This window comes from Acipenser ruthenus, chromosome 5 (genome assembly GCF_902713425.1).
Source record: "Acipenser ruthenus chromosome 5, fAciRut3.2 maternal haplotype, whole genome shotgun sequence".
NCBI classification, from domain to species: domain Eukaryota; kingdom Metazoa; phylum Chordata; class Actinopteri; order Acipenseriformes; family Acipenseridae; genus Acipenser; species Acipenser ruthenus.
The window spans coordinates 51253151-51397329 of NC_081193.1; the positions used below are offsets into that span (position 1 = coordinate 51253151).

Below are 144179 nucleotides of genomic sequence, written 5' to 3' on the forward strand. Positions count from 1 at the left end.
TGGTTACTGTATATATGGCTATCAGTCAGTATCCTGGAGCCATTTCTTTTCCATTGGGGAAAATAAGAGTGAGGAGAAAATTACCTTTGGGTGTACCTGTTGGCGAAAGTCATACTGACATTGCCATCGACTCTGCAGTACAACGATGAGACTTAAAAGATTTGTTCACACAATGGCTGTCTGTCTGTACCATTCATTTGGGAAGTACTGATGTCCAAACACACAAGATTTATACTACAGATGAGGTTCCGATTTGATGTCGAGCATATCGGACATCTCCAATAAAAAGAAAAATCATTCAAGAACATCTACGACAGATGACTGAAGATGGCGTCATTGATACGTCAACCTCTGCATGGTCAGCCCCAGTTGTGTTAGTACCAACGCAGGATGGATCCTACCGTTTTTGTGTAGATTACAGACAACTGAATTCCAAAACTAATTTTGATGCTTACCCAATGCCGAATGTTCATGACATTCTGGAGTGCTTGAATGGTGCCATCGTGTTCAGCACTTTAGACCTGCGTTCTGGATATTGGCAGGTAGCCATGGATAGAAACAGCAAGTCTAAGACTGCATTTTGCACTCCATTTGGTCTATATCAATTCAGTGTTATGCCTTTTGGGTTAAAGAATGCTGCAGCAACATTCCAGCGCCTTATGGAACTCTTTTTACGTGAACTAAGAGGTGGGTGCTGTCTAGTATACTGTATGTTGACAATGTTATTGCGGATTCACCCACTGAATTCATCCTGAAGTTTGCTGACATGGCTGCACCTTTAAATCACCTTAAGAAAAATGGTGTGTCCTGGGATTGGACGGAAGAATGCCAAAATAGTGTTGAAATGCTTAAGGCAGCTCTCCAATCACCGCCTTTTCTTGTTTATCCCAACCTAGATCAGGCATTCAGAGTATATACAGATGCCAGTGATGTGGGACTCGGGGCAGTACTTGCACAGAGTGATGAGGAGGGGGAGCATGTTATTGCTTATGCTTTCCGCCTTCTCAACCCAGCAGAAAAGAATTATTCTACCCCAGAAAAGGAGTGTCTCGCTGTGGTATGGGCAGTCGAAAAATGGAGACATTACCTTGAAGGCGTCCAGTTTGAAGTGGTGACAGATCATGCTGCTTTGTCCTGGGCTTTTAACACACCAAAGACTTCTTCACGTCTTACAAGATGGACTCTCAGTTTACAGCAATTTACCTCTATTAGCTCCGCGCTGTATAACATAGACAACGGTGTCTAAAACTTCAATTTCATCTTGCTCCGTAATTTAAAATGACATCTTTCCTCCGTCTAGCTGTTGTCGCATAATCAAGCACGAAAGTTGAACTCACATAAGGAGATAGAGAGAGAGAGACAGAAACAGAGCGAACGCAACAACGAAAATACAAAATATATAATTCTAAAACAAAAACATACTACAAATGCAAATGGCATTTTCTGAAGGGAAAAGACCACCTTGAAAGTCTGTTAAAAAAAAAAGGACTGCTTCGGAGGTTTTAGAAGAGATAGAGAGATGGAGTGAAACCAAAAGTGATGGAGGCTCCGGTATAGAGAGCTGCGATTCTGCTGAGGAGAACGCATATGGGGAAGGATTGGATCCTTTGCAGGACATGTAAGTATAATATTCCTTCTAATTATACTTATTTAGATAATATAGTTTACAAAGTGTAGTATATTAGGGTTTTTTTTCCTCATCAAATAATTACGTGTGTGTGTTAGCTTGAACATTGCTGCAGGCTGTGATCTGATCTTGGTGCAGACTTGGGCACCTGCACATTTACTGATGCGATCAGAACCATTTATTTACATACCAGGCTATGTGAATTTGAGTGAGTGTGTGTCTATGTAAATACCTGTAATAGCTATAAAGGTCGTAGTCTTCTAAATAAATAATAATATTTAAATAATAATACATGTATTTATTATGTTATCATTATTATTTGGGCAGCAGTGTGGAGTAGTTGTCAGGGCTCTGGACTCTTGGGTTCAATCCCAGGTGGGGGACACTGCTGCTGTAGATTTACCTAGATTGCTCCAGTAAAAACCCAACTGTATAAATGGGTAATTGTATGTAAAAATAATGTGATATCTTGTAACAATTGTAAGTCACCCTGGATAAGGGAGTTGGCTAAGAAATAAAATATTTATTCATTTATTTTATTTATAGTGATGAGGTTGAAGAAATTCCAAGCACTTCAGCAACAACTAAAAGAATATTGATTTATTCTATTAGTTTTTTTGTTGAATGTGCTCAATTTTATTTACCAGATGTTCCTTAGATATTGAAGTTTTATTGTAAATAGTTATATTTGAGCTGGCATTTCTAACCCTAACCCTAACCCAATTTCTTTTTTCTAAAACGCATTTATTATTTTCTGAGGATTTATGTAAAAAACTAAAACCAATGAAAAACAGACAAAAATGGCTTGGAGTTTATAGGGTTAAGGTGCTGTATAGGAAAGGAAGTTTAAATACTGTCCCGGATGCTCTGTCCTGAGTTACGGTTACCCCTGAAGTTATGGTTGCAGTTTATGGACAAGGTGTGTTTCAATATGGACGTGCCTACCCCCCTGGATGATCCTTTATTGCTGACATAATGGTCAACCTAAAAGTTAAGCCATGTAGTGCACCGGACAGGATTAAGTTAAAACAAGGGCTGGTGTATATTAGGACATATGTGTATATGTGTGTGGCAATGTGCCCCGTCCCTGTGTGCATTTGTATGTTGCGTGCGTGTGTTAATGTTGGTGTATAGTCATTGGTACACGGGATATAAACGGGTCTGTGTTTCACGTGTATTTAAAAAGTGTATATTTGTATTTAGGCACGGGATTGCACATCACGCACGTGCATTTAAAATATAATATGTGAGCACGGGGAATTGCACTTTAATTAATTCACGTGCAGTTGTACCGAGATTCCAATTGAATGATTGACTAGCAATCGAATCTCGGTACAACTGCATAAAAGCTGCATGTTTTCACTCACTGGTGGTTGGGTGTTCGAGAGTGGAGAACGGGTGAGAGAGAAGGAGAACGTAAAAGTAGTAAAAATAATATCTAGAAGTGTTTGTACTCACCGTGTTTGTTTGTCTCTCCGTGCACCGTTTGTTTAATGTTAGTCCGTTTTGTTTGTCTTTTTATTTTGGCGTGTAGTGCCGTGTCCTGTTTTGTACTGTTAAACCTTTTTATTTGTTAATAAACGCTGAGTGCAGCCATTGCACTCAGCTCATCATCACCACCGTCTCTGTCTGTGTATTCCTTTTCTGGTCTGACGCCACCCACTCTGGCCGTCTTTGTGACACGTGGTGTCTTCGTGGGATAGCCGCGCCTCCAAGCGTCAGACCAGGAGGGGTCTGGATTTAAAAAAAAAAAAAAAAAAAAAAAAAATATATACACTTTTTAAATACACGTGAAACACAGACCCGTTTATATCCCGTGTACCAATGACTATACACCAACATTAACACACGCACGCAACATACAAATGCACACAGGGACGGGGCACATTGCCACAATGTGTCTATATATGGTGTATGTAAGGTCATAAATTCTAGCTAGTGGTGCCAACTAGCATGACAGACATTTTTTTAAACTATTACCAAGAACAACCCTCAAGGCGGTCATTTGTGACGACTTAAAACTCTGCTCAGAGTTCTTGAAGTCGCTTGGTGGCCATCTGTAAGAAAAGGCACTTGGACGTACATCAAGCAATGTTCTACTTGTCAAAAATATAAACCAGCAGGTTTACTTCAGTCCACGAATGTTGAAGAACCTGGAGAAATGCTGGGGATAGACCTTATGGGACCATTCCCCAAGAGTAAAAGAGGAAACATGTACCCGTGTGTCATCATAGATTATTACACCAAATGGGTGGAAATGTTTCCTTTACATGACAGTTCATTGGGCGTGAGCTGGGGTGAAGGATAAGGCAGAAGCAGCAGCAAGGAGCAGTTAGTAGGACAGAATGTGGTCACTGACTGAGGGCGACGATGCCGACACATCCCAGGGGCAGAGGACCCAGCAACCGAAGCGGGATAGAAAAGATGGTCGCTGACTGAGGGCGACGACGCCGACACATCTCAGGGGCGAAGGACCCAGCAACCGAAGGCAGGATAGAAAAGAGGTCGCTGACTGAGGGCGACGATGCCGCACATCCCAGGGGCGGAGGACCCAGCAACTGAAAACACATATGAGGGTTATGACTCGGAAAGCCGCCCCTCGAGAGGAGATGAGAGAGGTGCCCAGCATCTGAGGCTTTTGTAAGGGGCGCTCGTAAAACCCCTGATTGGCCGAGACGTCACGCTGCCTGGGACCTGAAAAATAAGGACAAAGCATTGAGGTTAGTATAGGACTCAGCACGAGTGACCACGTCCTGAAAGAGAGGCAGAATAGAACAGAGCCTCGAGTAAGGTAAGATGAGCGCAGGAGCTGTGATAGGACAGAGTTTGGCCGGGGGTCCGCTCTGACTCCCTGAAGGTAAGGGAGGCAGATGCCTAGCCCTGAGGTCGGGGAAGTGAGACTCACTTGCCCCCCAAAGGACGGACCCCCGGCACCTCACGAAAACTCCCACACCGTGCGACAAACAAGAGACAGTACATGCCTACGCATAACATAAACAAAAGACCAGAAGGTCAAACAGGACAAACAGAGAGAGATTAGTAATTTGTTAGTAGGATGTGACTATGTGTATACCTGCCGCTCAGTAGAGAGGAAAAAACCCCTTGAGGCCGATTAGGGGAAAACCTCTGGTGGCCCCGGCAGACAGGAAGCCCCCACTCCAGGCATACTAGCAATTTTTAAAAATGGGCAGCAACTATATGAGAGGAGAATGAATGAATGAATAAATGAAAGAATCCATTGCAGAAGAGGGCCCGCTCCCCACATTCATGATCTGACTGTGATTTATGTTGGCCCTTGCAGCAGAGGGGGCTGTGCCTACAGAATGATTTGGGGGGGGGGGGAGGCATGCTCTGGAGGCAAAGTAGGTTGAGATCCAGTGACGAGTGATCCGAGGAGTGGGGTAGAGTAGAGGAGGGAGGGTTGCTCTGGATGGTAGAGAGGTGGGTTGAGAACCAGCGATGAGTGATGATAGGAGCGAGAGGAATCAATGAACTGAGGGTCTAGGGGGCGGGTTAAGGTTTCTTGCTGGGGAGATACCTTGATGTTGAAAAGAAGGGGCAGATAGGGGACTCTACTTGACAGCTGAATGAACTAACCATGCTGAAATTGATCCGTCTTGGAGGTACGACCGAATGATGAAGTAAATTAGAAGCAGAAGAAACTGCGAGTTCTGAGGAGACTGAAGAAGGCTGAGATACCTTGACGTTGAAAAGAATGGGCAGATAGAGCACTCTGCATGACCGCTGAATGAAGTGACCACGCTGAAATGGATCCGTCGTGGAGGTACACAACTGAATGATGGAGTAAAATTAGAAGTAGAAGAAACTGTGGATTCTGAGCTCCTGAGAAGACCGAAGAGGGCTCAGATGCAGATGATCTCCATAGGTAGATCCTTGTATGGGGTGAAGTGGCGTTTCCAAAGAGTAGAATGAGCAAACGGAGAATGTTCATTAATGTAGACAGGCGGGAAGGTGAGGCAGAAGGGAAGGCTCTTAAGAATCCCACGGAGGGTCTGGCAAACTGCTGGTATGGAGAAAATGGGGGGGAGAGAGAGAGAGAGAGAGAATCCCTACCGTGGACGATGAAAGCCAGGATCTGGTTTTGTTTGAAGGAATAGAATGAATCCAATTCTGGGCACAGAAGGCTGAAAACACTGACCAAGCTGTAGAATATGAAGCTCTCGAAGAAGGGCGAGGGCTGCAGACATGAAATGCGGAGCAGATTGAAGGAGGTTACTGAGAGTAGGATTCAGTCAAATAGCAGCTGATGAAGCTGGGGAGTCTGGCGGGGGGGGGCAGAAGACGGGACCAGCTGACGGAACTGGATACCGAAAGTAGAGGCCGAAGGGGAGCTGGAACTGAGGGTTGAGGTCGCGGCTGGAACTGAACGAACATGTGTAAATCGACTGCTGGGGAAGCTCAGCACCCTTTGTGCTCCATTTTCTGGAAACAAGGGAAGAGAGGAGATGAGATGTTAATACAGGATCGATCAGCGGTCTGCTACTATCCTGTCCACTTGAAATGGAAGAGGTGAACTCACATTCAGAGATTGGGTTTCACAACTCCAGTCATTCTCCTAGTAGTGGAACTCCTTAACTCATAATCAAGACAGATTTTCAGTCTCATACCACGTCTCTCACCATGCATTAATGCTGTAATATTTGAGAGGATGTGAGGACATCTGAATAGATTGCTGAGAAGGTCAAGCACCTTGTATTTTGATTAGATGGGGATTAGCGTTAGCCTTGGTTGTGGAATGCTGCCGTGATCTGCATATTGGAGGAAAGCGGGAGCGGTGGAAGCTCTGGAGAAGTGCCGTTACAGATTTAAACTGTAAACTAAAGCAACTTTGCATGCTATAATAGTGAGTAGATCTGAAGAGGGAGCAGAGATCTGCTGTAGTGAGGAGCAATTAACAGAGGAGGACGGGATCTGCTGAACGGTGCAGAGATCTGAAGAAGTAACGATGAAGCGCTGTCAATAATGAGCAGTGGTCTGCTGTAGAGAGAGAGAGAGAGAGAGAGAGAGAGATCTGCTGAAGCAGTGATCTGTTATTGTGAATGGTGGACTGCCATCAGTAGAGTGTGGTGGTCTGCTGCAGAGCGCAGAGATCTGCTGAAGCAGTGATCTGTAATAATGAATGGTGGACTGCCATCGATAGTGTGGTGGTCTGCTGTAGAGCGCAGAGATCTGCTGAATGCGGTGGATATTGGTCTTTGAGTGAAAGGGATTTAGAAGAAGCCAGAGATGAAGAATGCATAGAGCTGAGGCCACTGTAGAACCTGAGAGGATGAAGAATGCGTTGCTCGGAGGCTATTGCAAAATTTATTGATTTGGTCGGGAGCAGTCTGAGTGTATTGTCTAATCGCAGGGTAGGAGGACACTTGACTGAAATGATGATAGTTGTAGGACATGGTTTCCGTTTCTGACTGGCAGCTCACGTTGCTGAAATGGTAACTTGAAGGTTGAATAAGGTGCCTTGGTGAAATTTGTCGGTTTGAAGGAGAGGAGCCAGATGAGGAAGCACGAATCCGGGAACAGGAAGAGGTCGCTGGGATGGAAGCCTGGTGCAGGGAAGCTGGAAGTTAATGTGACGGTAGATTCGGAGCATCTCAGAAAGCCGACAAGTGCGTGGCTTCATGACCATGTCCTCGAAGGGGCGGGGAGGGCAGGTAGAGTTGAAATTGAAGAATGTCAGTTGATATAGATAGACAAAGGATGAGGCAGGAGGGGAACTCCCGAGAATCCATTACAGTGATAACTGCGAGAATAGATAGAAAAGCTGTAGTGTCCGAGCTTCGCAGCGATACCAAACTCGTTTAATATATAGAGAGAGAACTTGTGGTATTATACTGCCATCCAGAGGTTATGATTGGAATTAAACCATTGACTTGAGTGAAGCAGGGTAGAATCTATGAAGTTATTACGATTAAAATCCTTGTCTATGTAGAACAACATTTGCTTATTCCCTTAGATTTAAATAATACATGTTCTAGAGATGTTAGGACAGTTAGTCATGTATATAAATAAGTAAACGCAGTACTTAGAGGTCATGATTTGGCGCGTTGAATTCATCTCCACCAGTTGTGAAAGCGCAGCAACAGGAAGCCGGAAGACAGCAGTACTGAGGCACAGAGCATGCAGAGCCTGATGAAGCTGCCTGGTCACTCAATGACGGCGTTACCGTGGTAACCATGGTCTGTAAGGCGCCGGTGGAAAAGTTGCAGTGCAGCACTATCGTTGGAGCATGTTGTGAACTGTCAAACCACGAGCCGCCACTGGTTAAAATGGGCAGGATACGTCTTTTAAAAGGTTGAACGTAGCTAATGGAGATCCAGGGCAGGATCTTCCGATGGAACGGTAACTGTGCTGGCTCTGTGGGAGCGGGGGAGGGGCGTCTGATTGCAGGCGAGGAGTAAACGGAGATTCCGCAGACAAAGCTTCATGGTGGATTTAATAGAGCTAAAGTAAGGCAATCGCTGACAACGGGAATGTTGATGTCTTGTCGAAGGAGCTTGAAAGTTTAGCAGAGGACCAGTCTTTCTGATAAAGTTGCAGACAGGTTGAGTAATGAAGCTGCGTTTGAACGGTGCTGTTGCTGGATGGAACAGGAAAGACAAACATTGGAGCTCTTGAAGCCGAAAAGAGAAGCTGACTGAAAGGAAGGATCACCTGAGCAGGTAGGAAAATGATTGATAATATATCTTGGCAGCGCTGTGCAGAAATGACCTGCAGAGCGAGGCAACGAAGTTTAGATATTTAGCGGTGGAGCACGAAACGACGGTGTCTGAGCGTTTGCCACAAAAACTAAACACTAGACAGAAAAGGTGCAGGTGATCAGGGCTTAAATAGAAAATAGATGCTAATTGACAGGAGATTAAAAAATTAAAAGATTAGAAGATTAGAGGCCCCCAGCTCCATGCCCCCTGAACCACGCTAGCTAACATCAAAACCCCTAAAATTGTTAAAATTCTCATCCAGGAGATTTTTACCAGGTGGGGAACTCCACAATATCTTGTTTCTGACCGAGGAGCACAATTTACGAGCCAGCTCATTATTGATGTTTGCAAGACCTGGTGAGTGGTCAGAAAGTTGACCACAGCTTACCATCCTCAAACGAATCTGACGGAGCGAGTTAACCAAACCATCAAAACCATGATAGCATCATTTGTGGGAGATCAATACCAAAATTGGGACCAATGGATCCATACATTTCATTTTTCTCTCAACACAGCGAAGCAGGAAACCACAGGTTTTCTGCCTGCTGAACTCGCAGTGGGATGTATGCTCAAAGGGCCCCTCGACCGTTTCATAACAGTTGCTCCAACTCTGCACAACATTCATTGTTAGAACGCTAACAGGCTCTGGTTAAGGAGGTCAGTGAACAAGTCAAAGCAGCTAAGACCAGGCAGGCTAAACATTATAACTTCCGCAGATGGGATGTATAGTTTAGTGTGGGGAATTTGGTCTGGGTCCAAGCTCACATTAACACTACGGTTCTTTGTGAGGGTTTACTTTGTATTAGACTCACTGTCATCAGTTTGTAGTAGGATACTGCTGTGCTGCATACTATTTATCTGCATTAACACTACTGAAATATTTGAATACAAGATTCATTTTTTGCATCATTTTGCCATGTACAATGAAGTCCTTATTTACCAAGAACCCCTTTGATCTTATTCGCTGTCTTACTGTTTTGCTAACGTTGGGGATAAAAATCGCTTCATGTAGATGTAGACTGTTTGTTACATGTGTTTGTTTTAACAGGAAAACAGCTTAGCTGTCCTGTTGTATAGTTGGGTTCCTGACGTGTGTAGTCAGCGCTCCTAAATTGTTTTCGTTTTTGTTTATTAAATAGCGCATCAGCGTTTAAAACTCCATTCCTGTGTGCTGGGTCTGATTTTAAAGGGGCACCGAACAACTGTGAGTGACGGCCCGTATACTATATATATATATATATATATATATATATATATATATATATATATATAGTGTGACCTGTAATTGCAGGATCACTGACTGATTGTGGAACGTTCTGAAATAGGCAGGACAAGAGGCATACAAAACAATGGTTGGTTTTATTTTTCCAACAGTGTTAAAAAGAAACAAAACACAAAATAAAACCTTGCCTGGATTTTAAGGACCAATGCTAAACTTTATTTTTTTTTTTTTACCTCCCACCCCCCAGGGCCTATCTAGGGTTGGGCTTGTCCCAAAAACTTAAAGTGCAAATAAATAAATAACTGAACTCACAAAAGTTCTTTCTTTTAACACAGTCCAGGGTTATCTTTCCAGAGTTTGCTCAAAAGTCAGCATGGATCCTCAGACGCAGTTACAAGGTTAGTTGAATCCTTTCCGCATTTGTATGAACTCTGTGTTTGCTTTTAGTTATCTATCTTCTTTCTTTTACAGGTTTCCTGGAATGTCCACAAGGGCACTGCGGAATTGGAATGTGCAGGCAAGCAGTAGTGGTAGCACACGTCCAGTGAGCCACCCTTGGATCATAAGAACATAAGGACTTAAGAAAGTTTACAAACGAGAGGAGGCCATTCGGCCCACCTTGCTCGTTTTGGTTGTTAGTATTTTATTGATCCCAGGATCTCATCAAGCAGCTTCTTAAAGGATCACAGGGTGTCAGCTTCAACAACATTACTGGGGAGTTGGTTCCAGACTCCCACGATTCTCTGTGTAAAAAAGTGCCTCCTATTTTCTGTTTTGAATGCCCCTTTATCTAATCTCCATTTGTGACCCCTGTTCTTTGTTTCTTTTTTTAGGTCGAAAAAGTCCATTGGGTCGACATTGTCGATGCTTAAAGTTATTTAAAACTGGATAGGAACAGGTCGGCATGTGGGGTATATTGTCCGTATCCTCTTTTGTAAAAACTTTTGAAAAATAATCATTTAATATATTTGCTATTTTTTTCTCTTCATCTATGATTTTTCCATTTGTATCTCCTGAGACATTTACTTCCTCCTTGAATGTTCCTCCTCCTCTTGGCCTTCCTTCCTTTCTGACTTGCATTTGCAGTTCCAAGTACTCTTTCTGTGTACTTTGTTCTTGGTCCCTTTTAAACATTCTGTAAAGGTGCCTTTTTTCTCTGGATATTTTTTTAATGGGTCTATTAAACCATTTGGTACTGCACTGTGGACAGCTCACTGTTGTCCATTTTTGGGGAACAAACACATTACTGTTGCCTGGGTGTTAGTTGAAACATTCACAATTCCAAGTACACTTGTACGTTTGCAATCCACAGTTATTCTTTTCTGGGTCTTGACTCCTGTCACGGGGCCCCCTGTCTGCCGAGCTGTACTTCAGGGTCTCCGGAATGGTAATAAGAAGATAGCCAACGTTGTAGTTGCAAAAGGGCAGTTTTATTTATCTGCAGTTAAAAAAAAAAAATTGCAAAGTACACACAATAGCAATATGGCAAAACAAATAATTAAATATTAGTAATTTTCTTTTAAAGTGGATAGCTTATGCTTTCCCGTTCCCCAGCACCTAATGGAGACCTTGACACTCTAGCTCTGTGTCTGCGCCCTTTGAGCTCCACGCTAGAACTAACTGCAGTGAGATAGCAGTCCCTTTAACCAGACTACAGGGGTTGCTGGTGCACGGTGAGCCAAGGACACCCTGGCCGACCTAACCCTCCCTCCCCCCGGGCGACGCTCGGCCAATTGAGAGCCACCCCCTGGGAGCTCCCGTCCACGGTCGGCTGTGGAATAGCCTGGACTCGAACTCGCGATGTTCAGGCTATAGAGCGCATCCTGCACTCTAGCGAGTGCTTTTACTGGATGCGCCACTCGGGAGCCCCTCATACACGCTGTTTTTAACCCTCACCAATACACATTGAATAAGCAGTACTGTAACATCCATTCGATCAGTAAGTCACCAACGTATAATATAAATAAACACAAATAAGGAAGGTATTGTGAATACTAGCATTTAAGTAGAAAGAAACCAGCTCCCTCCTCTTTTACAATATCCTGCAGATGCGCTGTGACATTATTTTACAGTGCTGACGTATTTTCAAAAGGGCTGGTGGACACCCACTCTCCTGTCTTTATAATACTCACTTCCTTGTTGCTCTGATTGTGTATAACCATGTGTGTGTGTGATACATCACAATACAAACAGCCATCCTCCAAACATCAAACAAACGCTCAACAAAAATGTCTGTGTTTCATCCTGTCCATTCCCACCCCGTGGAAATGACGGCAGGAGGCGATGAAGACACCAGCTCAAAGAATGTAAGGGAAGTCTGCGGTTACTGATTTATCTTTATTTGTTGGTTATCAAACACAACACTGGCAGACACACAGCTTGTTTTGTAAATGTACAACAACGCCACTGAATATTTATTTTATATCCTCAGGGAATACAAGCTTTTTAATGCACTCGTCAATATTTTTAGAAGATTTACTACTTTTCTTCTTTTTAAAGTTTAACTTGCTGCTTATTTACTTATGCGATGTACCATGTTTTGCTCTGGTTTCTCCTGTCCTCTCTCTTACTCCTTCCTTCTACTCTCCACTCCCACTCTCTCTTCTCTCACTGATTCAGCCAGCTTTTTAAATGCTGCTTCTACCCAGATGGCACTGGCTGACTTCACTGATTTTGGGAAATTTAGTTTTTCATATATTGTGGCATCCCGTTTTACATTTTTATTACGTACAATATTAAAACCTTTACTATTGTACCCTTTACACACCTCTCCTATGCCACAATATATATATATATATATATATATTATGGCACAGTTTAAGAAAGATGTACAATATCAATAGTTGTGCAAGGCCAAATTGGAACTCAGACACAAATATTTAAATATACCCTCCCAAATTTAATATTAATTAGGTTATTTGCATATTGGAAGGATAATGTATCTACCGATAAGAAAACTACATTGAAACACACACAACCAGAAAGTACTACCAAAACAGAGAGAGAAAAGGGTGAGACTTATTTTTCTTTTTCTATGGAAATTGACCTATTGTGTGTATTTTCATCCCATGCACTGTACCATAGTTGGCACCTTCACCTGGTTTGTTCCTGTTTAACCCCACTCTAGGTGATACCATTGATGGTATCCTAGCACCAGATGTCTGCCACTACAACTCTATCAACGGACACCCATACCCCCTTCACAGGAACACACATAAGAACAGCAATGAGTAACTGGATTGAAAAAGAACACTAGAAAAAGAACCTCCTTGTGCTCCATCCTGCGGATGAGATGTTAAATCAATGTCCGACTGTAAGTGACTGCATGTAATACACAGTTCACAGCCTACCTCTGTAAAGCGCTTTGTGATGGTGGTCCACTATGAAAGGCACTATATAAAAATAGATAGTATTAGTATTAGTATTATTATTGCAGCAATGAACTTTTAATAAAAATATAAAGGGACAAAAGAGAAATAAAACCTCTGTAGTGTTGACAAAAGTCCAACTAGGCCCACCCAATAGTCACTTAGATCCTGTTTTATGATGCAGATATCCCTAGAGAAAGTCTAAGAAAGATTGCAAACAAATGTTTAAAAATAATTTAGTGAATACAAATGTCCCGAGGTATCACTTACAATAGAAGCAGAAAATACAAGTGATCAGCTTTTTGTTGACTGCATGTTTGCAAAGCGGTTTAGTTAGTGCAAATACTGCATGTATTTGGCCCATAAATTCTGTCACTGGAAGTTTTGTGATATGTACCAAATCATGAATATGCCTTTTAAGGTTAGTGATGCAGTAAGGACTGATTTACCAGCACTGGATATATTGTTTTAGATATTTATACAGTGTTTGTGCTTTCGCTATGATTGCTTGTTTTTTTGTTCTCTTTACATGCTTTTAACAAAGATATAACAAGTGGAACCAACAGCTTCATTGAGTTGCATTGAGATTGCAATCAGATTATCCTTCGAAACCAGACTTGGTACAATTTTGATCAATTTTGATACCAATGCACAAAAGAAACGCAACACTCAGGTATAATGGATTTAATCAAATATTTTAAACATAAACAAACAAAATCACAGAAAATGTGAAAAAAAATACAGATCAAAGAATCATACGTTTTCAGTAGGAAACGTGACACCCTGTCAAAATGAAAACATTACAAAGTTAGTATCGGGTATGACCTCCCTGTGCATTAACACATACCTGGCAGTGTTGACGCATCGACCTGATCAGCCTCTGAATAGACTGCTGTGGGATGTTCCACCACTGATGTTGGCAGGTCGCGGTTGTCTCCTGTGGATGGCACTGGCGATTTGGTCCCACAGATGTTCTATTGAACTCGGGTCAGGAAAAGCTGGCCACGGCAAGACTTCGACATTGTTTTCTTGAAGTCATGCAATTGTAATCCTAGAACTGTGGAAAATCGACACTTCAGGGTTGGCTTGCAGGAACGGAAAAACTGTTGCCGCAAGGACTTCGTCAATGTATCGCTGAGCAGTAAGGTTGCCCTCAATCTGCACCAAAGGCATTCTTGTGTTAAAGGAGATTCCTCCCCACATCATCACACTTCCACCGGTTGGCTTGAACAATGCAACAGTCAGCATAACGCTCACCACGACGTCTCCACACACGTTGTCTTCCGTCAGGTCTATCAAGGTCAAAACGGCATTCATCAGTTGTCGCCACCTCAGGTGTCCTACATATATATATATATATATATATATATATATATATATATATATATATATATATATATATATATATACACACATACCTTCAGTAATTACCATAGATTACAGACTTTTTTTGTTTTTGCCAGACAACCATAATGTCTACCCTGACAGAAAGGACACCCTTCAAGATGCTAATGCTACTATCCACTGTGCTGGTATTGTACATACATGGAGCATGAGACAGACTTCCACACAAACTTCCATTCAGTTCATCCATTCAGAAAACAATTATATTATTGCTTATATATATATATATATATATATATATATACACCTTCAGTAATTACCATAGATTACAGACTTTTTTTTTTTTTTGCCAGGCAACCATAATTAGCACACCTGTTTGACAAGTATCATAGACGGTGCAAACTAGCCTTGAGTGCAGAGAAATTTAATCAGTTAACCAATGCAACACAACTTGAAAAATATATTCAATATATTATCAAACAAGATGGGCTCGATAATTACTTACCATTTTACAGAGTGCCACATGCTTGAACTTGTATCACTTGACACCAGGATACATTTTAATTGGCTTCAAGTGGTATTTAAATATGCCAAGGGACGGATGTACACCTATCCATCAATGGTGATAATTTGACCTAGTTCTTCATTAAATGAATATCCTCTCACAGATTGTTGTGATTCTCCATCACTTAAAATGAAGACTGGAGGAAAACCTATTTGGAAACTACATGCTGCTCTAAGTTAGCATTCTGTTGCCACTTGAATTCCACGTGTAGTTAGATTTTTGTATTGTTGATTTTATTTGGATAGCGTTGTACAGTGTGTTCTGTATTACTCTGTTTAGTGTTCTTTCTTATTTTCATTGTGTAGGAATGCTAGTGGAAATTAGTTTTAATCTCCAGGACATTCTGCAACTTTACAAAAAAAAAACGGTGGAGAAGCTATTGTGCAGCTTCTAACATGGATTTAAAGCAAACGTTCATTTTACCGTTTACAGTTTCTACCCTTACCACTATGATAAATAAGAATTCTCATTACACAGTCTGCCATCTTACTCTGATTTCAAAAGCTAAGTGAAGCCATCTCAAGCACTGCAACTTTATATGCGCAACAACAAAAACGGGTCTCTCTCTCTCTTTTAAGCTTGGTTGTGATTTCAGTAATTATTATTGCTTATGTAGCCACTGGTGCCCAAGTCTCTCTCAATTGGAGCCCCTTGAGGGAGTAGAATCCTTTAATCAGCAGCCACGTTCCTGAAAAACACTTTATTAATGCGAAAATGTGATAGTTAATTAGCAGCCAGATCAATGCTACAGTCCTGCTAAAGGCTAACTCACAAGCATCTGGCTATAAATAAAAACATTAGAGCTATTAGAAATATTTAAGGGTAGGTGTACTAAGATGGGCCAGTCGCAGAGCAAACATAACACAATTAGCATTTTTGTTCTTAGCAAAGTATACATTTTGTTGTATGTACTAAGAGAAAACATGTTAATGAAAACAGCTGCAATATAGTCATTTAAATATTTGTTGTGTCTTGGTGAGATCTCTATTGCGAGAGTCGTGCGACATTGTTCAAATAAATAGCAGGAATTGAGTTGTGATTTTCTGCAGCAGAAGGTGCCCAAAGGATAACGTCTATGCATGCAAGAGTGCAAGAATCAAAATAACATTGCTTTTGTTAAATGTAAACGTCATCTGCACAATGCATTCTGTTCCATCTTCATTTTACCTATTTTAATACTTACATTATAGTGGCGCAGTAGCAGGACTTTGTTCCAACCTGATCTGTCATTTAAATAAGGAATGTTAACTGGAACCTTTCTAACTTTTTAAAATGTGTTTATTAATTTTCATTTTTTTAACAAAAAAAACCTAAGGAAATTCATTGCAAAAACTGCATTAAAGTAACATTTAAGGTTACTCAGGCAAAACCGTCAAAAGTGAGGAAATTGCGAGTTAAGGTTGACATGTAACCTTAACTCTGCACCATTATGCGTATGTATGACATCAGCAATTACATCACTGATGACATAACTAATGACATGACAAATGCTCCCCAAAGACTGGCCATAGGAACATAACACTGGGAAATCGTTCACCATAACTTGGTCCCAAAGCATCTGGTAGTTGATCAGTGTAATACAGACGGAGAAAACTGTCCTTCCACATCAGTAATAGTGATTAAGATCACCAGTGTCTGTGGAGTTGTAACGGACTAGCCAATTATCAAATTATTATGGATGAAAGGTGAAAGAAAAAGAAAAAGTATTAACTGTGAAACATGATTTTAAAATACCGTATTACTTTGAATTAACATCACCCTCGAATTAACGCCTCACTCAGATATCAGTTTTTTAATAGACTCCGCCCTCGAATAAACGCCGCTCTCAATAAAGAAATGTAAAGATATTATTTTTTTTACCCCTGCTCAAAAAATAAAGAAACGTGCAACTCTGCCTGTGTACATGACACCCCCGAAGAGACTGCAACCTCAACCCAGCATGTAAAACAAACTAATGTACACCCACCTTAGTAAGCAAATGTTATTTTATAGTACAGTCCCAACAGACAACCCAAGATGAACTACTTACAGCACAGCAGTCTTTCATGTCCCTTTTTTCCAGCAGAGTTCAGTGCCAACACAGCAGGGGATAAAACAAGGGCTGTCTGTTTACCTCGTCGTCAGCTTCGATGGTGAAAACACTCTAAGTGTTATCCAAAAGCTGGCTGAAGATATATTCTTGTAGGGGGTTTAGTTGTTTTGTTTTTTATTCAATTGGAATTTTACTCAGTCCTTTACAATTATATATACTGTATATAAAACTTACTATCTATGAGAAGATTTAGTTTTGGTTTCTCTTACAGAGAAATTACAAACAAGCAGGTAAATTTCAGTGAGAAAAAAAGAGTAGGATATATTAGTTTTAACAGAAATCAAACCAATATTCAGATGTAATATTTTTTGTTAAGAAAAACAACTGCATCACACTCTCTCCTCTTCTTGTCCTGCCCCATAGCAACCAATACACACTCCTGATTCGCTGCTACAGTACACCCTTGACCTCCCAACTCCCACCTAATAGGCTCTTGTTAACTGTCAGTAAATGTACTGTATTCAAGCCCCAAAAACACACAAGAGTATAATGCTGCAGATCGGAGCCTCTCATGGCGCTGTTTCTAAAATGCCTTAAGTAATTTAATAAAATCTTGCAGTGTTTGTAAAGCATAGCATTATTAATAAAGGCTGCCCTCGTATAATCGCTGCCCTCGCTTAAGGGCCTCAGTCATTTTGATCAATTTAAAATAAACGCTGCGGTGCCAAATTGAAGTAATACAGTGGTTATTAAATCCATTAAAAAAAGAAAGAAAACGGTGAATTAAGGAGCAGTGTTTAATACTGTACATTTAGTCATTCTTTACATTTAAACAAATGCATATAGTTTACTGCAGGACAAATACGTTTTGTATCATTAACTGGAACAAAACAGTTTGTGTCATCTAAAAAAATGCATGAATTGGTAATACATTTGGTGACGTTGGTGTTTTGTAACTTGGTGTTTATATACCCTGTAACAGGGCGAGCAGCCCTGTACATTGTTTATTTATTTTTAGATCGGGGTCTCCCCCTCCGCCCCTGTGCAGATTGTTTGTTTTGTATTGTTTTGTTTATTTTTAAAACGTGTCCTGGCAGAGGCGAGATCGGTGCTCGTCCTCTGCCAGGAGTAATAATTAAAACTCGTGCAGAAGGTGGCCATCTCCCGAATTAATTAGGTGATTTAATTTGTTGCTAATCGGGAGATGGTCACCTGTTATGAAAAGCCTGCAGCTCTCTAGCTCGGGGTGGGTTGTTAAAGAGGAGAGAGCGAGTAGAGAGACGGAGAGCGAGAAGATTTATTTGAAAACGAAACTAAATTATAGCATACAGGAACAGTGACAGCGACTGCCCAGCCTGACCTGTATGGTTTTTTTATTATTTATTGTGGATTTTGTGTTCGTGATTTGTTTTTGTTTGAAACCTTTTATTTAGCTCTGTGAGCGCAAAGTTTATTTTTGTTTAAATATTTGATTTATTTTTGGATTCTTTAAATAAAACGGCGCACGCGCCACTGCACCGTACCTTTTTGTTGTTGTTGTGCCTTCTTCTGCCGTGACGTCAGACGTTCATAACCCTGGTTCCCTGAAATAGAAATGTATCCATTACACAGTGGGTTAACGTATTACGCCCGATTCAACTGAACACTAAAGCTGCGTCTTACGCCTGCGACGTCAGCACGCCTGTCTCTGCCCCCACAGGAGACGAAACTGCGTGCAGAACGGCGCTCAGTGCCATACATTTTCTTCCACCTACTGCATAGAATGTATGTAGCGACCAGAGAATTGCGATGGATACATGGGTACAGGAGCAGGCAAGCCTGCTGCTGCTGCTGACCAGAAGGCCGTGAAAACAGACTCACGATAAAAAACACAATTAAATTATTTAAACAATTTTTTGCTTCAGCTGTATATCCTAAGGGGGAAAAACAAGCAGAAATAAAATAAGACATGCTTATCTAACTGCTTCTGGTGAATTTTCACTCTTTCGAATGCTGGGTCACTCTCTGTGCTGAAAAGGCTGAAATAGAAAATGGCACTGAGCGCCATCCTGCACACAGTTTTGTCTCCTGTGAGGTTGAAGACAGGCGTGCTGACATTGAAGACGCAGCTTTAGTAGGGTTCCGTTGAATTGGTTGTAATTGGGGCAGCAGTGTGGAGTAATGGTTAGGGCTCTGGACTCTTGACCAGAGGGTCATGGGTTCAATCCCAGGTGGGGGACATTGGTGCTGTATCCTTGAGCAAGATACTTTACCTAGATTGCTCCATTAACAAAAAACAACTATATCAATGGTTAATTGTATGTAAAAAGATAAAATAATGTGTGATATCTTGTAACAATTGTAAGTCACCCTGAATAAGGGTGTCTGCTAAGAAATATATAATAATAATAGGTTAACCCATTGTGTAATGGAATACATTTCATACTTGAAAGGGAAATGTGTTTCTATCAAAAAGATTTTGTAGTCCCTCTCTAAACTGGATATATTTGTCTGACATTAGGAGGTGTCGGGTTTAAAAAACTACAATAAAATCGCACACACGTATATTTGTAGTGCTCATTGTATTTTAAATGTATAAATCATTGCGCTGAAATAACACAAATGTGTTTTGGGTAGGCTACACATTACATTATGAACAAAAATATAAATCTGTACAGTACGCCTACACAGTGTACAGTACAGTTGTTACATCAAATGAACAACTACTGCACTTTCTTTTTACATTAGCCTGTAGGCTACCAGTATGGTAACACAAAATAAATCATGGTATACAATGCGAATAAAAGATTATTTTAAATTTCAATTAAATGATTTTAGCATTTCTTCATCGTCTTCTTCTTCTTCTTCTTCTTCTTCTTCTTCTTCACTTGGCAGCCTAGACAATTAACACAAAATAGATCATGGTGTCGCATTGATAAGTTATGATGCTTACAGGACATTCAATTCTCATTAATATGAATTTCAAAGGACCAGCAACAAATTTAGCATTATACCACTAATTCGTATTATCATTTGTAGCCTATAAGACAAATGTATACTGTCCGTTTTTATTTAAGTCAGGGGTGCAGTGCTAAATTGTGTACAAACCACCTGCACATTAATATAACAAGTGTGTTTCCTATTCCTATACAGATGCTCAGAATAAGCTGGAGTGGTTAGTGGCACATGTGTGCAGTCTATTGCTCCCAACACGTTGGGGAAACCAGAAATGTCATAGAAATGTGTTTTCAAGGCTTGTAGGTACACCCTGCTTTTAGGAAAAAACAGGTATTTGCCTGTTTGCCTTAAAAATGCATTGAGCACAACTGGCAACGCACAAGAAAAAGCGCACTGAGAAATGCGACAATTACGACTGTTTTAAAACATGCTTTCAAAAGTTCTTAACAAATTGATACAATTGTAAGTGTCGCAATTTCCTGCAGCTTTCGTACATCTCATTATAATATTTGAGAACTCTCATTTGCACTATCTCCGCCCCTTTTTTGCAAATTTATACAGGAACACCCATAATTACATATTCATCTACACTTGAACTGCAAACACAAACTGCTACCGCAAAGCATTGCGCTTGTTTAGTACATTTCACCCAAGACTTCCGACTCGTTTGCAACTGATTTATGACTATTGCGCCAGGTGCAACACTTTAGTAAACCTGTCCCTTAATGTTTTGCATGTAATTTCTCACCCTTATTTTTGCTGAGCACCGTTATTGCCTGATAACAGTTGATGCTATTATGCTCAGGTAAAGCATGGAAATGCTGTTATGTAAATAAATATATACATTTAGCAAATGTTCTAGTGCTTTAACTATAAGAGTTCAGATGTTGGTCATCAGTTCTAGTTGCATGGCATAGACATGTTTAATGTAGGCCAGATCAACCAAAGAGTCTTTATATTAGTAAGTACCAGCGCCCCCTGCAGCACAGCTGTGTATTACCAGAAAAAAAAGGTAATATTGACACCCAGCTTTTGCTTAAGAGTTTTTATTCATGAAACCCAAGAAAATATTGATACCATAATAGAACTGTCTCTTTAAAACCTCTCTTGTTTGCTGCCCTTAATTAGCATACATGGGTGAGCTTATTTAGCAAGAAGAATGTGTTTTTCTTGGTATCTAAAAATATTAGTTTATCATCTGGATGTTTTTACTGTACTGTCCACTGCTGGATGTCTTTTGGGATGTGGACCAGGTAAAATGTGTAATATTTTGTATTTAATACTGGATGTATTCAAAGTACTATTACCCAATTACTGGATGAAACTGACCTAACACACATATACTTCACAATACCCATGGCAAAACAATTAATTTAGAACAAATATTACACAGCTGTCTTGTTATCTGTCAATCAATCAGTTTTTTTCTTATCTAGCACCTTTTATGGCAAGCCATGCCAAAGTGCTTTAAAAGCAAGCAAAAATTAAAACATTAATTACAACAATTAAAATGCTAACAATTAAAATATAGAATGTCTATTTTCCATAAGCCTGGAAAAAACATTACGTTTTTTATAGACTTAAATTCCTCCAGCGTGTCGGAGTTTCTGACAACTGGAGGCAGGGAAATCCAGAGTGAGGGAGCACAAGTAGAAAAACTCTGACCTCCTCGAGTGACACACCTAAATAAGAGAATGGTCAGCAACTTGTAGTTTGAAGTTGTTTCCTAGTGCCTACCAAATCAATCTTATTAGAATTCAACTGCAGAAAGCTTTTAGTCATCCAGATGACAATATCTCCCAAACAAGAAGATAACCTAGAATCAGCATGTGTAGTACCAGCAGTCAATTCAATATACACTTGTGTGTCAGCATAAGAATGATGACACACAAGTGTATGGTAGCACATTGGTACTTAGTGGATCATAACTAATGATATGCAAACAGTGAAAATGATAGCGTTCTTAGTTTGGAATGTGATACTTTGTACTGTGATATTTGGTAGCAATTTTAAGTCACCCTGGGCGTCTGCTAATAAATAAATAAATAAATAAATAAATAAATAAATAATAGAAGCATTATACAAACTGAAGTGAAAAACAATGCCATTGAATATTATTTGATAAGCCATTGAAGAATGTAGTTAACAGACATCAAGGAATTATATTTTACTGGCATATTTAAAGGATATGTCGACCACCAAATACATTGTGGCTAAATGTTTTGGACAGATATAGTGTGAATTACCGGTACAAAAGATCACCAACAGTGTAGCAATAATTGGGGGATTCGGGAATGATTTAAGGAAAGTGTAATGGCTTTCCAGTTCCTGTAACAATTAATTCAAAATCCATCCAGGAATCTGTTGATGGAATAATCCCTAAAAGTGAGCTTGTGGGTTTGTATTCATTAGTGGTTTCATTGTAAATACAGTAAATAACAGCAAATAACACATTTAATCTCTCATAGGGGAATATTCACATACTAGCACCCTGAACAGAAAAAAAATAAAATAAATAATAATAATAATAAAAAATAAAAAAAAATCCCCAAAAAACTCTAAATGATGTGCATAGAAAACATGATGCAACTTCTTAGATTTATGAAGAGTGTGTGGAGACTACAGCAACCAGGTTTCTTAATGTTGGCCCAGAAAGATGTGACAAAAAAAGAAAAACAGTGCCCTCTGGTGGTGTATTTTGTTAACATTAGGAAATACGCAGCAGCAAAAAGGAATCTTTACCTAATGTATTTTAATAGCACTGCAGTGGTTCAGCACTAAGAGGTAGAATATGGGCAACTGCAAAGGTATGAACAATTGGTACAGTAGAATAAAATCACAGTGGAAACAATGTCATAATTGACACCTCACTTGTTTTCTAACAGTAACACTAATATTTACTGCTACATCATTTATTTTTGTGTTTGATCATACTTTAAAATGTTAGTATTTTATATTTGTATTTTTTTACTGTCATACTTTATTAATAATTAATCTGCAACCAGAAATATGTTTCTGCTTTTTTAAATTAGGATGACATGTGATATTGCTGACTGCAATAAGTTATTTTGTTTCCCCCTTGAACATAAATAGACCAGAACAACATTGGTTTGCATTTTTCAAACTCCAAAATATGTCAGCATTTATGAAAGTTTAACCTTTTATCTCATGCTTTCGTTTTTTTTTAACTCTGCCTTCTCTGAATGTGTGGAAATGCGCGGAAATGCGCAAATGAATCAGAGGAAATAAAACAAGGACTATAATCTTGAAAAGGAAATCATGCCATGGGGAATCAATGGAGCCAGGCCCAGTGGCAGCATGAACGCTGTGTGGGGGGCCGGGGGGCCGGGGGGCCGGGGGGCCGGGGGGGGGGGGGGGGGGGGGGGGCATCCACTTATTTAGGGCGGCCTCAGTTTTGGAAAAGACAAATCAATGAGCTCGTATTCTCTAGTATTTTACTTCACAAATAAATAAATAAATAAATAAATAAATAAAATGACAGCACAATATTATGAACTATCCACACAGCACGAATTACCACAGCTCTTTACAGAAAAGTGTTTTTTTGTTTTGTTTTTTTTTAATTATTATTATTACCGCGTTAGCAACATCGGGGTGTCAGAGCAGCAGTACTTGAAACGAATACAATAATACAGTGAGCAGGGCCTCTACAGAGATTGCAATAAACAGATTCCCACACACACCAAATTACTGCAAAGTAACGAATGTACATATAATTAATGTTTACTTTCAACTGACTAAATACTGAACATAAAAAGCATACGCTCTTGTAAACAATCCGACAAGGCAATCCTACGAAGGGGTTTCCAAACACCAGAAGCAACAAGCCATTTTTTTAATTATTATTATGCTTTGCTTTACTTTAACTTGATTTGATTAATGATTTCTCATAGATTTTTTATTTAAGCGATAGTGCCCGTCGATGATGGCTCTACAGTGTGATAGTTGACCGCAACAGGAGTTATGTGTCCCAAGTCGAAAGCCATGGCACTAACGAAAGTCAAGGTTAACTATCACAAAGTAGAGCTATCATCGAGAAAAAAAACCCCTTAAAACCTAAATTTACCTTGAACTTGTACTGATTCATCGGGTACCTTTCCGCTGAGTAATGACGTTCTAAGAAAATAGTCCTGAACATTTTTTTTTTAATTAAAAACAAGGATGACATATATAAAGAGAAAAACAATGCATTTTTAATTAGTAAAGTGATTTAAATGTTTTATTAACTTGTTAGGGTTTAAAACCCCTATTTATAATCTGGACATTGCCTAAGAAATGAATGGAGCAATTACTGGGACAGTCCGTGTATGATGGAGTCTGAACTGCCAATACAATCTCTCATTAAATGCCACTCTAAAATGCCGCCTAAAGGGGCGTTCACACCGGACGCGGCGCGGCACTAGCAATAGTTTTCAATGAAGACGGTTACACGCAGCGGCAGAGGGACGCGCAAGAGATAAAATATTTTCAATTTTTGCCGCGCCGCGTCGTGAAGTAACCTACCAACAGCCAATCAGGGAAAAGTAGGAGGTTCCTTGTGAGGAAGAAATAAAAAATAAAATGGAGGAAAAGCTGTTAGGTTTAATTTCAAATTCCCGCGTCGTATAATACAACAATTAATATTAATAAAAAAGCTGCAGCATGGAGGTCTGTGGGTGTACAAATGGGATTACCGAGTGAATATTAAATATACATCATTACGTAAATGAGAATATATATATATTTTGTGCTAAACTCCACATTGAAAATAATTATGCACCTGCTACTACAACATAAGCATTTTTTTGGATAAAATAACTGCAGACAAACTTTTAAAATATAAAGCAAAACGTTTTATTTGGTGTACATATATTATATTTTAACAGTTTTTAACAAAATTAATTTTAAAAAAAGGAGGGGGTGATTGTGGTGGTGTGGGGGTTTCGCTCCTCAGTTTTGTCTTTTGTCAGTGTCTTCAGTTCTGTCAAAAGAGTTTTATTTTCCCACTGGCATTTACTGTTTGTTGCTCGGCAAACAAAAGCCACTGTACCTGCAGCCGTGACGTAACAACGGACCGCCCACTGACTTGGTGAACGCCCCTTAACTCACCATGTTTCTACCTTCAGCCAAAACCTTTCTCTCCTGAATCTACCTATGAATGGAGCAATATTACTGAACCGTCCGCATCTCGCTTTGTTGTTGTTGAAAGATGCTGTGTATGTTCTCCAGTCAAGCTGACAGTCTGCGATTGGCTCTCTGCAGTTGCAGGTACAGGATTGGTTGCTTTCGTCGATGCAAAGTGTTGATTGGCTGGTTTTGGTGGATAATAAAATAAAATTTGGACCAATTGTGTCTTTGTTTACTATTTATTGTCCAATAGTGAACTACGCTTAAATACAGCAAGTCAAATAGAAAAAGCCAGCACTTGCGCATATTGATTTTAAATTTGATTCACAGTTGGTGCTGATTTAGTTTACATAGGCAGTAAACCATTCACAACAGTCCTCTTTTATTACACAGGTTGTATGAGTAAAGCATTCCAGAGTGAAAAGGCATTTGAGGGGCCACATCTCTGACGACAGTTTAACAAAAAGAGCTAGGTGTTGGAAACTAGTTACATCCTATAAAAATATGATTTCTTTAACCATATGGTCACAATTTCTAATGGCTTTCTTCTAAGGCCATAACCTGGCACTCTAGCAGTGAAGCTGTATGCTGTTTGAGGTCAGATATATGAAAGTTTACTGATACATCTTTCTTTGTCACAATTGGTTCTCTTTCAAGCAAATAACCTGCTTAGTATGCCATGTGATATGATGTGCTTTTACAGCAACTTTCAGTACTATAGCTAAGCATAAAGCCCCTGTGTTGAAACAGTATTTTTACAGATAGCTTAAAAGTCTGAAGCAAAACAAGTCTAGAAGACCATTTCAAATATCTTTTTTACAGACAAGTCAGTAATATTCCTAGATCTTACAGCTAACTATTTTGTATAACTAGTGTCAAAATAATATGTAATGAATAACTATATTGTATATTATTATTATTATTTATTTCTTAGCAGACGCCCTTATCCAGGGCGACTTACAATTGTTACAAGATATCACATTATACATTATTTCACATTATACAGATATCACATTATTTTACATACAATTACCCATTTATACAGTTGGGTTTTTACTGGAGCAATCTAGGTAAAGTACCTTGCTCAAGGGTACAACAGCAGTGTCCCTCACTGGGGATTGAACCCACAACCCTCCGGTCAAGAGTCCAGAGCCCTAACCACTACTCCACACTGCTGCCCTTGTATAAAGACCTGGTACAAAACTACACCAGACACAATCTTTGTGCCTATAATTCTATTTCAAATATTCATACATGTTCACCATTGCAACCCACTTACTGATCACAAGGTCTGAAGATCAATGGGCAACCTCCATTCCTGCTGTCAAGCAAATCGCCTAATTTCACCAAGCTGAACCCAAAGCAATGGAACAAAGCAACTGAACCCTGGAGGTGAGGTTCTGGCTAGTCTCTGCAGGACCTCATTGGGCACATGACCAGCAGGGGTTGTTGAAGATGAACTATCCGCAGAGGATTTTCCTTCCTAACCTACAGGTGCACAAAGGCGAATGCATCACTCCCTGTGAGACTAGCTAAGACCATTCAAACCATGCTTCCATGACTCACCCTGCACTCCAAGCAGTGGTGCTTCATCTACCTAGGTCATCCTGCTGGCAATTCCAGGAACTGCTAGTCAGCTGGTGCCCAGCTAAGTGGGAATTGGAACACATATTTACTGACCTCTTACCGGGCACCCCCTAGGTATGTAATATTCCATAAAGGATTTACAGCAAATAGCTTCAGTGACTGTAGAATGTTACTGTACAGGGATTTCTAATGGACCTAATTTTTCTTGGACGAGCTTAACCATTTTCTCAACTAGCACCAAGTTAAAGTTAACACAGTACAGTATATGCCAGTGATTGTAGAATTCTAATTGAAGTTCCCTGGCATGCATCTGGGCTCCAGTGGCAGGTCTGGAGGGATACATCTGGCCTTTGTGCCTAGATATCTGGCCAGCCCCGGTCAACAGCCTTAGGCACCGCAACTGTGGACTAGTTTTAGCCATGTTCCAATCATAATGAACATAATCAATTTAGGAATTGGGTCAGGTGGGAGTTTCAAATATGCACTTAGAAAGGGTTACTGTGATATACCATGGTAATAGCAAGTTTAGTATAGAAGCAATGAATGGCAACAGAGATATGAAAAAATTGCTAAATTACTGTGCCAATACACCAATACAAATTTTATGCAGATGTTGTGTGTAGCCATTGTTCAAATTAGCAGTATAGTAATCTGTCACATATCCGCCCTAACCGTTTATCTGCCATGATCAACCTCTTCAGCAACGGTAGTTTATTATTGAACAGAAAGGATTAGTTCAGAGACTGTAGATCCTACCAAAGTTTTTGTGCACTGTGTTGTATGTGCTCAGTGCACAACCATTGCTGGTAGTGTCACGTGAGCTGTTCAGTGTGTTGACATGCAAATAAATCCTGTTGTCTGCAAAGCGTATCAACTTCAACCTCCGTTTCGATCTCCTGCCTGTCACTCAGCAGCGAATGCACGCACCCACATGGCAGACACCCACTCTGTCACAAGCGTTAATACTCTGTATCTTTCTAAATGAGGGATTTAGGGGAGCTCCCTAATAAAAGCTGAATCTGAAAACAGTAATTGTGTGAATATAGTAATTGTTACAGCTGTGTATAATGGTATTCTTCAGGTTACCGACCAACAAGCTACCAAACAAAAAGTAAGCGGTACTGTTTTTAATTACCTTCACCTTCCTTGATCTGAGAGAGCGGGCTCACTGCTGATCAGTGGGTGGGACAGGATTCCAGTAAAGTGTGGACTGTGCTGTTGCACACGCGTGAGTCGGTAAAGAAAGCTCTAGGCATACAAAAACAGTGTTGCTTTGGAATTCTATTTCAAGTGCAGTACTGAGTCTCTAAAACTGGATTGAGACTCAGCTTACTATTGGTTTTATTTGAACCTGTTTGGCTGTGAGGGCCCTTTTTCAGGTATTATATATTGTTATATTGTGTTTTCTCATTTGCATAAGGATACAATTTACATAACGAAAATTAGCAGGGGTACTGTTTATAAGACTACATTTACTTCTGTATTGTATTTAGTTTTTATTTTAATTATGATCACTGATATCTCTAACATTTTCAGATCTCTACACAACATGCAATGCTTGTCTTGCAGGATGTTTACTGTAGTTAGTTGGAATGAATATGTGTGGCAAAGTGGTGAGTGGATACAGGTGAGTGCAGCACAGGTACGAATCACACAGACAATTACTAACAGGTGCAAGGGTGTTTATTGATAAATTACAATGTCCAGAGCCTTAAATGCAAATACCTGTAAATAATAATGTTGGAAGTGATTACAGCGGCGTGTATCACTTCGGTTTTTGTAAACGCCCATGGGTTTGACCCGCAACCAAAAAGTCCAGTTTTATCACCCACACAAAACACAAAGACACAGACACAGTTCCTACGATGCGTGATTTAAGTCCTTGTGGTGAAAAGACAGTACGCTGTGAAACAGGGAAGTGCTGGTGTCCGGATTTGTTGCTGGCCTGCGGCTGCAGCTCCGGATAGTGTTAGTAGTCTTAAAACGACACAAACAGAACAATGTTACAAGACAGACTAACAAATACAACACTCACGGTTCTCACAATTGCAGGGTTTCCTTTTGGTTCTTTCTCTAACCATTCACAAAGGAACCGATCACGTACGCTACCCCCCTATTTATATCTTCACTCATGACCCCTAAGTTAACGAGCGCATCCGCTCCTCCAATCCTCGGATGCCACACCGTTTACCGTCGGGATCATTGAGTTTGGATACCGTAGCTCAGTTCCTCTCCTAAATGACCGACTTCAACCTGCCCTACGGAATAAATTGTCGTGCCATTTAATTAAGGGTACTCTGTTCTTCTTGACCGTGCCCTCACAGGTCGAGAGGGAGATCTAACACCAAGAATCATTCGATCTCTGTCACAATATGACAATAATTTTATCAGTGAAAAATGTAAAATCAACTCTAACACTGAAAATATGTTCACTGGAAGAATGCATCTCCACCCTTAGAGATATCAATAAGACTGAGAAATGGATTGATAATACATGCATAGGCCCCTCTAATCCCCCTGGTAATGGTACACAAGGGATCTCAGTTATAGCAGATACTCTGATACTCTAACCCAGCTGGCCCCCCTGCACCCAGGGCACGGCATGAACAAGCGGCTTGGCTATCACAGCCGATAAATAGAGATCACTAAATAGAGGTAATTTTGAGACTAGCAATGGATTTAACCCTCTTATTCACCATGAGGGGCATGAAACTATCTTAAGCAAGATGCTCTTGGTGGGTGATTCTATTATTAGAGATGTCAGCCCAGTATTTGCAAACACACAGAAGGTCTCTGTAGAATTCTGTCCTGGTTCCAGAGTTGCTGCTAAATTGGAAAGCCTGGTTGGTTACCGTGGTCAAGTATCTGGGCTGATTATTCATGTGGGGACAAACTATATTAGATTTAGAAAATCTGAGATTCTTAAGGATCATTTTAAATCACTGTCTAAAAGTTAAAAAAACAACACCTATGTAACAATATAATTATCTCTGGCCCTCTCCCAGTAGTTAGGAGGGGAAGTGAAGCCTTTAGTACTTTTCTCTCTGAATCGATGGCTATCTAAATGGTGTGCCTTAGAGAACCTAGGCTTCATCGATAATTGAGATAGTTTTTTGGGAAAGACCTGGGTTCTTTTAAAGAGATGGTCTGCCCCCAAATAGGAAAGGCTCATTCATATTAACACAAAACATAGAGAATTACTTAATGCATGGCATAATAATTTTACATGCATCCCTATGTTTTCAGTTCAACCACCCCCTGCCAATGTAAGCACAACATTACTCAGTATGTCATTTGGTGAAGCAACTCACAAACCTCAGCTTTGTATTCAAACTTTACATCCACTGATTAACCAGTCAGATTTAACTGACTTGGTCATTAAGACAAAATCTACTATCTGTGTTTCAGATCCTGTTCCCACAGGATTCTCTATGATTGATGCTACTGTTTTAAGCATTATTAACAATTCCCTCTCATCTGGTGTTGTTCGAAATTTTATTTAAGGTTGCTGTGGTACAACCCCTGCTTAAAACAACTATTTTAGACCTAAACGTTCTTAATAACTATAGGCCTATTTCCAATCTCCCCTTCTTATCTAAAGTCTTAGAGAGGGTAGTGGCGCAAGCCTAACACCGCACATCATCGCAAAAGTTTTAGGCAGGTGTGAAAAAATGCTGTAAAGATTAGTGCTGATCAGGGTTTGTGAAAGCAGCCAAGAGAGTTGGATATTTCAAGGTATTTCTAACATTGCATTAAGTCACTAATTGTTAGTTCAATTGGAGGATCAATTTAATAATTGAGAACTCAGTTGGAACACAAACAGCAGACACAGTGGGCCCGCAGGACCAGGTTTGTGAAAAACCGACATCAATGATGAGATATACAGTACTGTGCAAAAGTTTTAGGCAGGTGTGAAAAAATGCTGTAAAGTAAGAATGCTTTCAAAAATAGACATGTTAATAGTTTATATTTATCAATTAACAAAATGCAAAGTGAGTGAACAGAAGAAAAATCTAAATCAAATCCATATTTGGTGTGACCACCCTTTGCCTTCAAAACAGCATCAGTTCTTCTAGGTACACTTGCACAAAGTCAGGGATTTTGTAGGCATATAGTCAGGTGTATGATTAAACAATTATACCAAACATGTGCTAATGATCATCAATTCAATATGTAGGTTGAAACACAATCATTAACTGAAACAGAAACAGCTGTGTAGGAGGAATAAAACTGGGTGAGGAACAGCCAAACTCAGCTAACAAGGTGAGGTTGCTGAAGACAGTTTACTGTCAAAAGTCATACACCATGGCAAGACTGAGCACAGCAACAAGACACAAGGTAGTTATACTGCATCAGCAAGGTCTCTCCCTGACAGAAATTTCAAGGCAGACAGGGGTTTCCAGATGTGCTGTCCAAGGTCTTTTGAAGAAGCACAAAGAAACGGGCAACGTTGAGGACCGTAGACGCAGTGGTCGGCCAAGGAAACTTACTGCAGCAGATGAAAGACACATCGTGCTTACTTCCCTTCGCAATCGGAAGATGTCCAGCAGTGCCATCAGCTCAGAATTGGCAGAAAACAGTGGGACCCTGGTACACCCATCTACTGTCTGGAGAAGTCTGGTCAGTAGTGGCCTTCATGGAAGACTTGCGGCCAAAAAGCCATACCTCCGACGTGGAAACAAGGCCAAGCGACTCAACTATGCACGAAAACACAGGAACTGGGGTCCAGAAAAATGGCAGCAGGTGCTCTGGACTGATGAGTCAAAATTTGGCTGTAGCAGAAGGCAGTTTGTTCGCCGAAGGGCTGGAGAGCGGTACACGAATGAGTGTCTGCAGGCAACAGTGAAGCGTGGTGGAGGTTCCTTGCAAGTTTGGGGCTGCATTTGGGGATTTGGTCAGAATTAATGGTCTCCTCAATGCTGAGTACAGGCAGATACTTAACCATCATGCAATACCATCAGGGAGGCATCTGATTGGCCCCAAATTTATTCTGCAGCATGACAACGACCCCAAACATACAGCGAAAGTCATTAAGAAATATCTTCAGCTTAAAGAAGGACAAGGAGTCCTGGAAGTGATGGTATGACCCCCACAGAGCCCTGATCTCAACATCATCGAGTCTGTCTGGGATTACATGAAGAGAGAGAAGCAACTGAGGCTGCCTAAATCCACAGAAGAACTGTGGTTAGTTCTCCAAGATGTTTGGGCCAACCTACCTGCCGAGTTCCTTCAAAAACTGTGTGCAAGTGTACCTAGAAGAATTGATGCTGTTTTGAAGGCAAAGGGTGGTCACACCAAATATTGATTTGATGTAGATTTTTCTTCTGTTCACTCACTTTGCATTTTGTTAATTGATAAATATAAACTATTAACATGTCTATTTTTGAAAGCATTCTTACTTTACAGCATTTTTTCACACCTGCCTAAAACTTTTGCACAGTAATGTATATCTCATCATTGATGTCGGTTTTTCACAAACCTGGTCCTGCGGGCCCACTGTGTCTGCTGTTTGTGTTCCAACTGAGTTCTCAATTATTAAATTGATCCTCCAATTGAACTAACAATTAGTGACTTAATGCAATGTTAGAAATAACTTGAAATATCCAACTCTCTTGGCTACTTTCACAAACTCTGATCAGCACTAATCTTGGACTACCTTACCTGAGTTAACATTACGTAGTCCTAGATTAGTGTTAATTGATGCCTGTGCAGCCAGCCATTTCTACAAATAATTCAAATGCTGTGATTAGACATTTTATTCATTCAATTGAGGGTTCAATTTGTAACTTAAAGCTCAGTTGGAACACAAATCAGCAAACACTGGGTCCTCAGGACCAAGATTGAGAAACACTGTTTTATGTAACTTGCTTCCTATATTGGTACATACCTGTTAATTATTATGAACTACATGATTACTGTGTTTATGTTGTTATTATATAAACTGCTTTCCTTGTATGTCACCTTGGATAAAGGCATCTGTTGTATGGGAAAGTATTTGAAGTCCGTTTAGCATTTGTCACATATTTGCATTTGTATTTCGTTTGGTAGTAAATGTGTCACATTTGCATTTGTATTAAGCACATTTGCATCAATTTCCTACTATCTGGAAAACACAAGTATGCTCAAAACCATAACCATTAAATTTAACAATGGAGTCACCCATACCTTTCAACATTTATGCTCAAAGTTTGAAATCACGGATAGAGTCTACATTGTTCGAGAGCAGTTCCCAGTCATTGGTGCTCATGCAATCACCATTCACAAATGTCAGGGGATGACTCTAAAAACAATTAGGAAGGATTGTCAATGTAAAAAAACAAGTTAGAAAAACACAACAGCCGTTTAAAGGGGTGATATCAAACACAAAAGCCCAAATTAGGAGAAGCAATTAGGTTAATCTTGTCAAGCATCAAGTAAATAGGCACAATTGGAAAGGTGCTGGGGCCCAAGATTCACACAATTCTTGCTTCTAACTTGGCGCCTTTTTTTGATCGCTTCGCTCCACTTGAAATGCTCTTTGTATGACTTGAAGTGACTGAGACACACACTCACACACTGAGACACACACACAATGACACACACACACTGAGACACACACACACTGACACACACACACCGAGACACACATACACTGAGAAACACACACACTACAACATACACAGTCTCAGTGTGTGTGAGTGTGTCTCAGTGTGTGAGTGTGTGTCTCAGTCACTTCAAGTCATACAAAGAGCATTTCAAGTGGTTTGAACTTGCAACATGATGTTCTTGAAGAGCACACCACCTTAGCCCGCTGCGCCACTGTGCATTTCAAGTGGAGCGATAAAGTGGAGCGAAGCGATCAAAAAAAGGCACCAAGTTAAAAGCAAGAATTGTGTGAATCTTGGGCCCCAGCACCTTTCCAATTGTGCCTGTTTGCTTGATGCTTGACAAAATTGGCCTAATTGCTTCTCCTAACTTGGACTTTTGTGTTTGATATCACCCCTTTAAATGGCTGTTGCGTTTTTCTAACTTGTTTTTTTTACATTGACAATGTTTTTGTTATAGATCCAAATAGACTCATGGCTGTAATTGCTGCCAAAGGTGCCTCTACCAAATATTACTCAAGGGGGTGAATACTGATGCAATCAGTTATTTTCTGTTTTGTATTTGTAATTAATTTAGAACAATTTGTAGATTTAATTTTTCACTTTGACATTAGGGACTTTTTTGTGTTGATCAGTGGCAAAAACTCCTAATTAAATCCATTTTGATTCCATGTTGTAACACAATAAATTGTGGAAAAGTCCAAGTGAATACTTTTGAGAGCCACTGTAATGTTTATGAGAAATTTCAGTCAGGTTTTAGCCCAGGTCATAGTACTGAAACTGCCCTTATAAGTGGTAAATGATGTGCTATTATCTTCAGATATGGGCTTCCCCTCAGTTCTTATTCTTTTAGATTTAGGTGCAGCATTCGACACTATTGATCATTCAATTCTGATTGAACGTCGTGAGAACCTCATAGGACTGTCTGGAAGTGTTCTGTCTTGGTTTAAATCCTATCTCTCAAATAGGTTACAATACATTAAAATTGGGGATGACTCCTCTCTTCTATCTGAAGTCACATGTGGTGTCCCGCAGGGCTTCGTTCTAGGACCGATCTTGTTTTCTTTACATATGCTATCCTTGGGCAATATTGTTCGCAGACATGTTGTAAACTTTCACTTCTATGCCGATGACTCAACTATACCTATCTCTGAAACCAGGTTAAACTGCAGCCGTAAATATTCTGACTACATGCCTCGCTGACATTAAGCTATGGATGTCAAAAAACTTCCTATTGTTAAACTCAGATAAAACAGTGGTAATGTTGCTAGGTTCAAAATAACAATTAAGTAAGACCAACCTTTGTGCATCTACTGGAAACATCTTCCCTTTTGCACTGAAGGCTGAAATGAGAAACTTTGGTGTACTTTTTGACCCAGTTCTTTCTTTCAAATCTCATATTAGGAGAGTAACTAAAGTGTCTTTCTTTCATTTTAGAAATATTTCCAAAATAAGACGTTCTCTTTCACTACAAGACAGAGAGACTGATGCATGCCTTTGTAACATCTAGAATTGATTATTGTAATTGTCTATTCTCCGGCATTCCAAGTCAAGTTTTATCCCGTTTGCAACTTGCACAAAATGCTGCCGCCAGGATTTTAACTAAAACAATAAAGTATGACCATATTACACCAGTATTGGCAGCCCTACATTGGCTTCCAGTTCAGTTTCGGGGTAATTTTTAAGTTTCTGCTCATAACCTACAAAGCTTTACATGATCTGGCTCCCTCTTACCTGAACGATCTTTTAATTCCATATGTTCCTAGGTGGCCCCTAAATTATGGAACGATTTGCCCATTTCTGTAAGGGAAGCACCAACGGTTGCAGCTTTTAAAATAAGACTGAAGACACATTTTTATAATCTCTCTTTTTTTTTATCTAAAATGATTGTTTTCTTTTATCGTCTATGATTTTATTGTTTCGCTGATCTTGTTTTTATTTGTTTTATCTACTTATTTATGCATTTAATTTCATTGCATTCTTATTGTTTTATTGATCTTGTTTTTATTTACTTCTGTTTTATCTATTTATTTATGCATTTACTCTCCTGCTCATGTATTTTCATTTACTGTGATTATTGTATTTCCTGCTTGTATTTTGTTTTAGCCATGTAAAGCGCTTTCAGGCATTGCTTTTGTGAAAGGTGCTATATTAAATAAAGGCTGATTGATTGATATTTAAAACAGGATTCATTTATCCACCTTTTTATATATTGTGATGGGGTACTCCCTGGCCTGTGCATATTTTGTATTTGTTTGTTGTTGTTATTATTATTATTATGATTATGATGTATGTATTGTATATATGACGGCGTAAAACCCTTATTGTTTGGCAGGACGAGCGAGGTGCCGTCCGCCATTATTTGTTTTGGGTTCTTAAAATACCTTGTGAGAATGCTTGACTGTCAGCTACTGAGTCACGCAGAATTAATAAACCTGTGCAAAATGTGACCGAGAGATAAGATCATTAATAGCTAAATCCCTCGGACACCACTATAAAGACCTGCAGCTTTGGCTGTAACAGGGTTGAGTGTTCGGTGAGTGGAGAATGGGAGTAAAGAGGAGGTAAAGAAAGAAAACGTAAACAATTGCTACTCGTGCTGGCTTTATACCAGCACGACACTTGTTTGTATTAGTGTTTTGTTTACCTGTTTATTTTGGCCCATGTGCCCTTTGTTTTGTTTTCTTTAAACCTTTTATTTTGTAAATAAACGCACCACGGCGCAGTTGTACCCGTCTGTTAATGTTATGGTGCATTTATTTCCTGGCCTGACGTCACCCCAGACGCCATCTTTGTCACACATATCCACCCTTACTCTGGTCCCACCGCAGTCGGATATGTGGATTACTGTATTACCATTGGCTCTCCATATTTACTTTCTACTTATTAATTGTATAAACTGTTTGTTTCTCCATTGGTCTAGCTGCAATCCAACCTACAGCAAAGGAAGTGATTAATTTCTTGTAACAGTTTAAACTTTAATATATAATGTTATATTTGTTTAGCTTGTATAGGCATTTCTCTGTATTTAAAGTATTATGGATTTTCTTGTTACTTCATCTTGTAAAGTGCTTTGTGATGGTGGTCCACTATGAAAGGCACTATATAAAATGAAGATTGATTGATTTGAAGAAAACTGCATCGTCAGCAAAATGAAAGGATCAGTGAAAATGTTATAAATAGTAACACGAGGAAACATTTTAGACTTTGGCTATGCTTCTTTTTAGGTCTGTAACACCTTTCTGCATGAACATTTCCAGACCTGGAGGTGCAATTAACAAGGCTTAGATAAGTGACATGACGTCTCTCTGGCTCCATTTGATTTCCAGACCTGCTTGACAAGACAAGCTGAAAATTGCTCAAATTGTAAAAGAAAAGTACTGTGTGTGCGGCGTGAACTTTTTTTTGTTGTTGCTAGAATTAAAGCTTTATCTGAACAAACAGCTGTACACATGAACTACAGTGTATGCATACATACACAAATTGCCTTTTATTCATACGCATTAATTTTAAAAAGCCTATTAAACCATGAACCTTGATTTATATAAAAAAAACAAAAAAAACACTTGCACGTGAAATAGTGAATATTCTTAGAACTGATGCCAGAATTCCATAAAGCGTTAATACTTGGAACAAGGCAAAATGTTGATTATTAACCTATGGATGACCACCATATGCTATATGTTTACATAAATATTTATTATGAACGCTGTGTGTAGAAATCCAGCAATTAGACAAAGGAACAGGGTCGATAAGATGGGAAAAATTAAATATTTACAATTGTTAAAGTTGTTTTCCTATGTTTAAATAATATGATCTTTTAATATTAGTCACATCTTATAGTGCTAAAGAATATATGGAATTGGTTTGATAATGCTGCTCACATTAAAAAAAAACAGATGCAAAGTAGCAAATTACCTTGAAATGAGATTACACAAGTGGGACTATACAGGATTTGTGACGAAAAATTAAGAATGTGGCAATAGACAAGTTAATTTCTGCAAATATACTCTCACTGAAATAACTTTCATAGTAAATATTTCATCTTTGTCACTTTCTTTTTTAAATCAAATTCAGAAACACTATGTACAATGCTGGTATGGTTTACTGTACAAATCAATTTATTTATTACTTACCAATATGTGTGAATAAGTGTAGACATTTGCATTATTTAGTAATGTTTTATCACATACCTAATTATTAACCGTAACTTGTGCTGTGCTTCCATTGCAATCTGCTGAAGTTGAATACCATTTGATATTTAACACACGTTTCTATGAATGGTCTGTTCATCACTCATCACATGAATGTATAATGTTGTTGTGCAAATGGAATCCCGAACATGTATTTTACATTATACTAATGCTCTTTGTTGCCAATCAGTTTCGTGATGTTTTGATACTGATTGTATAAAAAGTGCACAGATTATGTAAGTTTCATTAAGAACAGACTGATTTACTTCAAGGGTCAGCCATTCTAGAGAACATCTATGAATTAATTAAATGTGGTAATCATTGAAAAATGGTCAGGTATCACACCAAATCACCTTGAAGTCTTACTGCATTAAATCAGCCATCCCTGCTGCCTACATCATATTGACAATGTAATGGCAGGTGTTTCAGTTTGTTTGTCCAATATCTGCACTTTTATACTGGAAAAGGTCTTCATAGCACAGAAAAGCAATATCTTTTTTTTTTTTTTTAAGAACATTAGAGATAATTTTGTGGTTTTGTAGAATTACTTTCAATTAGAAACATGGCATTACTACAAAATTATATGGAGACATTGATGAGGAGGTCCCCGGTTCAAATCCCACCTCAGCCACTGACTCACTGCGTGACCCTGAGCAAGTCACTTCACCTCCTTGTGCTCCGTCTTTCAGGTGAGACGTAGTTGTAAGTGACTCTGCAGCTGATGCATAGTTCACACACCCTAGTCTCTGTAAGTCGCCTTGGATAAAGGCGTCTGCTAAATAAGCAAATAATAATAACAACAATGAACAAACAACTTCAAACAAGACAAAGTGAATGAATAATTCCATCTGTAATGTTACCGGAAAGAATGAATTGTAAAAAGTAAAAAACAACCCACAATTTGGAGAGCATCTTGATGCAAGAAACCAAAGAATAAAGTAACAATATACTTTGTGTTTCCCCTCCACTCTTTCGCCGTTGTTGCACATCCTACAACTAATAATTACAATACTAAGGACTGCAGATGCGCATATTTTCACTCTACAGACTGCCTGTTATCAATCACACACCTACAAGAACAAACTATGTATGTCAACGTTCTAATGCATCAATGCCTATTCACCTTTTCCTCATTAGCGGCAATTATTATTCCTCTACAATATGTGTTATGCTGTTTCCTGTCACCAATATGGACAATAAAAACACAACTTCTCTTAAGGTATTCTTGTTTGTCTTTGATTATGTTTTTGCAAACACCAAGTACATGACAACCTCTCTTAAAAGGTTTTCTGAACACCCTTAACCAATTCAATCATATAAGATAGCTAACCCTACAGTCAAAACGCTAAGAATCCGTAGAACAGCTGTCATGCAAAGTTCTGTTGCAAAAACCACCAGGTTCCTGGCATGCTGCTTCAAAATACAACTTCCTGCCTTTTGATTTTGAACACTATAGTTTGTCAACAAGCTCACCCGCTCATGAAGGGAGCAGCAAGCCTGGGGACATTTCAATGCAGTACTCAGGTTTAGTGACTACATTTCCATTTATTTAATTACATTACACCTGCCTGGGAATACCAGCTCTGTGGCAAAATGTTCAATATAACTTTAAATGAGAGACAACTCTTATGGAAACTTTTTTTTATTAACAAAATGCAAACTATCCACAGACCTAGTACTCTTTTAATGGACTAGCCCAAACTTCAGTGCATTTCTTGGCACAATTGATGTTGACTGAGCTAAACAGGAGTTGTAGAGTTCAGATTATTGTTATTTTTAAAATATTTTTTATTCCTTTTAGAAAAAAAAAAAAGTGTTACCTCCACAAGGCTGAACAAACTTATGATCTAGGATTGCGCTCTATAGAACAAGTCCTTACTACATGTACTTAACTCTGTTGGTATACACACAGGACATGTATCTGAAAACAACTTCTTGATCACAACAACAGAATTGCAATTAAAAAAAAACAAACAATCACAAAAAAACAGTCAAATCACAAGTGGCATATCCCAATCTTGGGAGGGCCATTCCACTTGAGGTTTTATTAGGTAAACTTAAAAGAATCAACGACTTCAGGACCTGGCTGGCGGTTTAATTGTTTCAATGACACAATTTAGAACAGGGCTGGAACATGACCAGGACTGGAAGGGTCAACTTTGCCTAGATGATGTAGAACCCATCATACGAGGAGTTCTCACTGGAACTAGAGGTGTCCGAGCCCCAGCTGCTGCTGCTTTCTTCAGTGGAAATTACAGAGGAGATGCTGCTTCCGGATGAGAAATCACTGCTCTCGTTGTCGTCATCGTTTATCACGACCATTACCACTGGCTGAGCTGCAAAGAAAGGAGAGAAAGCAAAGAAAGTAGCGATAATCTATGCACAGCTGTAAATGGTGTTTCACTTCCGTATAGCTTGTATTTGTGGTCCACTTGTTTTGAAATTAAACAGCATTTGCTGCCACCAAAGAATTTTACCCCTACTCTGTCATACCTTTACTTGTTAACTATCGTTAACAATTAAATGGGTAAACACCCCCATCCCAGCAGCAAATCGTTTTTTGAGCAATTATCATGACAAAGCAGAAGTGTGACCTCTAAATTATTATTATTTTTTTTTTTTTTTAAAGATAGTCTAAATACTCAGAGGTACAGTCAGACACTAGGTTATGATTAAATACATGCACTTACTGTACTACTAAAAAGCATTAGATATTTATCTTAAATTCAGACACAAATCTAGCATTTTCCTGCATATAATACAAAGTACAATTTGGTTGAGTCCTCTTAAAATATGCCAGTAACATACATGTGTGTCATGTATAACACAAGTCTCCCCCTCCTGTATCTACAAGTCTATCATAATCTGGGCTGTATTTATTTCATGGTAGAAAAAGGCTCATTTCAAGGCTCACCACTGTCTAAAATACATATTTTTCATGATATTTCATAAATAAACAATGTTTATTAATGCAGAAATAAAGCATTGTCACCTTCAATTTTTTCTCAACAGTTAGTATATAACAAATGTAACTAAATATTTAAATACTTAACTGAACCACAGTAAATGCTAAAATGGTAGAATATTTAGTTTGTGTTTTAGACATCCCATTTTCACCATCAGTAAATTCTTAAACAATAATAAATAAATAAATAAATAAATAATAATAAATAAACAGACATGTGAAATGTCCTATGCAAAGTGTTCAATCATTTACCGGAAGCAAACTAAACTGGTTGCCAGGTTCCTAAATTTGACAAGTGCATAGTCAGAATTTTCATGGAGAACTACATATTACACAGCAATGGGTAAATTGTGAAATCCATGATAACCGTGAAAAAAATAATCATAATAAATGTACCTAAACCAGACATGTGTCAGCCACAAGATCTTCAGAGACAGACATTCACAGTGGAAAGGCTTCTTGCAACATATGCCCATGCAGGGCACACTTATAAAACTTGGGGGACCCTGTACCCAGTTGAAAATCAACAGATAGCCTAATTGATAGTATGAGCATGAGAATAACATGTTGTCCATCCACAAAACAATTTCCCATGTTTAATGGAAAAAAAATAATAAAAGATTACAGCCTGCTATTGGTTGTATTTGGCGCAACTGCAGCAGTTTAAGCAGAAAGGTTTTCATTCAAAATCAAGGCATTCATTTTTCTCTTGTTATGTCTTTCTTCACTATGTAAAGCAGGTGTACATTGTACCGTAAAAAAGCAAGGCAGTACTTTATTAGTGTGGTATAAAAATGTAAGCATTGCCGTTGGAGAAGCTACAGTTTGCATGGCTGTGTGTTTCCTCTGAAATTCTTATATTCCTAAATTCCTCTATTTATATTTCAGAGTATTTATTTATTTATTTTTACCTAAAAGCTCCTTTGATCATAAATTAAGCACAGAGATGGTTACAGAGATGATAAGTTCCTGTCTGCCACCATTGAAACAGATTTAGAACTTTAATAGTAATTTATGCATTCCACATAGAACCAAAAATCAGCAAGAAAATGTCAATGTTGTTTTTGTTGAAGTTGTTCAGATATAGTAAGATATTACTGGAAATGTTCAACATTCCAAGTGTTGCTTCATGAAATTGCTCAAGAAGCTTTATTTAAAAGAGCACATTTAAAAATCAAATTGCCAGGTAGGTTTGATAGGTTTATTATCTGATTAAATCAGAGCAGATTTGTTATTTTGAGATAGATTCATTTGTTCATATAGCATTATTATTGGTTCCAAGATGTTTTTTTTTATTTTTTTATAATAGTGCTGTGCAAAACATACTTCATTGACTATTTCATTTCAAATTTTAATTGAAGGCTATTAATTATATTCAACATGCCTTTATTTACATTCCATCTCATTGCCGTTCTGTAATAAACTAAGCAAATAAAAAAAGTATAAACTGCAGTTTGTTTATTGTTATCTTTTTAAGACTATAAAACAGCTTAATATTACTATTAACCCTAATTCTATAAATAACTGCCTTCCAGTAATGGTTAGTTACTGCAGTCTAGTTCTGCTGCTTGTTATCTGAAAGTGTGGCTGAGTGATACAATTTATGAATGCAAGAAGGGAATGAAAAGGGGAAACATTAACATGTGACCTGCTATTTTCTTTTCATTAATTAGACAACAGGGATTCAGTAAATTACATAAATAAAATATTAATTTGTACAGGAAAATGAACAATGTTAAATTATAAACCTGCTTGGAAAAATCCTGCTTTCTGAATGATTACCTGCGTTCTATCAGCCACACGTTAATCCCACACAACCTTTCAACGCAGACGCATCGCCAAAAGCTTTGAATTTAAATTCATACACCATTATTCTAGAACGTTTTATTTCTGTAAATTATCATTAATTAAGAAAAAAAAAACAAAAAAAAAAACAGACCCACAATCAAATTTTGATGTTTTTAAATGGAAAATTTCTGGCGAATGGTATGACGATCCATTTCCCGAATCTGACAAAGTACCGATACCAGTAATTAACTTTACTTTAAGAAAGACGGTACCGTGGAATAACAGAAACAGAACGAAATCAACACAATAAAAGCTTCCAAATGGGCTGTGATCATGATACAAAATAAGCTTCAAGAAAAAGTTAAACTAGTTACCTTTCATTTACTTTCTCAGGAAGAACATACATGCTTATATTTATAATTAAACATATGTTAATATATAAAAATAAACATGTTTAAACACATTTTGTTTAAATTACACTGGAACAATTTTTTTGTGCGTAGTGATATTTACTGTTATTGAACTTTTTTTATTTTATTTCTTTATTTGCTGTGTTAATTTAAAAAGTAAATAAATATAGTAATTTTAAATTCGATTTATAATAACATTAAGGCACTTAGGGGTGAGTTAACATGAGATAACTGCACACAGGGTTTTTTGCGTTGGGCCTTATAACGCCCTAAGTGTGCAGTTATCTCATGTTAACCCACACCCATATCTTAATGCTTAAATAATGAACTGATCTGAGGATCTTAACTCTCAATTATCCATATTGGATTACATAAAACCCATGTTTTAAATATCACAAAAAACTTTCCCTGAAATAGAATTGTAACCATTGCCGTACTGGGAACATGTGGATGCTGCTCTGGCATTCTGCAGGGTGTCAATAACCCTATTGGACAGACCCAGGCGGTTCAAATGCAGCCCTTCAGGGGCCAGACCCAGAGCTACAGGCTCGATCGGTTGGTATGGCATAAGGTCCCCTGAGCCTGACTGAGCAGGTCACAGTGCTAGGGCAGTCTCCACAGCGGGCCGCTTAGGAACTGCATCAGGGTTTCCTGGGCCAATAAGGGGCTACTAGGAGCACCTTGGCCCAGTCCTGCCTGATTTACTGTGGAAGCTGAACATTGAGTTTCAATATATATATATATATATATATATATATATATATATATATATATATATATATATATATACAGTATATATTGTTCGCAGGATTTAAAGCTATATTACGTTATATAGGGGGGGATTTAAAACAAAATTGGAAATTGTGGCAAAATGTAAAAAAATGCCTAGACACACAAAACACCGGAAAAACAGCCCGTGAACATAAGGATTTCATTATGGAAAACAGCAAAGGAAAGAAGGTACAACTTAAGTGTGGAAGTACTGTCGAGTTACTATACATATTGAGCATTTTGGAAAGTAATTGAAAACAGTAATTTCATACAGTATATAAAAAGGTCCTAAAAAAAAAAAAAAAAGATTTTGGGGTATCTCGAACATAGCAAAAAATAAGCACTGAAAAAAATAAAATGAATAAAAAACAAAAATCAAAAAACAGAAGCCCTAAATATAATGCTTTATTTTTCAGATTGGTAAAAAGTAGTAATAAATAAAATTGGTACTTATATTGCATTGGAATCCAAGGTGTGCTTCATGTAAAGCCTGCTCTTTCATTCCGTTCAAAGATAAAAAAAAAAAAATTGCATCCTTGTGAAAATAAATGTGCGATATGTCGTATGATACAAGTAGGTCTCCCTTGGTTTGTTAAACTGTGTAACAAGCAAATCTATGCTTTTTATGATCTCATTGCCTCATTTCCTATCTGCATGATATTATAGGGTACTGAAATGCGGTCATTCTTCATGAATAAAATAAAACACTTCCTTATGTGAAATTTAATTTTATAGTTACAAAGCTGATAACTTTTTTTTTTTTTTAATTTTAGGTCTTTGTTGGTTTAAATAGGTTACAGTTTACTTATTTGTCTACTATAAGTGCAGCACATTTCCATTTTGGTATCCTCCAGTACCTTGCATTTGAGGCTAGTTATGATACAAGTTATGATGACTCTTAATGATTTAGATTCTGGTATAGTAAGCAAACTTGTTAAATTTGCAGACGACAAAATAATAATGGCAAACACTGTTGCAGCAGCAAAGATCATTCAAAATGATCTAGACAGCATTCAGAACTGGGCAGACACATGGCAAATGACATTTAATAGAGAAAAGTGTAAAGTACTGCACGCAGGCAATAAAAATGTGCCTTATAAATATCATATGGGAGATACTGAAATTGAAGAAGGAATCTATGAACAAGACCTAGGAGTTTATGTTGACTCAGAAATGTCTTCACTAGACAATGTGGGGAAGCTATAAAAAAGGCCTCGGATATATTGTGAAAAGTGTTGAATTTAAATCAAGGGAAGTGATGTTAAAACTTTTCAATGCATTAGTAAGACCTCACCTAGAATATTGTGTTCAGTTCTGGTCACCTCGTTACAAAAAGGATATTGCTGATCTAGAAAGAGTGCAAAGAAGAGCAACCAGAATTATCCTGGGTTTAAAAGGCATGTCGTATGCAGACAGGCTAAAAGAATTGAATCTAGTCTTGAACAAAGAAGACTACGCGGTGATCTGATTCAAGCATTCAAAATCCTAAAAGGTATAGACAATGTCGACCCAGGGGACTTTTTTGACCTGAAAAAAGAAACCAAGGACCAGGGGTCACAAATGGAGATTAGATAAAGGGGCATTCAGATGTTGTTGAAGCCGACACCCTGGGATCCTTCAAGAAGCTGCTTGATGAGATTCTGGGATCAATAAGCTACTAACAACCAAACGAGCAAGATGGGCTGAATGGCCTCCTCTCATTTGTAAACTTTCTTATGTTATTATGAATGTGCACAACATATACTGTATGACTAGGCTTGCTACTTTTCGATTGTAATCGGTAAAGCTCTTTAAACGTCGAATTCCTCACAAATATGAGTTTGACTGAAATAAATATATATAGGATAAACATCAGTAAAACCACTCGCTATTTTTTTTTCTTACCAAAAATAATAATTTAAGAAATCATCTTGTCTGTGTAGTTTTATACTTTTTTTTTTTTTTTTTTAAATTTAGTTGTCGCCAATTTTTTACCCCGGTTTTCTCCCCAATTTAGCATGCCCAATTATTATCTGTATCCCCGGCTCACCGCTCGCAACCCCCCCCCCGCCGACTCGGGACATGGAGGCTGGAACACGCGTCCTCCGAAATGTGCTCCTGCCAAGCCGTCATTTTTCGCACTGCAGATCCACAGCAATGCCACCAGACCTATAGTGCCGGAGGACAACACAGATCTGGCGGCTCCACTGCAGAACCACAGGCGCCCTATCGGCCACAGGGGTCGCTGATGCGTGGTGAGCCGTGGATTCCCCTGCCGACCTAAGCCCTCCTTACTCGGGCAACGCTCAGCCAATTGTGCGCCACCCCCTAGGAACTCTCGGTCACGGTTGGCTGTGACACAGCCTGGGTTCGAACCTGCGATCTTCAGGCTATAGGGCACATCCTGCACTCCGCACGGAGCGCCTTTACTGGATGCACCACTCGGGAGCCCCGTAGTTTTTATACTTGCTGTCTGTCCCGTCTCCGTTCTGCTCTGAATGGCTCTTAAGGAATCAGTGGTTCCTTAATAGGCTAGTGTCCTGACACATCTCGTTGGCTGAAGCAGCGCTAGAATGCTCTCATTCGTTTAAATGACTGTCAATCATCAGACCGACTGTGCACTTTCATTTGCCAGCTATAGCCTGTCATTCAAAGTGCCTACTTTGAAATTAGCGGGTTAAGGTGTAGGTAAGTGTTTGCTATTATAGGTATATACGGCGACAGTTACTAGTTTGATTTGAAAATGGGGCGCAAGAGGAACACACTTGAGTATTGTGCACAATACCCTGATCGACGGCAGGACGAAGCGGGCAGTCTGCCTTGCCTCCAGCTGTGCTTAAGGAGAGGGGTGGAGCTCGGAATAAGTGCAAGTTAGTTCTGTTCAACTCTCTAATGTTTTGACCTGTCTGTGCATATTGTTTTTACTTGTAAATGTATGCTATAAAGTCTGTGTAATACACTTTATATGCTGCGTTTTCTACGGTTTATTTGAGACTTTAATTTGTGTAGGATCTATGTCTACAAGGTATAGCTTTGCTGTAAACAAACGTTATTTCAATTAGAATGTTGGTAACAATGGTTTTGTTGCATGTAAAATATGATAATGGGGTTTCTCTAAATGAGACGTTTCTCAACTGCATAAAGTTTTTTTTATGCTGCTTTTTTTTTTTTTTAAAGCATAAAGGTCGATTTCATCCATGCTCTGCTTGAATTGAAAAATAAAGATTGAAAAAAACAGTAAATTCTTTCAAAAATAAACAAACATAAATATTAATTGTCGATTTGGCAAAAAATAAAAATTGAATAGTAGCAAGCCTGTGTATGACTATATAAACTGTGGTGCTTTTGATTACACTGTGTAACAATTTTTTTTTTTTTTTTTTGTTCCTGGGTAGTAAGTGTTATTTCCTAATTGCTTATGCCTCAAAAGTATAGAAAATGGCTATTATTCCCCACAAACTTTGCTTTTGTGACCAGGACAGTGATATTTTGAAATTTACCTATTTTCCAGAACATTCCAGATAGATTCAGTGCTGAGTAAACTTGGAGTAACTTCTAGAACTTTCCAGTAATATAAATAGTAGTATAAATACAGGGGCCTTAAGCCCACCAGTTCAGTTTAGTTCCAGCTGCCTAAGTGGATACATATCTGCATTTTTCTGAGATGGCATCAAGGTCATAAGAGACTTCAAAATGGTGGCATTCCTGATGGGTCTCCAAGGCGGTTTTACCAAGTTTCCCTGCTATCTTTGCCTTTGGGACAGCAGGGACACCAAGGCGCACTACCACAGGCGGGACTGGCCACAGCGGACGGAGTTCTCTGTGGGGAGGAACAACGTCAAGTGGGAGACACTGGTGGACCCCCGGAAGGTGCTGATGCCACCACTGCACATCAAATTGGGCCTTAAGAAACAATTTGTCAGAGCTCTAGATAAGGAGTCGGCAGCCTTCAAGTACCTTCAAGACTTCTTCCCTAAGCTGTCTGAGGCAAAGGTCAAAGCCAGTGTCTTCATCGGACCACAGATAAAGAAGATCCTGGAGTGCAATGAATTCCCCAAGAAGCTCACTAGTAAGGAGAAAGCGGCTTGGAACAGCTTTGTCGCAGTGGTTCGGGGCTTCCTGGGCAATCACAAGGCCAAAAACTATGTGGAGCTGGTTGAGACTCTGGTGAAGAACTACGGCACAATGGGCTGTAGGATGTCCCTCAAAGTCAATATCTTTGATGCTCATCTTGATAAATTCAAGGAGAATATGGGAGTGTACTCGGAGGAGCAAGGCGAGCGCTTCCACCAGGATATACTGGACTTTGAACGCCGCTACCAAGGACAGTATAACAAGAACATGATGGGAGACTACATTTGGGGGCTGATTCGTGAAAGTGATTTACAGTATAATCGTAAATCTTGAAAAACTACTCACTTCTAAATCTTTTGTAGTCATTTTTGTATTACTTTAGTATAAATACATGTTAATTTGGATTCATATGTTGTTTTTTTCTGACTATGTGAACGAAGAGACACAAATTCGCCCGTTTTCTCATTGGAAATAGGTGAATTTCAAAATATCACTGTCCTGGTCACAAAAGCAAAGTTTGTGGGGAATAATAGCCATTTTCTATACTTTTGAGGCATAAGCAATTAGGAAATAACACTTACTACCCAGGAACAAAAATTGTGTTACATAGTGTTATAATTGGACTTCAGTGCATTATTATTCATTTTTCCACCCATCTTGCACAAATTAACAAATACAAAATTAAAAAGACTGTATAACACTTTGATTCAGAGCAGTCAACCATTATAGTTGGAATTGTACAAGTACTGTACTGGTAGTAACTACATATTTACATTAATAAAGACAACAGATTATTTAATATTCTTGCTGGATTGATCATCTCCTGTTTGCTTAAAAAAGGGTAAGTGTTTTGTGGGATACTTGTAAGCCTTTTTTAAAAGAGATCTAATATAAAATGATAAAAGTAAGAATATCTTTTTTTATTATTATTATTGTAATAAAACTGCACCCACTTGAGGTTCGTTGCCCCTTTAAAAACACCGACTCAGGACACAGAAATGGATTTTCAAAGCACAAACTAGATGAATAGAAAACATGCGTTTACAATTGTTTTCAGTTTTTAGTTTAAGAACATAACCACACCACGGTAGAATACACCAGTTTACAAAATAAATAAATACATACATACATAAATCAATCAAATCACCCACTGCAAACAGATAGTGAGTGTGGCACCACTTTAAAAAACAAAAAAACATTTTTTTTAGCTCCACGCACCTCTCACCTTTACGTTCTCGGATCAGGCTTTCGCGCCGCTCTTTCATCTCTGAACTCAGGTTCTCCACCATTCTATCAATGCAGTTGTCGAGAACCAGAGAACGAGTCTGTGAAAACAGATTCTGTCTGCAAATGGGGCACTCATCCTTCCGTTTCCTCCACTGGTTTATACAATGCGAGCAGAAGCTATGAGCGCAGTTCAATGTGACAGCCTGTGGAAAGCAAAAACACATCTAAACTGTTAGGTGGCTCTGTAAGTACACCAATGATGATAATCAAAATGCATTGGATAACATCTGGCAATGAACTGGAGTAGAGGCTTGCTATGTTGCCCTTTTGAAGAGGTATAAAAACAAGAAGCCGCTTTATTTTCAGTTTTTGCCAATTTCAACCCACACGAACATTAGACCTAAAATATTGTCTAGCTCTGTTGACTTCCCCGATTTCTATTAAATATAATGGTATTGTTAGTGCATGATGTGCTCTGGCCTTAAAACAATTACACTTAATACTTTTGTATCCCCAAGCATGGAGACAGGAGTTCTCTAGAAACAACAATTCATGACCAAATGGTAATCTGAAAAGCATGACTCATAAAAGATATCAAGGTTTCAAGTCACTTGAATCACTGTCTGTTACGACTTCTGCTTTCTGGACCACTTAGTCGCAGACAGAAGTATAGACACCCTACACGTCACATTTAGTCATTCGAGAAAACATGTTAAATACATGCATTTAGCAAACATTAGCCACTAATTAATATGACAAAAACCAAAATACAAAATTTCTGGTAATTCAACAATATTTATAAAAAAATTTAAAATAAAAGCACTTAAGCAATTATAAATATTTGTTCATGATAAAAGTATTGGCACCTTTACATTAAAAGTCTGTAAAAATGTAATATAATTAAATATATTTATTGATTGAAAACCACTACACAATTAGTAATCTACATTATAAAGTCAATAGCCTGAAAAGAGAGGTAATTATTATTTGCAACATCTGTTGAAGAACATCATTTTTGGCAACACACCAGATGATGGTCAAGACAAAGGAGTTGGATTCATGTTTGTTGAAGTTTGCTATGAGTGTATTTCTCAAAAGGAAATGGCTAAAGAACAGTATAAAAAAAAATGGAATACCAAAACACACAATCAGCAAGGCTCCCCAGGACACGTATGGTTCGTGGGGACTCAGGTTTGCAGTGGTCTACGTCCCCGGGACACGTATCTGTCTGTCTGACACGGGAAGCCTCACACAGATTTTATTATTTAATTTTTTTAAATCATGCACTTCATACAGTTGCAGTTGTATTAGGTGTTGAATGTTGGCACTCATACTCTGTGTTGTAGTTCCCGCTGTGGAGAACTAGAAACCCGACTACATCTTAGATCGGAAAAGACTGAAAGACTGAACACTTGATTTGCACACCTTTCACGTGACAATTAAAACATTTTCAAAATTAAAAAATGAAGAAAATAAAAAACAAAAGATTTAAGAGCCATAACATTAACCCTTTCGCTGCTATGGCTTTTGGAACCCTCCGTTCCAAAAGCCTTTTCCTGAATTTGGGACTGAATCATTTCAAAAGTCAAATTTCTCAGAAGTCTATAAAGGAAACATAGGAAAACTATACATTGTTTTTTTCAGCACAATCTGAAAATGTAACTGTAACAGGGGAGATCTGTACTGACTATCTAGCACATGTGTGGTACTGCAGGTAGAGGGCAGCAGTCTCGTAGGAGCTGCCTGTCAGTCATTGCAATGACACGGAGAGGTGGGGAAAAGGGTGTGTGGGCTTTCCCTCTCTCTGAGTGGCTGAGAGGTGGGCCTTGGGAGATTGCTTGGCCCATAAGAACTGCGCTTGGTTGTGCACTCGGGTGGCCGTGTTCGGGGATATACAGTGACGCTGGCAGAAGAGGCCAGAGTGAAACAAGGATCAGGCGAGCCCGGCTGAGGGAGACAGCCTTCCTTAAAAATAAATTTACAAAGTAAAAGAAATAATTACGTACCCGAGGGGATGTGTGTAGGTATACGGGGAACCCTGGCCACCCCAATGTATAGAAATAGCTGAGCGTAGGTCGGAGGCCAGTACTGACCAGCTTAGCGGCAGTGGGGTCACTGCGTAAGCAGCACTTTTGTTTGTAGTTTTATTACTGTGTTTTATTTTCCCTTTTTCTTTCGCCTTCTGTTTTCATTATTATTTTCGAGCACTTGTAAGTGCACTGAACGGTATACCTGTATTGGTAACCCCATGGTCCTGTTTTACTGTTGACAGTATTCAGGCCACGGACAACAGCACCCTCTGCGGGCTAAAATAAAGAAAAAAGAAAAGAAAATAAATAAAACTGGGCACCTGTGCGGTGTTTGCAAATATAATCTTCTGTCTCCCGTGTCAGTGAATACCCCCACCCTTCCACAGTAACTTTTCAATATATATATATATATATCAAGAACAAAAAACAGTTATGTTTCTGTCATGGCAACATAATTAAAAAAAACATAAAAGAAAATAGAACACCACTAGGTCAAATGTTCTTAGCGTTTTTCATAGTGTGAATTTTGAGCCATATAAAAACTATATATTTTTCTAAAATTAGATAAATAAATGTTAACTATGAGACACTTCTTTTTTTGCTTGGAATAAAATTACAGCACGACTGCCTTACATATATTAACTTTTTTTTTGCCTTTGTTCTCTATTTTCTGACCCCACTGCAAAGACTATCAAAAGGAAGCTAGGAAACTATACATTCTGAAACTGTACGCTGTGAGTACAGTCAGCACTCACATATCTGGCCCTATAAAATTTTGACTTCAGTGGTGATGGTTAAACGAGTGTGACACATACCTGATTATTTCTTTTGATTTGACGTGTATGTATGCAAGTATGTTTTAACCTGCCCCCTAACACCCAAACAGTCCCCTGCCCTGCACACACTTCATACGGAAAGAAAAAATATGACTTGGGTTTGAGAAACTGTACAGGGAGACGTATATTGCAGCACATATTTTTCTTTTCTTTGGAACTGTTGCCGTTTTATTTCTTATTTTTTTCTTATATCTGACATATCACAAGAGATGGCTCATGATGATAGTAGACCGCTCATAGAAGATTTGATTCAGCAGGGTCAAGGCAGGATATTTACAGCAATCTGTCTCGAATGTTAAACTATCTGAAGACAGTCTTCCTGTTAGTTTCGTTTTTCATCCAGAGGGGTATTTCACTGATTTTTTCATCGAAATTTTTTAGCGCACGAGTTGGGGAATAACACAGCAGTAAAAGACAAACGCTTGTCTGTTTTTTCAGGGAACACAAAAAAGAAACAAGGTCAGAAAATACATAGCTGAAAGGACTGTTTTAAAATAAGTATGCTTCCACTTAGATTTTTTTTGTTGGTACTGTACTATATGTTCAAAATGATATTCTGATTCTGAAAATACCACTTGCCAAAATAGACAACACGTGGACTATAATAAAGTACATACTTTTAAATCCAGTATGTATTGTACTAGCTCTATGTAAAATTCCCCATTAACAACCCAACAGCAAAATTAAATCAAAATGTTACCCATGCACAGAACAGTGTAAAATGTAAAATGCAATGCCATTTAACAAGATTAAAAAAAACAAAAACAAAAAAAACAGGTTTCCAGAATTACAGTATCCAGTCAGTATTCAAAATTGCAAAATATAGTGCTCGTAAGGCCCTAATATCACAGTTCACTTGCAAATGAAAATGCACAAAAACTACTAAAGATCAGTTTAAAAATAAATAAATAACAAAATTTATATATACAGTGTCTTGCAAAAGTATTCAGACCCGACCAATTCTCTCATATTACTGAATTACAAATGGTACATCGAAATTTCGTTCTGTTTGATATTTTATTTTAAAACACTGAAACTCAAAATCAATTATTGTAAGGTGACATTGGTTTTATGTTGGCAAATATTTAAGAAAAATAAGAAATATCTTGCTTGCATAAGTATTCAACCCCTGTGCTGTGGAAGCTCCCAGTTTACACAGATGAAAGAAATTGCCCTAACGAGGACACAATTACCTTACCATTGGCCTCCACCTGTGAACCATTAAAGTTGCTGTCACATTTACTGGATAAAAACCCCACTGTAGAAGGATCATTGGTCAGGCTGTGAATCTGAAGGAAAATGAAGACCAAAGAGCATTCTACAGAAGTTAGAGATAAAGTAATACAAATGCATAGATTAGGGAAAGGGTACAAAATAATATCCAAGTGTTTGGATATCCCAGTGAGCACAGTTGGATCAATAATCAGGAAGTGGAAGCTGCATCACACCACCCAGGCACTGCCAAGAAAAGGCCGTCCCTCAAAACTCAGCGCTCAAACAAGGATACTTGTGAGTGAAGCCACAGAGAGGCCAACAATCACTTTGAAGGAGCTACAAAGTTCAGTGGCTGGGAGTGGAGTAATGGTGCACCAGTCAACCATATCAAGAGCTCTGCATAACACTGGCCTGTATGGGAGGGTGGCAAGAAAGAAGACGTTACTCAAAAACTACCATCTGAAAGCACGCCTGGAGTTTGCCAGAAAGCATGAAAGTGACCCAGCTGCGATGTGGGAAAAGGTTTTGTGGTCAGATGAGATCAAGATAGAGCTTTTTGGCCAAAACTCAAAGCGCTATGTGTGGCGCAAACCTAACACTGCCCATGCCTCAAGACACACCATCCCTACAGTGAAGTATGGTGGTGGCAGCATCATGCTGTGGGGATGCTTCTCATCAGCAGGGACTGGGCATCTTGTTAAAATTGAAGGAAGAATGGATGGAGCAAAATACAGGGAAATACTGCAAGAGAACCTGCTTCAGTCCGCTAAAAAACTGAAGTCTGGGAGGAAATTCACCTTTCAGCAGGACAATGATCCCAAGCACAAGGCCAAAGCAACATTGGAGTGGCTCAAGAACAAAAAGGGGAATGTCCTTTAGTGGCCCAGTCCTGATCTCAATCCCATTGAGAATCTGTGGCACTATGTGAAAATTGAGGTCCACAAGCGTCGTCCAACCAACCTGAACAACCTGGAGCAAATTTGCTAAGAAGAATGGGCCAAAATCACTCCGACACAAAGCTGCAAAGCTGTTTAATGTTTAACTTTTACATTACCGTGCCTTGTCTCGTTTGCTTTGTTGTTGGAGGAAGCGCTGTCTAACTGTAAAATAATAATAAAAATAAAAAAAAAGATTTGCCATGCCAGAAAAAAAAGAAAAAACCACGGACTTTGATGGTTAAACAAGTACACTGTAGTATTGAAGAGAGGTTTTGTATCAGAAAACTGGTAATGGAGTTGGAAATCGCGTGTGACGAGTAAGTGCATGAATTTGTTACATATGTATAATGGGGACTGATTTTATTCTTAATACAAGGGCGGTAAAACGCGACTGATGCGTATCTGGGTAAGAGGACATCCGAGTGCTGACTGTATTACAATGGTACTAGACTCAAACATGAGGTGAACTTAACCCCTCTTGCACTGCATAGAGTACAACACGCCCAATTTTCATTTTCAAAATTAAGGATGACCACCTCACATTATAAGGCTTATTCTAAATTGAAAACTTCAAAATGGCAAGGTAACTGTCAAATTTAGTGTGTGTTTCAAAAAGTACTTTACAAAACCTAGAACATTTGATACTTATTCAAAGGTTTTCTTGCTCTAAAGGGCCAAATATTTATGTTAACTATAAAAATGCAGAAGAATCTAAAAAATCACATATTTATTCACAATGTTGTGCCACAAAAGCTAGATACATGAAATGCAAATGTCGATTTCCACGTTCTACGGTTTGCAGGGATACCAAGCATGTTTACTTTAACATGAGGTTCCTGGCCGCAATAAGCATCAAAACAAGACACAACCTGGCAAGCATTTTCCATGATAATACTGCTAATACTGCCCCCCTCCCCTTAAAGTCGGTTATCCATAACCCCCTCCAAAATTAGGTAAAACTACTTAAAGTGGTAAAAATAACAAGTTTATATTTAATTGTGCCCAAAAGGATGCATACATGCATACATACTCTAAAAGGTACTGACAATGTCGACCCAGCGGACTTTTTCGACCTGAAAAAAGAAACAAAGGACCAAGGGTCACAAATGGAGATTAGATAAAGGGGCATTCAACAGAAAATAGGAGGCACTTTTTTACACAGAGAATTGTGAGGGTCTGGAACCAACTCCCCAGTAATGTTGTTGAAGCTGACACCCTGGGATCCTTCAAGAAGCTGCTTGATGAGATTCTGGGATCAATAAGCTACCAACAACCAAAACAAGCAAAATGGGCCGAATGGCCTCCTCTTGTTTGTAAACTTTTTTGTGAAGCAAATGTACATTTCCATGTTCTGCAGGTTCTAAGGTTTGCAGGGATACCAAACATGTATATTTAGTATCAGTATTTTCATTTTCATTTGAAGTAGGAGGCTAGAAATCCTAAGTATAAGGCAGGGGAGTATGGGGGTCCTCCCCCAGTGTGGGTGCAGTGGGTGCAGTGGGCAACACCCCCCACCGAAAACAATTTTTTTTCACAGGGGTCTAAAACTGCATATACTGGGCCTAAATATGTGCCTCAATAGAGACCAAAAATTCAAAATAAGTTTTTATGTTTTATGATTTTGGGCGTCCAGATTTAAAGAGCAAGTAAAAGTTACTGTGTCCATGAAATGTACACCAAGGCTCACATGGGCAGGCTGTTTGCACCAAGAGTGTGCGCCTTTAGACAGTGATGAACACTGTCAATGGGCAGTCGCGGTTCACAGGGCGCATGCGCAGGAGACCCAAAGGTAGAGTCTGTGAAGCTGCTGCCCTCAAGCCCAGAAGTTCTGGAACGTCATATCATGAACACTCTGTTGAGCTGAATAGCTCTAAACAGGCAACTATTCTCTGCACTCTGCCGTTTGACAGAGTGGATAGCATGGACCCGGAGTCCAAGCACACTCCTAGATGTCTGAGAAAGTGTGAGCGAGGCTCTTGAATGATTCACTGCCAGCCTCAACCGTATAAGCTGGCCAATGAACAGTTTTGTGTCAGCGTATGCCTGAGCTGGAGACTGGGCACAATGAACCAGTCGTCCAATAATAGAGTACTCTGATACCTTTGAGTCTCAATGGGGCCAGTATAGCTTCCCTGCGCTTCGAAAAGGCATGGGGAGCTAGACAGGAGGCCAAATGGCAAGACCCTGAACTCGTACGCTGTTCCCTGAAAAGCGAACCGTAAGTACTTAAGTTCGCCGGTTTTTATGGGGATATGGAAATAGGCATCCTTGAGGTCCACCATGGTGAACCAATTCCCGGGCCTGAATGACTGCAACAGCTGGCGCACCGTCAACATTTTGAATCTCCTTCGGCTCAGAACAGGTTAACCTGCCTGAGGTCGAGGATTGGTCTGAGGCCACCATCCCACTTGAGCATGGAGTAAAACCCGCCCTACACATGGAGGGGGTGTACCATACGACTAACCCATTTTTGCAGCAGAACTGCTACCTCCCGAGACACCACAGCGTTGTCCTGGGGAGCGAGCTTGAACTGCAGGGAGTAGCCGGTCTGAACAGCCGGTCTGAACAGCCGGTCTGAACAGTAGGATGAACTGGATGTCTGTGGTGCACTGACGCCAGGTGGCTCCCTGAGGCTTGGGCTGAGGCTCTTGCCTCTGAGCTGGTTTGGCCGCAGGGCAGCTGGCTGTGCTGGTCCCTGAGGCTGCTGGCACAGAGATAAAAACCAATGCCTTATGGAATAGCAAGAAATATACAGGAAGAACATAAGAACACAAGAAAGTTTGCCAACGAGAGGAGGCCATTCGGCCCATCTTGCTCGTTTGGTTGTTTGTAGCTTATTGAGCTGACCAGAACTGAACACAATATTCTAGGTGAGATCTTGCTAATGCATTGTAAAGTTTTAACATTACTTCCCTTGATTTCAATTCAACACTTTTCAGAATATATCCGAGCATCTTGTTGGCCTTTTTTATAGCTTGCCCACATTGTCTAGATGAAGACATTTCTGAGTCAACATAAACTCCTAGGTCTTTTTCATAGATTCCATCTTCAATTTCAGTATCTCCCATATGATATTTATAAGGCACATTTTTATAGCCTGCCTCAGCTGCTAAAGACAGCAACAGGACTGGTCAGCAAGGCCTGCTTTGTACCAGACAGGGATGTAAACACCAGTCGGTATTAGCCCGGAACCAGATGGAACGGAGCAAACTTTGTCCCCATCAGGCACGCATGCCTGTGGGAAACTGCTGCCCAAAGCTTCTCTATTTCCGGGTGCGTGGCTCTCCCTTTGCACAGAGCTGTGGGTTGAGGACGCAGCCACCTCTTCTAAGAAAGGGTGATGGGGAAGAGCGCTGTACAGGTGAGGGATGCAGAGCGCTCTGTAGAGCTGCAGGAGAAAAGTTTCTCCAACATATGCTTGGAGAATGCACACAAAACTCATAAATTGTAGTTTACCAGTGCCTCCTTTGTACGCTACTGCCTCATGCAGGAAGAGCATCTGCTTGTCCACAGGCAGGTTGGCCGTGCATGTGTCACAGGGATAAACCCAGTCATTATGCAGTTAGCAAGCAATGTACTGTAAGAATGTACAGTTGCTGCCTCAGCTTGCTAAAAACAGCAATTGGACTGTCAACAAGACCTGCTTGGTGCCAGATTTGGGATTGTAAAACGCCGGTCGGTAGCAGGTAGGAACCAGGACTGTACCGGAACGGTATGGTACAGGTCGGTTGGTATTCATTCAGTGCCTGTAGCACTGGCCTGGTACAGTAGTGTAAAGTACTGTTGCTGCCCTCAAGGGGGCGTCTGCTCAAGCAGCAATGCCACTGTGCAGCAGTGTAACAGGGGGGATCGGTCGACCAGTGCACCTGCAAGATCACAGTGGCCTCTTGATCAATGGCATAAGCTCTGTCATTACAGGGAGAGCTTAACTGCAGGGGATGTGCCATCTGACTCCATGTCCTCAGACAGGAATGCCAGCTCCCAGAGACACAGAGCGCCTTGGAGGAAAACGCCCAAAATTCGCAGAAAGCGGTTTGATAAAGATAGCAACTGGGCTGTCAACAAGGCCTTATTGGTACTAGACAGGCAGGCTGGCTTTGCATGTGTCACAGTGATACAACCCAGGCTTAATGCAAATAGCAAGCAATGCTATTTGCATTAAGCAAGTTCAGTGCCTGCAGCACCATAGGTATATTAGTATGGAATGGGGGGTTACACCTCCCCTATGCCCCACCTACCATTCTAGACCACGCCCCAGCCAAGGCTGGACGCGTCTGCTCAAGCTGTCGCAACCCGGTGAGGTGCATGGGCGGTACTGGTGAAAACTTCATGGGCCTGTGAGGCTCGGTACAGTGCACGGGCCGGTGCTGCTGGTGCACACACACGCACACACACACACACACACACACACACACACATTAGGCTCAAAACGATTGATTGCTCGTTGTAGATGTTGATCACAAATTTAAAAAAAAAAATGGGTTTCATATTACTAGCATGAAATACAATTAAAGCACTTGGAACAAACTACCTATAGTCCATATACATAGCAATTCAGTCTAACACGTTTGCCCAGAGATATATTTTGCATATTTATTGGTATATAACTTCTTAGACATATCTGTGACATTAGTCAGCATTATATATATATATAACCAACCTGTTGGTTCATCAATAATACTCATAACTGCTGCGATTTTCAACCTCCACCATTTTTAATGACCGGGTCCGTTCTTGCGTTCTGGTCACGTTCACGGGTTCTTGGTCAAAGGTCGCTTAACCTGGTTCTGTTGCGGTCAAAAACACACCCCTAGTCTCTTCTAGGAGGGGCAGAGTCAATTTTCAGGTAAACAAAGTTAACCCATTATGGGGCAGCAGTATGGAGTAGTGGTTAGGGCTTTGGGCTCTTGACCGGGGGGTTGTGGGTTCAATCCCTGGTAGGGGACACTGCTGCTGTACCCTTGAGCAAGGTACTTTACCTAGATTGCTCCAGTAAAAGCCCAACTGTATAAATGGGTAATTGTATGTAAGAAATAATGTGATATCTTGTAACAATTGTAAGTCGCCCTGGATAAGGGCGTCTGCTAAGAAATAAATAATAATAAATAATAATAATAATAATAATATGTAATGGATACACATTTGGTACTTGAAAGGGAATGTGCGGCTCATGCTTAAATCAGCAGCATAGAGATCAGAAAACAGAATAAAGAGGATATTTTTTTAAATGTTATCGTGGACTGAAAAATTTGTTTTTTTTAATAAAATTATAAATATTTAGCTACAGTAAGCACTTAAGAAATGAACTGTTAATTGTGAAGTCAACATAAAAAAAGTTTGTCATCATATCCAAAAACTGCAAACAAACAAGAAAAATTGGTAGGCTCTACGCGCAAAAAAAAAAGCAACACAGCCTACTCCTTTTATATATTTAAATATATAAATATATATTATCATACATAGCTTGATTCATGGGCTTGCAGCAAAACTCAAAACTAGTGGGTTTAATTTGTTGTTGTATTGTTACAGTCTGTAGCAAAGAGCTGCTTGTGTATTTTGAGAAGTGAAGGTGTGTTCAGCACGCAGCAGACTAGATGTACTCGTGTGTGATATTGGAACTCACTTTGACAGTATCGAAGTAAGTGTCTTTCTGTACAGTGAGCCGTCAGAACATTACAAAAAAAAGAAAAAATGTTTTAGTGCTTTGCTCCATTATGCGGTTCAGTGACTAACTTTCTATTTAAACAATGTTCAATGGACAATGGACAGCAGTGTGGAGTAGTGGTTAGGGCTCTGGACTCTTGACCGGAGGGTCATGGGTTCAAATCCCGGTGGGGACACTGCTGCTGTACCCTTGAGCAAGGTACTTTACCTAGATTGCTCCAGTAAAAAAAAAAAAAAAAAACAACTGTATAAATGGGTAATTGTATGTAAAAATAATGTGATATCTTGTAACAATTGTAAGTCGCCCTGGATAAGGGCGTCAGCTAAGAAATAAATAATAATAATAATAACAATAACTGCACTCAATCCAAGGCTCAAGACACAGCAATGCGAGTAACACGAGTTAAAATTAATCTCCAAAGAAATTAACGTGTTAAATCGCTTAAGTTAACTGCAATGAATTGACAGCCCTATCTTTTTATATACAGTACTGTGCAAAAGTTTTAGGCAGGTGTGAAAAAATGCTGTAAAGTAAGAATGCTTTAAAAAATAGACATGTTAATAGTTTATATTTATCAATTAACAAAATGCAAAGTGAGTGAACAGAAGAAAAATCTACATCAAATCAATATTTGGTGTGACCACCCTTTGCGTTCAAAACAGCATCAATTCTTCTAGGTACACTTGCACACAGTTTTTGAAGGAACTCGGCAGGTAGGTTGGCCCAAACATCTTGGAGAACCAACCACAGTTCTTCTGTGGATTTAGGCAGCCTCAGTTGCTTCTCTCTCTTCATGTAATCCCAGACAGACTCGATGATGTTGAGATCAGGGCTCTGTGGGGGCCATACCATCACTTCCAGGACTCCTTGTTCTTCTTTACGCTGAAGATAGTTCTTAATGACTTTCGCTGTATGTTTGGGGTCGTTGTCATGCTGCAGAATAAATTTGGGGCCAATCAGATGCCTCCCTGATGGTATTGCATGATGGATAAGTATCTGCCTGTACTTCTCAGCATTGAGGAGACCATTAATTCTGACCAAATCCCCAACTCCATTTGCAGAAATGCAGCCCCAAACTTGCAAGGAACCTCCACCATGCTTCACTGTTGCCTGCAGACACTCATTCGTGTACCGCTCTCCAGCCCTTCGGCGAACAAACTGCCTTCTGCTACAGCCAAATATTTCAAATTTTGACTCATCAGTCCAGAGCACCTGCTGCCATTTTTCTGCACCCCAGTTCCTGTGTTTTCGTGCATAGTTGAGTTGCTTAGCCTTGTTTCCTTTGTGCAAGGGACAAAGTCAGGGATTTTGTCCCTGACTTTTGAAGGCAAAGGGTGGTCACACCAAATATGGATTTGATGTAGATTTTTCTTCTGTTCACTCACTTTACATTTAGTTAATTGATAAATATAATCTATTAACATGTCTATTTTTGAAAGCATTCTTACTTTACAGCATTTTTTCACACCTGCCTAAAACTTTTGCACAGTACTGTATAGGGCTGTCAGTTAAAGTTAACTTCTGAGATTAACGCGTTCATTTCTTTGAAGATTAATTTTTTTTAACGTGCGTTAATTTTTGTATTAATACATCAGGCTTTTATCAGCACCTAGTTTGTTCATGCGCGGCGCCGAATGCTTCCTGACTTCCCCTGGTAACAGAGGGGTGGGGAAGTGTGTGCAGAAAAAAAACTCCCACTTTGCAATAAGTGGGCACGTTACGTAAGTGAGACGCTCAGCGCGGCTCAGTAAAATAATCAGTTTAACGGCTTGCTCAGTTCCGCTCCTGCTGAGCCGCTCAGAGCTGCTGAGCATTTTTCATCAGTGATTACAGTAAGCGCACGGAGATCGCCACCTACAGGAAACAAGTGGAGGTGACAGACATACTTTTTATGTCACGAAGATGAATTGGTTCGACTTAAGATGGTAGAAATTACTGGTTTTCGAATTTGTCATTTCATTATTTCACACAGGGCAAGATACTTTGTATTTTTTCTAGGGAGTGAACAGCACTGCTGGACACATGCTGCGACTCTGCTGTTGCTAGAACAGGTCCGGATTAACAAGGAGCAGTTCCACAAACCTACACAAGCCAGAACAGAAGAAACGTGTCTGGGACTGAATTGCATTGAATATTTGGGCGGTTGGATACAGTTTTGTAAGTTCAGTAGTATGTGACAAAAAATGTCGAAATTTAAAAAGAACAAAACTGTGTCTGACAATAATAATAAAACAGAGAGAGGGGAAAAAAAAAGTCTGTAATTGTATATATGAAATTAACAGAATTTGTTAATAAAATTCATTAAATTGATACATTAAGATCAGGGGTCGGCAACTTGTCCATACACAGACACGCATGTCCGTGACAACGAATATGTCTAACACACACACACGCATGTAATTGTATAAAACTTCTGTATTGTTTGTCCGTGGACAATATGTTGTTGTTGTTTTTTTTTTTTTTTAAATGTCTGTCACCACTCGATATGGTGCCGACACCTGCTTAAGATATATTAGAAAAAAAAAACACTGCATTTCTGTTTTTGTTTACTTCTAGTCTTAGACAACATGTTTTAAATATGAGTAGCTTTATTGGGTGGGGACAACTATATAAAAGGGCAGCGTGCTGTTTCAGTTTAGGAGTATTGTGCATGTATTGCTATCCATTTTTGCAATCTAAGAAATAAAAAGCAGTTTTTAGAGCCAAAGAAAAATCCTAGTAGTGTCTTCATAACAGCAATTGGTGGGTGAATGTTTAAGACAGTCTGATCGCTTTTAACGGCTGTAGGGAGGTAGTAATGTGGTGAAGGACTTGAGCAGCCAACAGAGTGCAGCACAACTAGAGAGAGTTGTGAGTCTATGCCTGGAGCACCCAAAGGAAAGGTCAGAGAAACGCCTCCCTGAATTCCACTAGCCAATAGCAACAGTTTCCACAGCTTCTACATAAACTACAGAAAAAAATACTGATAAGTGTTCTGATGTTTTTTCTTTAGCCTACCTGAAATGTGTCCCTCTGCCTACGGAAATTAGATTTAAAATTCAAATTCTGTGTAACCAGCACAATCTCGTTCAGACTAATTTTCTACAGCAGCACTGCTTGTTGCTAGTCTAGCACGCCCGGTAAGGGCTGCTGGTAAAATATTTTCTATGTCCTCGTCAATGGTTAACATTATTATTATTATTATTATTACTTGTTTATTTAGCAGACGCCTTTACCCAAGGCGACTTACAGAGACTAGGGTGTGTGAACTATGCATCAGCTGCAGAGTCACTTACAATTACGTCTCACCCGAAAGACGGAGCACAAGGAGATTAAGTGACTTGCTCAGGGTCACACAATGAGTCAGTGGCTGAGGTGGGATTTGAACCGGGGACCTCCAGGTTACAAGCCCTTTTCTTTAACCACTGGACCACACAGCCTCCTGATTTTAGGAATTCAATACCAATGAGACCTTCATCAAGGGACATTTCATCAACCATAACATCACAAATACCAAAAAGCAAAGAATTATTAGTCGCCATTTTAAAGGTTGCTCTGCGCTCTCGTGTAGCAGAGCGTTAAGTCATTTAAATTCAGCTCAGTGTGCTTTCTGAGCGTTCTCACTCTGAGCGGCTCGGTTACTTCACCCGCCTAGTTGACTCTTTCTGTCACAGCTGATATGAGGCAGTGATATACGATGTAACAAAAGGAAACGTTTTTAGTATATTAATGCTGAAAAAAGCTGTAGCCAAGCATTGTGTATTCAATCCATCTGAGCTGAAGGAAATATGCAAGACAGAATGGGCCCAGATTTCAACAAGAAGTAACATACGGGTTAAGAATTTATAGTCTGAAAAGTAAAAAAAAAAAGAAAGAAAATGAGGGACACACAAAATACTAAAGCTGGGGTGCCAATACTTTGTCATGAACAAATGCTTGTTTGTTTTATTAAGTGATTAAAGTTTACTAAATGCTTGTCCTTAATCTGTTACCTTGAATTATGGTAGTATTAGTGTAGGGTGTCAGTACCTTTGTCTTTTTTACAGATTATTGGTATTATGGTACCAATTACGGATTTAAGACAACACTGTCCTCAAATCAATCAGTTCAAGATAATATCTATTTTTTGTAAGATATCGCACCCTCTAATATTTATAATTATGGAATAATTTTTAGCAACTCCCCCCCCCCCCCCCCCCAAAAAGGTTCGACAAACTGACCTGTGCCTAGTTCCAGTTTAAATACACTGGCTTCCAGAGATTATCTGGGAAAAAACTGTGCACTGTAGACAGGGTAGCAAACAACAAAATGCAGCCAAATAATTTACCTCAATGAAAAGCTCTGAACAGACGATGCACTGCAGTTCATTCTCCAACACTTCAGTCATCTGAGTTAAAACTTCTTCTTTCTGGGCTTTAGCCTTCTCCTTCTCTTCCTTCAAAATAAACCATAAAAATATCATTTATTTGCATCAAGATTATCCTGATTCGGAATACATGAGTGCAATCCATACAGTTCTGACAAAGTTGGTTCCCATCTATAATAGTGCTGCAAGATTTATATTTATGAAACTTTAGGGAGGCTCAGTTCAGAGAACAAAAGGCGCTGTCATTTTAGTCCATAAGGTGTAAACCTTTGCAGTAATGTTTTAATGATTGTTTGAACTGTTTTTGTCCTGTTTGAATGATTTATTAATTGTGTCATGTTATTTCTTAACACGCTCTCTTGCCAGGACCCCCTTGAAAAGAGATGTATATCTCAAGGGTTCTATCCTAGTAAAATAAATACATTTGATTACACAAGAACATTTTAAAACTAAGGCAGGATGATAACATGTAGACTTAACATTAGCTTTGTCATCTGGTTTAAGGACATCGTTTGCAATATTTTAGGTCTACCACTAGTGTTCTCCAAATAGTGTTTATTAATGGAACAGCTCAATTTTATTAAAAACAGTCACACTGCTTTAAAGAGAAAAAAAAAAACTAAAATGACTGGTCGTACACTAATTTCTTAGGCAACTGCTATCTTTGTCTGAATTTTAATAACTTTAAAAAGGGACTAAGCAAAACATTTTGATCAGTACAGTACCTTGGTTTCCTCCAGTTCTTTATCTTTGGCCTGGATGATCTCTTCAAAATCTTTTCGGGAACGTCTCAGCTCTTCTATCACCTTTCGATGCTGCATCAAAACGATATTTTTAGCATTTACAAATTCCATTCCTGTTCAACTTCCTCAGTTTTCAAAGACTGTTTAAATGTGTTGTGAAAATAAAATATGGTGGTTATCCATTACAGTTTTACATTTTAATTGTATTTCTTGTAAACATGGCAAGGTGTTCTGTAACCCTTTATTTAATAACTCAATTTCAAAGAAGGGTTAGGCTAAAGCAATTAATTAGGTGATTTGTATGCTGTTCTAGGGATGCAAGACGGTTATGATCCGTTTTTGGTTTAACACCAAAAAAACTAACTGCATTTGTGCAGCCATGAAAACAAGGACCTAACATTATTATTAGTGATTGGACAAATATCCAAATATGTTTTTACATGTATTTGGATACAAAAATCAGATATTCGGTGGCTCCCGAGTGGCGCACCTGGTAAAAGGCACTCTGAGTGGAGTGCAGGATGCGCTCTATAGCCTGGAGGTCGCCGGTTCAAGTCCAGGCTATTATATTGCCGACCGTAGATGGGAGCTCCCAGGAAGCGGAGCACAGTTGGCCGAGCGCCCCCCCCCCCCCCCCGGGGGGTGGGGCTCAGGTCGGCCAGGATGTCCTCGGCTTACTGTGCACCAGCGACCCCTGTAGTCTGGACGGGCGCCTGTGGGCTTGCCTATAAGCTGCTTTGACCTCCGATGCTGTCAGTGCAGGTGGCTGCAGTGTGAGTCTGCAGTGTGAAAAAAAGCGGTTGGCTGACAGCACACTCTTCGGAGGACAGCGTGTGTGTGCGTCTTCACCGCTCCCAAGTCAGCGCGGGGTGGTAGTGGTGAGCTGAGCCTAAAAATAATTGGGATATGCCAAAAAAAATAATTGCCGATTACTGAATTAAAAAAAAAAAAAAAAAAAGTTTGTATTCGCTAAAAATGACAAAAATACCTTGCATTTACACCTCACCAGAAGTTGCGAGGCAGTTTCATAAATGGCAAATGAAAAAGAGCTATGTGTGATATGTGAGATATATATATATATATATATATATATAATTAATTAAAAACAAAACAAAAAAAATGATCAACACAGCCTCTATTTAAAAGTTTCAGATAGCAAAAATTAAACAAACCAGATTATGAGCGCGCATGCATAGTGATCTCTATGGAAGGTCATCTGGGTCAAAAAGCTGCTTTAGAGAGAGTCAGAATCTCATGGGACAAAAAAAAGCAAGCACATCATTCTGAAATGCATCGCTTAAAACAGTGCCCAACTTCCTGGAAATGTTATGTAGCGATTTTTATATAGATTTTATATATTATATTTTTTTTGTTGCGATTGTTGTGTGTTATTTTACAATGCCATTTCCACATTTGTTTAAAGTTAAATTTCAGTTTTCGCTTGCTTATTCAACTACAAAAAGGCACAAGTAAACCTCATGTTAATTATTTTATGAAAACGTATCTATGGCCACTGTTTACTGCAAAGAAACAGTAATAGCAATGAATGAAAAAAAATGCGTTGTCAACTTTATGTACTATTTATTTCGGGAACAAACTAAACATTTAACTTGAACTGTTATTTGGCATCCTTTGTTTTGTAGTTAATTCACTGGGGTAAAGTAAGGCCTGCACAACGTATTATCTATATTGTAAAGTCTTGCTGTAAAATAAAGGCACGCACGCACACACACATCAACTACTGTCATGTGTCCCTTGGACCCCTGGCCAACAAATCTCGTCCGTCTCTGTGCTTCTGACCTTGCTCCTTCCATTACGCACGCTCTCAACCTGTCCCTTGTTTCAGGCCTGGTTCCTGCTGCCCTCAAGACTGCCCAAGTAACGCCAGTGCTCAAAAAAACTCCCTTGAACTGGCTGTTTTATCTAACTTCCGTCCCATATCCAATCTTCCTTTTCTCTCCAAAACTCTTGAAAAGGGCTATAGCCAGCCAGCTGATGAAACATCTCACAGATAATCTGCTTGAATCTCTGCAGTCTGGCTTCCGGCCACATCACAGTACCGAAACTGCTCTGCTCCAGATTGTAAATTATCTCCTGATCAATGCTGATGGGTTATTGTTTGGGTCTACAAACCTGGTACTGTTTATTATTATTATTATTATCCAGACCTGGATACAAAAAATAAAGCATCACTTTCCAAACTGGATTAAACCTCTGTGTCTGTTCATTACTGCACTGCATCACCCCTGCACCTGTTTCCAATCACCCACTTTGTCACAATATCTTAACACCTAGATTAAGTATGAAGCCGTGGTTATACCTACTCAGATCTGTCAGAATCAAGTAAATTTATGTTACCATATTGAAATTACTAAGGGATGTTTTTATGAACCATCTATATGCAGCACCGTGTGTTATAAGCTCCTGAAAATGCCAGCAGGCTTAGTGTTGAAACTGCCAACAGTTTTTCATTGTACAAAAAAAATTTCGGTTTCTATTTTGTCTGTATTGTTCGGTTTCGAATTTTATGCAAATGTTGGTTTCGGTTCAGGAAAATCATAACCGCTGCATCCCTACCCTGTTTGTATATGTACAAATAATATACTGTATGTCTACTGCTGTCTGTTACGGCCTCCTGGCAAAAAAGATGGGCATCTCATTGGTTCTTACTCTGGTTAAATAAATGGCAATGCATTTGAAATCACTTTTTGACAGGCAATCCTTCTTATTTTTTCTCTACCTCTTGCAAAGCCAAATCCAGTTTCTTTTCCAAACTCTCTTCCACTTGAAGCTTCTTCTCATCCTGAAAGACCAATCCAAAGATTAGGAAATAAAAACAAAAAAGTCTACATGATTCAACACCAGTAGTAGAGGAAACCTTCGCATGGCATTCATATGGCATTTGTTTAGAATTAACAGCAATTATTCAGGATTTCAGGGGTCAAAACATTGGTGACTGTCTTATTCCTCTAAGAAATACCACAATGCTGCATTACTTTGTTTATTTCTCCTCGGATATAAATTTAAAGCTGTTAATTCCACATTAACTGGTGTCTAGGACAGTCCATTTAAAAATTACACAAACAAAAAGTTTAATGATTTTCTTTTAATTAACAGTGTGAAGACAAACGTTAAAGTAGCAGGGTTCTGAAAAATATAGCAGTATACATCCCCGTGTGATTGATACATTAATTATTGATACTAGCAGAATAACTGAACGCTGTGGTTTGCTACTGGCATGTATTTAACATATCTCTCTCTATACAGAGTACATATGTACAGTATATGAAGGATGTGCAAATGCAGATGTCAAAGGCTGCGATTTGGCCGCAGCAGCTACTATGTTTTGGAGGTACTGCTTCGGCGCTACATTGAAGGGGTCTGTATAATACTACGATTTTTAATAAATAAATACATGATGGATACTCCCTGAACGTTTATGAAATAGTTCAATACCATGTTTTTTGTTGTTTATTTTTTTAATGAAGTAATGGTTTGTAATACTGTATTTCACTGACAGTTTATTGTGGCATTGACATACTACAATCTCTGAGCCGGGTTGCTTAGTAACCAATTTAGAAACTGAAACTGCCGCATAAACTTGATATTACCAAATTTATATATTACATCATTATATTGCACATTGTGCTTATAAAGACCCTGTGCTTGCACTGTATTTTTTTCTGAAAAAACTAAAACTAAAAACAAATTACTAGTACCGGTAGTGATTAATGCAAAACTCTATAAACCTTAATTTTATACATGAATACGAAAATATCTGTACCTCCAAATAACAGTTGATCTCTGTTTATCACGGGATGGGATGGGATTTTTTTTTTTTTTTTTTTTTTTTGACAGGACAGCATGGGACAGGAATTTTTTAAAAAAAGTTACGGGACAGGAAAAATTTGGACAGGACAGGATGGGACAGGACTGAAGTTTCATTCTCATGTCACTCTACTGTACTGTGCTTGTTAACCATTAATGATTAACTAATGACTTAAAAGTATGTACTTGTATTACAGTTAACGTGTTGTGTTTTTAGTTTTGGCAAGTGATATTTTCAGAATCATATCTTACTGAATTAAAATAGAATTCTACATAGCTGTTTTCTATAGTAAGATAAAGTGGAGAAAAAAATAGCAAATATATTAAAGATTACTTTTAAATGATTACTTTTAAATGATTACAAGTTTTTACAAAGGAGGATACGGACAACATGCCCCACATGTCGACCTGTTCCAATCCAGTTTTAAATAACTTTAGCATAACAGAGGCAGATTTCCATTACACGAGAGTAGATGTTAAAACTTCATGCTGATTTGAACTCGGCTCTCGCCAAGATAAGCACCAACTAAGACGTAGCTTTACAGTAAACTAATGTGAGCCATATGTTTCTCCATCCATTTACGTTTCCTTCCATATGATGATGTAGATATCCTTCTGTCTGGTGTTAATGGCTGAAGTGTAATGCTGGCTCCAGGGATCAGCTTATTTTGCCTCCCTGGCACATCAGCACACACAACGGCTGCGATGCTGGCTCCGGGGATCAACCACAGTGCGGCCTCCCCAGCGCATCAGCATGACAACCGTCTGGATTGAGCTAAGTAGGGTACATCTCTGGGGTTTTCAAGTGGGCACCTTCCATCCTCAGTGTTTCGTCGACTAGCCCACGACACCTCAAGAGGGCTCGACGGTGATTCTGGCGTCCCAGCATCACCCCCCTCCGTCCCCCACTCAACTGAGCCCAGCTTACTTACCTGTACATCAGCGTTTCTTTCTTTCTATTCTTTCTACAGAAGTGTTAAAGGGACTAGGAGCTTTTAAAATAAACAAATCCCCTGGGCCGGATGAGATCCTCCCAATAGTACTCAAAGAAATGAAAGATGTTATTTACAAACCGCTAACCAAGATCATGCAACAGTCTCTTGAAACAGGGGTTGTACCGACAGACTGCAGAATTGCAAACGTAATACCGATCCACAAAAAGGGAGACAAAATCCAACCAGGTAACTGCAGACCAATAAGCCTGACTTCTATTATATGTAAACTTATGGAAACTATAATAAGATCCAAAATGGAAAAGTACCTATATGGTAACAGTATCCTGGGAGACAGTCAGCACGGTTTTAGGAAAGGGAGATCATGTCTAACTAACCTGCTTGATTTTTTTGAGGATGCAACATCAACAGTGGACAATTGCAAAGCATATGACATGGTTTATTTAGATTTCCAGAAAGCTTTTGACAAAGTCCCACATAAAAGATTAATTCTCAAACTGAACGCAGTAGGGATTCAAGGAAATGCATGCACATGGATTAGGGAGTGGTTAACATGTAGAAAACAGAAAGTACTGATTAGAGGAGAAACCTCAAAATGAAGGGAGGTAACCAGTGGTGTACCACAGGGATCAGTATTAGGTCCTCTGCTATTCCTAATCTACATTGAAGATATAGATTCTGGTATAGTAAGCAAACTTGTTATATTTGCAGATGACACAAAAATAAGAGGAGTGACAAACACTGTTGCAGCAGCAAAGGTCATTCAAAATGATCTAGACAGCATTCAGAATGGGGCAGACACATGGCAAATTACATTTAATAGAGAAAAGTGTAAGGTACTGCACGCAGGCAATATAAATGTGCATTACATATATCATATGGGAGATACTGAAATTGAAGGAATCTATGAAAAAGACCTCAGAGTTTATGTTGACTCAGAAATGTCTATCTATATAGACAATGTTGGAAAGCTATAAAAAAAAAAGCCAACAAAATGCATGGATATATTGTGAAAAGTGTTGAAAGGGAAAATGTTAAAACTTTACAATGCATTAGTAAGGGCTCACCTAGAATATTGTGTTCAGTTCTGGTCACCTCGTTACAAAAAGGATATTGCTGCTCTAGAAAGATTGCAAAAAAGAGCGACCAGAATTATCCCGGGTTTAAAAGGCATGTCCTATGCAGACAGGCCAAAAAGAATTGAATCTGTTCAGTCTTGAACAAAGAAGACTACAAGGCGATCTGATTCAAGCATTAAAAATTCTAAAAGGTATTGACAATGTCGACCCAGGGGACTTTTTTGACCTGAAAAAAGAAACAAGGACCAGGGGTCTCAAATGGAGATTAGATAAAGAGGCATTCAGAACAGAAAATTGGATGCACTTTTTTACACAGAGAATTGTGAGGGTCTGCAACCAACTCCCCAGTAATGTTGTTGAAGCTGACACCCTGGGATCCTTCAAGAAGCTGCTTGAGATTCTGGGATCAATAAGCTACTAACGACCAAACAAGCAAGATGGGCCGAATGGCCTCCTCTCGTTTGTAAACTTTCTTATGTTCTTATACAAAATACAGTATGTTCCTTTAAAGTAAGATCACGTATTATTGTAACGCATGTGGGGTCTGTGGCGTGCAGAAGCGCTTGGAGTGGGAGGGGCTGTGTTTCACATCGATCCAGCAGCCTATGGGCGACGGGCACGGAACGCAGGAACTGCTGGTGATTGGCCGTGGAGTGGGATGAGGTGGGACTGACTAGTGCTGGAGACCAGTGACAGGGGGAGTGTTTGTTGTTGTGAAGCAGAGAGAGAGACACATAAACATACAGAATATTTCCACTCTGAGGTTCCTTTTTAGTTCCACCCTGAGATTTCTTTTTTTGTTTTAAGCGACGTACATCGTGTCCCACAGCGACCTGTTAATTGTTGGTTATCCTTTGTTAAATTGTCTTTGATCATTTATTATTGTAATAAATAAAGATCGAGTTTGGACCTGAATCGACTGAAGGATCATTCTCATTTTTGTTACATTATCATAACCCTGGTTCCCTGGAATAGGAATATTAACCATTACAAAATGGGTGTTTCATTCCAAACTGAAAATTCTATACCATTGCCATTTTCCTCAAAGATTGCGACCATGAACGGCGCAACCTCGAAGTTAACCCTTTGCAGTCCTATGTCGGACCAGGTCCGACATTACAATTTTTCCTTTCCGGTCCAATGTCAGGCCCTGTCCGACATCATCAAAAAGACGTAAAACACAGGTCTCTACTTGTTTTTTCTCCGGAAAAAGTTGAGAAAACCATTCAATGGCTGAATGAGACCATTAGGAGCTGAGAGAAGCCAAAAAAAAGGGGCGGATCTGAGCAATACACATACCCCCAGCACCACAGAGATAACACGGACATAAACAAACAAGATAGCTGCTTCTGCATGCAGCACGCAAAGAATATCACGGACATTTGCAGAGCTTTTTGAGATATTATAGTAATAAAATAATGACTTGGATCACATTATTGACGAGGTGATAAAACGAGTGTACAGGAGATGATTTATCGGTATGAACGACTATGAAGAGGTATGTGAAAAACAGTGGGGCTGGAGATGCAGTACTGAGTGTCCTGTTGATATGCAGTGCCTTTTAAACCTATTTTACTGTGAAAAAAAATAGTTTTAAAACAGCACGTCTAAAATAAACTGTGTGTGCCTGAGACGCGCTGAATAAATGGACCGCAAAGGGTTAATGGTTAATATTCCTACTTCAGGGAACCAGGGTTATGATGATAAACTAACGTTCCCTTTCAAGTAGGGAATATTAACTATTACAAATGGGTGAGTATACACAAGCTGTCACAAGGATATGGTATACAACCCAATTGCAAGCTAGAACCGCTTCTGTCACAGTAATGTTCCATAATGAAAACATTAAGATGGACTCACCTCCAATGTTCTATTGTGAGGGTAGACTGGGAAGCCGCCCTCAGTACTCTTGTGCCAAAACCAGGATTCTGCGGATCCATGACATTCAGCCGATAGAACCTGGCAAACGTATGGGAGGAAGCCCACACCACTGCACTGCATATGTCCTGGATGGATGCACCGTGGAACAATGCCCATGAAGTTGCCTGACCCTTGGTGGAATGGCCGGTGAGCTTCTCAGATGAGGGCAGATTGGCCAGTTCATATGCAGTCTGTACTGTGCCTGTTAACCATTAATGATTAATGTGAAACGCCGAGATGGTCTTCGGCATGAAAGCTGGGTTAGTACGAAGGGTGAAAGAATTAGACAAGCTTTCGAAATTGAAAGTGCTTGCATTTCACTCGCTTAGCGGAGGTAATTGCAAGCAAGAAAGACAAACATTTTAGCTCAGCTGAACGCATGGGCTCAAATGCAGGTTTTGTCAGTGCATTAAGCACTACATTTAACCTCCAGCGAGAAACTAAATCCTTCACCGGTGGCCTAAGTCGCCGGTTGCCTTTAAAAAATTGCTCCTCCAGGAAATGAGCTCCTGGGGACAGGGGTTTCGCTGTCGCTCGTCACTCTCATAATTTGCGATTGTTTTTTTGAAAGTGAAGATTAAAAAAAAAAAAAGTGGAATAGTCACTAGTGACGATCGTTTCTGTTTGTACTATAAAAGAAAATCCCTTTTGTTAAAGTCACACACAAGGTCTCTCTCTTCAGAAGAAGGGATCGCTAAACCATAGAGTCATTGCTGCTGTTGAGATCAGCGCCTCAGCCTCTCGAATTCATTGACTCTGCAACGTTCTCATGGCGTGGTAGGCAACGTAAATGCAGTCAGCCATTCAGCGCCTCAGTTTCATGTTGCGTGTCAGTTACTATGGTAACCCTGACCGCTTTGTGAAGCTGTACTAGGTGCTGCTGTAGCTTTCAGCCTCACATTATTATTTGCAATCTGACAGCTTCTGCTGCTGTGCTTTCACTACAGAGAGTTCTGCTCAAACCTTTACATCCGCAGTGAAAGCGGTAAGCTTGTGCGAGCGAATTTAAAAACAAAACTGTTAGCCAATACTGTAAAATGTCGCAGAAGAAAATACTAGTTTTTTTCAGCGCGGCCACAGCAAAAGTGAAATAGAATAAACAGAACAAGTTGTAGAAAATGAAGACTTGGATTCAGAACACCAGACAAAAAAAGAACAAAGTTCACAAGCGTCAGATAAAAGAAAAAGAAAACAAGTAGCAAAGTTTCAGCCTTGTTGGAAAATTCTGTTTCCATGGATTGTATATAATATTCTAACAATGTTTTTTTTTTTCTTTTTATTGTAAAAGACATACAAGTACACGAAAACACTCAGTAAACAATTACATTTTTAATGTTATTGTATGCCATAGACTGGTAGATTTTAGCTGAAGCGTTAACAAAATTCTGAAATATTGTACTTTAATTTGAAATGAATATAGAAATAAGTTTGTTGGTTATGAAATATTGACTTATTTGTGTACCATTGCCATATGAAATGTTGCAAAATAATTGCAAAAAATAAATAAATAAATCCTGGTATAAATACTTCATAATGCATTCTGTGTCTATATGTAGCTTTTCAGGGCAAATAAATCTGGTTCTTGAGTTTTAAAGTTCTAAAAGTTTATAGCTGTAAATGACCAATTTATTTAAACTGTAGAGCATTATTAAAATGGTTCAATTAAATCATTGTTTTGGTCAATACAGCAATTTAAGGTATACAATAAAAACAGGATTCATAACACCCTTGAAGACTTGAGCTGTGTGCCAGTAGTGACTACTGAATATCTGGAGTGACTAATGGTTTTAGAAAGGATTAGTCACTAGTGACTACAAAAATCTAGAACCCATGGGAAACCCTGCCTGGGGAGACAATCGATTTTTACATGGCACACCAAAAAGGCTGCCAAATAGACCTTCAAGGTAGAGGGAGATTTCCCCTCATAAAAAAGGTCCTGTAAAAATTGCAGTATAACTGCCATAGGGCATGTCGTGGGTTCGAAGCCACGAGCCAAACACCACATCTGAAACACACCTCACTTGTAACAATACTGAGAACGAGTACAGGTTGCCCTGGCACTTTGTAGGGTGTTGATCACCCTGTTTGATAACCCCAGACGGCTCAAATGCAGCTAATCAGGGGCCAAACCAGGAGCTGCAGGCTGGATGGGTTGGGGTGCCACAGGGTACCCTGCGACCGACTGAACAGGTTGTGGCACCTGTGACGCTGCCTAGTGCTACGCTTAGGTGTAGATGAGCCAACAGTTTCCACCAGCAGAGCTCCTGCAGACAGAATTTTGACACTGTCAAGAGCCTGTTGCAATTCGCCACCAGCTGGCAAACCGTGCGGTTGAACCAGAGCTACAGTGGGTGCATATGTAGAAGATCCAGTGGGAGGGTATTCGATTCTGCTGCCATCAAACCCAAAAGCCTCTGGAAAGCCACTACTGGAAATGCGCTGCCGAATTCAAACAACTCTAGACAGGCGGTTACTCTCTGTCTTCTGACAGGATGGCCAGCATGAGCTCAGAGTTCAAGCGCACCCCCAGATAGGTGACTATCTGGGACAGCGCTAGTTGACTCTTTGCATCGTTCACTTTCAAGCCTAACTGATGTAGGTGGTTAGTGACGAGTTCTGTGTGCTTGTACACTTGTGCTGGAGACCCTGCGCAGATGAGCCAGTCATCCAGATAGTTGGCTTCCATGCATTTTGTGAAAACGCGTAGTGTGAAAACACGCGGCTTCCATGCATTTTGTGAAAATGGCCCATTTCTGCAGCATGACTGCTACCTCCTGTGTCACCGGAGTGAAAGCTTGGGGATCTTTGACAGATGTTCTTGTCACACCCTGGAATGGAGAGAGTAACCAGTTTGCACCATATTGAGAACCCAGGGATGAGTCGCAGTTAGTGTATGTGGTGAATCAACAGGAGTGCCCAACTGCGTGTCAGCCATTGGCTAATTCTAAATTCGTGGATGAAAATAGAAAAAGCCTGCTTCAAAAAGCCTTTGTAATAGCACTGCAGAAGCAGGACTAAAACAGCATCAAGCTGCTAGTAGGAACGCCTACAATAGCTGCTCGGAATTTTTCAATACTTACCTTGTAAGAATGGAAAACAGAAACATATACACACACCGGTGGAAACGAAAGCAAAACCACATGGTCCACAAAATATTCCTATAATTTTTTACATGTAATAAATATGACAATATTTACAGAAAAATATACCTATATTTTTTTGATATACTTCAACTGGAGGAACGGAAGGAAGGAACGGCTAATCAAGCCACAGGCTTCCCACGGCACACAAGGCCGCAGTGGGACTTAACCAGCACAGACTAATAAAAGAAAAACAGCTTGAAATACTATTAAACTTCAGTGATTCTGTAAAATATATATAGCACTTAAAAGCAAGTTAAAAAGCGCTAACAACAGGTATATAGAGAAGAAAAGATACACTTCTGTCTCGAGTAATCAGCACGGCTGAAAAAAGAAAATGGTGACGATTGTAGGGTGCGCTGCTGTTTTGTGGCTGCAGGGCAGAGCCTCAGCCCCCACCGCTTTGTGTTTAGTGCTTGTAGTTTGGCAACCTTACCTCAGAAATTCAAACCCAATATATCTATAGAAAGGTCTTTAGTAGCTGTTTCCAATTATAGTGTATTTTATTGTGGAATGTATTATATGTTTTTTATATAAATTGCACCGCCCAAAAAATTGAAAAGTGTATAATAAATATTTTTAAAAACTGCCAATTTCGACCCCTTTCCAAGTTAATTATCAGCATATGACAGATGCTAAATTATGAGCATTTCAAATAAAAAAAAAAAATCAGATTTCAAATATCTTCTAATACTGAGGAGCTCCAAGATTTTGTCCAAGCCATGGTCTGTATGCCAAAATTCCCCAAAACTGCCCTATTTTCAGAACTGTCTATTTCATGTAAAATAGTATGACCAGTTTGTGTTTAGCACTTGTAGTTAGTTTGGTAGAAATTAAAACCCAATATATCTACAGAAATGTATAAAAGTAACTGTTTCCAATGGTACGATGTGGTATACTTAATTGCGAGATGTATTTTATATCAGAGCTACACACGGTTTTATAATGCATGGTTCTTTACGAAAAACAGACTCCGAAAAGGCAAATGCAGACCAGCTCAAAGACTTTCCAAAAACTGAGAATGGAAACATTACCCTGTTTGTGATAAAAGTATATTTATTTATGAATATAGCAGTCACAAAAATAAATACATACTACACAAGACATTGAGTATTTTATTTTATTCAAAAACAAGCAACTTACAACTAGTATTGGTACAAATAATTGTGCACACTAAATACATAAAAATACAAAAAACACTCGGTCATGACAAAACTTTGATAGCAAGATTTTTATTTTCAAAACTAGAATAAATAAAATCGGGCTGCAAATATCAGGTTTTACTGCAAACACGTTACATTTTGTAACATATACAAGATAATGACAAGTAAACTATTTACAGAAACAATGCCTATGTAGTATGATGTCAGGAGGGTAGAACAGTGAAAGAGAAAACATGCAACAATAATAACAACAATAATAATAATGACCATCCACCCTTTCACACACACACAGAAACTAAGAAAATATAGAAAAAGTAAAACTAGTAATAATAATAAAATGACTCGACAGTTGTTTAGGCATCAGATGCAGGGGATTTTGCCAGTGTCCATCTCCTGAGGAGAAAAGTCTGCAAAAACATGATCAAATAAATACATAAAAACAAATAAAAAATAAAAAAATATATGAGATGCTGGTACAGTAGTAGTCTTGTCTCTCTCTATGAATCTAGTACCTAGACTAAAGTAATCTCCTGCAAGCACGCACACACACAAAAATAGACACAGACTGAGAAAGAAAAAAAAAACATTCAACGCGTTTTTTTAAAAAGTGGAATAAAGTAAAAAAATAAACAAAAGACGACAGCTAGTTAGTCCAAGTACTCACCTTTCAAATGAGTTGTACATCAGCACTTTAACTGGAGACACAGACGTCATGGCACGATTCATCAATAAACTCCGTGTAAAATGGTGGTGCCTGGGGACGCGTCTTTTGTAAATATAATATTATACATCCCACCCATCCTAGCCCTAAACCAATTAAATGGAGACATGGCCGGTAGTCATGGCTGTGACCCACACACAAAAAAAAACAAGATGATTGAATTTGACAGCCGAGATATGAAATTAAAAGCTTATGGATACTATATCGATTTTAGAGCACTCCGGCAGCTAAGGTATACAAAATTCAAAATATGCGCTGGTAGATGCGTTTCCTGTGCATCACTTTGTTGACGTGTATCACCAAAATTTGCACGTAGGAATACAGTACCTAGCCTTATTCAAATGACAAGGCTCAGAAACACTGATTTGTGTCCCCCGCGGCTTTTTTTTGCTGTGAGACATCTCGGAAGAGAGAGCCCGTCATCAGTGCTTAAGCGCCGAAATTAGAATGGCTCGGCACCAAAGCGTTAAAGAGAAATATATATTCCCTACTTGAAATGGAACTTTCATTTCTCTTCATCTGGGATAGTCTTCAGTTTCATACAATATTAATTAATAAATAAATAAATAAATAAATAAATAAATAAATACATAAAATCAGATGGTCCGATAATCTTATTTGAAAGCATAGGCATGCAATATCTGTTTATTACCGTATTAATGTTTATTTTTTATTATTATTATTTCCAAAAGAGCCTAGTTTTACACATCTGGGGCAATCCCGAGAATAATTCAAACTCAGATCGGTAATTCAAAGTAGCCTCACTTCGACATGAAGGGGTTTATTTATTTATTTATGTACTAATATTGTATTAAACTGAAGATCATCCTGTGTGTCACAAGGCGAAGCGGAGTGCCTCCAACCCCTGATAAGTCTGAATATTGGGCGTATACGAAAACCTCAAGGGCCTTATTGCATTTATAATCCAGGTCAAACAGTGGAATTGAAAAAAAAAAGAAATACAAATTATTTTAGGGAAAAAATGTTGTTTATTAAATATTCTTACACCAATAAAGGGACCAAAAAAGTAGTCCCATTTATAACTTTGAACTACACACCAAGTAAAGCCGAGTAAATGTATTTAATTGAAACATGTAAAAGTAAATATTTATTTTTGATGTGTTGAATTGTACATTGCCAATGAAAAGATCCGCCAGGATGCAGTGTTGACACAGCACCGAAATCATTTTTTTTTTCTCTCTGTGCAGTCATTACTTTTTCAAGGTCCGTGTCGCAGAGGGGTGGATAATGTGCAGAAGAGTCTTTGTATTTTTCTGTAGCATTTACAAACTGCTAAAAAAACACTACTTAACCCCTTCTCTGCTACAGACAATTTTTGAATTTGGGACTCTCCTGGTTTACATCAAAATTACTCTGTTCCTTTTCAGGTACCCCTGGCAAACTATATATATATTTTTTTGTCAGACTGAAGTTTCTATTGGTGCCAAGTTTTTGTGGTTTATTTGAACATGCGACCAGAAAATCCAGCTATTATTGTAAACAAAATGCAACTTTTTCATAAAATGTATTATACCTGCATCACATTTAGTCCCTAAAATGCTAAGAATGGTGTAAGAATGTAGACATTGTTAAAATGCTGGATGTGCCTGTACCTGTGTGGAAATCTTTTAATTGGTTTTGGGTGGTTTACATGCTCTAGACAGATACCAGGCCACTTTTAATTTGCCACTGAAAAATGCAGCCTATGGTCTATTGTACCCACCCTGATTTCAAATGGCCACTACTCCACCAAATAATGATTTCCATTACACGAGAGTAGATGTTAAAACTTCATGCCGATTTGAACTCGGCTCTCGCCAAGATAAGCACCAACTAAGACGTAGCTTTACAGTAAACTAATGTGATCCATCTGTGTCTCTGTCCATTTGCGTTTCCTTCCGTATGATGATGTAGATCTCCTTCTGTCTGGTGTTGATGGCTGAAGTGTAAGGGATCCGCTTATTTGCCTCCCTGGCGCATCAGCACACACAACGGCTGCGATGCTGGTTCCGGGGACCAACCACAATGCGGTCTCCCCAGCGCATCAGCATGACAACCGTCTGGATTGAGCTAAGTAGGGTACATCTCTGGGGTTTTCAAGTGGGCACTTTCCATCCTCAGTGTTTCGTCGACTAGCCCACGACACCTCAAGAGGGCTCGACGGCGATTCTGGCGTCCCAGCATCACCCCCTTCCGTCCCCCATTCAACTCAGCCCAGCATACTTACCTGTACATCATCGTTTCTTTCTTTCTATTGTGCTTGAGATCCCCAGCCAGAATCTTTCCGTCTCAACCACAGCCAATTGCTGCTCCTCTCTGCTGCTTCAGATAAGTTCTTCACTGTGCGACGCAAATCTTGGCCACTGAATCCGATGTCTCTGAGAAATCGGGTTGTAGAGTGTGCCACAAATCCTCGACAACCCACCTCCACTGGGTAAACCCGGACTCTCCATCCTCGCTGTTACGCTTCAGTGGCTAGTTGAGCATACCGCAGTTTCTTCCTCTCATACGCCTCATCTACAGCATCCTCCCATGGCACTGTTAACTCTACCAGGTGAACAAGGCGTGCTGATCCAGACCACAAGACAATATCTGGTCGAAGGTTAGTGGTGGCAATCTCAGGTGGAAAAATAAGCCGTTGACCAACATCTGCCAGCATTTTCCAGTCTCTAGCAGCTTCCAGTTGTCCTGGGCGAGGATTGGTTTTAACACCTTTTCTTGGTGGTTGCTCTCCTGGGCGGAGGAATGTTGTCATTTGTGTGTAATGTTTTGATGGAACAGGTGGCAACTTATTGGTCATGTTACGCTTGTCTTCCAATGCCAAGGCCAGACATCGCAGCACCTGATCATGGCGCCAAGTAAACCGTACTTGGCTAAGAGCCACCTTACATCCTGTCAAAATGTGCCTTAATGTTGCAGGTGATGAACACAAAGGACATGAGGGATCCTCTCCTACCCAGAGGTTTAGGTTCTGTGGTTATGGGAGAACATCATATGTTGACCTGATGAAGAAACTGATCCTGCTCTGTTCCATTGACCATAGGTCTTGCCAGCCAATCTTGCGTTGTTCCACACTCTCCCATCTCATCCATTCTCCCTGCTTGGCTTGGGAAATGGCCTTTACGCACCTCATCCTCTCCTCCTGCTTTTGCACCTCGTTGACTACCAGCTTCCTCCGTTGAGCTGGGTCTGCCTTGTGCCATGTAGGAGGAACTGTACTGAGACCAAGACCCCCTCTTCCATGCTGAACTTGCCCTATGATATCACCAATTCGAAGGGCAGCCTTAGCATCCTCCACAGCTTTCTTTGCCGCCCACTTTTTTCCAGTTTTCAACACAGGTGCTGCCTCCCTTACGCATTTATCGCGTGACTCTACTAATGTCATTTCCAGTCTGACCTTGGCGCACTTAAACTCCTCGGTTAGAGCAGAGACTGGTAGCTGCAGTATTCCTTTACCGTAAAGTCCCACTCTGCTGAGGCAGCGTGGAACTCCCAACCATTTCCTGATGTATGAACTGATTAAAGCTTCTAGCTTCTCTACTGTTGTCAAAGAAACCTCGTACACAGTCAGTGGCCACAGCAACCTCGGCAGTAGACCAAACTGAAAGCACCAGAGTTTTAGTTTACCTGGTAGAGCGCAGCTGTCTATGCTCTTCAACCCTTCCACTGCTTGTTGTCTAACTTCTCCCACACGAACTGTGTCCTTTAGATCCCCGTCGTACCATCCTTACGCATGTCGCGTGACTCTACTAATGTCATTTCCAGTCGGACCTTGGCGCACTTAAACTCCTCGGTTAGAGCGGAGACTGGTAGCAGCAGTATAAGTACATATTTTCTGAAACTGCACAAGATAAGAATTTTATAAATGGGTAACATGACCTTATGCGTCAATGGGGTGTTACCCACAATCCTTCTGCAATTTGAGGTAATGTCACTGCATATCGTAAAAGTCACTTTTTCCCTCATATTTGGACCTGTGAATCTAACAGCTTTTGTTCTGTTAAAAAGACAGTGTTTCTGAATTGCTTTGAGTGTCCTGAATTCAGAAATACCAAATATGTGCACCTTTCTATAGTATGTCAGGCGTTTATAGGTCCTAGACTGAGACAAGGTCACTTTGAACTGTCCACTTTGAAAAACGCAGCCAATGGTCTATTGTACCCACCCTGATTTCAAATGGCCACTACTCCATCAAAGAATAAGATAAGTATATATAGAAGTACACATTTTCGGAAACTGCACAAGATAAGGATTTTAAAAATGGGGTTCTGGGGTTTAGTCGTTCTAGTACTCTATTTACCGTGTGGTACCTTTCAAAACACTCCTCCAAACAGAGGCTTGGCTGAGAGGGACAGTGCGGACGGTAGTATCATGTATCCCTCTGCATGCCCTTGCGGGAAAACACAGCACTTTTTTTGTGGCCTTGTTTTACTTCCAGATGGAGGTAGCGTCTGTATAAAATTATGTTCCATAAGTCTAGCCACTGTCTCTAATCTTACTGTTTCTGGCATTTCTTGGCTGGCAAATATGAGGCTGGAGATGACAGAAGTCTGAAAGGTTAGAAAAGTAAGCTTGTTTTCTGGAGCCGTACAGTACACAACATGGCTGTGGTATAACGAAATCTGGACCATGTACATGGAGAGTTTTTTATACAATGCCATGGTCTTCCTTGCAGCATTGTATGGCTCCAGCATTTGGTCCGACTTATCTACACCTCCCATGTGTCTACTGTAGTGCAGCACACACTCAGGCTTGTCAAATTCAGAATGGTCCCTGGGGAGAGCATTAGAATGGTCATTATAGTGTAAACATTTTAATTAATTGGAACCTGTCCCGGCTCATGGTGGCAGGGACAATTGGGCAAGCGTGAACAGGGTCAGTGGACCAATATAAATCAATTCTAGCTTTATTCATCAGTCCCATCAGAAGGGATAAACCCCAGAACTTTTTCATTTCAATTAGATTAGTGGGGACCCATTTGTGCACCCTAGAATATCGCCCCAGGCTGTCCCCATATTGTGACATTTATTGCTGGGCATACAAATTGGTCTGAATAACGAAATGCTCAAAAAAGTCATCAGTGATGAACAATTACGGTCAATCCAGTTGTGTTCACCCTGGTACCTGGTGTGCCAGAAAAAGCTGGAATTTGAGGCTGGATGTTGTTGGGGGGGGTCCAATCATAGAGTGGCTGAAATCCACCACCCCTTGGTCCAGTACCTACTGTACCCTGTATAACCTAAAAACTAAATCCAATAGATTTTAATCAAAATCGTTATTTCAAAAAACAAAAAACAAAGAAAAAGAAAAGAAAGGAAAGAAAAGAAATCAAATGATCTGGAAACAAAATCTGATGATGAATTAAAAAAAAAAGTTTTGGGAACGGTAGAAAAATGAAGATCAAATAAAAAGTAGAAAGTAACAGATAAAGAGGGATCACAAAAATAATACTTAGAAAAATGTCAAATAGATGCAAATGTAAAATAGATTGTGCGAATGATCAAACTCACTAGACTAGTTTCTCTCCAACACCAACTAAACCAGACACAATAAGTCTGAGAACGGTTTCATGCACAGTGACTATATAGCAAAAACACATGGTTCCTACTAATTTTTTTTAGCCTGTGATCGCTGAGTTTACAACATGGGACAAAAAAAAAAAAAGGGGGGGGATTCCAACTGCAGTACCTCCCACACACTTGATACGTTTCAACGGTGTCATGTGATGACAGCCAGGAGCAGGAAGTATCTTCCTCTACCATCAAATAAACAAAACAAGATGTAGTCAAATACAGTAAGCAAAGATAGCCACCGCTTGCGTTCAAATAGGCTGTAAATTACATTTAACAACTGCGTCACATCAAATGTGAAATAGAGAAAATAAAGCCAACTACTGAATATGTTATGTAATAACTCCTCAATTAGCGACCTCGAGTGAAAAAATGGCAATCTGTTTTTTTTTTTTACCATGTATTTCAATTGGACGTACCACGTACGTCCTTAGCACTGGGGAAGCAATTTTTTGGACGTACGTCTGTAGCACACAAGAGGTTAAAGTGATGAGACAATTTGTTTCTGTTTCAGCCAGACCTGAAAGACAGCAATTTCTTTTCGTGATTTGTTTCCGTTTTGCTATCTTCCAGTTCATTTAATTGTTCTTCATCCAAATCAGAATATCTACTTAGTACTTTTGGGATTTTTTTTGCTGGCAGTTGGTCACTAAGTTTTGTCGTTAGTATACCTCTAACTGTAAACAAGATTGCCACCGGTACTGTAAATTCTGTGAGGCAGCACAGTGATTTCTAATATCTGATAAGGTTCCAACTGTTCATATACATCCAATATACCGACAGCTGGTAGAGCAAGCTTCCAAGCACATTGCTTGTTTCACGTTCCGTTGCCAGACTTGGATTATAAATAGACTGAAACCACACTCTTGTCACTGCCCCAGCTTCATTGTGGCGTGTCTCTTCAGGAATACAGGTAAGAAAAAAAAATAAGCCTCCTGGAAAGTGATCAGAGAGAGAGACACCTCTGATCTGAAACCCAAGTGCACAAAGCAGACATCTTGAAAGGACCTTTAAGACAGACTTTAAACTTATAAATTGTAAAAAGTTGTCAGGATGTTGACGAAAAGAAAAGGTACGTTATTTAAATATTTGTAGCAACACGTGGGGCTGTATAACGCTATATATTTTTCAGAACCCTGCTACTTACCCTAAGCCAAATAATCGACAAGTTGCAGCAGATTCTCTTTTTGGCAGCATTAGATTAAATACATTATTATTATTATTTTTTAAATAAACCAACCTGTGCAAACTTACCTCCAGCCGCTGCTCCTCCTCACAAAACGTTTTCTCCAGCATCTCGACTCTCAGCAGCTGCTGCTGCTGTTCAATGTGCAGCTGTCCCCTTAGAACATTTAGCTTCTCCTCTACCTGGTTCAGCTGTGGTTCAGGTACATGTTGGGCCTGAAGGGAAGCTGCCTGCTGTTCTGCTTCCTTCACTTTAATTTTCAGTCTTTGGATCTGTTTTATGTTCTCCTGCAGGCGGGCGAGTTCTGCACTACTCTGTGAACTCAGCTGCAGCTTTGTAGGGTCCTGTGTGTCTTGTAGAGGGATAGCTTCCTGGGGATCCCTACTTGGTCCAGGGGTTGCAGACTCACAACTGCTAGGTCTTTGCTTAGTCATTTCAGCAGCCAAGGATGGCCTGCTTATGGACCTGTCCACGCTAGAGCTCCGAGACACTTTTGCTTTTGAGTTGGAGGAGTCCTCAGAATCCCCAAAGCTGTATTTCCTCTTAGTTCTTTTGACCCTGGGACCAGTTTCAGTGTCCAGCTCTGTAGTTTTGTGCAAAAAAGGGGCTACATTCCGTAGCTGATCCTTAATTAGCACATACTCATACTCTACTCCCTTGTCTTCAATAGGCACTCCAAGTTGAATGGTGTCTCCTTCACTCAAAAGGTGCGCCTTATCAGGCTCAATTCGCTTCCCATTAACCCACACGCCATTCAGACTCTTAAGGAGGGGAAAGAATTTAGAATGACAATTCATGAGGGATGATGAACTGTAGCACGTTTTATCAGTAAAAGCAGAACATACAGTTACAGGTATGCATCACAGGTCAATCCTGAAAACAGGTTAAATGTTTTTGAACATGCATTTATTTTATATCCTGTATTTTTTCTAGTGCTGGGACGAACACAGGACTTTCATGTTCAGATATTCACTCAATTTAAATATTAGTTTGGTTTTTCAAAAAGTCATAAAAACCATATGCAGGCAGAGACAGCATAGCAGCAGGGGCTGGGGGCGTGGCCATGCCCTGTGTGTGTGCGCCTTTATTTTACAGCAAGACCTTACAATATGTAACACGTTAAAATAGAAAGATATCCCAGGAGTAAAGAATAAGTTGTGTAAGACTTTTTACCCCAGTGAATTAACTACAGAACAAAGGATGCCAAATAGCAGTTCAAGTTAAATATAGTACATAAAGTTGACAACACATTTTATTTATTTATTTTCCTTTTTTTTTTCATTCCTTGCCATTTCTTCACAGTAAACAGTGGCCATTTATACACTGTCATAAAGTAATAACATGGGGTTTACTTGTGCCTTTTTGTAACCAAACAAGCAAACAAAAACTGAAATTTAACTTTAACACTTCAAATAAAACAAAACGTGGAAATGGCGTTGTAAAGTGAAGGGGAAAAAAACACCATTTTAGTTCTCGTTTATTACATTCCACGTAACAAAGTATTGTTGCTGTATTACTGCTGTATTATTGAATTGTATTTTGTCACACTTGTACTTGCTTGAACCAAAGTCATTGCATTTATCTTGCTCTTATTGTATTATTACTTGTACTGTAACACTTGAAATGTATTTGCTTACGATTGTAAGTCGCCCTGGATAAGGGCGTCTGCTAAGAAATAAATAATAATAATAATAATAACAAAGTCGCTATATAAAAATAAACACCTACCTACTGTTTTAAATAGACTGAATAACCCAAACTATCACATAGTAGACCTATATTTAAATCAGAAAGTATTTATTGAAACCACCTTGTCCTCAACCAAGTAATGAAACTAATGCATTTCCTGTCGAAATGTATTTTGTTTTATCCTTAAGTTCTACAAGAATGCAACCATATCTGTCATCTAAGCATTTGGTATGCCATCATCAATTTGACAGTTTAAATTTAAATTACTCTGTGTTCCGGAATGAAATGCACATGCCCGTTCGCGATATTTGAAATATATGTATTAGATATACTGACGCTGTTTGAGCCTCATATTCGCAAGAAGTTGATAATTATAACTGCGAAAACCGGTCATTTTAACCGGTAATTTCATATTACATATTTATCAAATATAGCCTATAATCCTGCCTGTCCTTTTCAACACATCACCTGTCCTTTTCAATACAGTCCTGTGACCAAGTGGCGTCTACCTGTCTACATTCTTTGAGTGCTTGAAAACCACGCCTCTCTGAGTTCATTCTCAGCTCTGTGCACAAAACAATGGTGATCAGAACCAATGGCAAAAAAAAGTCTGACACAGTGGAATACTACAATGCCACAAAGTTAGGTGTGGATGTGCTGGACCAGATGGCATGACAGTATTCAAAGGCGGATCTCGTTGGTGGCCTGTGGCTGTATTTTAAAACATTTTGAACCTGGCACCCAACAATGTGTGTGTTTTGTACAAGGAATGTACCGGGGAAAACTGCAACAGGAGGGATTTCATCTTGAAGTTAGCGATGGAGCTTCGGCAAGCACATATGGATCAGAAAAGGGCAGAGACAGATGCCCTTTCTGGCAGTGCTGCACCCGCTGCACCCACATGCAAGAAGAAACCAGGCTACAAAATGCAACGACAAAACTTTGGATGTCTGCGCCAGTTGTGGAAGGGCAGTGTGTGGTAAATGCTCAGGGAAAGTATATTGTGTGTGGACTGTACAGGTTAGAAAGCAGTCAGGTATGTAGGCTCAAAAAAAATGTTTTGTAAATAGTTTATTATAGTTATGTTTTGAAGTTGTGCATTATATTACTATTTTCGAAAAAAACAAAAACTCTGATGTTATTTTTACAAAGAAATTAAATGTTTATACAATTTTGCATGTACAGAGGCCCGTTACAAAATAGTTACTAGTGAATTTCTTTCTAGTAATGTGTGCCACAATATCATTGGATCCTGCATTGTAAGACCTTATAAATTATAAGGTTACAACAACAACAACCAAGCTGTTTTGAAAAAAGCTAATTCCACCACGGTACTGCTACATTTAAAAGATTCATGCAACGTGTTATAATAACCGGTTTGTTAATAAATATGTATGCTCGCTCCCTGCCTTTTCACTACAATGTTAAATGCTGTACAATTTTAAAGAAATTAACGGAGAAATAATAACAGAATAAGGGATATCAACCAACAAGGTTTAAAAAAAATGATGCTGGGTTTGTTTTATTAAACAGTGGCATTAATTAGCCATGTGTGTTTGTATATAACATTTTGTTGTTAAAGCACACGTTTCAGTAGTTAAACAGGAGAAGTACGCAAGGTAGTAATAATCTATTATAAAAAGAAAAGAGAGATTAAATGCACTTCAAGATTGTATTTCTTTATTATTTGTACTGATAAAACAAGGAAGACATTACGTTGGTCACGGTAACATAGCTAGCTATTTGCTCCTGTTTTTTTTCATTCAGAATTGATAAAGCAATAATTATCTACCTATTATGTGTTCATTTTTAGCATGGGTGAAACCAGGGTTAACATTATAACAAAATAATCCCCATGACAGATTAAATTAGCATTTTATAGACACTGAATATCATGTTCGATCACTGCCTGTTATCTTATAAAATCCTAATGTTTTTAACAGTTATTTAATTTTACTTTTGGTCTATAAAATGAACTTCATACCTTTAAACCGTATCCACGTTGTTCTGTAGTACTGTAGGTATGTGTATTCCACTGTCCAATACGATTTGCATTGTGTGCCTCACGCGTATCTACATGGGGCGGTACAAACCTCAGTCATCTATCGTGAAGCTCTATTAGCAATGGTTTCCCACTTTATGAAAGATACTAATAAAAGTACATGTTAATAAAAAGAAAAAACTAATACCAGTAATTATGTACGTGTTCACTCAGGGTCGGTCATTTACTGCAGCATAAGATATCAGAAAAACGCTACTGCATAAAAAAACTACTATTAAATATACCTTAACTTCGAGCCTTGATACACAGTATATATAAAAACCAATATACAACATTTTCAGGAAGTTTGGTACTGCAGACCTGTCAACTCCCCTGTATTCACTGGCAGTCTCACGTATTTTGGACTCTTCTCCCGGGGCAGTTTTTGGCCTGTATTTTGCTCTACTGTTAAACCTCCTTATATCAGCAAACCTCTAATGTCTGCAAAATTCATTGGCCGTGTGTGGTTACTGCAATCCCTGTCTGTACTTGGCAGGGTTTCGGACCCAGAGGAGCCCTGTGGCGGGCATGCATCCAGTGAACCAGTCAAGTTCACATATTTAGCCATTCACTGTATTAATCTCACATATCACACGGAGCTCTTTTTCATTTGCCATTTTTTGAAAACTGTCACTCATATTCTCGTGAGACGGTAAATAAGTGCAAGATATTTTTGTAATTGTAGCGAATACGAACATCTGATTTTTGTATCCTAATACATGTAAAAAATATTTGTTCGAATATTTGTCCCAGCACTAATGTTTTACTTGTATTCAGCACCTCAGTCAAGTCAAGCAGTGTCTTCATAACTATTTAAAGATCAGGGTTCATAATTTGTTTAATTTGATTAAAAAAGATATAGAAAATGTATCTTTCATGGTACACTTTCAACCTGTGATTCACCTTCAGTAAATTAGAAAGATCACTTGTAAAAATAAAAAGATTATGAAACAAAACTCATTGATAATATAAAGCAGCCTTTCCTAAATAATAAAAAAATAATGCATCCTTTTACATGTGTACCTTTTTGTCAGTCACTGTCCACTGGCTCTCTTCATTCTGCTTGAACACACAGTGATTTCTAGAAATCATCAATGGACAGGTCAGAGATAATATCTGATATGTGACAGCAAGCCCACGTCCAAGAGTCACCTTTAAAGAAAAAATAAAGAAAACATTTTAATTTAGCCACTGAAACATGAAGAGATAGAGAACATACAACAGAATCCTGAATAGCTGAATAAAAGTGTTTTTGCACAAAACTTACATTTAGCTAACCTAAAGTACAGTACTACCCTGTTATAACGCAACCAGTTATAGTGCAGAATCGATTATAATTGGTCTCATTTCCGCTATAATGCAAATTGACTCAAACGTTGGGATTTATTGTTGTTTTACATTACCGTATTTAAACCCATTTAAGTTGAAACGGGGACATACAGTATTTTTTTCTAAAAGTAAACACAAACCATCAGTTAATGTTACAAAACAAGTATGAAACAATAGAAGTGTGTAAACGTCCTTGGATTCTGTGTTATTTATTTATAGTTTACAACATGTATTATAAAAAATATACAATTTAAATAAGAGCGGTGTAAACTTTAAACTGGTGGAACAGCAGTTTCTATTATATTGTATAGATTTAGGGCTTCTGTTTTTCGGGTTTTATTAATTGCATTTTTCGGTGCTTATTTTGAGCTATTTTCGAGTTTCATGTAAATCGGTTTTTTTGGGGGGCTTTTGTTTTTGATATACTGTATGAAATTAGTGTTTTCGGTTACTTTCCAATATATATATATATATATATATATTGTGCCAGAATATGTATAGTAACTCGACAGTACTTGCACACTTAAGTTGTTTCCTTTGCTGTCTTCCACAACGGACCCTGCGTGTGTGTGTGTAAGCAGGGAAGTGGTAAGCTTGCCTCAGCCGGGACTGATTGATGTCCAGTTAAGCGGGGACATGAGAGCCCACATCAACGTGGACAAAGCTGACAGCTGAGTCAGGCAAGCTGCTCTGTGAATGTGCAAGACTGTTTGTTGTTTTTGGTGTGGCCCAGGCTGACAGGGGCCCGGAACAATCGCCCCAATAAACCATGGATTTGAGTACACTCGCCACCACTTAAACCATACAGGGTTATTTCTGGCAGCCGTTTACATCGGATAAACAGCGTTTGCCATTCCCATTGATTTCAATAACAAAGGCATTGTTTATACTGTGTTAAGCATGCTATATATTTCGGGCAAACTCAGCAGTTTGGATGTTTGGATCTCGTTATGTGCCATTCACATAGATTTAAATAACAAACACACTGCTTATTACTGTAGTAATCGCTCTTACTAATCCACCAATCAGCTGTTTTCACCTCGTTACCTTGCCATTCACATAGACTTTAATAAAAAAAGGCAGCACTTTACTGTAGTAAAAAAGCTTGACAGATCAATCAATCAGCTGTTTGCACCTCGTTACTGAGCGATTTCCCCTGTATTGTACCTTGGCTATTTAATCCCTGTATGCAGGGTCAGATTCATTTACAGATTGAAAAAACAGCACTAACTGCAACAGTAAGCAAGCATGACTGGAAAGAGAAAAGCAATGAGCATCAGCACGAAAATTCAGTGTAAATAAAATGTCTCTGTTAGATGCTGTGCGCTTGCTAAAGCATGCTTGGAATTCTGTCAGTCAGCAAATAATGCAATGTTGCTTCAAGAAGCTGGGGACAATGTGGGAATGGACCCGATTACGGACTGGAAAGGGGACGGGAGTACTCTGTAAATAATGTTTGTAAACTGTGTTGTTCTTGTTCAGATTAGTTAGCGTTCTCTGTGTGTTTTGGTGCTTGTGTGACTACAGCTGAAAGACAGCCTGTGTGTGAGTGCGTCACTGAGGGGGGAGGGAGCGGGTCTAAGGTCAGAGATAGGGAGTGTTGGAACAATGAGTGAGGAAGGGGGAGGGACTTGGGTGTGTGTGCATGAGGAGATGACAGTTTGAAAGAGAGAAACGGATCTGACAGAAGGAGAACTTATTGAGAGGTTGAGTTTGTGAGAGGAGAGGAATGTTCATTAAAAGCTAAAAAAAAAAAAAGTGGTTTCCTACTGCTTTGAACTGTTGACTGTCTCATTATACACTGGAAACCCTGCAGCTCAGCGCTACAATATGCAAATAAATCCTCTTCGCCTGCGGGGCATAACAACCTCAACCGCCGTCTATCTCCTGCCTGTCACAGCAGCGAATGCACGCATCCATATGGCAGACGGCTAGCCTGTCACAACCATTAATACCCTGTATCTTTCTAAACAAGGGATTTAGCGGAGCTCCCTAATAAAAGATGAATCTCAAAACAATAATATAATACAGTAACTGTTACAGCTGTGTATAATGGTATTTAAAACAGGATTCATTTATCCACCTTTTTACATATCCGCCCTTACTCTGGTCAGATATGCGAAGGATTATGGTACTTTTTATTACATTCATAGGTTTTAATACATCTTTTTTATTAGTGTAATCAGTGTCTTAATAAAGACTTAATTGCATACATGCTTGTTTGTTTTGATTACTGTACTGGTGATTGGGGGACATTTTGAATGCCAGGTTATTGTGTGGGTGTTTATACCGTCCATCGCTTACTGCAGGCGAATCAAGTAAAACACAAATGCGTGCATTCTAAGCGGTGGCAACTGTACCTGCAAATTGTGTGTGTATCCTTCATTAATTTTCCACGGTACGCTACAATATTAATTTGGCCAATGTAAATCATTTCGGGAACAAAAATGCCAATATTCGTTATAAGGTGAAACACAAACAATGCGATCTCCAATTATGGGCCCCGAAAACCTTGTTATAAAGGGGTAGCACTGTATTAACTTAACAGTGCCAGTCTAGTGGTCAAATCCAAGTACAATATTTTGATTAGGGGTTTTAATTTTGACATTTCCTATTGATCAATTAATCATTTATATACACCTGTTTACTAGTGATATGAAATTGTGTTGTAAGACAATTACAAGTAATAAAAATATATTAACATAATGCTATTTACTGCAAATGTTTCCTAATACCACCTAATGTTTAATATACATATATTTAGAGCCCTGTGTTTTTCACAAATACGAAATAAAATGAAATGCAACATATAAAACGTAAAATTATAAAGCAAACATAGAATGACAATTTTAAATTGGGATGTTTATACCAAAAATACTTCAAATAAATGCTTGCAATCGTAGTTGTCAAGGCTCAGCCATTATAACAGACGTGGTCTGAAGGGAAACAGAAGCTCTGTCTAGCGCTTACTAGCACTTGCGGAAATGTATAATTTGAAGTGAGCCGTTAAATTAATATTGTGATGGAAGAGAAGAGATGTTTGTTTCTAAAATGCCTAAACAGCGCATAACAATTAAACAACACTGCAAAGAATTTGAGCATAAGGGAATGTATGCAGCTGACGGTGACAAAATAATGAAGTGCAGATTTTGCAGCTGTCGGCTGGAATGGGAGTCAAAAGATACTGTTGTTAAGCATTAGCTGTTTGTTTCTTTTGGGGAAAATGTGGCTTGTTTGCTTGTACTTTGCATTAGTAAGGTAATTATTTGTTTTATTTCAAGTGGTGCAAACTTTGCACTGAAGCAAATGCTGTTTTGGTTTTGAATGAACTGGAATGAATGAATTTTCTTTGCTTAGTGTTTAAATACTGAGAAAACCCAAGCTTGTTGTATACTGAAGCCCTGCTTTAGTGCAATAGGACTGAAATACAATTCCTATTGTGTTTTTTTTAAATGGGTAGATTATTGTATGTGCCATTATTAAGACAGCCCCACAATAGTAGAGCAGTATAAATACATCACGTACATTACCGTTACTGCCGCTAATGAGAAATTATGGTAACTAAATTATTTTTCTGTGCTAGGTCTGTATGTCAAAATGTATTCAAATTTAAAAAGAAAAGTGTTAAAAACAGTGCTGCTTGCAACAATAAATAAATAAATAAATAAATAAATAAATAAATAAATAAAATAAAATAAATAAATAAATGCTAAACACTGCACCATCTCATAACCAGTAAACAAAATATTTTAGTCTTGCATACGTTGCAGTACAATTGCAGTCAATTTCCAGCTGTATAAATACATTAATTTTGTTTTGCGAATCACAACCACACACATACTTTACTAGTGTATGGTTGTGATTCACAAAACAAATACTGTACAATACTGTACATTTAGTTGTTCTTTACATTTAAACAAATGCATATAGTTTACTGCTGGACAAATACGTTTTGTATCATTAACTGGAGCGAAACCGTTTGTATCAATCTAAAAAAAGGCATGAATTGTCGACTGATGACAGCTATCAATTAGGCATTGCACTGGGTGGGTTTTTTTTGTGTGCATTTGTATAAGACTGACTAAAAAGAAGACATTTGGTGACGTTGGTGCTTTGTAACTGAACTATGTCAGTTTATCAATTATTGGTTGTTAGTTGCGTTGGAAATGAATTATATTCTGTGGTTACTTAGTATAGCCTGGCCACGCAACATTTCACAGGCTGCACAAAACGTGACAAAAAGCGGGTTTGTGAAATGATATTAAGAGATAATTTCTCAAAGAAATATGGTGCATGGCGAGTGGCTTTTGAAAAATCATGATAATAAACAGCGTATGATATTAAGCGAGATGTCATAAAACAGGTTAATCTGTATCTTATAAATTTGTTGAGGTGAGGTCACAGGGAACCTTTGTTAATCACTGATTGATTGATTGAGGGGCAGCAGTGTGGAGTAGTGGTTAGGGCTCTGGACTCTTGACTGGAAGGTCGTGGGTTCAATCCCTGGTAGGGGACACTGCTGTTGTACCCTTGAGCATGGTACTTTACCTAGATTGCTCCAGTAAAAACCCAACTGTATAAATGGGCAATTGTATGTAAAAATAATGTGATATCTTGTAACAATTTTAAGTCGCCCTGGATAAGGGTGTCTGCTAAGAAATAAATAATAATAATAATAATAATAATAATAATAAATAATAATAACAACTGATTGATTGATTGATTGATTGATTATGTTCACAGTAAATAAAACCCAAATCCTACAAGTTATACTCTACTTTTTTGTGTGTGTTTTGCACGACTGGTAGGGGGCAAGTAGATTTTTAAGAAGGACAAGTACATTTTTCTAGCACTTTGTCCCTTGGACAAGTTTTTTTTTTCCAAAAACTGCACACCTTTTAATTTACATTACACATTTCTTCTCATTTATACGTATTTGTTTAACCTGCATGAATATGGTCTTTGTTTACAAACACGATCGTTAAACTATTCTATTGCTTATTCATTATTATTCTCTAGTCCCTAACCATTACCAGTGAAGACTGAACATCAGCATTACGTCGTGGAAGATTACCGAACATATGGTTATAACAAAACCTTAAATACTGCAATACACCACCATGTATCAAATACACTTTTGCTCAACAACATGCACGACACACAATAAAACTACTGCTCTATCGCCAGTAGAATAACATTAACAATAATAATCACAATAACAGGCATTGAAATATTAGTGTAAATACAAATTGTTACACTTTCAAATTCTTGAAAATTTTTTTTACTTCAAATATTATAAATTCCCTGTTGTAAAAATAATAATAATAATAATAATAATAATAATAATAATAATAATAATAATAATAATAATAATAATAATAATAATAGTTAGTTCAACTCAGTTAGTCTTCATTAGTGTTCCGCGGTATATCGATATGGTATATCATGATATAAAAATATCTAAGTATCACGGTTTTTCGATACCGTATTTTTATTTTTTATTTTTGAGCTTTTAAAACAAAACTCTAATTATGTGCTTTAAAAACAATATGAACTAAGCTTACTCATTTCTGCTTACCGGAAGCAACCAACTACCCTGCGCGTTCTGGTCATGTTATTACTGCAGCAGTCATGGCAAATGCCAGAGAGAAGCTTGGTGTGGAACTATTTTGGATTTCAGCCAGATGACAACAGCAATCATGTTGAAGGCGGACAGTCAAAATATCGAACGTGTTTTAAAGTGAAAAACAAAAACGGAGGAAATGCCACCAAATTAGGGATAGGAATTTTAAAACGTATAAACTCTAAAGAAGTGGTTAAAAGTTTAATAATATGCTAGACGTATAACCGGTCACGTGACAAATGTCACCAAACGCATATTTTTTTATGTATTCATTTTAGTAATTTATCATCAGTAGTCCGTCACGTATGAGACTGCTCTAGTGCCACAGTAACGGCGGATATTATAAAAAAGGAAGGGGTTTGGCAATTGCCTCCAAGTAGCTTTTCTAATTGGTGCAACAGAAAGATTGACACTGGGGCGGGTTTTATTCTCTGTCAATCTGGCGCTTCACTGGTGCACTATGTGTGTTTATACCTGTAGTAGGCGCGGTATGGTATCAATTCCATGGTGGGGTAATAACATTAATGACAAGCGTTTTTTCTGAGCTGGTTCTATATTTAAAATGGCATCTCTAAAAAAAAGGAAGCAAAGAGCTTTTTCTGAGTTTGTTCTATATTTAAAATGGCATCTGTGGCAGGGCGATTGCCCTGCACAGGTGGGAAGTAGTGTTGGTATAATTTGTATGTGAAATGGGTTTATTGCGTGTCTTTTTGGAGTTGATTTGTGCGATTAAATTATTGTTTACAGACGGGTGCTCGTTTGAGACTTTGCTGCCTGCTGGCAAAGAAAAGGTCACTATCCACGCATCTCTACAGCTGACCTCATTAAGAAAACATATTATTGGCATTTTTTAATTCTTGGTGATTAAAACGTACAGTACTGATGCAAATTAAAAAACAATAATAAAACGTTACCTAGTATCAGTGTGATGGATGTCCCTGCTTGTTACCACACAAATCACTGATGATGGCAGGGAAATTGGAGAGCTTCAGTCGCTAGACATTTTTGGCATTTTTAATCTCCGACGGTATTTCGTCTTGATCACCCTTTGCTAGTAATGTACTAGTATTGAGCCAACAATCCATATTTGTTCACTGGGTTGAAAACTAAAAACTATATATATATATATATATATATATATATATATATATATATATATATATATATATATATATAGGAGGAGAGCGCTTGGCTTCTGGAATGCGACTACCACCAATTCGAGCATACATGGATGATATGACAACCATGACTACAACAGTAGCCTGCATTAATCGGTTATTGGGCAAATTAACCAATAACATTGAATGTGCACGAATGCAATTCAAGCCCACTAAATCAAGGAACATCTCTATAATTAAAGGTAAAGTAGTAGATAAAACAAACATTCTTCATTAATGGTGAGGCAATACCAAGTGTCTGAGAAGTCAGTGAAGAGTCTTGGGATCTAAAGGACACAGTTCGTGTTGGAGAAGTTAGACAACAAGCAGTGGAAGGGTTGAAGAGCATAGACAGCAGCGCTCTACCAGGCAAACTAAAACTCTGGTGCTTTCAGTTTAGTCTACTGCCGAGGTTGCAGTGGCCACTGACTGTGTACGAGGTTTCTTTGACAACAGTAGAGAAGCTAGAAGCTTTAATCAGTTCATACATCAGGAAATGGTTGGGAGTTCCACGCTGCCTCAGCAGAGTGGGACTTTATGGTAAAGGAATACTGCAGCTACCTATCCGCTCTAACCGAGGAGTTTAAGTGCGCCAAGGTCAGACTGGAAATGACATTAGTAGAGTCACACGACAAATGTGTAAGGGAGGCAGCACCTGTGTTGAAAACTGGAAGAAAGTGGGCGGCAAAGAAAGCTGTAGAAGATGCAAAGGCTGCCCTTCGAATTGGTGATATCATGGGGCAAGTTCAGCATGGAAGAGGGGGTCTTGGTCTCAGTTCAGCTCCTCCTACATGGCACAAGGCAGCCCCAGCTCAACGGAGGAAGCTGGTAGTCAACGAGGTGCAAAAGCAGGAGGAGAGGCCATTTCCCAGGCCAAGCAGGGAGAATGGATGAGATGGGAGAGTGTGGAACAACGCAAGATTGGCTGGCAAGACCTATGGTCAATGGAACAGAGCAGGATCAGTTTCCTCATCAGGTCAACATATGATGTTCTCCCATCACCACAGAACCTAAACCTCTGGGTAGGAGAGGATCCCTCATGTCCTTTGTGTTCATCACCTGCAACATTAAGGCACATTTTGACAGGATGTAAGGTGGCTCTTAGCCAAGGACGGTTTACTTGGCGCCATGATCAGGTGCTGCGATGTTTGGCCTTAGCATTGGAAGACAAGCGTAACATGACCAATAAGTTGCCACCTGTTCCATCAAAACATTACACACAAAAGACAACATTCCTCCGCCCAGGAGAGCAACCACCAAGAAAAGGTGTTAAAACCAATCCTCGCCCAGGACAACTGGAAGCTGCTAGAGACTGGAAAATGCTGGCAGATGTTGGTCAACGGCTTATTTTTCCACCTGAGATTGCCACCACTAACCTTCGACCAGATATTGTCTTGTGGTCTGGATCAGCACGCCTTGTTCACCTGGTAGAGTTAACAGTGCCATGGGAGGATGCTGTAGATGAGGCGTATGAGAGGAAGAAACTGCGGTATGCTCAACTAGCCACTGAAGCGGAACAGCGAGGATGGAGAGTCCGGGTTTACCCAGTGGAGGTGGGTTGTCGAGGATTTGTGGCACACTCTACAACCCGGTTTCTCAGAGATGTCGGATTCAGTGGCCAAGAGTTGCGTTGCACAGTGAAGAACTTATCTGAAGCAGCAGAGAGGAGCAGCAATTGGCTGTGGTTGAGACGGAAAGATTCTGGCTGGGGATCTCAAGCACAATAGAAAAAAAGAAACGCTGATGTACAGGTAAGTAAGCTGGGCTGAGTTGAATGGGGGACGGAAGGGGGTGATGCTGGGACGCCAGAATCACCGTCGAGCCCTCTTGAGGTGTCGTGGGCTAGTCGACGAAACACTGAGGATGGAAAGTGCCCACTTGAAGACCCCAGAGAAGACCCCAGAGATGTGTGCTGATGCGCCAGGGAGGCAAATAAGCGGATCCCTTACACTACAGCCATCAACACCAGACAGAAGGATATCTACATCATCATACGGAAGGAAACGCAAATGGACAGAGACACAGATGGATCACATTAGTTTACTGTAAAGCTATGTCTTAGTTGTGTATAACACGGTGTTAGAACACTGGCCTAAGTATAAAAGTGTCTTTGTTAGATGTTCTCCGAGTTAACTAGCATGTTACCTAATTAACCTTTTGTCACCAATTATTGTTAACAGGTGAGGGTCCATGATTACTATAAATACAGGTCATAGGCACAAGTTTGTCATTCCTGAATGTAAGGGAGCAGAAAATGGCAAAATATGCTCAGTTAAACAAAGAAAAAAGTCTGTAATTACTTTAAGAAATGAAGGTCAATCTTTAAGACAAATCGCAAGAACTTTGCAAGTGTCTGTATCTGCTGTGGCCAAGACCATCAAACGATTTGAAGAAACTGGCACTCATGAGGACCGAACAAGATCAGGCAGGCCAAGGGTGACCTCAGAATCAGAGAACAAGTTCATTCGAGTCACAAGTCTGCAAAACCGGCGATTAACTGCACCTGAAATACAAGCTCAGCTAAATGCTACTAGAAGTACAGATGTTTCAATATCAACTGTTCAGAGGAGATTGCGTGAAGCTGGCCTAACTGGAAGAATTGCTGCAAAGAAACCATTGTTAAGAGTGCAGAATAAGAGAAGAGACTTGTCTGGGCCAAAAAACACAGAAACTGGACGTTTGAGGAGTGGAAGTCGGTCTTATGGACCGATGAGTCAAAATTTGAAATATTTGGGTCCAACTGCCGCGTATTTGTAAGACGCAGAGAGGGTGAGCGCATGAGTTCTGCATGTGTGTTTCCCACTGTCAAGCATAGAGGAGGCAGTGTTGTGGTCTGGGGTTGCTTTGCTGGGGACAGAGCTGGTGATCTTTAACAAGTCCATGGCAAGCTCAAGCAGCATGGCTATCATAGCATACTTCAGAGGCATGCCATTCCATCAGGATTACGGCTAGTTGGGCAGTCCTTCATTCTTCAACAAGATAATGACCCGAAACACACCTCAAAGTTGTGCAAGAACTATCTGCCGATGAAGGAAAGTGAAGGACAACTCAACCTAATGACCTGGCCTGCCCAGTCTCCAGACCTCAATCCCATAGAACTTGTATGGGACGAACTGGACAGAAGAGTCAAAGCAAAGCTACCCACAAGTGCCCTACATCTCTGGGAATTGCTGCAGAAGAACTGGGAAGACATGTCGGGTGATTTCCTGCTGAAACTTGTTAACCGAATGCCTCGTGTTTGTGAGGCTGTTATTAAGGCAAAGGGTGGCTATTTTGAGGAATCCAAGATTTAGAGACAATTTTCAATTTTCTTGAACAGTGCATTGATACTCATGTTTTGTTTTGTATATTGTAACATGTGTTTTCATTTTCAAGTATTTACAGAAACGTATACAACGTAAAACATTGTCAATTATGAAAAAAAACCTAGTTTCCAGCAAGTGTACTCAAACTTTTGACTGGTACTGTATATACAGTGCCTTGTATAAGTATTCACACCCTTTGCTGTGACACCCCTAAATAAGCTCTGGTGCAACCAATTGCTTTCAGAAGTCACACAATTAATTGAATGGAGTCCACCTGTGTGCAATTAAAGTTTCACATGATCTCAGATTAAATACACCTGTTTCTGGAAGGGCCCAGTTTGTTAGAGAGCATATCTAAACAAACAGCATCATGTAGACCAAGGAGCTATCAAAACAAGTCCGGGATAAAGTTCTGGAGAAGCACCAATCAGGGTTGGGTTATAAAAAAATATCCCAAACTCTGAACATCCCCCGGAGCACCGTTAAATTAATTATTAAAAAATGGAAAGAATATGGCACAACCGCTACTGCCTAGAGGCCGTCCACCAAAACTCAGTGACCAGGTAAGGAGGGCATTTGTCAGAGAAGCAACCAAGAGGCCAATGGTAACTCTGAAGGAGCTGGAGAGATCCACAGCTGAGATGGGAGAAACCGTCCATGGGACAACTATAACCCGGACGCTCCACAAAGCTTGGCTTTATGGAAGAGTGGCGAGAAGAAAGCCATTGCTGAAAAAACCCATATCAAATCCTGTTTGGATTTTGCCAAAAGGCATGTGGGAGACACAGCAAACATGTGGAAAAAAAGTTCTCTGCCCAAATTGAACTTTTTGGCCTTCGCGCAAAATGCTATGGGTGGCGCAAAGCCAACACTGCTCCTCGCGCTGAGAACACCATCCCCACGGTGAAGCATGGTGGTGGCAGCATCATGTTATGGGGATGCTATTCATCGGCAGGGACTGGGAAACTGGTCAGGATTGAGGGCAAGATGGGTGGAGCCAAATACAGGGAAATTCTAGAGGAAAACCTGTTTCAGTCTGCAACAGACCTGGGTCTGGGGCGGAGGTTCACCTTCCAGCAGGACAATGACCCTAAACACACAGCCAAAGCTACAATGGAGTGGTTTAAAAACAAGAACCTGAATGTCTTAGAATACCCCAGTCAAAGCCCAGACCTCAATCCCATTGAGAATCTGTGGCACTATTTAAAAATGGCGGTCCACAAGCGTCGTCCAACCAACCTGAACAACCTGGAGCAAATCTGCCAAGAAGAATGGGCCAAAATCACTCCGACACTGTGTGCAAAGCTGGTACATACTTACCCCAAAAGACTTAAAGCTGTTATTGCAGCGAAAGGTGGCTCTACCAAATATTAATGTGTGGGGGTTAAATACTTATGCAAGCAAGATATTTCAGTTTTTTATTTTGCTTAAAAATATTTCCCAACATAAAACCAATGTCACCTTACAATAATTGATTTTGAGTTTCAGTGTTTTAAAATAAAATACCAAACAGAACGAAATTTCAATGTACCATTTGTAATTCAGTAATATAAGAGAATTGGTCAGGGGTCTGAATACTTTTGCAAGGCACTGTGTATATGTGTATGTGTATGTGTAATATATATATAAATATATATATATATATATATATACACACACACACACACACACACACACACACACACTGAGCTACATAATCAGATTGGTAATATGATAGGAAAAGGCGGCCCCAAGTCTGCTCTGTGTTCATACATATGTAAAGGCGAGCCCTGATCCTCGATTGCAGGCCCTGGGCCACATCAAAATGGTGGCCTAAATCTACGCTGGCCCTGGGCTTGCCTGTTCTTTTTTGGAGTGTTCACATATGAGAAAAGGCAGCCCTGGGCCACCTTGAATTGCAAGTGTGAATGGGGTCTTGGTACCCCATTTTTCAAAATGTATTTTTTGTGCAATGTTTTTGATACTGCACTCAGGTAGACAAGATTAATCGATTTAAAAAACTGATCGGTCAAAGCCAACAGGTGTGATTAATGATCCCTAATTTTGATCTTTACTTATTGAACAAAGAGTTAACCAAGCAGTTAACATTAAGACCAACATTTTTATGTACAAAGCTCTGCTGCATTTACAACTAAATGCAATTTAGTTTTAACATTTTTTCTAAACATCTACTGAGCATTCATAGTTTTATATATAAATGACAGATGAAATGGAAGCTGTATTAGTCCAGAGATGACAGACACTGAGAAGGGATGCCTTTTATTGGACTAACTAAACAACAGACCAAGGTCTCTTCAGGTGAAATAAAATGTAATAAAACCTAATCTACCTGATTAAATGTAGCAAATGCTCCGATGGGACTTACATAGGAGAAACCAAACAACAAGGATGAATCTACACAGACACACCATCAGCAACAAAATTACCAGCACTTCTATTGGCACCCACTTCAACGTGCCTAACCATTCCCTGCATAATCTGACGGTTCTTGTTTTAAAGGGCAATTTCAAAAACACACAAGAAAGGAGAACTTGTGAACTTAAATTTATAAAATTCCTGGGCTCAAAAAAACAAAGGACTCAACAAGAATACTGCTTTTCTACCTCATTATAATTTATAGTACTTGTGTATATACATTGCATATACGTGTGTGTATGTGTGTGTTTGTATTTATTATTTATATATATATATATATATATATATATATATATATATATATATATATTTGTATACATTGTCATTGTTTATAATACAGCTTTTTTCTTACATTAGAATTGTAGTGATTCAAAATGGGTTATTTTTGTTAAAGTTCTGATGCCACCTTTGAATATAAACATAAATCTCTATTTCCTACATTCACCTGAAGAAGAGACCTTGAGGTCTCAAAAGCTTGTGATTAATTATTTAGTTAGTCCAATAAAAGGTATCACATCTCCTTTTTTGTCTATAGTTTTATATAAGAAACTGAAGCATATTTTTATGTAACCCCGCCCCCAAAAACATTGTTTGGCATGAACTTTTGACATTTCAAACCACTCACAAGAACAGAGCTTTAAAAAAAGTGGCAACTATTTATCACTTCAACTTCTTTTGTATTTTTTTTTTTTTTTTGCTTTATAAAAAATGTAGATTTCTCAAAGACCATGCTATTATTAAACATCCCATCTCTGTTATTGCCTGATATCTAATGAGTTAATATGTTGTTCAAACTCACTCGGTCGAGCTGCAAATCGGACAATACAGCAACGGTAACGGAACCGGCCTTTTCCTTAATATGTTGTATGCTAAAAACAAACAGTACCCAAGATTTTGTAGCACTATACAATGGGCATTTATAAGAATGTTAATAAAGCTACATTTAAAAGGCATGAATATTGTTTTTCTGGTCACGTGTAGAAAGACGGGGCAGCTTAAACAATTCGAATACTGATCTTTAGATTTAGAACAGTCTAACCCTAACCCTAAAATATATAGTAGTTTTACATGGGTCCGTCTCTCTGCACCAGGTAAACAGCCTATGTTGTTTTTACAGTTTGAAATCCATCATGATATAAACACTGCATCCCTGTTTAGGCCTAAAATAACTATAGCAACGTTTATTTCATAGCTCTAAAGAATCGTATTGCCAGGTGACGCAGAAAGCACTGTTTTGCCAGAATCTTTTTATTCTTAAACTACTCTTAAGTATTCACACCATCATCACGTCAGACTGATGATGGTTCAATTTTGAATGTGTACTGTGAGACAAGAATGGGACTTTTACCTGGGTTAACTAGCAATATTTGACTTATGTTATAGTAGCAGTATAATTATAGACTGTTAAACGTGTGTGCTATATATTTTTTAATTAATTAATTAATTAATTTACCTCCGTTTTTTCGTTCAGAAGCAGCCATTCGCGTTTTTTACCAACTCTCCTCAAGCACCAAATCGCTCCTTTCTCCTCGTCTTCTTCCTCGACTGGAGGAGAGTTCACTCCACTTTCCTCCGCCATTTCTCTCACTCCATCCATAAATACTTTAAAGTACAGCACTGACTATGTTAAATGTTAGTTTAATCTAATTTTGTTTTCTCTTTTTTTCTTTGGGCCATGTTTCAAAACAGCAATAATCGCTCACCATAAGAAAACCTATGAGGGGTACCCAAAATGCACTGCGCTGCTTTGGTTTCCGCGGTAAGTTCCGTTTTAAACTTTTTAATAAGACAAGTGGCTAACATTGAGAAACAGCTATAGGATTTGAAAGAGTTTTGATTTAACCATTAGTTAAAACCACATTTGCATTGAGGTATCTATCCATTACGTGCAGTCGTCTTCTGTTTCATCGACAGTTAAAACTCGCCAATCAAAACACACAACGTTATGTGATGTCATATGTAATCGTCCTTCACCAGGTGCGTCACCTAGTCCAGCGGATAAGCACAAGAAATTGGCAAGATTGTGCACTTTTACCTAGAAATGTGATACTTTGAATACTTAGACAACTTTAGGTGTTTAACATTTTCTGCTATAGTGCCAATTGATCAGAGCCCCCGTGGCGGCCTGTAGCGTCATCTGGTGGCCAATGCACTTTACCAATTGAAATGTTTTCGCCCATAGAGTTTAATCTCAAAATGGCTCAAAATGTTATTATGAATGTGGGGATTACACAGCAGTATAGCTTGTCAGATCTTGAATTGGCAAGCAAAAGAGTGACATAATGAGCAAAAATCTCTGCATAATAGTATGGTATCCGTTTCATGGACATTTTGGCCTGTGGTTTTCTAGGTTATAGTTCTTGGTACTTGTAAAGAACTATGAATCTGGTTTCATACTTGTGGATTAAAATTATATATAATATTATCGTTTTAAAAGTTTCTGCATTGAGCGTTTTGCCAAAAAACCTTACCCCTCCCATTCAACATCAAAATTCTAAAAATGCCACAAAATGGAAAACATGCAAACATCCATTATTCCAATAAAATGGCTCTTAAAGAAAATGAGAATATACTGTTTGTATTATTTAAATGTCAAATTTATATATTTGCTTCAGTTTATAGAATGAATAATATCTATAAATACAATTAATATTCCCAAGCGTCAGTAGTGCAAGTCATGTAATAAGTAAAGCTGTTAAAAAAAAAGGAAACACATCCATTTAAATTGCTGAGATTATATGCTACATACATAGTATTGTTTATACGAGTGGCTGATTAAAATGAATTCCCTGTGAATCGTGTTGCTGAAGTCTGAAGCTGTTTTCGTATGCGCTTCATTATCAAGCTTCTAACTTCATCTTACGCGGTAGCGGTATTTATAAAATCAAGCACATCAGACAGTTCTGTTGATAGCATATATATTATTCATGTACTTGTTCAAATGATTTCCAAAAATAATAATAATAAAGTTTTTCAGTTCAAATCATCTGTGTTTTGCTGCATGTTTGTTTTTGTTAAGGCGGGGGGCGGGGTCATGACGTTGCTTACTGTAGTGTGACCATATAACCCAAATCCGGGTACACTCGGGAGCACAGCAATGTAGCAAAGGCTGAAATGTGTGTTGCAGAGTGTATCACGAGCAATTTACTTTTTAACAGTTGCACATATTCATTACAAATAGAAAACAAATGTGCATATAACCTACAGAAACAAACACACACTCTGCAATAATTGCAAAAAAACTTTTTATTTTCAAAAAAGCAGACATTTTAAAAATTCCCCAAACTAAACAAAACAGGCAATATGCAATAGCCTACTTCTCCTGCTGCCTTCAAGCCAAAGCTAAGTAGCCAGGGTTACACAAGTACATACTGGGAACTTTGGGATATGGATAACCAGGAGATTCCTGAAAATATAAAATCGAATTTTACTGACATCCTACTGTGCAGTATGCTTTTATGGGTTTTCATGTCATGTCAATTTAGAGAAGGAAAAAAAAAAGTATTTAAAAAATATATCTATATATCTTTATATTTTGATGGGTTTTTTCTTCAGCACTGTTTAACACATACATACGTACCAAGCAAGAATACTTAATGCCCATAACACTGGCGTTTATGAAAAACGTGACAACGAGCCAAAAACTGGATATTAGACTTAAATATTGTGCTATATATTATAATAAAGGTTTGTACTTACTCCCTCGCCATTCACGTATAATCGTCCTTATGCAACTGTTTTTTTCTTTTCATGCGATGCAGTTAGCCTATCTAAACCAAGCACTTTTTTAAAAACGCGTATTATTTATTTATTTTTTGTTTCCAGACAGAAATACATAACTACGGTAATGTAAAAAAATAAAATAATGTAATTGTATGTAAAAATAATGTGATATCTTGTAACAATTGTAAGTTGCCCTGGATAAGGGTGTCTGCTAAGAAATACATAATAATAATAATAATAATAATAATAATAATAATAATAATAATAATAATAACATCATGACACTGCTTCCTATACTATACTCAAAACCTAAACTATGTGTATGAAATAATAAATATGCATGATAATATATCACCATATTGAATTGTTTTAAAACCAAATCAAAAACTATATGTGTGTGTGTGTGTGTGTGTGCCTATGTATTTATTTAAGATTTTAAATTATTGGCACTAGAAGTGGACTAATGAAAACTGAGGATAGAAAAGGTTTATTACACTTTTTCTTAATTGCTATATATGGAAAAAATACCAATATATATCCAACAGTTTACAGTTTTCAAAACAGTCAACTCATCTTCCAAACTAGTCAGATTTCACTCATTAACAAATACAATGCAAAACTCTTAACAAGATCTACATGTGTTTCAAATGAAATGTGCACACAGTTGTTGATCCTGTTGGGATTGTTTTTGTTTTGTTTTTTTAAAAAAGGTAAACCAAAGTAAACCTTGTGTAAATTGTCAACTTCTACTTCACTGTAATTACATCTCCCTTGTGATAAACAGTGGCACTGTCAGTTTGCATCATGCTATTGTTATGTAGGTGCTGCAATGGTTTGATTCACGTGACCATTTTTAATTATTCTATGACCAAGTCACACTTTCACAATGGATCAAGGTTGTGATACTGGTAATAATTGGGGCAGAAGCCTGACAAGGGTGCATTTGCCATACAGGACATTTCTTCCTCTGCGATGTGGATGAAATACTGCGGCCAGAGAGAGATGAGAGACTGACAGTGGAAATGATACAGAATGATGTCATTGTGAAATAGAGCCCTGGTGTGAACGTGGAATGGAAAAAGCATTTCAAGTTTTGCTTTGGTTTTGGTTGAGGGATTAAATGCAATGGGGTGTTGCATGTGATATATTGATTTTTTTTTCAAGGTGCATGAGGTGTTTTCAAACACATACAGTACTTGATTGTGAAAATGTGAAGTGTTCTGGTATTTGAGCTAAATGTTTTGATTGTTTCAGTAGTATCTAAAACTGTGCTTTAGCAACTGTGAAAAACTATAAATACCATTATTGTCTCAGGGACAGTTTCCTATACCTAAATTCTAAACTGCATCCTACTTGTTTATGTATTAAAGAAATAGCAAATTAGAGTGTACAGTGTTTTGATACAATGTAAATTGGAGAGAGAGAGAGAGAGAGAGAGAGAGAGAGAGAGAGAGAGAGAGAGAGAGAGAGAGAGAGAGAGAGAGAGAGAGAGAGAGAGAGAATTAGAATTTTAAATCCCTTTATTGAACAACACAAAAAAAACAAGAAGACATTACAGTAACTTAAATAAAACTAGTAAATTCCAGCACTGGTCATACTAAAAGAAGAATAAAACACAGATAAATAACTGAAACATTCTAAAAATAGCAAAAAAAACCAGAAAAAACACACAAACATTTTAAAAATTAAAAATTAGCTTACCATCTTCACCCACTGCACACACCCCATCCTCAATACACCACCTCATCATAAAATTATCCATATCATTCATCATGTTGTAATAAGAAAAATCAACTTTTACCCTGGGCACAACCAGAACTCTGAAAACACACAGGGCATCATCTATACCAGTGCTAGATAGTCTGTTCTTACGGGATTTTAAAATCACAGGCTTTGCTTGACCCAGGAGAAAATTAATCAGGGCACACCGATGACAATATTTAAAAGAAACTTAATACTTAAAATGAATAACTCTTTAGTAAAAAGCACCCCGAGGAATCATCAGCAGGCTTTCTAGAAAAATAAAAAAGGCCGGAGTCGTGGGCAGTCTGTGAAAAGGTGAAACACAGTTTCCACGGCGGGGCAGAAGGGGCACTGCTTCCCCACACCTGGGTCGACTTGGCTCAGCCAGCAGTTCGTGGTGACGATACCATGCAACACTCGCCACTGCAGGTCCCCGGAGTGCTTGGGCAGAGGCAGCCACACAGACTCCTCCATCACTAGGTGAGCCCTCCGGTGTCAGTCAGGTCTTTAAGTCTGAGATAATGCCGGGTCTTGACCACAGTGCTGTACAGCTGCCTCTTCTCTGCAGAGTGAAACTGTAAGTTGGTCTGTTCATCCAGGGATAACAGCATCCCGGTTCACTCCCCTCCTCCTCCTCCGGCAGCGCAGGGGAGAGCAGCACTGAGGGGAAGTCAGGCTCACGCTCCGGGGCCTGCCTCTCCGAGAAGCACCGCGCCACAAACTCCAACACTGCTGGACTTAGGGAGGCTCGGATCTCTCCCAACACCCTCTCTATGAAGCGCACCGAGTGCAGGCCCAACACTGCAGTCAACTCGGCCCCGCTCAGTCCAGTCTACCAGGTGTTTCAGGGTGGTGACTCCGGCCTGTAAAAACACTATAAAAAGCTGTTTAGAATTAAAAGCATCAATGTTAAAAATTCTATTAAAAAACAAAGGCTCCTCAAAAATAAAACATGTACAGAGGTTTTCATCTGTCCTTAAAATCTTAACTAACCCTCAGGCATTTAACATGTTCCTATAAAAGCTTTCCAGGTCAGTACTAATAACTTTACTGGGGGTCAATAAAAACAGCTGCCTATCTAAGCCAAGCCCCCCAATCCTCTTGAGGAGGGACAAAGCCAAGTCTCTCCAGCTCAACTCGGGGGTGTACAGCAGCCTCTGGGCTACCTGCAATCTGAACACAGCGACCCGGGAGGGGATGTCAATCAGTCCCTGCCCCCCTTCGTCTCGGGGCAGGTACAGTACTGCTGGTTTCAGCCAGTGGTTTCCTTCCCAAAATAAATTAACTAGTTTTCTCTGGACCTACTCCAGCACCCCGGAGACGCTCCCTCAGCCGGTGTAGCAGCGGTTCAATGGAGATGGCGTAGAGCATCCCTGAGCAGCCCTGTCTAATCCCTCTCTGCACTGGGAAGGGCTGGTTCAGACAATTATTAATCTTGACAAAGCTAAAATATTAGAATATAACATTTTAATATATGAAATAAAAACAGGACTGAAACCAAATGTCTCTGTGGTGCGAAATAAAAATCTATGATCTACCCTGTCAAAAGCCTTCTCCTGGTCAAGCAACAACAGCCCGCAATCTAAGTTAAAAAGTTTAGATACATTAAAAAGATCTCTGATTAAAAACAAATTATCAAAAATTGAGCATTTTGGTACACAATATGTCTGGTCACTGTGCACCACAGTACCCATACACTCCCTAAGACGGCTGGCCAGAGTTTTGGATAAGACCTTATAATCTCAGCACAGCAACGACACAGGACTCCAGTTCTTCAGCTCACAGAGGTCTCCTTTTTTGGGTAAGTCTGTACTGCCCTGAGGCAGCTCAGAGGCAGCTCTCCCTCCACCACACATTAATTCAGCACCTGGTACAGATCATTTCCAATGCAACTCCAGAAACGTTTATAGAATTCAGCTGGGAGCCCATCCAGCCCAGGTGCTGTTCCATTGGAGAGCTGTGTGACGGCGGTTGTGAGCTCCTCCAGTGTGATGACCGTGTCCAGTCCGCGGCTTTCCTCCTCACCCAGGTGAGGGAGACCTTCCAACAGCTGCTCCGTCTCCTGCTGGCCGCAGCCCTCAGCCTGGTACAGATCTGAATAAGATTTCACCAAGGCCTGACGAAGCTCTGCAGGACTGGAGACCTCCCTCCCCCCGGGCAGCCTCAGTGTAAGCATTTGTTTTCTTTCAGCTTCTTTCTTCTCCAAGCTGAAGAAGGTGGTTGTGGGGGTGTCCATGTCTCTTAATTCCACAAATCTTGCTCTTACCAGGGACCCCTTGACCTTCTCCTCCAGCAGGCTGCCCATGCGCTGTTTCCTCTCCTTTAAGCTGTGATAAGCCTCCTCCATGCTCTAACCGCCCAGCTCTCTCAATCTCTAAAATCTCATTCTCTAGCTGGCTGGCCACTGCACTCAACTCACTAGTGACATTCTGTGTGAATTGCTGACAGAATATTTTAATTTGGATTTTCTCCACATCCCACCACTGTCTCAAATTAGAAAAGCATCTCTTTTCTTTTCTCCAGTTATTCCAAAATAGTTTGAATATTTCTTTAAACTCTGTGTCTCGTAATAATTTCATGTTAAAGTGCCAATAGGATTTGGAGCGCTGTGCAGTGGGTAAACACAAAACAGCTGTGGTGAGGTGATGATCAGATAGAGATGTGGGATGAATACTGCTACTAATAATTCTATTAAGGTGGTGCTTTGGGGTATAAAATCTATCTAACAGTGCTCCAGACAACTAACCATTATTTATTTTGATCCAAGTATATTGTTTAGATTGATCATGTAAGTTTCTCCAGACGTCAACAAAATCAAATTTTGTCAGCACGCCAGCCAGCTCTCTCGCAGATTGGGGATTGGGTTCATCGTGATTTCTGTCATAATTAAAATCCAGTGTAGAGTTAAAATCCCCTCCCACCAAAATAAAATGCTCTGGATCACACTTCTCTAAAACCTGGCTGAGTTTTTTAAAAAATAAAATCCTGTCGTTATACAAATTAGGAGCATAGATATTAAAAAGATCAATAAAAACACAATTTAATTTTAATTCAATTTTTAAAAGCCTCCCTTGTACAACCTCCTCTACAGACACCACGTCTATTCCAAGCCCTGGAGAGAATAAAACTGCCAGCCATTGCACTAACATTAGAGCCATGACTTAAAATCGCCTTCCCCTTCCACTTTAACAGCCAGTGCGCTTCAGTGCTGCTGTCAGAGTGGATTTCCTGCAAAAGAATAACATTGGCTTTTTTAAACTCAATAAAATTAAATAATTGGGCTCTCTTAAAATCATCACGGCAACCGTTTATGTTTAAAGAATTCAATAAAAACTTAAGAAAAATAAAATGACAATAAATAAATACAAATAACAAGGGTAAAAGCTTTAAAATTGAATTGATCCATTAAAAACATTTCGATTGCTCAACCATTTTTCTAGCAGTGCTTATAAACTTTTTTAAACGAAACCTAATTTTCCTGTCAAACTCCTCTAAACTCGCTTTTCTTAACAGTACATTAACAGAGACTAAAAACTGTTCAAATGAATACAGTTTTTTTGGGGGGGGCCTGACTGACCTGGATGTCGGAGAGCATCGAGGTGTCAGAGAGCTCTCCCTCCTCATCCTCGTCCTCTCCCGCAAACGCCTCCCATTCCTCAGCCAAATCCTCTCTGGCTCCGGACTCATCTTCCTCCGGCCGTGAGGACCCTGCTGAGGGCAGGGCTATGGCGTCACTGGATGTTAGTCCAGCGCTGCCGCTAGCCTCCTTCCCTGTGTGGGGAAGCTCCGCAGCCACAGCCTCATCACCGCCTGGTCACCGCCTTCGCCGCCGCTCTTCCCCAGCCCTGACTTTCCGATGGTGGCAGCACTGGGCTGAGACCCCGCATCACCACCAACCAGCAAGTCGCGGCTCGGCTCCCCCGGAGCAGCGAGTTGAGACCCCCCGCTACCTTTGTGAGCCGCCACAGGGCCCCAGATAGACTCCCCATGACCACTGCTTCAGCTCTTTTTTCATTTTCTGTTTTTTTTATGACAGCAGTAAAGCTCCCCTCCGGATCAGCAGGGGGTTCCTGTACAGTTGACTCTATAGGCTGCTCCGCTGCTGCAGACTTCTCCTCCGCAGCAATCCTCTTCTTAACTTGGGGTGCAGGCACAGGTATCTCTGCCGACTCCTCCACCTGTGCTCCCTCAACACCCTCAGCCTGACCAGCCCACTCCCTTTCGGCACTGCCCTCCGCTGCAGCTGCTGATCTGAGCTTAGGGCAGGTTTGCTTCATGTGCCTTTCCTCGCCACAATGAAAGCGTTTAATTGTGTCAGAGGTTGCAAAAATAACACATTCTTTCCCTTCTACAATAAACCTCCAGGCTACATTCAGATCCTGCCCCGGGTTATGTGGAAATACAAACACTTGTCTACGAAAAGACAACACATGTTTCATTTCGGGGTTCTTACAACCTAGCGGAATCATTCTAATAGGGGACATGATTTTACCGTATCGTGCCATTTCTCTTTCGATCACTACATTTGGAATAAAAGGGGGAACATTTGATAAAATCACTTTCCTTAAAGGAGTTGAAAGAGGTAAAGCAGTAATAAAAAGCACCATTGACAGAAAATCCTTCCTCCACAATCTTATTTAGTTTCTTGACTTAAAAACACAACAATGGCCTTATTCATACATGAAGCAGTTTTAATGTTTAAACCAATTGTCTTACCGACTGATAACAGAACATCCTCCATGGAAACTTTGTTGTCGGGCACACAGCTGACTAGGCAATGTGCAAATAAGAACAAACAAATAAGAAACTAATATGTCCAGCCGAGTCAAATCGTAAAGATATTGGTTCAGATTACAACATTGTTGCAGATGACTTAATCCATTTTCATAAGATCGGAGAGAATTTAAAGCTGGGAAATTCACTTTCCAAAAGACAGACCTTGCATTTTCGGAGCAAATATCGGTCTGTTGTTGACTTTCGAGTGTGGTCCAAAGATAAATAGCAAGTTGTGCCAAATAAATGATACCCATCGGTGTACAGAACACCAGGTGGATATTGTTGCGATCGTTCGCTCAATGATATGCTTTTTGATTGCGATGTCTTTGACTCCATGTTTAGGTCTCTTGATTTTTCTTTAAACGCATCAATTTATTCAATTACCATTTATACTCATCATAATGAGCTTTTATTTTTCTAATTAGTCAAAGCGTAAGGTGTTGATTTCTTAATTGTGAATTCGATTACTATAACTGGACATCTAGGGGAGAGCAGTTGAATTACAATTGAAAAAAACAGGTCGCCCGGGGCTCCCGAGTGGCGCATCCAGTAAAGGCGCTACACATGGAGTGCAGGATGCGCTCTATAGTCTGGATGTCGCGAGTTCGAGTCCAGGCTATTCCACAGCCGACCGTGGGCGGGAGCTCCCAGGGGGCGGCGCACAATTGGCCGAGCGTCGCCCGGGGGGGAGGGAAGGTTAGGTCGGCCAGGGTGTCCTCGGCACTAGCGACCCCTGTAGTCAGGCCAGGCGCCTGCGGGCTTGCCTGTAAGCTGCCCAAGAGCTGTGTTGTCCTCCGACGCTGTAGCTCTTGGGTGGCTGCATGGTGAGTCCGCAGTGTGAAAAAAAGTGGTCGGCTGACAGCACACGCTTCAGAGGACAGTGTGTGTTTGTCTTCGCCCTAACCAGTCAGCGCAGGGGTGGTAGCTGTGAGCTGAGCTTAAAAAATAATTGGCCGTTTAAATTGGGAGAAAATAATAAAAATAATTGGCAACGACTAAATTTATATATTAAAAAAAAAAAAAAAAAAAAAAACAGGTCGCGTAAAACGCAGGACCCTAATTATTAAAGATCTTGGCAACCCATTCTGGGATGATAGCAAAGAACTCTCGTCACTGATGACCAAGGATATTGCTGATGCATCTGTTGTTAAGACCGTTAAAGTAAACAAAGCGGAGGGATTCCAGCAATATGAAGCTTTTGTAAAAGAGAGACTCACTGAACGTACAAAGCCAGTCGATGAGACATTGCCTCATAGCAAGCTAGCAATGTTCATAGATCGGCCAAAGAAGTGAGTACATCCAGATGCTAAGCTGAAGCTCAGATCTGCAAAGAATGACTGTCAATTGTTCTCCAGGCTTTATATAGGGTGCCAGAATCGAGGTTGCAATCTTGATGACTTCTTTTCCCACAAAAACCAGGCATGCCCCCCTTCCATTGTTTATGGTGGTAAACTACGACAGACATCTAACTCTGATCTTCTACAGTGCTTTAAGAATCTTCACAAAACCAGAACGGATGAGTCAGAGGTTTCAGCAGATATCCTTGATGATGGGGCTGCAATGGTGCAGATTCTCAAACCAAAAACAGCAAAAACATTTCAAGAATACAGTGAAGATGTTTTTTGTGCCTCATGTTGCATGGTGGCTGATAAAAGTGAGCAGAGTGGATGTGGTTTAGGACATCTGCAAGCAAGACAGCCTAAAATCATCAACCAGAGAAAAACGAGGTGAAGGTAATAGGCGCAGAGTGTTGGCTTTGGTGCCATTGCCTCGCAACTGGCAAAATTTCATAAGAGTGGATCAAAACAAAACTGAGCAATTCCATCTGCTGTCATATAATTTCATCCAGATCCAAGTAGATGATAACAAAATCTTTTCAACATATGGCCAAGATGTCTTGTGTACACCAGCTTGTGAGGACCTATCCCAGCTTTCACCATGCTCACATGAGGAGACTGATACACGAATCATCCTGCACTGTAAAGATGCTGCTAACAAAGGCCACAAGCACATAATGATAAAAACAGTGGACAACATTAGCCGAAGCAGAGATGCCAGGAACTGGTCCGTTGTGGTTGCAGAAAAGGGTGTTCCAGCCGATGCAGCTGTGCAAAAGCAGGACTTCAGTGCATGTGATAGGCAGTGCGTCACTGACTGACAAAAGTACAGGACTGTAAAAACTGCAATGCTGAGTTAGGATCAATTCCTATTTTTAATTCCAACTCCAATTAAAATTCCACCTCAATTCAATGTGGTCAATTCCAATTCTACCTATAAATATTCAATTCCAATTCCAATGACAGTTCAATTTAATCAATTCCAATTCAATTCTAATTCCAGTCTATAAAATAATACTAAAATTGTATAGTTAAATATAATAACTCCCATTCATATGATGTGTACATCTTTACTATTTTTTACTGGTCTTAACATGGTTTAAAAAATTCTGTAGCTCTGATATTTTTCAATTCCAATTACAATTCAGTGGAGAAACTTTTGAAATAAGAATATTATATATTTAATTGTAATCCACAAGTATGAAGGCAGGTTTATAGTTTAAGTCCCAAGAACTATAACCTAGAAAACTACAGGCCAAAATGTCCATGAAACAGATACCATAATATTATGTAGAGATTTCCACTCATTTTGTCACTCTTTTGCTTGCCAGTTCAAGAGCTGACAAGCTATTGCTTTACTGCTGTGTGATAATCCCCACATTCATACCATCATTTTGAGCAATCTTGAGCTTTATTGATTAAACTATGGGCGAAAACATTTCAACTGGTAAAGTGCTTGCTCGCATTGGCCACCTGATGGCGTTACAGGCTGCCACAGGGCTCTGATCAATTTGTACTATAGCAGAAAATGTTCAGCACTGAAAGTTGTATAAGTATGCAAAGTTTCACATTTCTAGATAAAAGTGCACAATCAATGTACTTATCCGCTGGACTACTAAGGCTGAAGTATGCATAATCATTTTGATATGTTTTCACTTGTAAAAAGTGAATGTTATAATTACTGGAAAAGGAACCTAAATGAGTAAGTACCTGAACCATTGTATTTACAGTATGTTGCATGTTGTATCCTACAAATTTTTTATAGAGTAAATATTTTATTATTAATAATAATAATAATAATAATAATAATAATAATAATAATAATAATGAAATAACATTTCCATTTAGTAAAGTTTTCTAGTGTTGTGTAAAATAACGTTATAAAAAAACACCCAATAGAACTAAATTTAGAAACAGTAAAAGATTACTTAAGATTAATATTTTTTAGCAATGCATACCTTTTAAAGTAAAATATAGAATAATATATATATATATATATATATATATATATATATATATATATATATATATATATATATATTACAGTATTACTTGACCTGTTGAGTACAATTGTCTCCAACCCTTCTTTCCTGTCATTAACCAACCAACGATTTTTCCAGTATTGCGTGGCATGTTTTGCCCGCCACACACTCTAGACCAAGCTGTAAAGAGGAAGCTGTGGAGTTCTAACTTTGCTCTAGTTGTGGGTAACGTACTGTAGCTGAGCCACAGCTGCAGAGAGGTATGAGAACTCTAAAGACTTGCAGCTATGAATCTGGTAGCTATTGGAAGATAAATAAAGCTTCCTTATCTTAGAAGTTTCAAGCTAAAAAAAGAATAAAAACAGTTCTGTTTTTCATTTTCAAATCGCACTTGTTTCAGACTAGTTTCAAAGATTTTATGCCTCAGGAAATTGCATTTGCGATCCAACATTGTATTTTTCATTTTGCAGTAAATTATGACTGTGTTTGTGTGTTATGATTCTTTATCTTCTGGTCATTTAATACAATATTTCACATGGTACCACCTTTAATGCAAATTACACTTCTTCCTAATTTTTAAGTATAGGATTGTCATATTTGTAGATAGTTTCAAACTTCACTTGGTACACAAGCTTTATAGTTGACGTAGTGGGAATATTCAGGCTTTATTTTTCTGGATTCTGGTGAGGGCAGACACTAGTGCAGACATGTCACACCTGTAACCGTAAATTGAGGATATTCAAGTGCAGGACAGTCTGATTAAACAATGCAGTGTTGCTTGGCAGGTTTTTCTAGTTTGTACAAAAATTGTGCAACATCTGCTCCTTTAATAAGTACTGCAATTACTGCACATTTCTCAGTGATTTATGATGTTTTTGCTATGGTATGCTGCAAACTTTTAGAAGATAAATCTGTATGATGCAAGAGGATTTTGAAATAACAGCATTTAGCATCATAGTTAATTATCTTTAGTATTAGTTGTACTGCATCTCACATGCATAGCTCAACATTTTATTCAAACCGGAACAGTTAAACTTTTCAAAAGCAGTATTTATGTTATATTAATAGTTTGTCATTTAAATTTAACAGTTTCAGTAAAACCAGGACATGTTAAATATTCTATGGAGGACTCTTAGCACATGAAGACCAACATGGAGGTAAAGGCTCCTCTAGCAATGTATTAGACAAAGGATTACATATTTCAAGTGTACTCAGTATACTAAAAACATGAGATTTGTCAAAGAGGAAAATAGACTACACCCAGCACAAGGGGAAACAAAATTGCAGAGGAAGTAAAACAATTGTTTTTATAAAATGAACACTTCTTTTATGCTTTCATAAAGGAAATGCTGTTTCAACAGTGGGTGACTCAGTAATCAGAAGTATTATGATAGTTTGAGGGACTTGAATCTTCAGGCAGGAAAGTAACTTTCAGTAGCAGTAAAAAGATAATTGAAGCCATAAGTGCAATTCCTGTACTTAATAAATCACCCTTTTGTGAAACACAGAACAATGCATCAGAAGTTTCTGATGGGTGTAATAGTTCTTACTCTGACAAGCATCAATAAATACTGCTCGGAGGGGTTTCCATATCTTCAAACATGAAAGCTGAGTTACAGATTCATCTAATTACTTGCAAGACTTACACTGACTTCAAGTAACTATACTGTGTATACATAGGTGCACATCACTACAAGCCGTGAGGTCTGTGCTTTACAAAAAAAAACAAAATACATACTTTTTTTACATTTGAAAAACATTTTATTTTTACACAAATCAAATTAAAATATTGCTAAACTTCAAATGTCATAATCCTCAGTTATTATTATTCATAATAATTCAACATGTTCACAGGAATACAAATTATAAACCTTGTTAACTTGCATTGCAAGACCTGAACTTCAATTCTGACAGAACTCAATTGTTTGATTATTAATTACAACAACTTGATAATAAACCATATGAGGTTAAGTTGTTTTGTCTTAGATTTCACGTGTTGTTGGTTAGAGAAAACTGGACAATTGTTCTAGTACAGTTAGCAGATTGGGAAACATTAAAACAGTTTCATGACCTCCATATACTAGCAATCAACTACTAGCAAGAGCATCAAAATTAATAAACCACCCCCAAAAATACTTGTGTTCCTGAGAAAATGACTGTAGACTTATTTACAAATATTAGGTCCAGAAGCCATAACAGACACAAACGGAGTATAATTAGGACTATACTGGTAAATCATATTAGGTTTTGTATGAAATAAGAAATAAAATCCTTCAATGAAACGATTTAAATATATTACAGAGTAGTATGGCTCAATGTTATACACACATCAACAACATTTTACTTGTATCCTTTATTTTTTTTATTTTTTGTGCATAAAACAAAATCTACCAGGACAGAAGAAAACAAACAAAACAAAAAAGCAACTGAAGAACATGCAAGAAAAAAACTGAAAAAATAAAATCGTAACATGCATTTTACAGCTCTGTAAACATTCAAATATACTTAACTACGTATGAAGACACACACCAACACATAATTTCCTATTTATGATGAAAAACCAGTATTCACATGAAACCCTTATCGAAACGTGTATTAGTTGAACACAAACAGCCATGTTAAAAGTTTCACCCATTACACAAAACTCTAAACAAACTAAAAAAAATGTTACATGGTTTATCTTAAACCAACAATTAAAGACCATATTTTTTGTCAGATGCCACTTTAAACATGTGCTTTTTATGGATTTTGGCATTTGTGACAGATTATACGCAATATACTCTTTATAAAAGGGAACTTAGTCCTTTATTGCATATTCTGAGTTTGTGAATATTATAGTTCTAAGTGACACATAATGCACATTTACACATGTACAGACTTGAATGCCAAAATTGAATGCAACTGGAATTGACATCACTGTTGGTTACTTTGTTTAATGCCTATTAAGAAGATAACATTTTAATCCATAATGTTAAACTTTAACCAAAAAAAACAGGGATTCAAAGTTATAACTGCTCCAAAGGTTAGTTTAGGCCATGAAACATGAAGAACTTTTCTGGGAACTGCTGACACAACTCGCTGTAGTAAAATTTCCAAGCAATTATTAACACTTTGCTGAAATCAGATCCATTTTGATTATGTTGCTTGATCGCTACATATGGTGAAAATTGCTTCAACAGATGCCTAAAAAAGTTACCTGGTGTTTAATGGCCTTTAATTTAGGCGGAGAGAAAATTTGATTTCACTGGCTAACTTCTCATGCAAGCAAATTAATAGAAACTTGCTAAATAAATGTCAAATCATAATATACATTTGTTTCTTGTATTACTGCAAGAAAATGTATTTCCTAGCTGAACAATAAACAGTTGCTATATGTACTAAACAGTATGGACCATTCTGGAGAACAGATGTCCTTCCAGATAGCCACCTCTAACTTCCCTGAAGGATTCAGGCAGCAGTTATTGGGATCCCTATTGACAGTTCTAGGTCAGTTTTTTAGTGAACAAAGACAGATCAGCATGGTAGTTTTGTAGTCACATTTTTCATCTGTTTTTATCATATTTAAATTAATTGCATCCAGATTTATACAAAAGCGGCATGTATTTACACTGCAAGTCAAAGTGCCAGAGATTAAAGACAAATAAATTTGACACTTTTTGTAAACAGATGCCAAGGACTAATTTGAAATAACCACATCTGGTTGTTTACAAAGTAAAGATGCAATACAATTATACTTACTAAATTTAGTGGATTTTAAAAAATTATATTTTGTGCGGATACTAATGCTAAAAATCTCACTGATAAAAAGCTATTAAATAGATTCAACATATATATCCACCAATGTAACAAACTACTCTGATATTGTGTTAACTATTACATTTTCAATTAAACCTGAATGCAAAGAGTGTAAAAGTAAAACTGTATGTACAGTACAGACTCAAACTTTTTTTTACATAAATATTAAAATTGTTCATAAACACTTGCTAGGTACCTGTATGAAGCAAATGATTAGTGTATTATCAACAATAATGTATCTGACTAGTGCAACACTGGGCAGTGAAAAAAAAAAAAGATTATGCTTTAAAGATCTTAAAATGTATCAATTCATTTGTTAGGCTGGTAAACAGTTACTTGTAGGCTTAACGCTTATTTTCATTTCCTTCATTGCACCTTAACTCATAAAAGGGGCAATAATAACAAATCCATTAAAAAAAACAACCTCCCCTTTTCATTGTGGTGTAGATTGGTTTAGCTTTCTAGATTTTATCTTCACTGTTTCAGGTTAAGCTAATTTATCTTTTCGGACCACAAGATAAATTCACTATTAGGACCCCAATACCTACTGCACAGGAAGTGAATGTGGTGGCAGGATAAAGAGGCTTCACCCACTTCAAAGTGAATATTAAATCTGCAAAATGCAAACTGACAAAGGACATCTGAGAATGTTGTTATACTAATGGTATGATGTGTTATCTCCTTTTTACAATTTCTTTCCATAATTTTTGCATAACGTGTGGTCCCGTATGTCACCCCAGCCTCCATTTCTTATGTGGGGAGAGCTTTTTACAGAATCCAGCTTTCGGGAAACTAAATCATCTGGAAATAGATAGCTCTTGACAGACTGTAGTATTGTTTGCACTTTCTGAGATGCCGCTTCTGGCTTGCAGCTCTCTTTCTGGTGCATTCCACAGTCTCCTGTGTGCAGTACCCGAGAAGCTTGTGCTGCAATCACCTTTAATGGCTTAGAAAGACACTGACTGGACAAGTGCTGTAAGGTCCAGTCCCAGTTGTAATCATCATAGGTGCAGAACTCACTCGCACATCCCATTATCTTATAATAAACATCCTTTGTTAATCCCATGCCAATGTTGTGTTTGGTTGATACCCACCCTGTAGTTTCAACCTTATTTGCCAAGTCCTGGAACAGTGGAGGACTGTCATGATTGCCCAGGGCCAAGATATCGCAATCTGAGCAATCACTTTTCTTGAGTGCTGCCATCCTCTTAAAAAAACTATAGAAATCTGGAATGAGGTAGTTGTCATCTTCAATGAAAACTGCATAGCCACTGTAGCCCTGAAGAGCCTTAACTCTCTCCCACACAAAATGCAGCTTCCACCACCAGTGATGCTTGGCTTGGGTAAAGGCAGCTTCCCTGTAATGGCCATAAGAATCTGGATAGTCGGCATTTAGGCATCCTTTCTTTTTGGCCTCGTCCTTGGATATGTCTCTAGGACAGTCCGATGGATCTTGCCCAGGGAACTCATTGGGATAAAGCTGCAAGCTGTATGGGAAGTAGATTTGCAAAACCCTGCAAAATGTTATGCCTTGAACGATTTCCCCTACTTCCTTTGAAAAATAGTCATGGCTGAAAATCAGCAGTGTGCTGTGGATTTCAGCGGTTTCTCTTAAGGATTCAACAAGCAGTCTGAGGTAGGCGGGTCTGTTATGGACCTGTACAACTATGACTAATTCTGGGTCCGACTGGAACATTTCAGCATTCATGATAAACTGCCTGAAGTTGTTTTCGTAAACAGATTTTTTCATTTCAAACACACTACCGTACAGGAACCTGTTTGGCGAATGATTCTGTGCTATTGATAATGTCTCCAGTTTTTCCGAACTTCCTGCTGTCCCTTGCTTTGGCTTATCCTGAGGTAAACTGCTACTCTTAAACATAGTGTAGACAAAGACAACCGCAACAAATACAGCCACTGTTAATGCAAGTGCATTTTTCTTGCGGATTTTAAATCTCATTTTAGCGTCACTTTCAATGTATAATACTTTTTTGTTATAATTTTAAAAAATAATCTTCGTCATATGTTTCATCGATTTAAACGGGAATAATCTTCATAACCAGAATCGCTTTTTAGAAAGCAAGTGTACAATAGACTTTAGAACCCGTAATGATAAATGTGCTCCAGAAAAATACTTCGCTTCCCTATGCTGTCCTCACACAGGGATTCCAAACCAGGATGCGGACTTTCACAGGTTACACATTTATTTTCCAAAATCACCTAAAACAAAAACACAAAACATTTCACGTAAGATATTTTCTTCGGTTCTAGAATATGTTACTAAATACCGCATATTTAAAATGTAACTACATACCTGACAAACAAGTCATGTGTCATACAAAACTTCCTGGAAAGTTTTTAGGTAGTACTGTATCTATGACTGTATTACCTTCTCTTTAATGTTAGAAAATCAAGACTTCACTGGCTGCTGACGTGGACATTTCAACCAACAGGAGTAGATAAGGTTCACTTTTTAACCAATAGGGTTTTTTGGCTGTTGCGTGTAACTTGAGTAAAATCATAGAATATAGAAACACTAGATAGGACATTACGTCATTTTGGTATGGAAAGAGGGACGCCATCTTGCCTAGGTATAAGTGCTGTCATCTATGAGCGCAATTTTCAAAACCACTTGACATCTACAGGTATGTACCAGGCCTCGTTTTTATTCTTATTTTTTGCATGTTATGTGTCTTCTTAACAGTGTGTTATGCCTCATAAAATACAAACCTTATTTATGTTGTTTTATATGTGCAAGTAATATATTATTATTATTATTATTATTATTATTATTATTATTATTATTATTATTAATTTTCTTAGCAGACGGCCTTATCCAGGTCGACTTACAATTGTTACAAGATATCACATTATTTTTTACATACAATTACATTATTTTTTACACATTATTTTTATACATTGTAGCGATCTGTGTAATTATGTTTTGTACTGTGTTCCTACTGTGCACTGTAATTTGCGTACTGTAATTCCCGCTGTATTGTGTTCCCTTTCCGCTCTGTATTTCCCGCCGTTTGCTTATATAACTCTGTCTCTGTTTCTATGTGTAAATGTAACCTGTGCATGTGTTGCTGTCTGTGTCTCCACTGTTGTTTGTCAGTGCCCATTCGTCCTGGTGTGCGGCTGAGGACCAATGGGATGTGGTTAAAGCTCCGACACCCGGTTAACATAAAGGGGCGTGGCTATGCTATCAAAGGGTGCTGCGCTGCCAATTATGTGTTGTTGTTGCTGTCCTGATTTGGTTGTGTTCCAGAAAGCAGTGAAGCTGTCAGAGCAGTGGCCTATGAGTGGGTGCTCGAGATTAGCGTCCCAAAATCAGCGTGTTCTCTCCCTTCTTCCCTTCCTGCCTGTGCAGAACGCTACACTGGTGTCAGAAGCAGGATCAAGAATGGACAACCCGAGCGTCAAGCAGGGGTGGCTATAGGGTTCCCACCTCTAATTTACAAAAAAACGGGATACCAGAGTCATTTCGTACTAAATAAATAAATAAATAAATAAAATCATTATATACTTTGATGACATTTAATGTCCCGGGAAGTCTTAAATTTCCCAGGTCAGCTGCCTCAAAAAGAGAACAATCCAGGCAAAACCAGAACGGATGGCAACCCTAAGTAGCTAGGAGATGGAGAGACGAGCGGCTAGATAGAGCAACTGTATCCAGGAACGCAAGGTGGAGTTTGTCCAGCTGGAAGAACAACTGAAGAGCCTTGCTGGGAGGCAGAGCGTATGGGGCCCGGCTGAGTCCCGCAGAGCACCGCGCCAGATACCCAGAGCAAAGAGAGGCGAGTCCAGACCCTCACACAAGAACGACAGTCACCAACAGCAGAGTGCATGGGGCCCATCTGGGTCCTGCAGAACGCCGTGCCGGAGGCATGCAATCACACAAGGACGCCGGCCGATTGGATGGCAAAGGCAGTACCGAAGGACGGCGGGCCGCAAAGCTGCCCAGCTTTGATGGCACCACAAGCTGGGAGGCCTTCCACGTGCAACTAACCTTGCTGGAGAAGCTGTGCAAGTGGAGCGGAGAGGCCAAGGCACAACAACTGATGACAGCACTGAGAGGGGAGGCCCAGATGGTGCTGCTGAACCTGGCCGAGGAAGAGATGGGTAACTACCACACCCTCCAATGCCGGTTCTGTAACACAGGGGAACCAGAGCTGCTGCGGGCCAGGTTCCGAAGGCGTGCATGGATGGCAGGGGAGTCCCTGGTCCGATTAGCCACAGACCTGAAGAGGGAAGCCCATATGCAGATGTTGCCACCCGAGAGCAAAAGGAGCAAGCCCGCTTCCAGTTCATTGAAGCCATAGGACCGGTCGAGCTCAGCAAGTACCTGTGCCTTGCTAAGCCCCGGTCGCTACAGACTGAGTGCCCAAGAATGGGAGAACGTGACCCAGGAAGAGAGAGGTGGTCTTCCACAACCCACCGCCCGACAGGCCGAACAAGAGGAAGGCGACGCAGCCCAGAGCATCGCCTCGTTGGTAGAGGCTGTGCAGGAGATCATGGCCGTTCAACAGGCCATGGTAGAACGGTCTGTACTGCCACCGCCACCCGGCCCTCAGCTCTGTTGGGGATGCGGGCAGCCCGGTCACATCCGCGCCTACTGCCCTCGGCAAGCGACGTGGACAAGACCTGACCAGTCACCGGCGGGAAATGGAAGAGGGCCGAAGTAGAAGGGAAAGCTTCGGGCCGCTTCTCCAACCCCAAACAAACCACCAGCACACCAGTCATCGTGGGGAGAACCAGTATCGGGGCCCACCTCCATCTGAACTGCAGGGTGGACTGCATGCCCTGCACTGCGCTGATAGACACCGGATCTACCATAACCCTGGTCAGACCCAACATCCTTCAGCAGGCTGTCCAGACCACCCAGGCTAAAGTGGCAACCACGATGGGACGGTGACCTTCGGAGCAGGCCCGCCGCTCCTTCTAGAGGAACCAGCAACCCCACCCAGCACACTGGGCTTCACGGGAACCCTGGTACATGCCAGCCCTTTTAAGGGCTCCTGCAAAAGGCGTCGGCCAGGGTTGAAACACCATCGCAGCCAATCTTTCCTACCCATCCAAGGTCCCGGCAATAGCAAGGCAGCGACCGAGCATCAGACCCCAGACCCCAGCGAGCATCAGCCCTTTTAAGGACTCCTGTAACAGACATGGACAGAGCGAGAGAGCAGCGACCGGTCCCAGCATCAAACCCCAGACCCCAGCAAGTGTCAGCCCTTTCAAGGGGTCCTGCAACAGACGTGGGCAGAGCGAGAGAGAGACGGACGATCCCAGCATCAATCCCCGGATCCCAGCAAGTGTCAGTTCTTTTGAGAGCTCCTGCAAAAGACGCAAGCAGAGGGAGAAAGCGGCGACAGACACCAGCATCAACCCCCAGACCCCAGCGAGCATCAGCCCTTTCAAGGGCTCCTGCAACAGACGTAGGCAGAGCGAGAGAGCGGTGACCGTTCCCAGCATTAACACCCAGACCCCAGCCAGCATCAGCTCTTTTGAGAGCTCCCGCGAACAGCGTGCACCTAGGGCAGGAAGCCACCTAAGTGAGGCCATGGAGGGGGTTTACCAGCACAGCAAGGAGGGACTCCAGGACCGAGCGAGTGATCAACTCTGTGCCTTACTGCAAGAGTTTGAGCACCTCTTTACGGTCAGGCCGGAGGACGGACGGGAATGGACAAACATCAAATCCAATACTGGACAATCCCCACCCAGTTGGGAACCACCCCGTCGGCTGCCCCTGTTCAAGCGCAAGGCGATGATGCAAGAAGCCAGGGTGATTGAGCCGTCCAACAGCCCCTGGGCCGCGCCCGTGTACTAGTGAACAAGAAAGACGGAAGCCTGCGGTTCTGTGTCGACTACCGCCGATTAAACGTGGTCACCAGGAAAGACTCCTACCCACTCCCCCGCATCGACGAGTCACTGGATCTTATTGCTGGGTCGTCCTGGTTCAGCTCCCTAGACCTGCGGAGCGGCTATTGGCAAGTGGCGCTCACCCCTGATGCCAAACCAAAGACCGCATTCTCCACCAGACAGGGCCTCTGGCAGTTCAACATCATGCCGTTCGGACTGTGCAACGGCGGCCACATTCAAGCAGCTGATGGAGAAGGTGCTGGATAGCATCCCCAGACAGGCGTGTGTGGTGTACCTGGAAGACCTGCTGGTACTCGGACCCACCTTCTCAGAGGCCCTGCTCCACCTGCAACAGGTGCTGCAGAGGATCCAGGCCGCCGGGCTGCGACTGCACCCAGACAAGTGCCACCTGTTCAGGCGCAAGACCACCTTGCTCGGCCACCAGGTCAGCAAAGAAGGCATTGCTGCCAACCCGGGGAAAATCTCCACCGTGCAGCAGTGGCCCACCCCAGCCAACACAAGGCAAGTCTGCAGCTTCCTGGGCCTTGCGTCCTATTACAGGAAGTTTGTGCAAGGATTCGCCACCATTGCCAGCCCCCTTCACCACCTACTGGACAAACAACGGCCCTTCCAGTGAGCTACTAAACACAAGACTGCCTTCTCTCAACTGCCCTAACCAGCGCTCCTGTGCTTGCAGAGAGAGTGGTGGCCTACTTCAGCCGTGCACTCAGCAAAGCGGAGCGTAATTACTGCGTGACCCGGAGGGAGCTATTGGCGGAAGTTAAAGCCATCAAACACTACCGCCCCTACCTCTGTAGTCACCGGTTTGTGCTCCGCACTGATCATGCTGCGCTGCAGTGGTTGCTGCGCTTCAGGCAACCCAAGGGACAGGTAGCCCGCTGGCTCAAGACGCTTCAGTCCTACGACCTGGACATCCGACACCAGCCAGGAGTGAAGCACGGGAATGCTGACGCCCTGTCCAGGTGACCGTGCAGTGAGGTGGGATGCAGATACTGCGACCACCAGGAAGCCAGGGAGAGCAAGGCATTGGAAGAGGAAGGGGACACGGTGACAGTGAGAGAGGTGCAGTCCCTGTCTCCCGCTGAGTGGCAGCAGCAGAAGAGGCAGGACTCAGAGCTCAGTCTGCTCCTACAATGGAAAGAGGAGGACCGGCGACCCGACTGGGCTGAAGTAGCCCCGCTCTCGCAGACGGTGAAAGCGTTCTGATCACAGTGGGCCACCTTGGAGCTTCAGGTGGGCGTCCTGCACCGCTGATGGCAAGTTCCGTCCACCGGAGAGCCCCGCCTGCAACTAGTGGTGCCTGCCTCGCTCAGGCGCGCCGTACTCCAGGCCAACCACGGTGCGCCAGGGGTAGGGCATTTCGGCATCTCCAAGACGCTGGCGCGCCTCCGCGACCGGTACTACTGGGGACGCTGCCGCCGTGAAGTGGAGACCCACTGCCGATGGTGCAATGACTGCACCACCAAGAAAGACCCCAGCAAACAGTCAGCCACCTGCTTGCTACATGGACTTTCCGCTCTGTATTTCCCGCCGTTTGCTTGTATAACCCTGTCTCTGTGTCTATGTGTAAATGTAACCTGAGTGTGAGGTGCTGTCTGTTTCTCCCCTGTAATTGGCTGTTGTTTGTCTGTGCCCATTGGTCCTAGTGTGCGGCTGAGGACCAATGGGATGTGGTTAAAGCTCCGGCACCCGATTAACATAAAGGGGCAGAGGTACGTTATAAAAGGGCTCCCATCCTTACGCCTTCGCTCAGGTGAGGGGCTCGCCTCCACCAGCGTAGCGCTTTCCAGCACAGATGAGACACGGTCAGCCGACGGTGTCTGTCGCATTTGGGGTATAGCCGAAAGGCATTGCGCCACGTTTGTCTGTGAAGTAACCACAGCTGAATGGCTGAGGATGCTGCGGCCATCAGACCCAGTAGTTTCTGGCACAACACTAATTGCACTGTGGACCCTGGTTTTTAAATAGTGTTTCTACCTCTTGTTTGAGGGCCAAGACCTGGAGAGGGTCGTTCACAGATGTGACCGTGATCCCTCGAAAGGGACGAGGTCCCTAGTGTAATTGCAGTGGGTAGCTGGTGTGTACGGTGGCGAGCACCTAGGAGTCTGAGGTGCAATTGCGCCAGTTGTGCAGATGGTGTTGTGCTAACGGGTGGGTCTGTGGCCGCAAGCCTTCAGGGCCTCTGCTGAGGCTGGGTCGGAGGCTGCCTTGGAGGCTTCCTGGGGCGGTTCCGCTGGAAATGTCTCCTTGGGCGCTGGTGCACCACCTCCAGGCCTCTGCGGCAAGGAACGCATTTGGCCCTTTAGCTCAGCAATATCCCTCGCCTGGTCTGCGTTTCTGGATCTCTTCCTGCCCCTTGAGGAAGATCTAGAGTGATTGCGGAGGCGCTATGCAGCCTGCGTACAAGGAATACTTTGCGTAGGGCACGGAGGGTGGGGAGGAGAGGCCTGGGATCCCGAGACCGACGACGGCTCTCCTAGGCTGGCTGCAAAGTTCTCGTCCGAGAACAGCGTCATTCTTTTTTGCAGGGTGCTCTCTTTGGACCCGGTGCAAAAAGAGCAGGGTGACCTGTCGGCCAAGGCAGCAGAGGCGTGCTCAATACCCAGGCACCTCACACACATGGTGTGTTTGTCCTGCGGGGGCAATTTCTGCCTGCAGTGCCTGCAGTTCAATGTCAATGACATTTCAGTCGTGTATCACCGAGGCACCGAAAAACCCTGAGGGTACTGAGCATGCGGGTTGAAGCGCCAAGACGGCAAGTCCTCAGGGCACCAAGGGTGTCGAAGTACCGAGGCACCTAGGCTGTGGAGTGCAGGGGCACCGAGGTCACCGAGGGCACAATGCGCAGAGCTGAAAAGCATTGAGGGCATCAAGGCCTAGACATGGGGTGCCAAAAGACCAAGCACCAAGTACCGAGGGCAAAGCACCAAGGTACTGGGCTGCGTGACTGTGTCTGAGTCACACAACCAGGAGCAGCGCGTAGCTTGCAACGGTGTGGAGCGTAACCTGTAGACAGTTGCAGTGCAGTCACACAACCAGTGCAGCGCGAAGCTTGCAGTGGAGTGGAGCACCCAAGATGGCGTCCGGACCGCATGGAGCCTTCAGCCAGTGCAGCGCGTAGCTTGCAGTGGGGTAGTACAGTCACGAACCTGGAGAATGGAGAAGAACAGACAGAAAGAAAACACACCTGTTCTTTCTTTATTTTGTATTTTTTTAATGAAACGTAGTTGCGTAGCGTTAGCTCAGCCTTCAGTTGCTGAGTTTCTGATTCCAGAGAAGTGGCAAGCCTACTTCCATCAATTAACCACTTCAACACCATGACGTACGCATGTACATCAAATGAAAACCCACTTACAATACCATGCTGTACGTGCATACGTCAAGTTTCCATTCTATTCTATGATTGGTTTCTCAGTCTAGAATTAAGGGTTTCATTCTCTAAGGCAGTGCTAGCAATGAAAGTCAGGGGAGGGTCCGGTGACATTTGTATCCAATTGCATGTTATGTAGCGATTCCAATTTACCTGTGGGCATTTAGAAGACTGAGATGTATTGCGGGAAGCCATTCAACTTTTACAAGTGTGTGTGTGTGTGTGTGTGTGTATATATATGTATATATATATATATATATATAATATATATATATATATATAGTGTTTTAGATTTTATTTGGTTTTATTATTAGTTTTACTGGTTTAGTTGTAGTTTTAAATAGTTTTTAGCGAAAACATGTCGATACCAGCGACAGCGATGCTGACTTATCACTCAGCGATGATGATGAAGAGGATGTGGAGCCAAGAACAGTACAAACTGTACAAACAAAAGAGCATGCAGCTACTTTACAGGTAAGCCAGCTGTAAACGGGAAGCTGTTTGGTTTGAAATGGCAGTGCTGTGACGAAATACTATCAAAACCCAGTACTGGGTACAAGGCAATAAAGCAGGCGTCTGCAGCAGCCAGATCTATCGCAATGCCTGTGCAAAGTAGCTGTGTACATGCATTTGTGACTATCCTTCCAACACAAGGGAAGCGGAGACCCCATAAAAGGTGCAGGGTCAGCTAGGAAAATGAAAACAAAAAAAGGACACAAAAAAATGCATAGTGGTTGCGAAGGCAACTCCGGGTTCTGTTGTATTGATCATTTCAATAAATGGCACAGAGCAATCGATAATGGCACACGTTTTGATGTTGTTTGATTTTTATTGAAATACTGTCTACTGATTATTATTGTTATTAGCAGCGTTTTTGTTTTCATTGTTAAAAAAAACGTGTTTTTATCTCTATATTGAACATGGGTATGTAGTACACAGGAGTATAAAGGGTTAATGAAAAACACAGTTTAGGTCATTTATTTGTGTTTTATTTATTATATGTTAATGTTTTATAGCAATTACAGGTCTGAAAACATTATTATTATTATTATTATTATTATTATTATTTTTCAAATCTGGTACCTGGGAAGGGGTTTCATTTTTATATCTGGAGTTGAAGTGGTTAAATTTGGGTGTATAAGATTGGCACTATTATTTCGGGACCCATGGATTAAACATACATGCAATACATGCCACTGTATTGCCTGTTTCTCATTGTTATTGTTTACTGCTGTTTTGTCATCAGACTTTGGATTGCAATAATAAAACCATTGCACCTGGATTATCGTTGTCTGACTGTTTATTGATCACCGCAGTAGGTCCTGCACCTGCACACTGTTAACCACTTTGTCACACGTGGTGTCAGATAAAAAGGGATGGATCACATTTCACTAGCAGCGCTGCTGGAGGCACTGGACAACAGACAGGAGGTCGAGGAAAGACAGCGAGAGGAACGGTACACGGCGCTGATCGAGAGGGTCGGGCTGGCGATACTGTCCAATGCACCAACAGGACCAGTGATGATGGCCCCAAAAGCAAGGTACAAAAAATTACGGTGGAGGATGATCCAGAGGCTTACCTGGTCGCTTTTGGTCACTACCACCGCGTCATGGCCCAAGGAATTCTGGGCATGCCAGCTGGGATTTTACCTAATCGGGGAGGCTCAGGCAGCCTACCAGGCCATGACAGACACCGAAACCACCCAGTACGACCTGGTAAAGCAAGTCATTCTGCACCGGCTCAACATCATGGGGGAAACACACAGAGTACGGCTCTGAGAGTACAAGAGATCCCTGGATACACGCCCCAGGGTTGTCGCACAGAGGTTGTGTGATCGCACTTGCTCAACCTCGCCCAGAAAATGAGCCTGGAGATGGGCGAGTTCCCCCTTCATGGAGACCAAGGCTGACCCCCAGCTGGGGTAGAGTTGCTGCCCCTGCCCCGTTGCCATACCAGCAACGGGACAGATATTTAACCTCTGCTCCGTGATTGGTGATTTTTCCTTTCAAGCTGATTTTTCCTTTCAAGCTGAAATGTTTTCCCCCCTTTTTCATCCAAGAAAAACAAATAAACGAAAAATGTGAGGGAGCATCAATGAGACGAGGCTGGGGTATGGTGGGAGAATGCTCGGATGGTAACGAACGCCAGTCAAAGGGGGTCGGAATGCAGTGTGATCGAGAGGGCTGGGTTACTGGGCCATCTAGGGCAGAAGCTACTCCAGCCCCTCTCAAAATAACAACCCCTCACTAGTGCACACTTGGGACAGGTCCGGTCTATTGAAGGTTCCACATTTCAGTATCAAGGGGCAATTATTGTATAGGGTAAACCTTGCCACGGGCACAGGACAGCCTGTAACACAACTGATTGTTCCCCCGTCTTATCGGCCCGAGGTCATGAGACTGGCACATGATATCCCTTTTGTGGGGCACCTCGGAGCCGATAAAACAAGGGAACGGATATTGGCTCGATTTTATTGGGTAATGTTTCATAATGAAGTGACGAAGTATGTAGCCACATGCCCTGACTACCAGAGAGTAGTGCAGAGTCGAGTGCGCCCCACCCATTTGGTCCCACTGCCAATTATTTCCGCCCCCTTTGAACGCATGGCAATGGACATAGTGGAATATTTCAATCAGACCTTAAAGCAGATCCTGAGATGATTTGTGAACCAAGAGCAAAAGCATTGGGCATCGCTTCTTCCCTGCCTCCTTTTTGCAGTGAGAGAGGTGCCGAGAGTTCGACAGGGTTCTCCCCCTTCGAGATCTTGTACGGCTGACAGCCTCGAGGCATCCTCGATCTGCTGAGAGAGGGGTGGGAGGAGCACAAAGGCTTTGACCAGGAGACAAAGTAATGCTGCTGCTTCCCACCTCAGAATTGAAACTATGTGCTAAATGGCAGGGGCCATATGAAGTGATTCAGGCTATAGGAAAGGTGAATTATGGAATTAGACAGCCCGATCGCAGTAATGAAAGAGAAATTTATCATGTAAATTTATTAAAGCCCCGGCAGGCAAGGGAGGCCTTATTTATAGCCCCAGGCGAAGTAGAGGATGATTTAGGCCCTGGTCTAGAGACCCCCAGCACTAAAGACATTTCGATGGGGGAACAGTTACTTCCTGATCAGCAACAAGAGCTGTGTAAGTTAATTGAGGAGTTCAATGATGATTTTTCTGACTTGCCTGGTAGAACTAACCTTGTAGAATATGCCATTATCTCTCCCCCAGGCATCACAGTACAAGAGAGACCTTACTGGATCCCAGAAAGTCGACAAAGTGTTAGCAAAGAGGTATGGGCGATGCTCGAACTTGGAGTGATTCAGCCTTCCAGGAGCGAGTGGTGCAGTCCAATTGTGATAGTGGCCAAAAAGGATGGCACCAACCGCTTCTGTGTTGATTTCCGTAAGGTAAACGCTATTGCCAAGTTCGATGCCTACCCCATGCCTCGGGTCGACGAGCATCTCGACAGACTGGGAACGGCTAGGTTTATCGCCACTCTGGACCTGACGAAGGGATACTGGCAGATCCCCTTAACGCGCAGTTCTAGAGAGAAAACCGCATTTTCAACTCCTGAAGGACTGTTCCACTTCATAACCATGCCGTTTGGGCTTTATGGTGCGCCCGCTGCCTTTCAGAGACTGATGGACCAGGTTTTACACCCACATCGTGAATATGCAGCAGCGTATATTGACAATGTGGTTATTTACAGCTCCACCTGGCGAGAGCATTTGGCAAGGATCACGACCGTCCTTCAGTCTCTAAGAGTAGCCCGGCTGACAGCTAACTCTGAGTATGCCACAGTGGGCAATCCCTTAGTTGAGCTCACCAAAAAGAGCGCACCAAATTCAATCAAGTGGTCAGTAGAATGTCAGTGAGCGTTTGATACTATTAAGCAGAGACTCTGCCAGGCCCCCACCCTCATCACTCCAGACTTCACAAAGAGATTCATCCTCCACACCAATGTGTCGGATGTCAGTTTGGGTGCAGTCTTGTCCCAAACGGTAAACGGAGTAGAACACCCCATCCTATACCTCAGTAAAAAGATGCTCCCTCGGGAGGCAACTACTCCATGGTTGAAAAGGAGTGTTTGGCCATTAAATAGGCTACTCACGCTTTACGATATTACCTGCTGGGACATTCGTTTGATCTTGTCACTGACCACGCCCCACTCAAGTGGTTAAGCACAATGAAGGACAGCAATGCCTGGATAACTCGGTGGTATCTGGTATTGCAGCCCTTCATGTACACCATGCGGCGAAAGACCACCAAAATGCAGATTATTTTTCCTGGGAGGGGGGAGTAATGGGAAAAGTAGATTTAGCCGAGTGTTCCTTTGGCTCCACTCTGAGCGGTGGGATATGTGACAGAGATTGAATGATTCTTGGTGTTAGATTCTTGTGTTTGTGTATGTGTTACGAGTGGGTGAAATAAAACGGGACTGTTATTATTTCGGGGCCAACACACGGATTACAAATAAGCAATACACGCCGCTGTATTGCTTCTCATTAACATTGTTATTGTGTACTGTTGTTCGCAATCAGGCATTTGGATTGTAAAAATAAATCATCATTGCACCTGGATATCGTTGTCTGTCTGATTATTGATCACCTTCACCTGCACATTGCTAACCACTCTGCCACACATATTCATGAGTATAAATCAACACATCCAAACAGCCTATCAAATCAACTGGTCAGCTGAAAAGCTCGAGCTGCAACCCTCATTGGTTATGATGTGCTTACCCATCTAAACTCTCTCCGTCTTGTCAGCCTGCTTAAGCTAATTTTATTGCTGATTGTGATTTTACTATCACACAACACTTTATGTATGCAAGCACTTGTCTTCTCTGTATTTGGATAGTGACATCACTGTTAAAATTATTTGTTTGATAGATTAGAGTTTAAAACTAAGTAATATTTCTTATTTTCTTTTATATTGAATGTTGCAAAGGAAAAACTACTTATTTGCACTGTACAAAACCACACAGGTCCTGCAAATTTAGAATCTCAGGTATTCAAAACATATCTGACCCTGTAAAATTTTAACTTCAGTGACGGTTAAATGCATGTGATCTGATTATTTCATTTTGACCCGTTCCAACCCTTGTATCATTTTGGTGTTCCCTGAAAAACACACAATATCAAAAATACATATCTGAAAGGACTGTGCTTTAAAATAAGTGGGCTTCCATTTAGATGTACTGTATTGGTTTTGTTGGTACAGTATTATATTTTTAACAGAAGTAGTATTTTAATTCAGAACGATATGATTCTGAAAATATCACTTGCCAAAACTAAAGAGACGACACATTAACTGTAATACAGTACATTCTGTAGCGATCCGGGCACCGTTCTGTCTCTGTTTAACTTTGACATTGTCCCGTTCGTTTGTCTTGTCTTTCTTGTCCTGTGTAAGTGTTACATGTATTGTAAGGGGCCACCATGCCACCTAGAATAGGAGAAGAGCAGTGATAGACCCGGTTGGTCAGTCTGGATGGAGTGGGTGGGAGCAGCGGGGGGGGGGGGGGGGGGGTGGTATAAGTACCGCCTGCGCCGGAGAGTGAGGGGGAGAAAGCTGAATGAAAGAGTGGTAGAGTGGGAGGGTTCAGGTGCGGAGCGGAGCCTAGCCGCAGAGCCCTGGGGAAAGACGGCCTGTGAGATGGGGTCTGGGTGAGAGAGTGTGAGAGAACGGAGCCTGGGGAGAGACGTAGAGCGAGAGATAGAGAGTGGGGGTTCAGGTGCGGCGCGGAGCCTAGCTGCAGAGCCCTAGGGAAGGACGGCCTGTGAGATGGGGTCTGGGTGAGAGAGTGTGAGAGAACGGAGCCTGGGGAGAGACGTAGAGCGAGAGATAGAGGGTGGGGGTTCAGACGCGGAGCGGAGCCTAGCCTGGGAGCCCTGGGGAAAGATGGCCTGTGTGAGACTGGAAGAGAAAAGGACCTGGGAGAGAGTGAGAGTGGGCTAGAGTGAGTGAAGGAAGGAGTTAGGGTTTTATTGTTTTTGGTCTTGGCCTGAACAAGGACTGTGTTAATCACATCTGTCTTCTGCTTTCTCCTCTGAGGGCACGGGTCATTACATTGGTGTTTCAGAGCGGGATCATGGAATCCATGCCGTGGAGGGGAAGCGGACAGGGCACGTACAGACCAGGAGGAGCCGGAGGGAGCGTCTCCAGAGAGTGGTAGCGGGGATCGAGTTGCCTCGCTGGATGGAGAAGGGGAGCGAAGTCGGAGGCAGCACGGCGCCCCAAGGCAGAACGGTAGGGCTCGCCCAAGCAAGGCAGCGGAACCGGAGGGAATACGACATGCGGCGCAGAACGACAGGGCTCACCCAGGCAGGGCAGAGGAACCAGGGGGAGCACGGCACATGGCGCAGAAAGACACTGCTCGTCCAGCCAGTGGCAGGCAACAAAGATGCGCCGCACACCTCACCCTGAAAGGCGGTAACAGCACGAGGGTCATGAGAGCAAAATGGTGGAAGCCATGTGGAACAGAGTGTGGGAGGAACATCTTCAGGAAGAAGGTGACGTCACTGCACACCACGCCAGCGAGAGCGCCAGAGCACAAACAGGAGGAAGCGATGTCACTCCAAGATGGCTGGTGGGACAACAACAAAGCAACACTGCCGCTGGAAAATGCGGTTGCCCGTCACCGTCAACGCCTGCAGAGACAGCATCGCCTCCCGGGTCGCTTTCAGAACGTAGTCTTTCCCTCGAGGACGAGGGACTAAGAGGGGGGCTGTGTAGCGACCCAGGCACCATTCTGTGACATCCAGAGGGTCCAGCTCCTCATGACTGCGTATAGATCCAGGGTGAGTGAACGAAACACAAGACCACTGTGTGTTTAACAGGGGTCATGAGTGCACCCAAGAACCACCGGGATCCTTGGTATTTAGAGAAGGGATTAATTTAGGGGATTGTAATACCACCCTAGTTTATTCAGTGTGTGACAGGGAGAAGGTTCCTGGAGTGGGACCTCCCTTATAGTGAGAGCAGCGCTAGGCCATTGTTTGGCAAACTTTTATTTTTAGCTGTGTTTATCCCACTGTGTTTTGTTTTGCCTTTTTGTATTTATTTTTATGTACACTTGTGTGTATATCCTCCTGCACTAGGACTACCATTGCACCTGTTCATAAAACCTGGACTCCTGAACGTCGTTTTAACGTTAACCTCTGTGTCTCTATTGTCTCTCAGTGGATACCCATACAGTAACAGAACACCCCTTTTATACAGGTAAGGAAAATGTTGTGTTAGAGCCAGTACATTATATCTTTATAAAGTCTTTTTAAATAACATATCACAAATACATAATTTGCCTTATTTTATTGATCATGCAAAGTATTATTTATTATTATTTATTTCTTAGCAGACGCCCTTATCCATGGATAGCACTGACCAGTCGACCAGTCAACTAGTTAACTAATCGCACATCACATGATTGTTAAGTAATTATGAAACGTGCAGTTTCACATGGAGGAAGAGCTCCAGCTGTGGTTGCAAACCATTAACATAAATAATAGCATTGCAGAGAATGTATAAAATGTTTTTTTAAAAATTCCAAGAAGTTTCAAAATATAGTGCACAGTGTTACCAAACAGTATGTTCACAAATAGAGTAGCAGGCATCAAATACATGAGTTATTAATAAATATATATATATATATATATATATATATATATATATATATATATATATATATATATATATATATATATACAGTGCCTTGCGAAAGTATTCGGCCCCCTTGAACTTTGCGACCTTTTGCCACATTTCAGGCTTCAAACATAAAGATATGAAACTGTAATTTTTTATGAAGAATCAACAACAAGTGGGACACAATCATGAAGTGGAACGAAATTTATTGGATATTTCAAACTTTTTTAACAAATAAAAAACTGAAAAATTGGGCGTGCAAAATTATTCAGCCCCTTTACTTTCAGTGCAGCAAACTCTCTCCAGAAGTTCAGTGAGGATCTCTGAATGATCCAATGTTGACCTAAATGACTAATGATGATAAATAGAATCCACCTGTGTGTAATCAAGTCTCCGTATAAATGCACCTACACTGTGATAGTCTCAGAGGTCCGTTTAAAGCGCAGAGAGCATCATGAAGAACAAGGAACACACCAGGCAGGTCCGAGATACTGTTGTGGAGAAGTTTAAAGCCGGATTTGGATACAAAAAGATTTCCCAAGCTTTAAACATCCCAAGGAGCACTGTGCAAGCGATAATATTGAAATGGAAGGAGTATCAGACCACTGCAAATCTACCAAGACCTGGCCGTCCCTCTAAACTTTCAGCTCATACAAGGAGAAGACTGATCAGAGATGCAGCCAAGAGGCCCATGATCACTCTGGATGAACTGCAGAGATCTACAGCTGAGGTGGGAGACTCTGTCCATAGGACAACAATCAGTCGTATACTGCACAAATCTGGCCTTTATGGAAGAGTGGCAAGAAGAAAGCCATTTCTTAAAGATATCCATAAAAAACTGTCGTTTACAGTTTGCCACAAGCCACCTGGGAGACACACCAAACATGTGGAAGAAGGTGCTCTGGTCAGATGAAACCAAAATCGAACTTTTTGGCAACAATGCAAAACGTTATGTTTGGCGTAAAAGCAACACAGCTCATCACCCTGAACACACCATCCCCACTGTCAAACATGGTGGTGGCAGCATCATGGTTTGGGCCTGCTTTTCTTCAGCAGGGACAGGGAAGATGGTTAAAATTGATGGGAAGATGGATGGAGCCAAATACAGGACCATTCTGGAAGAAAACCTGATGGAGTCTGCAAAAGACCTGAGACTGGGACGGAGATTTGTCTTCCAACAAGACAATGATCCAAAACATAAAGCAAAATCTACAATGGAATGGTTCACAAATAAACATATCCAGGTGTTAGAATGGCCAAGTCAAAGTCCAGACCTGAATCCAATCGAGAATCTGTGGAAAGAACTGAAAACTGCTGTTCACAAATGCTCTCCATCCAACCTCACTGAGCTCGAGCTGTTTTGCAAGGAGGAATGGGCAAAAATTTCAGTCTCTCGATGTGCAAAACTGATAGAGACATACCCCAAGCGACTTACAGCTGTAATCGCAGCAAAAGGTGGCGCTACAAAGTATTAACTTAAGGGGGCTGAATAATTTTGCACGCCCAATTTTTCAGTTTTTTATTTGTTAAAAAAGTTTGAAATATCCAATAAATTTCGTTCCACTTCATGATTGTGTCCCACTTGTTGTTGATTCTTCACAAAAAATTACAGTTTCATATCTTTATGTTTGAAGCCTGAAATGTGGCAAAAGGTCGCAAAGTTCAAGGGGGCCGAATACTTTCGCAAGGCACTGTATATATATATATATATATATATATATATATATATATACACAGTACTGTGCAAAAGTTTTAGGCAGGTGTGAAAAAATGCTGTAAAGTAAGAATGCTTTCAAAAATAGACATGTTAATAGTTTATATTTATCAATTAACTAAATGCAAGTGAGTGAACAGAAGAAAAATCTACATCAAATTAATATTTGGTGTGACCACCCTTTGCCTTCAAAACAGCATCAATTCTTCTAGGTACACTTGCACACAGTTTTTGAAGGAACTCGGCAGGTAGGTTGGCCCAAACATCTTGGAGAACTAACCACAGTTCTTCTGTGGATTTAGGCAGCCTCAGTTGCTCCTCTTCATGTAATCCCAGACAGACTCGATGATGTTGAGATCAGGGCTCTGTGGGGGGCCATACCATCACTTCCAGGACTCTTTTGTTCTTCTTTACGCTGAAGATAGTTCTTAATGACTTTCGCTGTATGTTTGGGGTCGTTGTCATGCTGCAGAATAAATTTGGGGCCAATCAGATGCCTCCCTGATGGTATTGCATGATGGATAAGTATCTGCCTGTACTTCTCAGCATTAAGGAGACCATTAATTCTGACCAAATCCCCAACTCCATTTGAAGAAATGCAGCCCCAAACTTGCAAGGAACCTCCACCATGCTCACTGTTGCCTGCAGACACTCATTCGTGTACCGCTCTCCAGCCCTTCGGCGAACAAACTGCCTTCTGCTACAGCCAAATATTTCAAATTTTGACTCATCAGTCCAGAGCACCTGCTGCCATTTTTCTGCACCCCAGTTCCTGTGTTTTCGTGCATAGTTGAGTCGCTTGGCCTTGTTTCCATGTTGGAGGTATGGCTTTTTGGCCGCAAGTCTTCCATGAAGGCCACTTCTGACCAGACTTCTCCGGACAGTAGATGGGTGTACCAGGGTCCCACTGTTTTCTGCCAATTCTGAGTTGATGGCACTGCTGGACGTCTTCCGATTGCGAAGGGAAGTAAGCATGATGTGTCTTTCATCTGCTGCAGTAAGTTTCCTTGGCCGACCACTGCGTCTACGGTCCTCAACGTTGCCCGTTTCTTTGTGCTTCTTCAAAAGAGCTTGGACAGCACATCTGGAAACCCCTGTCTGCCTTGAAATTTCTGCCTGGGAGAGACCTTGCTGATGCAGTATAAATACCTTGTGTCTTGTTGCTGTGCTCAGTCTTGCCATGGTGTATGACTTTTGACAGTAAACTGTCTTCAGCAACCTCACCTTGTTAGCTGAGTTTGGCTGTTCCTCACCCAGTTTTATTCCTCCTACACAGCTGTTTCTGTTTCAGTTTATGATTGTGTTTCAACCTACATATTGAATTGATGATCATTAGCACCTGTTTGGTATAATTGTTTAATCATACACCTGACTATATGCCTACAAAATCCCTGACTTTGTGCAAGTGTACCTAGAAGAATTGATGCTGTTTTGAAGGCAAAGGGTGGTCACACCAAATATGGATTTGATGTAGATTTTTCTTCTGTTCACTCACTTTGCATTTAGTTAATTGATAAATATAATCTATTAACATGTCTATTTTTGAAAGCATTCTTACTTTACAGCATTTTTTCACACCTACCTAAAACTTTTGCACAGTACTGTATATATATATATATATATATATATATATATATATATATATATATATATAAAATATATTTTTAAGTGTCAACTAGTTGACCTATTCAATGATTCCTTTTCAAGTCAATTTCTGCTTTGGCAAAGATGATGTCACCACATCATATATCCAACACACTATGCTGCCACTTATAGTATGTGAACTTCTGTGTCAGAGTGCGGGGAATCCAGAAATAGCAGCAACAGTAAGTAGTGAAATATATCATAAAAATCATGATGTATGACAGAAAACAAAATATAGCAGGCTAAAGCTTTTACACAAATGGGGTGTTCTTGAGCTCCCAAAAACACAAAAAAATCTGAAATCCAGAAATGAAAATACATTTATTTGCAATGTTGAGCACATGCACAAACTGAAGGACAAGCCTTGAAAAAGGCTAAAATCACCCAAACTATATATTTTTAAAAATATATTTTAATAAATGATATTCTTTTAGAAAATATGTTTCTCTGAATAACAAGTAATATCACAATTACTCATGTTTTACTTATACTCTGAAAAATGGCATACCTGTTGCTATACTTGTTTGTACTCATACTTGGGCATAACACGAGTAAATAGTAAAAGATGGTTATTGGAAAGCATCTGTATTTTGAATTTTAAGTGTATCCAAAATGAACAAATAAGATGTAGTATTCCTTTATTTTAGCAGTGGCTTTTGAGATTGCCTATTAGCTTTCTACCTATTACAGTTTTTTGCCCTTAGCTAGTTTGACATTTTTTTTTTAATATAGACTAGCCATATCTTTAGTTTAAAATTATTGTTATTGCTTGCTTATAGGAGCAGGTTAAGGTAGTGAGTCCCATGAAAGATTTTTACTGCAGTAAACTGCTGTACCACATAACCGTGGTACCTCAAGGCACATCATGGTTATCGTGTGGTAATCAATACTTTATATATATATATATATATATATATATATATATATATATTGTGAGCATGGAGAGGGTTAATTTCCTCCCTACTGGAAGAAAACATGTGTGTATGCCTGGGTTTACTTTTAAAGGGGCAACGAACCAGAGCCAGTGGCCGCTCTGTTACATATGGTGGCAGCGAGTGTGGGTGCCCCTAGGACACAGAAATTGAGTTTTCAAAGCGCGGATGTGCTATTTTTAATTCACAAAAACAAAACCAAAATAAACACCTAGCTCTACTGAGCACTAACTAAACACGAGGAAACCTAAACTATACTGCAGGACGGCTAAGCCGTTTACCTGCTTGTGACCGAGCACTGTTGTCGAGTGGCATGTGTAGTGACGTCACGGACCAGGAAGTACCAGAAACAAAACAATGGATGGGCGGGTGAAGCTGAACGCTACGGCGCTCAGCGTATTTATTAAATAATAAACAAAAGATTTAAACAAACGATAAAACAACAAACAAAAAGGCGCGTTGGCCAAACAAACAAATAAGTATCACCAGCACGCTTAGCAGTTATTTTTAAGTTCAGTTTTCGCTCTCTTGTACACTCCTCTGTACACGCTCTCCCCAGCACAGACAGCTGCAGGTTCTTATACTCTGGCCGAGGGGTTAACTAGCTGTTAATTATCTTATTACCCCTCGGCCACAGTCTGCATGAGTTTAGTAAGGATGCGTGACTGTCAGCTAGTTAAATAATCAGCCACGCACCCTCACAAGGTTTTTAAAATATAAATACAAATAACAAAATCGGCTTTCGACGTAATAAAAAAATCATAATAAATAAATAAATAAACAAAGGGGCGGGACACTCCGCCACACTGCTACACAAACTCTAATAACACAAAACACACAAAAAGGTTTTACACACTACCTGTTCATACGACGACACACAGTCGGGCTCTTCACACACAGTAGCCCTGAGCAGACTGACTGCTCTCTTTAAATACCCTGCACCTGGCTTTAATTTACAATGATAGCCAGGTGCAGGTTATAATTAACAAAAAAACAATTCAATTAACCAAAAATATGCATATGCACATGTTTTCTTCCAGCAGGGAGGAAATTAACCCTCTCCCTGCTCACAATATATTTTATATATATATATATATATATATATACAGTGCCTATAGAAAGTACACCCCCTTGAACTTTTTTCACATTTTGTTGTGTCAGTGCCTCAGAGTTTCATGCATTTAAATGAGGATTATTTTCCACAAAAAAGTTGTATATTAAAAATACAAAAATGAAAGATCATAATTGGATAAGTCTCCACCCCCCTGAGATAATACTTGGTGGAAGCAACTTTGGCAGCAATTACAGCTGTGAGTCTGTTGGGATAGGTCTCTACCAACTTTGCACACCTAGATTTGGCAATATTTGACCATTCCTCTTTATAAAACTGTTCAAGCTCTGTCAAGTTCCTTGGGGAATGTTGATGGACAGCAATCTTCAAGTCATGCCACAAATCTTCGATTGGATTTAGGTTGGGGCTCTAACTGGGCCACTCAAGGACATTTACCTTTTTGTTCCTTAGCCACTCTAGTGTAGCTTTGGCTGTGTGCTTTAGGTCGTTGTCATGCTGAAAGGTGAACTTCCGTCCCATTTTCAGCTTTCTTGCAGAGGGCAGCAGGTTTTCCTCAAGGACTTCTCTGTACTTTGCTCCATTCATTTTCCCTTCTATCCTGACAAGTGCCCCAGTCCCTGCCGATGAGAAACATCCCCATAACATGATGTTGCCACCACCATGCTTCACAGTAGGGATGGTGTTCTTTGGGTGATGCGCTCTGTTGGGTTTGCGCCAAACATAACGCTTTGCATTTAGGCCAAAAAGTTCTATTTTCGTTTCGTCAGACCACAAAACTTTTTGCCACATGGCTACAGAATCTCCTGAGTGTTTTTTTTTTTTTTTTTTGCATACTTCAAACGGGATTCAAGGTGGGCTTTCTTGAGTAATGGCTTCCTTCTGGCCACCCTACCATACAGGCCAGATTTGTGGAGTGCTTGGGATTTTGTTCACATGCACACTTTGACCATTCTTGGCCATAAAAACCTGTAGCTCTTGCAAAGTTGCCATTGGCCTCTTGGTAGCCTCTCTGATCAGTCTCCTTCTTGCTCGGTCATCCAGTTTGGAGGGACGGCCTGATCTAGGCAGGGTCTTGGTGGTGCCATACACCTTCCACTTCTTAATAATCGTCTTGACCATGCTCCCAGGGATATTCAAGGCCTTTGATATGTTTATGATATACCCATCCCCTGATCTGTGCTTTTCAACAACTTTGTCCCGTTCTTTTGAAAGCGCCTTGGTGCTCATGGTTGAATCTTTGCTTTGAAATGCACCACCCAGCAGAGGGAACCTACAGGATCTGCTGAATTTATCCTGAAATTACGTGAATCACTACAATTTAACACAGGTGGAGGCCGCTTAACTTGGTGTGTGATTTTGAAGGTGATTGGTTACACCTGAGCTTATTTAGGATTGCTGTTACAAGGGGGGTGGACACTTATCCAACCAAGCTATTTCAGTTTTTATTTTTAATTAATTTTCTACAAATTTCTAAAATATTTTTTTCACTTGGAAGTTGTGGGATAGGATGTGTAGATAAATGAAAAAAAAACTATTTTAATGCATTTTAATTCCAGGCTATAAGGCAACAAAAGTTGAACATTTTGAAAAGGGGTGTAGACTTTCTGTAGGCACTGTATATAAACTGACCCGACACAAAACTTAAGGTTGAAGCGTTGACACACTGCATTTAATTTACAAAATAAACAAAATAGAAAACAAAACGCACAAAACAAAAAGGCTTAACACACTACCTTTTTAATACGACTGAACACACTCTCAGTCAGGCTTCTTCCCACAGCAGAGCCACGAGTAGACTGGCTGCTGCTCTTATATACACTGCAGCTGTAATCGCCAGCTGACAGTAATTAACAAAACAACAATTTATCAATAATTAGTATTAGTATTTTTTTCCACAGGGCCTTGTGCCCTGTCTCACTATATATATAGAAATTACTGATTAGAGGAGAAACCTCAAATGGAGCGAGGTAACCAGTGGTGTACCACAGGGATCATAAGAACATAAGAACATAAGAAAGTTTACAAACGAGAGGAGGCCATTCAGCCCATCTTGCTCGTTTGGTTGTTAGTAGCTTATTGATCCCAGAATCTCATCAAGCAGCTTCTTGAAGGATCCCAGGGTGTCAGCTTCAACAACATTACTGGGGAGTTGGTTCCAGACCCTCACAATTCTCTGTGTAAAAAAGTGCCTCCTATTTTCTGTTCTGAATGCCCCTTTATCTAATCTCCATTTATGACCCCTGGTCCTTTTTTCTTTTTTCAAGTCAAAGAAGTCCCCCGGGTTGACATTGTCTATACCTTTTAGGATTTTGAATGTTTGAATCAGATTGCCGCGTAGTCTTCTTTGTTCAAGACTGAATAGATTCAATTCTTTTAGCCTGTCTGCATACGACATGCCTTTTAAACCTGGGATAATTCTGGTTGCTCTTCTTTGCACTCTTTCTAGAGCAGCAATATCCTTTTTGTAACGAGGTGACCAGAACTGAACACAATATTCTAGGTGAGGTCTTACTAATGCATTGTAGAGTTTTAACATTACTTCCCTTGATTTAAATTCAACACTTCTCACAATATATCCAAGCATCTTGTTAGCCTTTTTTATAGCTTCCCCACATTGTCTAGATGAAGACATTTCTGAGTCAACATAAACTCCTAGGTCTTTTTCATAGTTCCCTTCTTCAATTTCAGTATCTCCCATATGATATTTATAATGCACATTTTTATTGCCCGCATGCAATACTTTACACTTTTCTCTATTAAATTTCATTTGCCATGTGTCTGCCCAATTTTGAATGCTGTCTAGATCATTTTGAATGACCTTTGCTGCTTCAACAGTGTCTGCCACTCCTCCTATTTTTGTGTCGTCTGCAAATTTAACGAGTTTGCTTACTATATCAGAGTCTAAATCATTAATGTAGATTAGGAATAGCAGAGGACCTAATACTGATCCCTGTGGTACACCACTGGTTACCTCACTCCATTCCGAGGTTTCTCCTCTAATCAGTACTTTCTGTTTTCTACCTGTTAACCACTCCCTAATCCATGTGCATGCATTTCCTTGAATCCCTACTGCGTTCAGTTTGAGAATTAATCTTTTATGCGGGACTTTGTCAAAAGCTTTCTGGAAATCTAAATAAACCATGTCGTATGCTTTGCAGT

At 40.2% G+C, this 144179-nt stretch overlaps 2 protein-coding genes across 4 annotated transcripts; both read right to left on the reverse strand.

The window, feature by feature from the left end:
- Positions 1-39291: 39291 nt before the first annotated feature.
- LOC117402355 (E3 ubiquitin-protein ligase rnf8) lies at positions 39292-103351 on the reverse strand. Of its 2 annotated transcripts, none has more exons than XM_059024314.1 (8): positions 102864-103349; positions 88605-88733; positions 83920-84612; positions 67032-67094; positions 64274-64363; positions 63510-63617; positions 48518-48722; positions 39292-39641 (listed from the first exon to the last, which is right to left on the reverse strand). In XM_059024314.1, exons 1-8 carry the CDS (start codon positions 103005-103007, stop codon positions 39469-39471), a joined length of 1605 nt encoding a protein of 534 aa, XP_058880297.1. In that variant the 5' UTR covers positions 103008-103349; the 3' UTR covers positions 39292-39468. The 2 variants fall into 2 exon arrangements, with proteins under 2 accessions (XP_058880297.1, XP_034777333.2); XM_034921442.2 differs by having other exon boundaries at positions 39472-39641; positions 48511-48722; positions 102864-103351.
- Positions 103352-117323: 13972 nt separating this feature from the next.
- Positions 117324-121331, reverse strand: si:ch73-91k6.2 (alpha-1,6-mannosyl-glycoprotein 2-beta-N-acetylglucosaminyltransferase). 2 transcript variants are annotated; one of them, XM_059024316.1, is made up of 2 exons: positions 121156-121331; positions 117324-120986 (listed from the first exon to the last, which is right to left on the reverse strand). In XM_059024316.1, the coding sequence occupies exon 2, from the start codon at positions 120724-120726 to the stop codon at positions 119452-119454; it is 1275 nt and encodes a 424-aa protein (XP_058880299.1). In that variant the 5' UTR covers positions 120727-120986; positions 121156-121331; the 3' UTR covers positions 117324-119451. The 2 variants fall into 2 exon arrangements, with proteins under 2 accessions (XP_058880299.1, XP_033859300.1); XM_034003409.3 differs by having other exon boundaries at positions 121081-121331.
- Positions 121332-144179: the final 22848 nt, after the last annotated feature.

What these genes read in the sequence shown, in the direction of transcription:
- LOC117402355 (XM_059024314.1), bottom strand. Translation starts at nt 103,007, where the DNA reads ATGGATGGAGTGAGAGAAATGGCGGAGGAAAGTGGAGTGAACTCTCCT. An exon ending in GGACAGTGACTGACAAAAAG is followed by an intron (nt 84,613 to 88,604) that starts GTACACATGTAA and finishes CCCCTCCTTAAG; the next exon opens with AGTCTGAATGGCGTGTGGGT. An exon ending in GTTCAGAGCTTTTCATTGAG is followed by an intron (nt 48,723 to 63,509) that starts GTAAATTATTTG and finishes TGCTTTCCACAG; the next exon opens with GCTGTCACATTGAACTGCGC.
- si:ch73-91k6.2 (XM_059024316.1), bottom strand. Translation starts at nt 120,726, where the DNA reads ATGAGATTTAAAATCCGCAAGAAAAATGCACTTGCATTAACAGTGGCT.